At 44.3% G+C, this 144,179-nt stretch overlaps 2 protein-coding genes and 1 pseudogene across 4 annotated transcripts in view; 1 reads left to right on the top strand and 2 right to left on the bottom strand.

The window, feature by feature from the left end:
• The window catches only part of LOC311223369 (meiotic recombination protein DMC1/LIM15 homolog), a 19,599-nt pseudogene extending 9,218 nt beyond the window's left edge, over positions 1-10,381 (top strand). Inside the window, exons 9-11 of the transcript in view lie at positions 8,606-8,666; positions 9,269-9,385; positions 10,312-10,381. The product of the transcript in view is annotated as a meiotic recombination protein DMC1/LIM15 homolog (transcript). The remainder of the gene's footprint in view (positions 1-8,605; positions 8,667-9,268; positions 9,386-10,311) is intronic.
• A 37,307-nt stretch (positions 10,382-47,688) lies between these two features.
• On the bottom strand, positions 47,689-101,702 carry ogfod1 (2-oxoglutarate and iron-dependent oxygenase domain containing 1; the record flags this gene model as incomplete). Its single annotated transcript, XM_084307638.1, has 13 exons — positions 101,478-101,702; positions 95,693-95,838; positions 95,542-95,588; positions 88,999-89,099; positions 83,383-83,499; positions 75,923-76,014; positions 70,507-70,635; positions 67,579-67,692; positions 67,366-67,445; positions 54,115-54,380; positions 52,899-53,027; positions 50,391-50,449; positions 47,689-47,844 (listed from the first exon to the last, which is right to left on the bottom strand). The coding sequence occupies exons 1-13, from the start codon at positions 101,635-101,637 to the stop codon at positions 47,689-47,691; spliced, it is 1,596 nt and encodes a 531-aa protein (XP_084163764.1). The 5' UTR covers positions 101,638-101,702.
• Positions 101,703-105,208: 3,506 nt separating this feature from the next.
• On the bottom strand, positions 105,209-132,311 carry nudt21 (nudix hydrolase 21). 2 transcript variants are annotated; one of them, XM_084307928.1, is made up of 7 exons: positions 131,996-132,311; positions 127,759-127,959; positions 126,064-126,127; positions 125,810-125,935; positions 121,688-121,763; positions 107,345-107,459; positions 105,209-105,598 (listed from the first exon to the last, which is right to left on the bottom strand). In XM_084307928.1, exons 1-7 carry the CDS (start codon positions 132,115-132,117, stop codon positions 105,577-105,579), a joined length of 726 nt encoding a protein of 241 aa, XP_084164054.1. In that variant the 5' UTR covers positions 132,118-132,311; the 3' UTR covers positions 105,209-105,576. The 2 variants fall into 2 exon arrangements, with proteins under 2 accessions (XP_084164054.1, XP_084164055.1); XM_084307929.1 differs by having other exon boundaries at positions 125,846-125,935.
• Between the last annotated feature and the right edge of the window lie 11,868 nt (positions 132,312-144,179).

The following is a 144,179-nucleotide window of genomic DNA, read 5'->3' as shown; positions in this document are numbered from 1 at the left end:
TTTTTCGATACTCAATAGTATTGAAGACATTTTATTGATGCCATAAAAGGTATCATATTTCGAAGGTTTGGAAAAGGTTACGGTGGCGTTTCAGCGGTGAACTCTACCACACCATCGGAGGCACCGCGCTGTCAGGAAGTGGAAAGACAGTGATGTCCACCGTTCTTCGGGGGAGACAGGCCCTGTGGGCGGTGAACCAGGACGAGGGGCCTACAGACTATCCCACACCTGGGGCGACTGGCTGAGGAGGTAGAGCAGTCGTCTGGTAATCGCAAGGTTCCTGGTTCGATTCCCACTTCCCACTCCTCCCGAGCAGCATGTCGAAGTATCCTTGAGCAAGACACTTAACCCCTAGCTGCTCCCGATGAGCATGCATGGTTGCCTCTCGTCCGTGTGTGAATGTGTGAGTGAGTGAATGTGAGGAACAAAATGTAAAATTCTTTGGATAAAAGCACTATATACTGTAAATGCAGTTCATTTACCATTTACCTGGAGAGCCAAGGCCCTTGACCTGCACACTGTGCAGCGAGGGGAACGGCTCCCTCCTACCTCCGGTCAATGGTCTCTAACTACACAGCCTCAAGACCCCTACGCTCTGCATCTTCTGGCCGCCTCAGATTCACTCCTATCCGAGCTCCGCGGGGGTCATCAAAGAGAAGCCGGCTATTCTCAGTCCTCGCTCCACAGTGGTGGAACGAACTCCCCACCACATTCAGGACAGATGGAACCCGCCCAATTTTCAGCCGTTGACTATAAAAACACACTTCTTCAATCAATATCTGAAATTAAATTTAAAAAAGACATAACCTTCGAACGACTAAACACACAACGTAAGATAGTCAAAAAAGAAATAAACTCCATACTTAAACAACAGTCTGAGTTTTTGATACATAGGACAAGACAAAATTACTATTTTCACGGCTCCAGACCTAGCCATCTATTGGCAATGAAAATACGCTCAAATGATCATTTCTCAGATATCCCCTCGATTAGAACGAGCCAGGGTGCAGTCACTACTGATTCGAAAAAGATCAATGACACTTTTAAAGAGTTTTACTCACAGTTATATAGCTCAGAGGGTAATCTGGATGACTCTAGATTTGAATCGTTCATCGGCGGGCTTGAGATACCCCACATTTCTGAGGAAGAGGCCAAGGAACTGGGGAGACCGATTACTCTCGTAGAATTGAGGGAGACTATTGTTGAAATGCAGAGGGGTAAGGCGCCAGGCTGGGATGGTATTCCACCCGAAGTGTATTTAGCTTTCTGGGACCAACTGGGTCCATTGATGCTCGATATGATCAATTACGCTATCGAACAAGGGGAGTTCTCAAGAGATGTCAATATGGCGTTGATTTCTTTACTTCTCAAAAAGGACAAAGATCCCAATGATTGTGGTAGCTATAGACCCTTGAGTCTTCTCGGGGCCGATTTAAAGGTGTTTGCCAAGGTGCTGGCCCGTCGCCTGCAGAGATTTATGCCTGTATTGGTACACTGCGATCAAACTGGTTTTATCCCGGGGCGTCTGGCTGCAGATAATCTTAGGAGGCTGTTGCATGTAATCGATAACAGTAAAGACAATACAACTCCATCCACAGTTCTGTCTTTGGATGCCATGAAGGCGTTTGACAGACTTGAGTGGTCATACCTGTGGAAGGTACTTGAGGTCATGGGTCTTGGAAAGAGTTTTATTCATATGATTAAAGTCCTGTATGCCTCGCCGTCTGCGATGATACTGACAGGCAAAAACTGTTCCACACTCTTTCCAGTCTCCAGATCTTCTAGACAGGGTTGCCCTCTGAGCCCGGGACTGTTCGCGCTTTCCCTCGAACCTTTGGCCCAATTTATTAGGCAATCGGAGGACATCGTCCCCATAATGGTCAACAATACTCCACACAAAATTGCTCTCTATGCGGATGACCTGCTGATTTTCATGGACGACCCCTCCCGGTCGGCCACAAAATTATTGAGGATAATCGACGACTTTGGTAAATTGTCAGGTTTTAAGATTAACTGGAACAAATCAGCCTGCCTACCTCTTAATGAACTGGCCAAGGCGGTACGACTACCAGCTGATATCCCCATAGTAGAACATTTTAAATACCTGGGCATAGAGATATTCCCCACGCTGAACCAAACTACTAAGTACAACTTCACGGGTACTTATGATAAAATACGCCAGGATCTAGACAGGTGGTCGTCCCTTCCTAACTCCTTACAAGCCCGGGCTTCCATAATCAAAATGAACATCCTGCCTAGGATAAATTTTATTAGCTCAATGCTCCCCCTGCCCCCTCCAATAGACCACTGGCGCAAGGTACAATCGATGGTATCTAAGTTTGTCTGGAATAACAAACGCCCGAGAATCAAAAGGGCTACTACTCAACGTAGGAAACAAGATGGGGGCCTCGCAATCCCTGATTTTAAACTTTATTTCTGGTCCTTTTCACTGAGACCTCTGATGTGCTGGCTAGACCCTGTAGAGGCTGTATCGTGGCGCTCCTTAGAAGCGGCGGCGGTGTCTCCGCTAAGATTGCAGGATGTAGTGTACTCCACTGTCTCTATTGCGAAATGCCGGCTGAGGTATGGACCGATCATAACTCACGTGATCCAAACGTGGCGTAATGTACAGAGGTTGTGTGGGGTTAAATGCCCTTGGCACCTGGACTCTCCAATTTTTAATAACCAGCAATTACTTGTTGGACACAAGCCGGTTAATATTCCTCAATGGCAAAGGAGGGGAGTGCATACTCTGGAGGATATTTATGATAAGAACGGCCTCCGTGCGTTTCAGGACTTAAGAGAATTTTATGATCTTCCCGGCGAGTCCTTCTTTCTTTACCTTCAACTAAGGTCAGCACTGAGGGCGCATGGCGTACCGTGGGCTCAAGCCTTGCACCCACACCCCTTCCTCAGGCTCATAGTGGACAGGACGACATCCAGAGGGTTTGTCTCCGACTTTTATACGCTCTTAATTCAATCCACGTATAAAAATTTATCATTGGATACAATCTGGCGTGTGGATATCCCGGAGTTGGACCCCGAGTTTGACTGGGATGATGTTTGGGCAAATGTGGCATTATCTTCCCGCAACCCCAATCACCAGCAAATTAATTTTAATTATATTCATAGGACCTATCTTACACCTAGGAAGCTATTTGCTATGGGACTGATAACCGACTCTCGGTGCACTTTGTGCTCTCAAAAGGCCACTGGCACTTATATGCATATGTATTGGGATTGCCCACCAGTGGCCCGCTTCTGGAGGTCAATAACGGACAAACTTTCAGATCTGTGTGGCTTAACTATCCCATTCTCAGCTGTTACGCTACTCCTGAACGATATAACGACACTACCCGCGTCCGTACAACTGAAAAGGGTTGTCCTAGCGGGCGTCACAGCAGCGAAGAAGCTAATAGCAATGAGATGGAAGGAGCCTGAGAAGCTTACAATGATTAACTGGTCCCTAACTCTATTGGATGTGATTTATCTTGAGATATCCACAGCCCGGGTGATTGGGGTGGGGCAGGCTGGAATTGACCTGTGGTTCGCAGCAGCTGAGAAGGTAAAGACCGCAGTGTGCGGCTGAGCGGGGTCGGGGTGCGTGTTCGGGTGAGTCCGGCGGTCTCTTGGGAGGGGGAGGAGGAAGTGTTTTTGTCTGTCTTGTCCCTTGTCTTGTCATCTTGAGTTTAGCTGGGGATATTATGGGGGGGCAGCTATTTAACTAGTTCTTCACTGTTTGGCCACTTTTACACGGTCTCTGTGAGTCTATGGAACACCTACAGGTTTTTGTTTTTTCATGAAGGTTCATTGCTCTGGTTTCAGGTCGTGTTCCCCCCCAAAAAATGGTCCTTGTGGTGGGTTGGAGATGTACGTTTTATTAATATGGGGTCACACGGCCGGGAATCGGGACTGAACACTGGGAAAGACCATTTATTAGATAGTACCCCTTGGAATTAATTTAGTAGGTTGAACTCTGGTTTCTTTTCTTTTGTCTGTATAATTGTTAGTCATTATTATTATTGTTTTTGTTATTTTCTTGTGAAGTTCTATGTATTGTGATTGTGGTTAATGTGTTGTCTTGTTTCGTGAGAATGTCAATAAAAAATTTGATCAAAAAAAAAAAAAAAGACATAACCTTCTTACTAGGGATGTCCGATATTATCGGCCTACCGATATTATCAGCCGATATCGGCATTAAAATGTGATATCGGAAAATATCGGTATCGGTTTTCAAAACAAAATTAAAAAAAAATGTATTTAATTTTTACTATATAACCTTTATTTACCCAGGCAAGCAAGTAAGAACAAATTCTGATTTTATTTATTGTCAAAAGTATGCATAATGTTGTGTTAATTCCACAACAAGAGATATGTAATGTTAATTACCTGAAATTATTCAATTTTTGGGGGGGGGAAACCCTGCATATATCGGTATCGGTTGATATCGGTTGATATCGGTATCGGAAATTAAGAGTTGGACAATATCGGTATATCGGTATCGGTAAAGAAGCCAATATCGAGCATCCCTACTTCTTACTGTATTTTACTCTTATGTATCTTACTGCTATGCTACTATACTTATACTACTACCTAGAATAGAATAGAATAGAATAGAAAACTTTATTGCCATTTCAACCATGGTTGATTGGGATTTGTCTTGGTGCCACATACAGTACAGACATTATAAAAACATAAAATAAAAAACACAAGAATACATGCAATACAATCCCCACAATAAAAGTTTTACACAAACAATTAAAACCTATCATGCTAATATACTAGTATGCACTCAGAGTGTAACACTCAAGTTCGACACTATTTGACCAACAACGCCAACTCCCCCAATGCACAGTTTCTATGTCAAATGTATATACCGTACTTTTCGGACTATAAGCCGCGGCTTTTTCCCCCATTTTTCGACCCTGCGGCTTATATAACGGTGCGGCTTATATGTGGACCAAACCCGAAAATATTGCTTTTTTTACTGCATTGAAATGTTATTTATCTGTTCCCTTATTTGCTAAACTTAATACAACTTGTAAATGAGTTAATTCTTGTTATTTGTCCAACAGTATTGTGACAATCCCCTCTGTGCACGAACCCTTACATATGGTAATTAAACATTAAAACACCTGCGGCTTATAGTCCAGTGCGGCTTATATATGTACACATCATTCAATTTAGCTGCTGCAGCTTATAGTCAGGTGCGGCTTATAGTGCGAAAAGTACGGTACACTCTTCTTCTGGATTTTTTTAGTATCACAAACAGTACTGTATTTGAAAATCTGGTATGTCATAAATGTATAGATGTAGCAGTACTGTCTATCTATGTCATGTGTGTCATATGATGAATTGAAAATGGGGGACCCTGATGGAAACAAGACGAAAGTCTTTCTCAGGTCTGCATCCTCTTAACAATTGTATGTATTGAGCTGTACTGTACTGTACCCATTCTGCAATCTGTTAATAAACTTTTCAATCAATCAATCAAAACTGACCCTTGGCTGCCAGAGAGGCACCCCTCCTGCTGACTTGTTTACAATTTGTAAGTCGCTTTGGATGAAAGCGTTTAGCTAAATTACTAAATGTAAATGTAGATGTTCCGAAGAAGCTGTTGGGGGAACGGTGGAAGTCTTTCCTCTCCTGGCGAGAGCCATATGACCAACAACATGCATCCCAATAACACCTGTAGAGCTTCTGATGAAGGTACGGTAGATTATACCGCCCCCTAATGTCAAGGTAAAATACAGTCTGTATTTACACATCTGTAAATTGGCCATCATTACACTCGGCGATAAATTAATTGGCTTACACTCATTTACAAAACCCTCCTTGGTCTGACCCCTCCTTATTTGATACACCTGTTAGAAATGTCATCTACTCCCTATAACGCCAGAGCTGCTCACCATATCTCTATAACACCAGAGCTGCTCACCATATCTCTATAACACCAGAGCTGCTCACCATATCTCTATAACGCCAGAGCTGCTCACCATATCTCTATAACACCAGAGCTGCTCACCATATCTCTATAACACCAGAGCTGCTCACCATATCTCTATAACACCAGAGCTGCTCACCATATCTCTATAACACCAGAGCTGCTCACCATATCTCTATAACACCAGAGCTGCTCACTATATCTCTAGAACACCAGAGCTGCTCACCATATCTCTATAACACCAGAGCTGCTCACCATATCTCTATAACACCAGAGCTGCTCACCATATCTCTATAACACCAGAGCTGCTCACCATATCTCTATAACACCAGAGCTGCTCACCATATCTCTATAACACCAGAGCTGCTCACCATATCTCTATAACACCAGAGCTGCTCACCATATCTCTATAACACCAGAGCTGCTCACCGTATCTCTATAACACCAGAGCTGCTCACCGTATCTCTATAACACCAGAGCTGCTCACCGTATCTCTATAACACCAGAGCTGCTCACCATATCTCTATAACACCAGAGCTGCTCACCATATCTCTATAACACCAGAGCTGCTCACCATATCTCTATAACACCAGAGCTGCTCACCATATCTCTATAACACCAGAGCTGCTCACCATATCTCTATAACGCCAGAGCTGCTCACCATATCTCTATAACGCCAGAGCTGCTCACCATATCTCTATAACACCAGAGCTGCTCACCATATCTCTATAACACCAGAGCTGCTCACCATATCTCTATAACACCAGAGCTGCTCACCATATCTCTATAACACCAGAGCTGCTCACCATATCTCTATAACACCAGAGCTGCTCACCGTATCTCTATAACACCAGAGCTGCTCACCATATCTCTATAACACCAGAGCTGCTCACCATATCTCGCTAGATGTTCCCCGTGTTAAGACTTCCTTTGGTCAATCCTCCTTCCAATTTGCTGCTTCCAGCAGTTGAAACGAGATGCAAAAGACTTGGACAAATTGACCCCGCTCACTACTTTTAAGGACTCTATCGCAGAGTTGTTTACACACACCTGCAACTGTCACCCAGCCTTTTAACTGTACAAACTGTCATTTGTATGTTCTGCTTCATGTATTACATACCTTGTAATTTTATTTGGTTGTTTGATGTGCGTTTTAATTATTTATTATTACCTCTGTGATTAATGAATCATCCGTCTCGTTTCTATTTTATTTATTTATTTTGTGTCCCCTTTCCCTGTTACCCTTCGATGGGCCTCTTTGTCCGCTCACCAAGCCGCCATTGTAAATAAGAATTTGTTCTTAATTGACCTGCCTGGATAAATAAAAATAAAATGAAAAGGTAAAGAAAACTGTCTATACATATGAAGTGGATTTAAGTGGGTGCAACACAAAGATGCTGTCCTGCAGATTCTGAGCCAGAAGCTGCCAACGTGGATTTGTTTTCCTAATCAGTCGGGCGACGGCATCAAGTGAACCCTTGCACTAAAAAAAAACACAAGTTAGTTTTGAAACCTTTTGGACAGCCCATGTATTTGTTACTGTGAAGTTAATCTAAATAACTTGTGTGAATGTGAGATATCACAAGAAACTACTCAATCTTGACTGTCTTTAACTGAGTGAACACAACACTAAAAATGTTAAGATATTTCTTTATTGATCCCCTTGGGGAAATTCTGGTGTCATAGCAGCACGGGGGAGGGGGGAGGGGGGAGGGGGGGAGTACAGGTGTGGGGGGGTAATAGTAGAAAGACATAAATACAGTCAATACAATTAGATCTGAATATAAAAATATGAGGAAAAATAAACAGTGTAAACAAAGGTGCAGATGAGGGTCGGTTATATTATACCTTACAATAAATATAGGCAATAAAGAATTTGAATCTGAATATATACTACGAGTGAGAGTAAAAGTAAACGGTATGCACAATATTATTTTTAGATAATAAAGTTTGAAAACATTGTTCCTCTGAAGTCTGAGTCGCTCAATGAACCCTGCTCCTCTGAATGGACGGCTTGTGTCGTTCAAACTGGACTGATTCTGCATTTACCTCCGATATTGATGAATCAGAACAGTATGTTGATTCGCCTGTTCGAATCCAGCTCACAGCTCCGGCGTTGTCACCAGCTTGGCTGGCCGTTCACACTAATAAAATTGGCAGTATTAGAGGGTGGGAAAGCTGGCGGGGTGGGTCCGGGTCGTTGTAAACAGCGACTCCTACAGTTCGGTCGGGGCACCTGCTAAGCGCGGATAGGACCTGAGTGGGATAGTGTGATCCTTCCACACGTTACACCCTCTCAGTGAGAGTCCGCGCTGCCAGGTGAAAAGAAGCGGTTGATTGGCTAGACGTGTGTCGGAGGAAGCACGTGATAGCCTCCACTCTCCCAGACCGACTGTGGGGGGTAAGTGCGCAGCGACCAGGAAGTGGATTGGGAATTGGCATAACGACTAACATTGGGATGGGAGAAAATCGGAGGAAAAAGGAGGGGGAAAAAGATAAAAAAAAAAAAAAATAACAGTATGTTGATGATGACCATGTACTGGATGTGTGTGATCCTTCAGCGCTACAGATATTATCATAGATATCCGTCTTTAATCATACGACCCCCTTAGATACACAAAGTCTGGTATATCTCATTGACTCATTGTGTTTTGCTCCTAGAGTACAACGTGGCCGTGTTCATCACCAACCAGATGACCTCTGACCCCGGTGCAGGGATGACGTAAGAGACACTAGCAGAGTTGAGGGGGTCATTTCTACTCAACATTAGATTAGATTAAAATATATTGTCATGTACAGTACAACGCAAAGACGTTTTGGCATCCAACCAGAGTGAAAATGTAATGGTAAAGCCGGCAATAGCAATATACAATGTACATGTGATTAAACTGGGTATACAATATATAAATTAGTACTACCGAGTAATAGTGCTAATCAGATGCATGTACAGAGTTGTATTAATATGTACAGTGATACAGGTATAAAGACACTATGGTAGTAAGTCATACTGGCCAGCAGTGTAACTAGTAAGAGTAGGTAAGTTATATGTACAGATGTAGATATAGTATCTACAGATGTGTAAAAAGGATTATGTAGAGACGGATATATATATACAGCACATATACAGAGTTATGTGCGGGTGTATAAGTAGGTATATATAATTATATGCAGGTATATTCAGACAGATAATGCGGTAATATAATACCGCATATGTATATATACGGTATGTACAGCACTATTGTACATGCTATCATACAGAGTTATATGGTGATATAGTATAGTGCTGATCTTTGATTGGATGCCCCCCCCCCCTTTACCTTTCAGGTTTCAAGCTGATCCTAAGAAGCCGATTGGAGGGCACATCCTGGCCCACGCCTCCACCACACGAATTAGCTTGAGGAAAGGGCGGGGAGAATTGAGAATTGCCAAGATATTTGACAGGTAATTAGTTGCCGCCTGCCATGCGTGTGTGTGTGTGTGTGTGTGTGTGTGTGTGTGTGTGTGTGTGTGTGTGTGTGTGTGTGTGTGTGTGTGTGTGTGTGTGTGTGTGTGTGTGTGTGCGCGTGTGTGTGTGTCAATAAGACTTTCATCTACTTCTACATACAATGACTCTGTGCCTTGAAATGCATCACTGGAGTTTTCAGGTGGCACATTATTAACTCTTTACACACCCTAACACGTTAGACATGTTGCCAAATCTTGTGTGTCCCTCTTCCATAATAATCTCATAACTACCTACCTCATACTAGTCTACGTCTACCCATATAAATCTGTATGATCGCATGTACAATAATGCTGTATATACCATACACACATTTATATTTACAGTACTGTATATATTATTATCCATATCCATCTGAATATACCTGCATATAATCCTCCTATATACCTATTTATACAACTGCATATAACTGTATGATGGCATGTACAATAATGCTGTATATATGTTTTTATTTTATTATTCTATCTATCCACATCTGTCTGTACATACCTGCATATAACCCTTTTTACATATCTGTAGTGTAGATGTACAATATATATTATGTATACATATCCCTTACCTAGTTTTACTAGTTACTATGACTTACTACCATAGTGTCTTTATACCTGTATCACTGTACATATTACTATTACAAATATGTGCACATACATCTGATTAGCACTATTACTCAGTAGTACCAATTCATATATTTTATACCCAGTTTAATCACCTGTACATTGTATATTACTATTTGCACTCTGGTTGGATGCCAAACTTCTTTTCGTTGTGTACTGTACTTGTGCTGCATGATGACAATACATTTGAATCTAATCTAATCTAATCAAACTGGAGACTCACCCCCCGCCTCTTTACTCGTCTCTTCCAGTCCTGATATGCCCGAGAATGAAGCCACTTTTGCCATCACTGCTGGGGGAGTTGCTGATGCCAAAGAATGAGGGCATCCTTCTTCAAAGTGACGCAGCAGAGACGGGCAGACCACATACTTACAATACTGAGAATTATTACACAATACCGCTATGTTATGAAGTTGTTTGTATTTATTCTAACTTATTTTGAGACGTTTCATGTGTTTTACGGTATATGATGAAATAATAAAAACAAAAACCAGAAGTCTGTTATTTCAATTCTTGAAGACACTCTGACGTCACAAGACCGCCGCCATCTTGGTATTGGGGAAACAAACGGATTTCTACCATCAAATGTATGCGTTGAGCTCCGTTTTATTACATATTTGATCACATTCTTGTTCATTTCATAACCTTTTCATATAATTTGTTTTGAAAATATTGAGGCCAACATGGCATTTCACTATTTCGAAAGCCTTTCTGGTGATTCTAAGTGCATGTTTCCCCCCAAGCCATAGACATGCACTTAGACGTTTTGCGAAGACGCTCTCTGATTGGCTAGCCGTGTACAGCGGAAGACCCTCTCTGATTGGTTTAGCGCAGAAGGGTCTCTTCCGCATATTCAACAACAATTGATATGTTGTTCCCTAAAAAGTAAATACCTCTGTTTAAATCTGGTGACTCCCATACATCCTTATTTTCCAATTACCGTCCGATTTCGATATTACCGTCCATGTCTAAAATATTGGAGAAGCTGGTTTATACCAGAATTTTGAAACATCATTAAGCCTTAAGCATTAACCCTGATTTTCTTTATCATAAATCGATCAATAGAGACCATATTAGATCCCCAATTATCATATCATGGGGTATCATTGGAAAGCCACACTCATTGGCTACAACCCTGTGCAAAGACTTTCGAGATCGCCAAATGATTGACGGAGCTAGAGCCCCGGGTAATGTGTACTTTTGCATACTTTGGGGCACGCCTCACATATCGGCATGTAACTCGAGAACCGCTGAACGGATTTTGTCACCTGAAAGGGCAATCGACAGGCAACAAATAGGGCTTTAATTCTATCTATATATTGTATTAAAAGAAATGCACACCGAGCCACTAGAGGTCGGCAAAGAATCGTCCACATGTGGGCCCTTGGATGTTAAGAGGTTAATGTTTTTAAATATTTTCTTTTTGTAGCCAAGAGTAAAGACCATAACCCTATCAAAAAGTGTATATTTTCATTTTTACCGATGTTTTATACGATTTATCGGAAATACGAATTTATCGGAAAATGCTAATTATCGTTAAAAACCGCAAGGAAATGACTAAATCCAGATTCAACCCTGCCATTGGAAAGAGGAGCATTTTCCCTATCCATAGATGTATGATTTGGCCATAATAAGGTCAAGGTCAAGTTCAAGGTAAAATATGAATTTATAATTAAAATCGATTATCATCAATTACTGTATCTACAAATCCTTCTGTTTAATCATCTTCCCTTTATTACTTTGCTTAGATTTTTTGTACACATGAGCTCAATAAGGTGGTGAATGAGCTCAGTGAGCATTTTCTCCTACCCGTATCAATTTTTGATCAAAGATGCAAAAATCATAAATCATAATTTATATTCTCCTTTTCTTCATTACAATTTACTCAGCCTAGTAACAGACACAATATTTCTGACACTGGAAATACATACCCCCAGGTCCCTAGATGTTCCTAGATACCAAGAACATGCAAATTGACCTTGCAGAAGTGAAGCAATCGTCCAGTTACTTAGGCAGGTACCTTTAGGCGAAATATTCCTACAGCTTAACAGGTGACAATAATATATTATATGAACATCAATACAGTTTCAGACAAAAACACTCTACTTACATGGCTCTCTTACAGTTTATAGATAGAATCACAGATGCACTAGACAATAAGCAATTTTCAATTGGTATATTTCTGGATCTATCCAAAGCATTTGATACTGTGGACCATAAAATACTATCTAATAATAATATCAAAGCTTCAGAGTTATGGTTTGGCTGGCGCCGTGATTAAATGGCTCAGTGACTATCTTTATAATAGGGAACAGTTTGTTTCCATTAATAGCGATGACTCTGACAGGCAGGGACGTGCACAGGACTTTAGAGGGGCAGGTGCTCAAAGGCTGAAAAGGGCACTGGGCCTATGCTATTTTTGGGGGCCCTTTTTGGGCGGGGAGGGGCCTTTTTATGCTTTTTGGGGGGTTTTGGTGATCAAACATTGAATATTGAACTATAATAATCAGTGCAGGAGCTCACTTATCCTTGAAAGACACTTTTATCACTGACTTAAAAGGCCCATACATCTCCATAAATGTTCAGGGCGGAGGGAATAAGTGCTTACCCTACAGACCCCAAGTCTGTTAGGACAGCAGACTCGGTTGGCACTGCTCAAAACGTACCTTTTTAAAATAGCTTTTAAATGAATTATTATCTTTATTTCATTGTCTTATTTTTCTTTATTTCTATAAATTTTACTTAAATATTTTATTATAATTTGTATCATTGTTTTATGTAGTTTTTTTATCACTTTATTTGTTCTTTTTTAATGTCAACATATTATTTAAATTATTCAAATGTAACTCAAACATGTTCCGTTGTGATGTCACCAGTGTTGGGCAAGTTACTTTTAAAAAGTAACTAGTTACAGTTACTAGTTACTTCTTCCAAAAAGTAACTAAATTACGTACTCAGTTACCAATTATAAAAGTAACTAGTTACTTCAGAAAGTAACTATTGTGCTACTTTCAAGTAAATGTGTTACATAAACAACATACACAAATCTAAACTATTATAATGTTGCTGTGGGACAAAGTGAGACTAGCCTCCAATCAAATGCCATGTATGTAGATATTATAATTACTATGTTTATATAGTGGATCATACAAATACAAACACAATAGATGTTTTGGAACTTTTGATATGTATTGCCCCTCAACAGGCCACAACTGGGCAACATTAAATTATGCTTGTTAAGCACTATAAAAATAAATAACAAATATATACTGATTGATTGAACATTTTAATGAACAGATTGCAGAATGGGTACAGTACAGTACAGCTCAATACACACAATTGTTAACACTTTAACTGCCACACACGAGAATACTCGGGTTTATTTATAGGTGGTTGAAAGCCACTCACGAGATTTCTCAGATTTTTTTTTTTTTTTAGCGATCTGAAATCATATTGCATCACCCGAGCCTACCCGAGTATAGCCGAGCGGCGCCGGCGATCATTGTGGAAAAAAGCGCCCCCTGTCGTCTCCCAGATGACATAAGTGATTTTGGAATGGACTCAATGAAAATGAATGGGGAAAAAAATCCGGTACTCCACATTTTCCAGTCCACTGATCCAGCCGGGGTTACCACAGTTCATTCTGGAACCTCAGAGCCCCGCTGATCATGGAGTTCTACAGTATGGCGTTGGATCCATACACTTATCGATTTTTTCTAATGGTGATCAGGAATTGGAATATACCAGTTGGATACCATCTGATGTCAGGTAAGGACTCTATGTTATCAGTGTTAGGATAATCAGAGTAAGTTTGATGAAGTTATAAGCTGTTTTGTGAAATGTCCTCTTTCGGTTTCACTGTAAAAGTCCGAGAGGAAATCAACGGGGCGATTATCCGTGCACGGCTCGAATGTGCTTGCATGCACGTATAATATTGATCATCTAGCGTTTATTTGAAAACGATTCATAAAAAGGCAGACGAATATCAACATTGTGGAATATTCCAGTAAAAGACGATTTTCATAGAATGCTCCAGAATGGGCTGTTTTTTATCTGAAAACGGGTGCTTTTCTAAATGCTCTGAAACGGAAACGACGCGATAAAAAAACAATCTGCCTTGACAGCACTGACTGGAAAATAGTCTTTGATAATGCGATGGGCAGATTAGACACATAGCCATCATTTAAAACATAGATTAGGCGATATTAACGTTAACATTGGCGCCGATGGTGGCATTCAGCCGGTAAAAAGGAAAACCAGGCGTGGCGCTCAAAGTGTTAAGGGATGCAGACCAGAGAGACTTTCGTCTTGTTTACATCAGGGTCCCCCATTTTCAATTCATGACATTTATGACATACACAACATACAGATATAAGAATCTAATCTAATCATCTAAACGAATCTAATCACGACATTTAAGACATGCATACAGATATATATATATTAGAGCTGGGCCGTTAACGGCGTTAACGTGCTGCGTTAATGCAAGACTATTATCGCGCGATAATATAATTGACGCCGTTAATCTATTTCTCAAAGTTGGGTCTGGGACATTAGCTGATGTATACCTGGTCGAACTACTCTGTGTGTGGGGGGGGGGGGGGGGGGGGGGGGGCGTGAACACGTCCGAGCGGGGCATGCGTGAAAATAATTACCATATCTAAACATCAGCTGTATGACAATGGGGGACGCTGTGAGCAGTGTGAAGCCGGGTTTGCTTCAGGGCTATTTCATTTACAAAAAGCTTCCCGTAATTTATGCAAATTACATGTCGTCAGCCTGTGACTGCAACTTGTTCCTGTTTGCGGACGACTCAGCCCTGCTGGTCTCTGACAGGAACAAGTTGCAGGTTGAAAAAACCCTCAGCTCGGAACTAGGCAAAATCTGCATATGGCTCGCTGATAACAAACTATCATTACACATGGGCAAAACAGAGTCCATTCTCTTCGGTTCAAATAACAAACTCAGCAAGACCGACGGCTTCTCAGTTACAGTGGGTGACAATATTGTCACAAGGAAAGACGAAATTACCTACCTGTGTTCCATCCTAGAGGAAAATCTTTCCTGTGACAAAATGGCATCCAATGTAATAAAAAAAAGTCAATCAACGAACTAGATTCTTGTACCGGATCTCCTCTCTGGTAAACAAGAATACCCTGAAGACTCTGGCAGGAGCACTCATTCAAGGGTACTATGACTATGCGTGCACCTCATGGTACCAAAGCACCTCAAAGGCGCTTAAAACAAAATTACAAACATCACAAAACAAACTGGTCAGACTACTACTTGACCTGAACCCCAGAACCCACCTCACCCCTGCCCACTTTGACAACCTAGGATGGCTTAGAGTAGACGACAGAGTACAGCAACTTGCAATGGGCCTGGTCTACAAGATACACTATACGACCGGGGTGCCCATGTACATGTCAAAATACTTCCCAAAGGTCAGTGAATACCACAACCACTACACCAGAGGAAGCTCAACAAATCATGTTAAACCCAGATTCGGCTCAAACAAGGGACTAAACACGTTTCGCAAATAATGCCACAACAATGTGGAACGCCCTACCCAAAGCTGTAAAGGAATGTGAATCCCTGCCCACATTCAAAACCGCTCTTAAAGAGCACCTACGGGAGGCTGCAATTCGAAACTGGCCACCGTAAATGCCCAAAACCTCCACCACCTCCTAATAGACAGTCTCCTCCCCACCGCATTTATATATTCCCTCCCCACCGTATGTATATTTCTCTCCCACCCACCCACCCCCTCCTAATGTACAGTCCCCTCCCCATCATATGTATATACTCTGTCAGGATCTAGGGGTTACAGTACTGTATATTTGAATACCGTTTATGTCACAAATGTATCAGTACAATACCTATATGTCCCTATGCCATAAATGTCATGTATGTTGTGTATGTCATAAATGTCTATGAATTGAAAATGGGGGACCCTGATGGAAACAAGACAAACATCTTTCTCAGGTCTGCATCCCCTTAACAATTGTATGTATTGAGCCGTACTGTATTGTACCCATTCTGCAATCTGTTAAATAAAGTTTTCATTCATTCATTCATGGAAACCTCGACAAGACCAAGGTGATTTGCACTTTGTGCAAAGCTCAAATGACTTACTGTAGGAGTTCCACGAATCTCAAATACCACCTGAGCAAAAAGCATCAAATTGATGTTAGCAAGGAAGGTGCCCCCGGACCAAGCACTGCTGCACCGGGGAAAAGTGCTCGTCAAACTACACTGTTTGAGTGCAACGGAGGCAAGCCCATCAGCACAGATGTATCAGCCAAGCTGACTAACCTCCTAGCCCAGTGGATTGCCATCAATTGCCGGCCTATCAGCGTGGTTGAAGATGATGGACTCGAGCTTCTTCTCCGGGTGGCAACAGGCGACCCGTGTTACAAACTACCTGCGAGGCGAACTATCATGAGGAGCGTCCATGACCAACACGCCACAGAGAAAGTTGTGAAAGATGAGAAGTTGGCCGCGGCGGCGTGTGTAGCACTGACTGGGGACCATTGGACATCTGTCAGCAACGATAACTACCTAGGCGTTACTGTACACTTCATCGATGCCAGCTGGGAACTTCACTCGTTCGCCTTGGGTACGTGTAATTTAATTTATTTAATTTACCACGGTTAAGTTGGTTTCAGGCTGGATACCCAGCCATCCAACCATAGCATATAACCATCCAACTGGCTGAATATTCATTCCAACCTGAAACCAACCCACGCGGCATGTAATATTAAATAAAATTTTAAACATCAGTTTGCACGTACCACACTTTACTGTACTGTACTGGTAATATTATTTATTTGTTAACTTTTTTTTTTGTTTTTTATCTTTTCCCCCCTCCTTTTTCCTCCAATTTTCTCCCATCCCAATGTTAGTCGTTATGCCAATTCCCAAATCCCCTTCCTGGTCGCTGCGCACTTACCCCCCACAGTCGGTCTGGGAGAGTGGAGGCTATCACGTGCTTCCTCCGACACACGTCTAGCCAATCAACCGCTTCTTTTCACCTGGCAGCGCGGACTCTCACTGAGAGGGTGTAACATGTGGAAGGATCACACTAGGGGGTAGCTCAGGGGGGCTTAGATCCTATCCGCGCTGAGCATGCGCCCCGACCGAACTGTAGGAGTCGCTGTTTACAACGACCCGGACCCACCCCGCCAGCTTTCCCACCCTCTAATACAGCCAATTGTATTAGTGTGAACAGCCAGCCAAGCTGGTGACAACGCCGGAGCTGTGAGCTGGATTCGAACAGGCGAATCCAGCGTCTCCGGTGTTGGTGACGAACGCAATCTCTGCTACGCCACCTGACTGCCTTATTTGTGTTAACTTCTGAATAAAACAATTTATTAAACACAAGTACATCTTATTGAACATTATTTTGATATTTCATTACCAATTATCGTAGCAAAACAGCTTTTTCAAACAGTCTGTAATGCATTTTGGAAACGGGAGATGGGCTCATGGTGTAATGGGCCACCTGGCCTGAGAAACGTAAGGAGGAAAGAAAAAGTAAGGACTTACTTCTGGTTGGGTAGAACACACATATTTTGAATGCCGAAGGGCAGATTTTTTTTTTTTTTAGCCATTTTAATCTAGATTAATCTTGATTAACTCCAGAATTGCAGATAGATTAATCTAGATTAAAAAGATTAATCTTATGCCCACCTCTAATATATATATATATCTCTGAGCACCTGAAGACTGCGCTATTAAACCAGGAAGTGCAGCACTGTTGATAAGGCTGTAGCCTCCACTACTGTAGTGCCCTGCGCTGCAACACAACTAACACAAGAGTGAACAAAAAGTCTGTCGTTGACTGCTCGCTTGTGTTGTTCGTTGGATTAGTTTTGGATTATTTGAGCTTGCCAAACAAACTATAAAAACGTACGCAGAACCGCGGTCTGTAAACTTAAACTTAAACTTAAACTGTCATTGACTGAGTCGCTTGTGTTGTCGCTGTGTGTCAGACTGGATTATTTCGAACACCCGCCCACCTCTACCTCTGATTGGCTTACCATGACATTTTACTCAACAGCTTCAATCATAGTAACGCGCCGCATTTTTTGGCAGTAACGGTAAGTGTTATTAAGATTGGAAGAGTAATCCGTACTGAAAAAACTAACGCTGTTATTTATAACGCTGTTATTCCCATCATTGGATGTCACAGTATGATGTCATAATATAACATTCTAGAACATTTGTGATGTCACAGTATGATGTCATAATAGAACATTCTAGAACATTTGTGATGTCACAGTATGATGTCATAATACAACATTCTAGAACATTTGTGATGTCACAGTATGATGTCATAATACAACATTCTAGAACATTTGTGTAACTGAGGGGTACAATTCCCTGACTGTATTGAGAGTATGGTATTATTAAACCACTACTTAGTTATGTACTTTAATTACTGGCCATACAGTACACGGTATATCTGGTGAACACCCACACAAGAATACAACAATGACACCTAAAGTTCTATTTGGAGGGATTTATTATTATAGCAACGACAATAGGTTACAAATTGAGAATTATGAATTGCGCTTATATGGCGAAGAACACTTAAGTAGGTCAAGAGCGTAAGTCCATGAGCATAGTAAGATGGGTATAACTGACGCCACCTGTAGCATAAGAATTACATAAGGCACACTCGTAGTCAGCTGGAGACACTAGGGGGGTTCCCTCCGGTTGTAAGCCGGCAGGGTAGGAGAATGTTCGGGAGCAAAGTCTGGGTCAACGAGGAATAAAGAAGCTCCAGCTACGGGAGGCGGTACATTACTCCCTTGATCGGCAGACAAAAGCAGCAGCTATAATCCAGTATGCGCAACAGCATGGATGAAAGCCAGCCAGCCTCGGGTCCTAGAGGCGGGCTCGAGGGTGCTCCTCACAGGGGTAGATCCCACACGACAGTGGGTAGACGGTTCTCTGCTCCAGCAGCCACGGTACCAAAGCAATATAATCCAGCCGGAAAAGGCTCTGCATTCGCCGGTGTAGATTCTCCTGTGCACTATACTTCACATTAACTAGGTCGAACTTGACGTTATTTCACTAAACTCTGACACTTTTACTATCCTATTCGCACATGTTATAAGTGCTCTATTTAGACGCAAGGTTGCTCACTTCACTTGGTCGTTGACTCGTGGTGAAGGCTTTAACGTTTTTGTACTCAACGAATGATGAACTGAATGAACTGAACTAACTGAATGAACTGCTGCTGTTTCCACCTGCGCCGTATTTATACGTAAGGTGAATTATCTAGTGCCAACCTCAGTTCTGTCTCGTATTACTGCGCAAACCTGGACATGTTGAGACAAGCCTTGGCGGTGGCTTTGAACTTGCCATTGGGGGTATGGTCGTTGGCGCCTAGGGGTCGCTGTCCAATAGGAGAACGAATATTATGGTCTGGTTTGTACCTAGGTAAAGGGATATTCCGTGTATATATACAAAGAATATACAAGGGATATCAAACGATATACAAATATTATACCTGGGATCTCAAGCAATAAATATATATATTCGGTTTAATCTGACCCTTTGTAACAATTTGTGTACAGTATATATTCAACAATTCTCTCAGAAGCTCTCAGATCTCAGAAGACAAGTGAAGATCTCACTTGTTGTTTCCGGTTACTTGTCTGTAAGTTTGAATATATTCTGTAGATACAATTTAAAATCCCCACATGGAAAAGGAAACAATGTCCTGTACAATCCTAAATGAGCTGCCTCTGGAGGGAAGGTTCTGTGATGTGGTTATTAAAGTCAACAGCACTGAGTTTAATGCCCACAAGGCCCTCCTGTGTGACTGCAGTGACTATTTCAGGTACGTTTAGCTTGGTTCAGGTTAGCTTGGTTCAGGTTAGCTTGGTTAGTAAACAGATACCATACTGTACTTTTACTGTAAACAGATATTATACTGTACTTATACTGTAAAAATATACTATAATGTACTTTTACTGTAAACAGATAATATACTGTACTTCTACTGTAAACGGATACTATACTGTACTTCTACTAACACAAGAGTGAACAAAAAACCCTCATGGACCCGCTGTCTGTCGTCGACTGCTCGCTTGTGTTGTTCGTTGGATTAGTTTTGGATTATTTGGGCTCGCCAAACAAACTATCAAAACGTACACGGAACCGCGGTGTCGTTGACTGAGTCGCTTGTGTTGTCGCTGTGTGTCAGACTCTGGATTCTTTCGAACACCCGGACCCACCCCGCCAGCTTTCCCACCCTCTAATACAGCCAATTGAATTAGTGTGAACAGCCAGCCAAGCTGGTGACAACGCCGGAGCTGTGAGCTGGATTCGAACAGGCGAATCCAGCGTCTCCGGTGTTGGTGACGAACGCAATCTCCGCTACGCCACCTGACTGCCTTATTTGTGTTAACTTCTGAATAAAACAATTTATTAAACACAAGTACATCTTATTGAACATTATTTTGATATTTCATTACCAATTATCGTAGCAAAACAGCTTTTTCAAACAGTCTGTAATGCATTTTGGAAACGGGAGATGGGCTCATGGTGTAATGGGCCACCTGGCCTGAGAAACGTAAGGAGGAAAGAAAAAGTAAGGACTTACTTCTGGTCATTATTTGGGTAGAACACACATATTTTGAATGCCGAAGGGCAGATTTATTTTTTTAGCCATTTTAATCTAGATTCATCTTGATTAACTCCAGAATTGCAGATAGATTAATCTAGATTAAAAAGATTAATCTATGCCCACCTCTAATATATATATATATATCTCTGAGCACCTGAAGACTGTGCTATTAAACCAGGAAGTGCAGCACTGTTGATAAGGCTGTAGCCTCCACTACTGTAGTGCCCTGCGCTGCAACACAACTAACACAAGAGTGAACAAAAAGTCTGTCGTTGACTGCTCGCTTGTGTTGTTCGTTGGATTAGTTTTGGATTATTTGAGCTTGCCAAACAAACTATAAAAATGTACACGGAACCGCGGTCTGTCATTGACTGAGTCGCTTGTGTTGTCGCTGTGTGTCAGACTCTGGATTATTTCGAACACCCGCCCACCTCTACCTCTGATTGGCTTACCATGACATTTTACTCAACAGTTTCAATCATAGTAACGTGCCACATTTTTTGGCAGTAACGGTAACAGTGTTATTAAGATTGGAAGAGTAATCCGCTAGATTACTCGTTACTGAAAAAACTAACGCCGGTAGTAACGCCGTTATTTATAACGCTGTTATTCCCATCACTGGATGTCACAGTATGATGTCATAATCAAACATTCTAGAACATTTGTGATGTCACAGTATGATGTCATAATCAAACATTCTAGAACATTTGTGATGTCACAGTATGATGTCATAATATAACATTCTAGAATATTTGTGACGTCACAGTATGATGTCATAATAGTACATTCTAGAACATTTGTGATGTCACAGTATGATGTCATAATAGAAAATTCTAGAACATTTGTGTACAGTATATTATATTCAACAATTCTCTCAGAAGAGCTCAGATCTCAGAAGACAAGTGAAGATCTCACTTGTTGTTTCCGGCTACTTGTCTGTAAGCTTGAATATATTCTGTAGATACCATTTTACTTCTACTGTAAAAATATATTATACTGTACTTTTACTGTAAACAGATAATATACTGTACTTCTACTGTAAACCGATACTATACTGTACTTATACTGTAAACAGATACTATACTGTACTTCTACTGTAAACAAATACTATACTGTACTTATACTGTAAACAGATAATATACTGTACTTCTACTGTAAACAGATACTATACTGCACATCTACTGTAAACAGATACTATACTGTACTTCTACTGTAAAAAGATAATATACTTCTACTGTGCTAAGACCCTATACTTCTACAGTGAAAATATATGACTACACAGGACAGAATGTTGCTTACTGTTTACTCATCAGATATCTCTATACTCTGCGTCCCACAGAGCCCTCTTCACTCGCTGGAGCGACTCAGAGAAAGCAGTCTACACTATCCCTGGGGTGTCCCTGGGTATGATGCAGCTCATCATAGAGTACTCCTACACACACTTTGTGCTGGTGACAGCAGAGAACGTGGAAGAGCTTCTGGTGGCTGCAGACCAGCTTCGCGTCACTGGCATAGTAGGAGCATGCTCTGACTTCCTAGAAGGCCAGCTGTCTCTGGAAAACTGTGTCGGCATCTGGAGGTTCACGGACATCTACTGCTGCCCTGACCTGAGGCGCAAGGCCCATCTCTGCATCGTGTGCCACTTTGAGGAGATGTTGCACGTCTCACAGGAGTTTGTGGAGCTGTCCCCGCAGCAACTGGTGGACATCATCGAGAGGGATGACCTGAACGTGAAGAGCGAGGAGACGGTGTTCGAGGCCGTCCTCCGTTGGATCGACCACTCCCGTGAGGAGCGTAAAACACACATCCCTTTTCTGCTGCCCAAGGTACCTAATTGTATTACGGATACGCAAACATGGTTGCTAGTGCCTGAGCCACATTTATTTTTAATTTTTTTATTTATTATTTAACTTTTTCTTGTTTGTCTGTCTCTTGTCAAAGTCATTATGATTCATGTTACTGTTATTATTGTTGTCGTCGCTGTTGTCATTGTTATTATTATTATTATTGTACTGTTATGTTCTGTTTTATGTATGAAAAGAAAAGAAAAGAAACACATTTATAAAAAAAAAAAATAATAATTGTATTACTGTGCATTACATTAAAACAACACTAGGTTCCCTAGTACAGTGGTTCTCAAACATTTGGGTCCAAACTGTTCCCTAGCAACAGAAACCGTCTACAACCGCTGTCTAAGTTGTACCCCCTGTCTGCTCGTCTCTTCCCAGGTTCGCATGGGCTTGATGAGGCCTGACTACTTCAGGAGCAACGTCCAGAACAACCCTGTGGTGAGGGACAGCCACGACTGCAGGCCCCTCATCCTCAGCGTCCTGAACCCCCCTGGCTCCGACAGGCTCCCAAACCCCCTGATGCGTCCACGCCTTCCCCAGGAGGTCCTATTGGCCATCGGAGGATGCGGTGGCGGCATCCTGACCATGGAGGCTTACGATATCCGAGCCGGTGGATGGATGGACGTGAGCGTTGAGGGGGAGAGTCCCCGGTGGGGCCACGGCACCGCTTATCTCCACGGTCTGGTCTACTGCGTGGGCGGCCAGGACGGCGTACAGGTTCTCAACAGTGTGCGCAGGTTCAACCCCGTCACTCGCAGCTGGCTGCAGGCGGCTCCCATGCACTCACGCCGCTATAGCCTCAGCATGGTGGTGTTGGGCGGCTGTATCTATGCCATGGGAGGGTGGGACAGACACGTGGTACTGAACACCGCCGAGCGCTACAAGCCTGAAACCGACCAGTGGACAGTGATCTCACCCATGCTGGAGCACAGGAGAGAGGCCGGGGCAGCAGCCCTCCAGGGCAAGGTGGGTGGAACTGAGGGACACAGGGTGCTAGATGAACACAAGGAACGTTAGATCAGAAATCATAAATGTCTTTATTTATTTATATAAGTAAGCTTGCACATACAAAAGATGTGTCTGGGTCCTCTGGTGCATCAACATTAACAGACAATTAAAGTAGAATGAAATCAAATGGAATATATAAACTAAATTAGAATATTCTTTCTTATTACAGGTTTACATCTGTGGTGGCTGCTCGAGGTGGGAGTGTCTGCTCACAGCTGAGTGCTACAGCCCAGACACCGACCAGTGGACTCTGATCGCCCCCATGAGCAGCAGGCGTAGCGCACTGGGAGTTGCTGCATACGAAGGACTAGTCTATGCGGTAGGTGCACACAGACAAATGCTTTATACTAGATATTTTTTATATAGATATGTATCTTTTTTTTTTATTATTATCTTTCGCCTCCTTCTTTTTTCCGATTTTTTCTCCCATCCCCCTGTTAGTCGTTATGCCAATTCCCGCTCCCCTTCCTGGTTGTTGCGCACCCCCCCCTACTGTTGGTCCTGGAGGCCGGAGACTGTCACATGCTTTCCTCCGACACATGTGCAGCCAGCCGGCAGCCAGCCTGGCAGCGCAGATTCTCACCGGGAGAGTGTAACGTGTGGAAGGTCACACTACCTCCTTCCAGATCCTACCCTCGCTGTGCAGGCGCCCCGACCGAACTGTAGGGGTCGCTGTCCACAACGCCCAGGACCCACCCATCAGCTTTCCCTCCCCCTAACACTGCCAATTGTGTTAGTATGAACGACCAGCCAAGCTGGTAGCAACGCCGAGAGCTGGGCTCGAACCCAGCGTCTCCAGCGTTGATGGCGAGCGCCTTGCCCACTACACCACCTAGCCGCCCAGATATGTATCATTTGACTTGCAATGCTGCTGTGATGCCCTCATTTCCCTAAATGGATTAATAGAGTGTCTGCCTGCCTGAGCCACACACTAAAACATTCCTCTCATGTGTCCTGTCCTCAGGTGGGAGGGGATGACGGTAGAAACGCCCTGCGTAGCGCGGAGGCCTACAGCCCCTTGACTGACTCCTGGAGCGCCCTGCCCGACATGCTCACCCCCCGCTGCAGCTTTGGCATCGCGGTGCTGGACGACCTGCTCTTCGTGGTCGGAGGCTACAATGGCAACGTGGAGCACTACGACCAGAGCAGCGACAGGTGGACTGTAGCCGAGGACATGAAGATCCCACGCAATGGCCTAAGCTGCTGCATAATGCATGGTCTGCCTAACATGAGCCAGTACGCTGCTCCCCGTGGAGGAGGAGAGGAGGAAGAGGAGGAGTAGGAGGATGAGGAGGAGGAGAGGAGGAAGAGGAGGAGGAGGAACAGGAGCAGGAGGCAGCAGGAGATCCATCTAAGAACCTTACACATTTATTAGACCAAAAGAAATCCTAAGAAATTAATAAATTACTATCAGCCAAAGGTGGTGCATTTCTTTCTTCTAGTAATTCAGACAATATCGGTTTTTAGTTTGTGTAATGTAATGTAATATCTGTTTTTAGTTTGTGTAATGTAATGTAATATCTGTTTTTAGTTTGTGCACCCGTTGGGCTCTATGTGTGCACGTGCCTGCTCGCTGTGCCCTTGAGCAAGGCACCTCAGCTTTAACCGCTCCGTGTTAGCTGCTCAGGGGCCAGTAGTAGAGTGCCTGACCATAGTGTCTTTATACCTGTATCACTGGACATCTAAATGCATATTAAATCAAATCAAATTGATTTGTAAAGCCCGCAATCACAAGTTAATGTCCCCATGGGCCGGACAAGTCTTCTTTAAACTATTCAAGAAGAAACATCCCAATAAATCAAGAACAAAAAACCCACCATGAAATCCAAAATAAATGTAAAGTAATAAATGCAACACTCCCAGACATACCCCAGCGAAGGTAAGTAAAACCTAGCAATAGGAAAAAATGCACCACAGGCGATGTGGAGGAGAGAAACCTTAGAAGGGCCGTTCAAGGGGGCATCCCCCTTCTTGGATGTCGGTGATAATAGTGTTGCTATGGATGGGTGGAGAATAAAACAGGCGAATAGTTGGTATGTATGTACATATACGTGTAATAAAACACATATGTGCATGCAATAGCAACTGGGGTACATAAGAACATTTTTTAAACATTTAAATATATTACAACTCATACATGTGATTAGCATTATACTCAGTAGAACAAATGTATATATCTTATACCCAGCTTAATCACTATATTAATATTACTATTGCACTTTACTGTTACATTTGCAGTGGGGTTGGATGCCCCACTTATTTTCATTGTAATGTACTTATGCTTTATGATGACAATACATTTCAATGTAATCTAATCTAACTGGTACTATGACCTGAATGATGGTCCTAGAGGTCAGTGATTTGATGCTCTTTTGGTGTTTTGGCGATGGTGGCGTTAGAGAGTGCTGTCTTAACGTAAGAGAGTGCCGTCTTAACAGGTCGTGGGAAATCTCCCATATAGGCATTGGATTGGGTGGAGAGCTGGTGACTGCATGCGAATCCCCTCGTATGCCCTGTGTATGGGGACATGTCACCCATATAGAATCACACCTCTTCAATCAATATCTGAGATGCAAATAAATAAATAACCTTAATAAATATAATATTTATATTGTAGTGGGTTCTATAGAGACATAATTCCCCATGGTATTGTTTTGATGTGTTGATGGGGCACTGTCACTTTAAGGAGGTTGGTTTTGGGGTTGGGCTGAGAGGAGACGCCCTGTGTGGGGTTTCATTGATAAATGTTTGATTACTACGAGCTGTCAGAAGCTAGCACGGCATAGTTCTGACAGCTGTCACTTGTGCTACTGCGAAATAAATCACACACGGCTTTGTGTTGTCAACTGATAGAAATTGTGCGTTACATATGCACTCAGGGTGTAACACTCAAGTTCAACACTATTTGACGAACAATGCCACTGACCATAAGCTGCCAGAGATGCACATCTCCTGCTGACCAGAAAACCACACACTTTTCTGATAGTGGGGTGCCTGGACACTCAGTCATTTAAAATGTATATGCGAAAGTTTCGTTTTCACTTCTAATTTGAAGATAAGGATCTATAGAACAATTTTGGCTTGAGTGTCAAGGAACCAGTTGAATTTAATAAAAACGTATCCAAAATGGCCACAATCGAAATCATGAATTCTTTAAAAACGTGTTCACACAATTGCTCTGTAATATAATGTTGTATTGCTATTTTAAGTTATACTGTGTGAGGAATCAACTGGAGTTCAAATATTGATGTTTTGAATATTCTGGTATGGCAAAAATCAAAGATGGCTGCAATTTCTGCATTTATTTCGAATTACGCTTCATAACTTTTATTCTATTAAACCTAGAATGGTGATGTTGGTGCCTGTACCTAGGTTTTCATGAATGAGTAATTGAATACAAATAAAATAAACATGATTGTAGCATATCTTATATGATATTTCACACAATGAGACAATAAATATGTGGAGAACTAGAGTTAGATATGAGAACTGTAAACAACAGTTGATTGTGAAGAACAAACTATGATTGTGAAGAACGTCCTCGTCACAAGAAAGGATCTGCATCTCAGCACCAATGTCAACGCCATGCCAAAGACCTGATGGAGGTGTTGCTGAGCAATGGGAATCCATTTGAGGAGGGCAGTAAAGACCTGGTTACATTAGACAATAAGGTGTGTGAGGGCGGAGCTTCCTATAGGCGGTTGCCTAGGGCGCCACCCAGAGGGGGGCGCCAAAATAAATAAATTAATAAAATAATTAAAAGAAATTATAATTTTTTTTTGCTCGGCGCAGTTTTGTCGGCCCCCTCTATATCGGCAACCATTATTTTTACATAAAAAAAATTCTAACATAAGGGGAAATTAGCCAAAAATCTAAAACGGTCGGTCGGTCTGAGCCTCAGCTTTAGGTGTTCACAGTCAGAACATGCTAGAGCGCTGTGCATTGATGGGTATCGGTCAAGTGTTTATAGAATTGAGCGTTGAGGAAAGAAAGACTAACGTTAGAGAACTATGAAGAGGCAAAAGCCATCCGGCCATCCAGTATAAAAAGAGAAGAAAAGAAGAAGACGAGAAACGTGCCAAGGTGAATGGTATGCAATTTTGTACAACTTCCAATACCTGCCACACCAAGACCTGATGAAGCAAGCAGAGGCACTTGTACACACCTTAAACCATGGAGGGCAATCTGATTTGGATGGGAAGGAGCTGGCCATACTACATAAATCATTTAACGTCGGTCACGGAATTATAAACGACCTCCATCTCGAAAGTCATGGAACATTTTTTCTACGAACAGGTCGAAAAGTACCTAGCGGAAAAAAATCTAATCTACGAATTCCAATCTGGCTTCAGAACATCCCACTCCACTGACACATGCCTTCTCTATTTGAACGACCACATCAAACAAGAGGTGGACACGGGCAAATACTGCGGCATGGTCATGCTGGACCTACAAAAGGCCTTCGACACGGTCAATCACTCCATTCTAATTGACAAGCTAAAAGCAATTGGTTTTGATAGTTATCAGTGAGCTGGATGCAATCCTACCTTGAGGGGAGGGAACAGATGGTGGAGGTAAACGGTACCCTATCCCCCCCCCTCACAGTGAGCTATGGTGTTCCACAAGGAATCATACTAGGACCGCTACTGTTCCTAATTTATGCAAATGACATGTCGTCAGCTTGTGACTGCAACTTGTTCCTGTTTGCGGACGACTCAGCCCTGCTGGTCTCTGACAAGAACAAGTTACAGGTTGAAAAAACCCTCAGCTCGGAACTAGGCAAAATCGGCATATGGCTCGCTGATAACAAACTATCATTACACATGGGCAAAACAGAGTCCATTCTCTTCGGTTCAAATAACAAACTCAGCAAGACCGACGGCTTCTCAGTTACAGTAGGTGACAATATTGTCACAAGGAAAGATGAAATTACCTACCTGGGTTCCATCCTAGAGGCTAATCTCTCCTGTGACAAAATGGCATACAATGTAATAAAAAAAGTCAACCAACGAACTTGATTCTTGTACCGGATCTCCTCTCTGGTAAACAAGAATACCCTGAAGACTCTGGCAGGAGCACTCATAAGGGTACTACGACTATGCTTGCACCTCAAGGTACCAAAGCACCTCAAAGGCGCTAAAAACAAAATTACAAACATCTCAAAACAAACTGGTCAGACTACTGCTTGACCTTACTCCTAGAACCCACCTCACCCCAGCCCACTTTGACAACCTAGGATGGCTTAGAGTAGACGACAGAGTACAGCAACTTGCAATGGGCCTGGTCTACAAGATACACTACACGACCAAGGTACCCATGTACATGTCAAAATACTTCCCAAAGGTCAGTGAATACCACGATCACAACACCAGCGGGAGCTCCACAAATCATGTTAAACCCAGATTCGGCTCAAACAAGGAACTAAACACGTTTCGCAATTATGCCACATCAATGTGGAACGCCCTACCCAAAGCTGTAAAGGAATGTGAATCACTACCCACTTTCAAAACCACTCTCAAGGGACACCTACGGGAGACTGCAATTCGAAACTGGCCCCTGTAGATGTCCTAACCCAACCCCCTCCAATGTACAGTAATTTACCTAGTATGGTTGTCAATATTCCAATGTACAATTTTGCTTGTTTGTACAGTGTCCCCCCCCCCCCCCCAATGTAGTTTTGCTTGTTTATACAGTGTTTCTCCCCCTCCCCCACCTCTCCAATGTAAATTACCCAGTATGGTTGTCAATATCCCAATGTACCCAACCCCCCCCACACAACCTCCTCCAATGTACAGTTTCTACGTCAAATGTATATACTCCCTTTTCTTGACTCTTTTTGTATCACAAACAGTACTGTATTTGCAAATCTGGTACGTCATAAATGTATAGATGTAGCAGTACTGTCTATCTGTATGTCATATATGTCCTGATGAATTGAAAATGGGGGACCCTGATGTAAACAAGACGAAAGTCTTTCTCTGGTCTGCATCCCCTTAACAATTGTGTGTATTGAGCTGTACTGTATTGTACCCATTCTGTAATCTGTTAATAAAGTTTTCAATCAATCAATCAATCAGTCATAACGTTTAGGACCATGTACAGTTGACATTTTTAATATAGCATAGATCGGTATCAAACTGCATTTGATAATCTAATATATGCATTTATGCCTATATCTCGAAATACTGCAGAAAACGATAAAAACATATTTATACTCTAGACGGTATTTTCGTATGAATGTGTGAATGAAAAAGTCAAACGTTCCTACATCCTGAACGATAGATAATTGATGTTGAATGGGCCATAGTAATGTCAATTAAGCAATACAATTTAAAAAGTTATAGCCCTGCAAAGAAGGTGAACATCTCCATAGACAAATAGAGCTGGCAGAGAATGGTTTAGGATGATCAAAGTGGTGGCAGAGAATGGGTTAAGGGGATGCAGACCAGAGAAAGACTTTTGTCTTGTTTACATCAGGGTCCCCCATTTTCAATTCATCATAACTAACATATATGACATACATGACATACAGATAGACAGTACTGCTACATCTATACATTTATGACATTCCAGATCTACAAATATACAGTAGTTTGTGATACAAAAAGAGTCTAAAAAAAGAGAGTATATTTGACGAAGAAACTACATTGGAGGAGGTTGGATTATTTGTCATAATAAGCAGTTAAACAGACCGTTACTCTGACAATGAAGATCTTACTTAGCTAGTCCCCTTCACACAGAATCACTAAATATAGATTTAAACTCAAATTAAAACATTAAGAAATAGTTGAATGAATGAAGTTTATTTTACGGTCTTGTTTACAGACAAATCAAGCACACCGTGTGGACTTGCAAAAAAAAAAATAGAAAAATCACAAATGTACATATTCAAAAGGCAAGCTGACACACAAAATCCAAAATCAACGACCGAAAAAAAGGAATAGGCTGAAGCACATGCTTATTTTTGCCTATCCTTTACAAATTCTTAAAAACGAAATATATTTTAATATAAGAAAGAAAAACTGCGGCTGGGTGGCGCAGCGGACATTGCGCTCATCACCAACGCAAGAGACACCGGGTTCGAATCCGGCTGTCGGCGTTTCCTCCGGCTTGGCCGGCCGTCGTACTGACTCAATTGGCAGAGTCAGCGGGTGGAAGTCGATGGGTGGTAATCTGGACGTTGTGGACAGCGATTCCTACAGGTCGGTCAGGGCGCCTGCACAGCAAAAGTCAGGAAAATGGCGGGGGCAGTGTGAGCCTCCCATGCGTTACACCTCGCCAATGAGAGGTCCGCGCTGGCAGGTGAAAAGATGGGACAGGCTGCCTCCACATGTATCGGAGGGGACATGGGGACATTAACGTGTGTTGTCGGGCCTTACAAATAAATTTGATTTGATTTGATTTGACATGTGATGGGCTTTTACCCTCCCTACGACCGGCCAGTGCACATGCGAGCAACGATCAGGACAGGGGAGGGAGAATTGGCACGAGAGGAAATTGGGATTAATTGAATGCTAAAATAAATAATTTTGTTTAGTATACATTTACATTTTGTCATTTAGCTGATGCTTTTATCCAAAGCGACTTACAAGTTCTGTACGACAAGTCAGCAGGAAGGTTCTGTACAACAAGTCAGCAGGAAGGTTCTGTACAACAAGTCAGCATGAAGGTTCTGTACAACAAGTCAGCAGGTAGGTTCTGTACAACAAGTCAGCAGGAAGGTTCTGTACAACAAGTCAGCAGGAAGGTTCTGTACAACAAGTCAGCAGGAAGGTTCTGTACAACAAGTCAGCAGGAAGGTTCTGTACAACAAGTCAGCAGGAAGGTTCTGTACGACAAGTCAGCAGGAAGGTTCTGTACAACAAGTCAGCAGGAAGGTTCTGTACAACAAGTCAGCAGGAAGGTTCTGTACGACAAGTCAGCAGGAAGGTTCTGTACAACAAGTCAGCAGGAAGGTTCTGTACAACAAGTCAGCAGGAAGGTTCTGTACAACAAGTCAGCAGGAAGGTTCTGTACAACAAGTCAGCAGGAAGGTTCTGTACAACAAGTCAGCAGGAAGGTTCTGTACAACAAGTCTATCAGCTGAGTAACAATGTTCATCAAACTTGTGCTGCAGTGTTGAATGCGTAGTATAGGAGACATATTAGTATTATAGTAGGACATGTATACAACAACTATACATTATATACATTTATAAACTAGTATAAAACTTGAATCTGTTACAATAAAAAAAATTAAGATATTATAATAAATAAAATAATAATAACCAAGGAACACGCCAACATTTTGGGAAATTAGCTTACCGTCTTCTCCAAAGAGAGACAAGAAGATAGATACCAGTTTCCTCTCTGCTATCTGGCTGCATGTTAGCCTAGCTTAGCACAATGAATGGAAGCGGACATGACCGGTTAGCCTAGGCATTTTCCAACTAACACATCTCCCGAAGGCTAACCAGTCATGTCCGCTTCCATTCATTGTGCTAAGCTAGGCTAACGTGCAGCCAGATAGCTTTCTACTGAACGCAGAGAGGAGACTGGTATCTATCTTCTTGTCTCTCTCTCTGGAGAAGACGGTAAGCTAATTTCCCAAAATGTTGGCGTGTTCCTTGAAATGGTTTGATTATGATGTTGGTCATATTTCCATACATACTGTACTCACGGCTAGAACATGGTAACTTTAGACATGCCTCCTGCAACCAGATTGAAAAACATGATTTTCATTATAGCCGATTTTCAAAGAACGTATCAATTCCACAGCTACACTAGTGTTTCATGTCATGTTTAATTAAAGTTTTATTAGTCAAATCTGAACATTTCAATGTTAAATTTAACCAATTAATTATACATTTATTTTTGTTTCCATCATATTCAAGAAAAACAAAACATTTCTTTATGAGCATAACAAAAGGCCTACTATTATACGTTTTTTTCTTGTTGTGTATATGGCAGAAAATTCATTCTTTGACAAATTTGTCAGACAATGTAACTGACCGCCAAGGGTAAAGATGCCTATCATCTTTACTGTCAGTAAGCTTTGATTTGCGTTGGTCTAGATGATCAACTTCTCTGTATTGGCTCAGAATACTGAGCGCTCTATTTATCTATTTAAGAAAATAATATTTCGGAGCCACTTGTGCATTTTCATTTAGTGTCCACAGAGCTCGTCTTCCTTTAGTATAAAAGTCACAGCTTCCTGTGTGACCAAGGCGGAAGTAACTCAGAGATAACGACGGAGCAGGCAGCGAATTGTATGATAGAAGGACCTTACTCCAGTTAAATTAACTACCCTTGGTAAAGCGGAATAAGTTTTCACGGTGCAAACGGGGTGCAAACGGGGTGCAAACAGAGCAAATGAGGCAACCGTCACTACCTGTACAAACGACAAACTACCAAAGAAAAGCTACAGTACTGCTAAGCTGAAATGCAAAAGAGAAAATAAATAAAAGCATCTGTACGAAACATAACCGCATCTTTATTTCAACACCAAGCCGGGGGGCAGTTACAGTGAAAACTTAACCGACTCTGAAGAGTGAAAACTTACCGACCAGTGGTGAGTGAAAACGTACCGACCAGTGGTGAGCGAAGACTTACCCATACTCTGAAGATGATAAACAGTGAGTAAAACCCATACTCTGAAGATGATCAACAGTGAGTAAAACCCATACTCTGAAGATGATAAACTGTGAGTAAAACCCATACTCTGAAGATGATAAACAGTGAGTAAACCCATACTCTGAAGATGATAAACAGTGAGTAAAACCCATACTCTGAAGAGGATAAATGTATTATGAAACCTCATTCTGAAGTGGATAAATGTGAAGTAGACCTTACTCTGAAGAGGATAGATGTTCTGAAGAGGATGGATGTATTATGAAAACTTTATTCTGAAGTGGATAAATGTACAATGAAGACCACCATCCGAAGAAAATACATGTATGTTGAAGATCTTACTCCAAAGAAAATACATGTATGTTGAAGATCTTACTCCGAAGAAAATACATGTATGTTGAAGATCTTACTCCAAAGAAAATACATGTATGTTGAAGATCTTACTCCGAAGAAAATACATGTATGTTGAAGATCTTACTCCGAAGAAAATACATGTATGTTGAAGATCTTACTCAGAAGAAAATACATGTATGTTGAAGATCTTACTCCGAAGAAAATACATGTATGTTGAAGATCTTACTCCGAAGAAAATACATGTATGTTGAAGATCTTACTCCGAAGAAAATACATGTATGTTGAAGATCTTACTCCGAAGAAAATACATGTATGTTGAAGATCTTACTCCGAAGAAAATACATGTATGTTGAAGACCTTACTCCGAAAAGAATACATATATGTTGAAGATCTTACTCCGAAGAGAATACATGTATGTTGAGGACCCTACACTAAAGAAAATACATGTATGAAGAGAAGGAAGAATGAACCTACTGAGTTAACCCTATGCTGTCTGGTATCCATCCCAGCAAAACCACAGACGTGTGGCAACTCCTGTATATCTAATTAACCCTATGCTGTCTGGTATCCATCCCAGCAATACCACGGACGTGTGGCAACTTCTGTATATCTAATTACCCTTATGCTGTCTGGTATCCATCCCAGCAATACCACGGACGTGTGGCAACTCCTGTATATTTAATGAATATTATGCTGTCTGATATCCATCCCAGCAAGTGGAACTCTTAAATACCATCTATTTATTTGATATTTTGAGTGTGTGTGATCAAGCACAATGTCGGCCCAAGAAGACGATGCTGGCAACCTCTTGGAGATGGAACGGAACAGGACAGGTGCTCGCAGAGGAACTCTAACAGAGAAAGGAAAGGAGAATCGTGAGGTGGAAAATATGAAAAATGAGAAGGTATTTAACAAGGTTTACCACACCTGGAGGAAGATGGCAAAGGAAATTAGAGGAAAACTGAGAGCCTTCTGTCCGACAGAAGAACTTGGAAAATTAAAACAAGACATTCAAACAAGTTGTGACCTAGTATATAGTGTGTATGAGTCAATTCTATGCAATCATGCCACAACTCCAGAGATAGCAGATAAAATGGATAAAAGCTGACGACAGACACACAGGAACTTGTTTGTAAACGATTGGAAACAAAGGAAGAAGATTGTAATGAACGACATGAAAAGGAGAGAGTGAGGATAGCACTGAATAAAGCGTCAAGCAGAAGGATGGAAGCTGAACTTGCAGCTAAAGAGGAAGAGGTGAAGGCCATCTGGGGAATACAGGCTCTGCAAACAAATCTCCTCAAACTAGAGGAGGAAGAGGCAGCCATGCTAACGGAAATGGAGCAGATGAAGGTGGAGAGTCGACGTAGGCTGGAGACGGAAAGGATGAAGCTACAGCAGCTACAAGCAGAAAATGAAGTTAAGGTAGCAGCAGCCCGAGTGAGGGCATACGGTTCTGGAAGTGATCAAGATAACAAAGAAGAAGAAGAAAACACTGATCATGAAATAAAAACTGCTCACCAAAAACCTGAAGATAGTGCTCTGCTACATCCAACATTCCAACGTCAAGTATCTCCTGGAGCAACTGTGAACCAAGAGTCCTTCAGTCTAGCCCAAGCAAGCGCACTAAGCAGGAACCACCTACCTAACCCTCATCTGGACAGACAAGGGAGTCAGAGCTTCGTACATAGAGTGTCAGTAAAAGAAATACCAGCCCCGTCTACAACAGATGTACTGAAAGCCCTTGAGTCGGACTTCTCTGAAAGGAACTACGAGGACAAGTACGTGTCTCAAGAAGATGTTCGCTTCATACAATTTCTCAGTAACCACATCAGACAGAAAGAAGATGGACACTACGAGATGCCTTTACCTTTCAAGGGTAGCGGCCCACCATCTCTACCAAACAAGAAACGAGCCACTGTCCGCCTTCAGAAGAAACTAAAGACAAATAAAGAATATCACGAACGCTATAAGATTTTCATGAAGGAAATCATTGAGAAAGGTGATGCAGAACTGGACCATACAACAGCAAAGGGAGACTGCCTGGTACCTTCCTCATCACAGCACCTACCATCCCAAAAGGCCCAACAAGCTAAGGGTCGTGTTCGTCGACTGCTCAGCAAAACTATTCGCCACGCCTGAATCCCGAAAGTACCTTAAGTTCCTATGGTGGGAGGAAGGAGATTTGGGAAAAGAACCACCGGAAAACAAGATGACAGTTCACCTATTCGGAGCTGCTTCGTCTCCTGGATGTGCCAACTTAGGCCTAAGGTACATGGCACACCAACATAGAGAAGACTACCCAGCAGCCTCAGCCTTCATTGAGAAGAACTTCTACGTTGATGATGGGTTAGCCAGCGTTTCATCAGTCGAAGAGGCCAAGAAACTGATCATCGAGGCACAAAAATTGTGCAAACGAGGAGGCCTACGCCTCCACAAATTCAACTCTAACCACAAAGACGTCCTCGACTGTGTGAAACCCTCAGAAAGAGCAACAATCACTGACCCTCTCGAACTTAAGCTGGAAGCGACCCCAACTGAGCATGCACTTGGCCTTCAGTGGTCTATAGACAACGACACCTTCAGCTTCAATGTCAACATGAAAGACCAGCCTTCAACCCGTCGAGGAATCCTCTCCATCGTCGCCTCTCTTTATGACCCACTCGGGTTTGTTGCCCCATTCACCCTAAGCGGAAAACGCATACTCCAAGAAGTATGCCGCAGAGGCATAAGATGGGATGATCCACTGCCAGATGACTTAAAGCCACGGTGGGAGGAATGGAAGATCGGGCTATATAACTTAAAGGAATTCACGATCCCTAGATGCTACCACCCACATGACTTCGGCAACATCATCAAGACGGAACTGCATCACTTTGCCGATGCCAGCAGCATGGGGTATGGCGCTTGTTCCTACCTCAGGTACAAAAATGACAAAAATACAGTACACTCCAGTCTTGTGATGGCCAAAGCAAGAGTAGCACCCACAAAGGTCTCAAGCATCCCACGACTAGAGCTCTCAGCGGCAGTGGTCGCAACCAAATTAAGTGTGTTGCTGAAAAGAGAACTGCAGATGAAGATCGATGAAGAATTCTTCTGGACAGATTCACAAGTAGTTCTGGGCTACATCAATAATGAGGCAAGAAGGTTCCATGTGTTTGTCGCGAACAGAGTCCAACTGATAAGAGAAAACACTGACCCAAGTAAATGGCACTATATCGAAACAGCAGAGAACCCGGCAGATCATGCCTCCAGAGGCCTTCAGGCATCTCACATTCCTTCAACAAACTGGATGTCAGGTCCTACATTTCTCTGGGAGCAAGAAGTACATCCCAAACTGAATCCCTTCGCAGACCTACTCGTAGGCGATCCTGAGGTTAAGGCTGTCCAAGCTTTCACAACCAAAGTTAACAGTTGTACAGACATTCTAAGTCGCCTAAATCAGATCTCTTCATGGTCAAAGATCCTGAAAGTAGTCGCAAGAATCAAGAGGCTGAGATCGGGAAAAGTACACAACACCGAACTGGTGACAGTCGAAGAACGAGAAAGAGCTGCCAAAATAGTGATCAAGCTTGTCCAGCAGCAAGCCTTCTCTCAGGAAATTAAGAGATGCCAGGAAGGAGATGCTCTTCCAAGTTCAAGTGCTCTCCATTCCCTTGATCCAATTCTGCATCGAGAACTTCTCTGTGTGGGTGGAAGATTGAGACGCTCATCCCTCAGTCAAGAAATGAAACATCCCATCATTTTGCCAAAAGACAGCCCTATCACCAAGCTAATTACGGCTCATCACCACGCTCAAGTTTGTCACCAAGGCCGAAGTCAAACCCAAATGGAACTGAGAGCAAATGGATTCTGGGTCATTGGTGGGAGCAAATTAGTAGCCAAGCTGATTCACAACTGTGTACGATGCAGGAAACTCCGACGACCTACTGAAGAGCAGCAAATGGCTGAACTCCCTAAAGAGCGTGTGGAAGACTCACCGCCTTTCTCATACAGTGGCATGGACTGCTTCGGCCCCTTCCTGATTAAAAAGGCTCGAAAGGAGTACAAAAGGTATGGCCTGATACTAACTTGCCTAGCTTCACGAGCTGTCCACATCGAGATGCTTGAAGACTTATCAACAGACTCATTCATTAACGCCTTGAGATGCTTCATCAGCCTCAGAGGAGCTGTTCGGCAACTTCATTGCGACCACGGTACTAACTTCGTGGGAGCTAGAAACCAGTTTAAAGAAGCACTCAAACAATGTGACGCCAGTTTACTGGAGATCTTTCTAGCAGAGAAACAGTGTGAATTTGTCTTCAACGCTCCATCCGCCAGCCATGCAGGTGGTGTCTGGGAACGTCAAATCAGGACAGTAAGAAATGTGCTGAACGCCACTATCGCTCTGTGTCCAGGCAGACTTGATGACGCCTCTCTTAGAACACTCTTCTATGAAGCTACAGCTATTGTAAACAGCCGACCACTGACAGTAGATGGTATCAACGATCCTATGGCGCTAGAACCCTTAACACCAAACCATCTCGTCATGATGAAGTCTAAAATCGCTCTTCCACCCCCTGGGAGATTTGTTAAAGAGGACATGTATGCAACCAAGAGATGGAGCAGAGTCCAGTACCTAATCGAACAATTCTGGAGCCGCTGGAAGAAGGAATACCTCCTGAACATTTCTACACGCCAGAAGTGGCACGTACCACGGCGTAACCTCAAGGTGAACGACATAGTCATCATCAAGGACAGTAACCTGCCAAGAAGCCAGTGGCAACTATGTCGGGTCGTCGAAGCCACTCAAGAGAGCGACGGTCTAGTACAGGGGTGGCCAACCAGTCAGAGACTAAGAGCCACAAAAAAATTACTGTGGTACCACAAAGAGCCACACCATATACCAGCGTTTCTCAACCTTTTTTTTCAGTCACAGCACCCTTCATGTGTTTATAGGTCTCACCCTCTGGCCTCTGAAGTTGCTAATGTCTTTTTTATTTGGGCCTCACAGGGTTAAAAGTACCCTGTGAGACCCACGGTTGCAAAATTACAAAATCACTTTTAGCCATTTAAAAAAATAATGTTTATTTAAAAAAATTTAAAGGGGAACTATTTTACTATTTCTTTCACTATTTGGGCACTTTTACACAATTCCTGTGAGTCTATGGAACACCTAGGTTTTTTTCAAAAAAAATGCATTGTTTTGTATTTCTAATCAAGTACTAAAAACCGCATTTTTCTACCTCAAGATCTTAAGCCGTTTTGAGGCTGGGCTCCAACCACTGTGTGGCCTGGTGCCAACTGCCACATCAACTGCCACATTATTATGCAGCTGAGAAATCTCTGACATCACAGATATGCACATTTTCAGATGACTCAGTTCAGTGAGGGTGAATATTGTGAGAGGAGAATTGGAAGAATTCGCCAATATGAGAATTAGAGACATATATCCTATTAATATAAGTCCACATAGCTAAGAAACAATGGTAAACACTGAAAAAAGCCATTTATAAGATAGTTCCCCTTTAAGCACATGTATAGTCAATTGGTCCTGTTGTTCAGCCTCACAATGCTATTTGATAGTAAATGTGTTTATATGTCCCACCCTCTGGCCTCTGAAGTTGCTAATTTCTTTTTAATTTGGGCCTCACAGGGTTAACCTCTTAAGCCCGAGATATACAGTAAAAGTGTATATTTTCAGCATTATGTTTGTTTACCAATTATTTTAACTGTTATTAGTGAAATATAAGATTATAGAAATCTCAGGGCATTGAGTCGGAAACCGGCGCATATAGACAGGAGGAAGTGGCACAGCCAAAAGTGAGTGTAGTCTTTTGAAGGAAGAGACTCGGGGCTTTCAAATTTCGAAAAACGACCCTACCCAGCTCACACCAGCCCCTGTCAATCATCTGACTTCTGGATTTACTTTTTAATTTCTCTTATTTTTTGGGATTATCTCCCACAAACCTGAACGTTATTGCCATAAAACAGAACGCAGTTAGTTTCTCTACCTTTCTGTGAACGTCTTGCAAAAAACGGTGTTGCAATATGATGAAAAATGGTGGAGAAATTTACATTATAAAAAAGATGGCAGAATTCAGTACTGTATCTACAAAACCTTCTGTTTAATCATCTTCCCTTTATTCATTTGCTTAGATTTTTCAGGTCTGGTCAATTTTAGCATGGTGTTATTTACAGTCAAAGATAATTTTTTTTTTAAATAGAATTGATATTCTCCTTTGGTTCATTACAATTTACTCAAGCCTAGTAACAGACACACTATTTCTGACACTGATCCATATATGTCCCTAGATTCAGATACCAAGAACATGCAAATGGACCATTTAAAAAAAATATTTAAATGTTTATTCTACGTCCTTATGGAATGAGTGACATAAAAAAAAAAAAGTAAAAAAAAAAAAAAAGTAAAAAAATGAATAAAAAAAAATATTTTTTTTAAATTTAAAAAAAAAAAAATTTATGGATGGAAGAGCCGCACATTGACGGGCAAAGAGCCGCATGCGGCTCGCGAGCCGCGGGTTGGCCACCCCTGGTCTAGTACGTCGAGTAAAAATACAGACTGGGGAGCGAAAAGATCACTCTACCAGACCTTCAGTCCTCGAGCGACCGATCCAGAAATTGGTACTCCTCCTCGAGAGTAATTAGTATAGAAACGCTTGAATTGTATTATTTTGATGCTATGTGAAATCTAAAAGGAAATCCTGTATGACTAAATTAATTGTTTTGTGCTTATCCGTCATAGCAGGATTTGGTGGGAGTGTAACTGACCGCCAAGGGTAAAGATGCCTATCATCTTTACTGTCAGTAAGCTTTGATTTGCGTTGGTCTAGATGATCAACTTCTCTGTATTGGCTCAGAATACTGAGCTCTCTATTTATCTATTTAAGAAAATAATATTTCGGAGCCACTTGTGCATTTTCATTTAGTGTCCACATGGGGGCAGAGCTCGTCTTCCTTTAGTATAAAAGTCACAGCTTCCTGTGTGACCAAGGCGGAAGTAACTCAGAGATAACGACGGAGCAGGCAGCGAATTGTATGATAGAAGGACCTTACTCCAGTTAAATTAACTACCCTTGGTAAAGCGGAATAAGTTTTCACGGTGCAAACGGGGTGCAAACGGAGCAAATGAGGCAACCGTCACTACCTGTACAAACGACAAACTACCAAAGAAAAGCTACAGTACTGCTAAGCTGAAATGCAAAAGAGAAAATAAATAAAAGCATCTGTACGAAACATAACCGCATCTTTATTTCAACACCAAGCCGGGGGGCAGTTACAGACAACGTTCACACTTTCTTCCAGCCTATCAATGACAGATTGACTCCAATAAGACAAACATGTAATAGACACATATTTCTGAAATAAAGTATGAATAGTTATGTTGTTACGAGGACGGAGGGTAAAACCATATATTGTAATTTCTTTAGAGAGATATTATGTTGCTATTTGATTCACAAGATTAGTATGTTGACGCTCATTTAACCTTTAGCTAATGTTGCAGCCTGCTGGAATCTTTATATTACACTATATTAGGCCATATTGCTGGAATCTTTATATTACACTATATTAGGCCATATTGCTGGAATCTTTATATTACACTATATTAGGCCATATTGCTGGAATCTTTATATTACACTATATTAGGCCATATTGCTGGAATCTTTATATTACACTATATTAGGCCATATTGCTGGAATTTTTATATTACACTATATTCGGCCATATTGCTGGAATCTTTATATTACACTATATTAGGCCATATTGCTGGAATCTTTATATTACACTATATTAACACTTTCCGTGCCAGCCATGCAGTGCCTAGGAACCCCGTTGCGTGCCACCGCTAGATTCAATGACAGAGCTCTCATATTTGCGAACGCATAAACTATATCTTAAATTATGGCTATGTGTCTAATATGGCCGTTGCTTATCAATGACTTGTTTGCAGTCAACATTGTCGAAACGTATTGTTTTTTTTAATCGGTTCATTTCCATTTTATACTATTTTGAAAAACGCTAGTTTTTTGAAAGTTTAAAAAAAATTAAGATTCTGTGATAAACGCCCTTTACTGGAATACACAAAACACGTTGTAATTTTTCTGCCTATTTATGAATCGTTTTCAAATAAACACTAGATTATCGATAGTATAAGGTGTACTTATGCACGCTATAGAAGCGGGCTGAAAAATATATTATCTTATTTCCTGATCGCACACACACACACACATATGGCACATGCTGATATATAGGTGAAAATAGCTCTGATTATCCCAAGACTGGTAAAATAGATTCCTTACCTCAGATCAGATGTTCTCCAAAAAGATTATTCCAATTCCTGGTCGCCATTCCAAATATCGATCGCGTTTATTGATCCAACGCTGGGTACTGGAAACACATATTCTCCGCTGTTCTGGTGGTGGGCGATGACTTCGATCGTCTCCGGTTACTTGTCTGACAAGTAAAATGTGGAAGCAGGACCTTTTTTTCTCTCCATGCGTTTCATTCAATCCAATCCAAAGGGGTGCAGTACCATCCGGAGAGACGATAGGGGGCGGTATTTTCCCTGTTCGAGTTCAGACAGATCCCCACTGGTAACGTGAGGCTAGATTGATGAAAAATGAATGGAAATTGATAATAAAAAAAATAACGATTAAAAACGACACCTCTCGTCGGCTGGCACTCAACGGTTGGCATGAACTAACGAGAAATCTCGTTGTTGGCACTGAAAGTGTTAAGGCCATATTGCTGGAATCTTGATATTACACTAAATTAGGCCATATTGCAATTTAGAAAACATTTGTTCAGCCCTGGTGACTGTTTCCCTCTCCACCTGGAAGAGGTCAAGGTCCTGGCGGGATGGTGCCAGGAGAACAGCCTCTCACTGAATGTCAGCAAAACAAAGGAGATTATTGTGGACTTTAGGAGGTCGGGGGTCAAGGACTACAGCCCCCTCAGCATCGACGGGGCACCGGTTGAGAGTGAACAGTTTTAAGTACCTTGGAGCCCACATATCCGAGGACTTGACATGGACCACACACATTGACAGTGTTGTGAAGAAGGCACGACAACGCCTCTACTTCCTCAGGCGCCTAAGGAAGTTCCAAGTCAGTCAGAAGATCCTTAAGAACTTCTACTCATGTACAATAGAGAGCATCCTGACTGGCAATATCACCTCCTGGTTTGGGAATAGCACTGCACAAGACCGAAGCGGACTACAGAGAGTGGCACGTTCAGCCGAACGCACAATTGGAGGTGGGCTTCCCACTCTCCAGAACATTTACAACAAGCGGTGCAGGGGTAAGGCCAAGAGAATCATCAAGGACTCCAGCCACCCAAACAACTGCCTCTTTGAACTGCTGCGGTCAGGCAAGCGATACCGGAGTCTCAAGGCGAGCACAGAAAGACTCAGAAGAAGCTTCTATCCCCAGGCCATCAGGTTGCTCAAGGAACAATAACACTATGCAACAACCATCAAATGCACTCACAACACACATCCACACGCACACACTCACCTTAAACAAACACACTGCAGCACCCACTCTCCACACTTTAGAACACCTAAACACACTTTATATTTATTGGTAAAGGATTTGCACTACAACCCATACCTCAGTACACCCTACTGTAATTGTACCTAAATTGTACCTCATCCCATTTCTGCTTTGCACTATATAGTATTGTATATTAGTATATTGCATAGTATATTGTATGGTAACTCAGTCACTCTATTCTGCATCGAACATTGTACATTGTCTATACTGAACACTGTGTCTACGTACGTGACTTCTTTTTACTTCTTTTTTTTACATGCTATACTATTTTATTTTATTACATACTTATCTTTTGTCTAGCACAGTCTCTGGAGCGTAACAGAAAGAAGCATTTTGTATAAAAGTATTCTGTACTTCTGTATGACAAGGCAGGGGTAGTTACTGGTATGGCAGAGGCTAAGGGTAGAACAGAGATGGTGAAGATGATTCTTAGGATAGCGGTTCAACATTTGGGAATGGAAGGTCTGGAATGGGAGGAGGTGGGTAGGGAATTGGGTGAGGGGGCTGAGAGGGACCAAGCAGCCCAGAATAAGATGCAGGGGGCAAGGAGGGTCCCGCGGAGGGGGGCTCAGACAGGAAGTAGCAGCATTAGCTGCACTCCAATGGACAATGTAGGGGATGACGGGTTCCAGTAGAATGCGGGAAAAGAAGAAGAAGAAGAAGAAGAAGAAGAAGAAGAAGAAGAAGAAGAAGAAGAAGAAGAAGAAGAAGAAGAAGAAGAAGAAGAAGAAGAAGAAGAAGAAGAAGAAGAAGAAGAAGAAGAAGAAGAAGAACCCATTAAAATAATTGCGGAGGGCAGTAATACGCCACGATGCGTCTACACTGCCGGAAATTCAAATAAGAAGAAGAAGAAGTATGACAACTAATAAAGAAACTTGAAAACCTGTTCTCATCTCCTCCTATTCTCCTCCTCTCCTCTCTTCAGTGTGAACACAGCCTCCTCTTCTCTCTTCAGTGTGAACAGCCTCCTCTCTCCTCCTCTCCTCTCTTCAGTGTGAACACAGCCTCCCCTCCTCTCCTCTCTTCAGTGTGAACACAGCCTCCTCTCTCCTCCTCTCCTCTCTTCAGTGTGAACACAGCCTCTCCTCCTCTTCTCTCTTCAGTGTGAACACAGCCTCCTCTCTCCTCCTCTCCTCTCTTCAGTGTGAACACAGCCTCCTCCTCTCTCCTCCTCTTCTCTCTTCAGTGTGAACACAGCCTCCTCCTCTCTCCTCTCTTCAGTGTGAACACAGCCTCCTCCTCTCTCCTCCTCTTCTCTCTTCAGTGTGAACACAGCCTCCTCCTCTCTCCTCCTCTTCTCTCTTCAGTGTGAACACAGCCTCCTCCTCTCTCCTCCTCTTCTCTCTTCAGTGTGAACACAGCCTCCTCCTCTCTCCTCCTCTTCTCTCTTCAGTGTGAACACAGCCTCCTCCTCTCTCCTCCTCTTCTCTCTTCAGTGTGAACACAGCCTCCTCCTCTCTCCTCCTATTCTCTCTTCAGTGTGAACACAGCCTCTCCTCCTCTCCTCTCTTCAGTGTGAACACAGCCTCCTCCTCTCTCCTCCTCTTCTCTCTTCAGTGTGAACACAGCCTCCTCCTCTCTCCTCCTCTTCTCTCTTCAGTGTGAACACAGCCTCCTCCTCTTCTCTCTTCAGTGTGAACACAGCCTCCTCCTCTCTCCTCCTCTTCTCTCTTCAGTGTGAACACAGCCTCTCCTCCTCTCCTCTCTTCAGTGTGAACACAGCCTCCTCCACTTCTCTCTTCAGTGTGAACACAGCCTCCTCCTCTCTCCTCCACTTCTCTCTTCAGTGTGAACACAGCCTCCTCCTCTTCTCTCTTCAGTGTGAACACAGCCTCCTCCTCTCTCCTCCTCTTCTCTTCAGTGTGAACACAGCCTCCCCCTCTCCTCTCTTCTCTCTTCAGTGTGAACACAGCCTCCTCTCTCCTCTTCTCTCTTCAGTGTGAACACAGCCTCCTCCTCTCTCCTCCTCTTCTCTCTTCAGTGTGAACACAGCCTCCTCTCTCCTCCTCTTCTCTCTTCAGTGTGAACACAGCCTCCTCCTCTCCTCTCTTCTCTCTTCAGTGTGAACACAGCCTCCTCCTCTCTCCTCTCTTCAGTGTGAACACAGCCTCCTCCTCTCTCCTCCTCTCTTCTCTCTTCAGTGTGAACACAGCCTCCTCCTCTCTCCTCCTCTCTTCTCTCTTCAGTGTGAACACAGCCTCCTCCTCTCTCCTCCTCTTCTCTCTTCAGTGTGAACACAGCCTCCTCCTCTCTCCTCCTCTTCTCTCTTCAGTGTGAACACAGCCTCCTCCTCTCTCCTCCTCTTCTCTCTTCAGTGTGAACACAGCCTCCTCTCTCCTCCTCTTCTCTCTTCAGTGTGAACACAGCCTCCTCCTCTCTCCTCCTCTTCTCTCTTCAGTGTGAACACAGCCTCCTCTCTCCTCCTCTTCTCTCTTCAGTGTGAACACCGCCTCCTCCTCTCTCCTCCTCTTCTCTCTTCAGTGTGAACACAGCCTCCTCTCTCCTCCTCTTCTCTCTTCAGTGTGAACACAGCATCCTCTCTCCTCCTCTTCTCTCTTCAGTGTGAACACAGCCTCCTCCTCTTCTCTCTTCAGTGTGAACACAGCCTCCTCTCTACTCCTCTTCTCTCTTCAGTGTGAACACAGCCTCCTCTCTCCTCCTCTTCTCTCTTCAGTGTGAACACAGCCTCCTCTCTCCTCCTCTTCTCTCTTCAGTGTGAACACAGCCTCCTCTTCTCTCTTCAGTGTGAACACAGCCTCCTCTTCTCTCTTCAGTGTGAACACAGCCTCCTCTTCTCTCTTCAGTGTGAACACAGCCTCCTCTTCTCTCTTCAGTGTGAACACAGCCTCCTCTCTCCTCCTCTTCTCTCTTCAGTGTGAACACTGCCTCCTCCTCTCTCCTCCTCTTCTCTCTTCAGTGTGAACACAGCCTCCTCTCCTCCTCCTCTTCTCTCTTCAGTGTGAACACAGCCTCCTCCTCTCTCCTCCTCTTCTCTCTTCAGTGTGAACACAGCCTCCTCTCTCCTCTTCTCTTCAGTGTGAACACAGCCTCCTCTCTCCTCTTCTCTCTTCAGTGTGAACACAGCCTCCTCTCTCCTCCTCTCCTATCTTCAGTGTGAACACAGCCTCCTCTCTCCTCCTCTCCTCTCTTCAGTGTGAACACAGCCTCCTCTCTCCTCTCCTCTCTTCAGTGTGAACACAGCCTCCTCCTCTTCTCTCTTCAGTGTGAACACAGCCTCCTCTCTCCTCCTCTTCTCTCTTCAGTGTGAACACAGCCTCCTCTCTCCTCCTCTTCTCTCTTCAGTGTGAACACAGCCTCCACTTCTCTCTTCAGTGTGAACACAGCCTCCTCTTCTCTCTTCAGTGTGAACACAGCCTCCTCTTCTCTCTTCAGTGTGAACACAGCCTCCTCTCTCCTCCTCTTCTCTCTTCAGTGTGAACACTGCCTCCTCCTCTCTCCTCCTCTTCTCTCTTCAGTGTGAACACAGCCTCCTCTCCTCCTCCTCTTCTCTCTTCAGTGTGAACACAGCCTCCTCCTCTCTCCTCCTCTTCTCTCTTCAGTGTGAACACAGCCTCCTCTCTCCTCTTCTCTTCAGTGTGAACACAGCCTCCTCTCTCCTCTTCTCTCTTCAGTGTGAACACAGCCTCCTCTCTCCTCTCTTCAGTGTGAACACAGCCTCCTCTCTCCTCCTCTCCTCTCTTCAGTGTGAACACAGCCTCCTCTCTCCTCCTCTCCTCTCTTCAGTGTGAACACAGCCTCCTCTCTCCTCCTCTCCTCTCTTCAGTGTGAACACAGCCTCCTCCTCTTCTCTCTTCAGTGTGAACACAGCCTCCTCTCTACTCCTCTTCTCTCTTCAGTGTGAACACAGCCTCCTCTCTCCTCCTCTTCTCTCTTCAGTGTGAACACAGCCTCCTCTCTCCTCCTCTTCTCTCTTCAGTGTGAACACAGCCTCCTCTTCTCTCTTCAGTGTGAACACAGCCTCCTCTTCTCTCTTCAGTGTGAACACTGCCTCCTCCTCTCTCCTCCTCTTCTCTCTTCAGTGTGAACACAGCCTCCTCTCCTCCTCCTCTTCTCTCTTCAGTGTGAACACAGCCTCCTCCTCTCTCCTCCTCTTCTCTCTTCAGTGTGAACACAGCCTCCTCTCTCCTCTTCTCTTCAGTGTGAACACAGCCTCCTCTCTCCTCTTCTCTCTTCAGTGTGAACACAGCCTCCTCTCTCCTCTCTTCAGTGTGAACACAGCCTCCTCTCTCCTCCTCTCCTCTCTTCAGTGTGAACACAGCCTCCTCTCTCCTCTTCTCTCTTCAGTGTGAACACAGCCTCCTCTCTCCTCTCTTCAGTGTGAACACAGCCTCCTCTCTCCTCCTCTCCTCTCTTCAGTGTGAACACAGCCTCCTCTCTCCTCCTCTCCTCTCTTCAGTGTGAACACAGCCTCCTCTGTGTTGACTGGTGAACATTTTGTTGAATAACTTGAGTCTTGTCATTTGGCAGCTAACGCTACTGTATGAACCAACGCTTCACTTGCTTCCATCCCTTTTGAGTATGAAGCAGCAAAGAGCGACCAAGCAATGACTTAAACTAAACCACAAGAACAACATTTATTCATAAAACACATTTATTCATAATAAACAAAGGAGAAGTCATAGAATCCTCTAGAAGGGCCGGCTGGTTGAGTACAGCTCTGGTGGTTGATGTGTTTGACAAATCTGAGGGTCTCCTTGTCTCTGTAGACGAGAGCGAGGGAGTTGTCTTCTGGGTACACCGTCAGCAGCTGAGGATGAGGACACGGGTTATACGTTTATAATTCATATGTATAGTTTATATTTATATAGTTTATATATATATAGTTTATTTATATAGTTTATATGTATAGTTTATATGTATATAGTTTATATGTATAGTTTATATTTATATAGTTTATTTATATATAGTTTATATGTATATATTTATATAGTTTATATGTATAGTGTATATGTATAGTTTATATGTATAGTTTATATGTATAGTTTATATGTATATAGTTTATATGTATAGTTTATATGTATATAGTTTATATGTATAGTTTATATGTATAGTTTATATTTATATAGTTTATATGTATAGTGTATATGTATAGTTTATATGTATATAGTTTATATGTATATAGTTTATATGTAGTTTATATGTATAGTTTATATGTATAGTTTATTTATATAGTTTATATGTATAGTTTATATTTATATAGTTTATATGTAGTTTATATGTATATAGTTTATATGTATAGTTTATATTTATATAGTTTATATGTATAGTGTATATGTATAGTTTATATTTATATAGTTTATATGTATAGTTTATATGTATATAGTTTATATTTATTAGAGCTGGGCCGTTAACGGCGTTAACGTGCTGCGTTAACGCTATACTAGTATCGCGCGATAATATAATTAACGCATTAACACTTTGGCTGCCTAAGGTTAAATTCATGATATACCATAGATTGCCAGCGCTATTTGTCTATGGAGAAAGTCCCCTTCTTTGCAGGGCTATAACTTTTTAAATTCTATTGCTACATTGCCATTATTAGGGCCCATTCAAAGTCCTATATGTATTGTTCATTGTGTAGCAACGTTAAACTTTTTCATTCACATATTCATAGTAAAGTATGGTCTAATGTATAAGTATGTTTTCATCTCTTTCTGCAGCTTTCTCCAGAACGTGATATATAGCCCCAAATGCATTATATTGATGATGAAATACAGTTTGATGGCAATCAGCGCGATATAAAGAATTCCAACTAGACGTACTTCTAGAAGTTACTACACGTCATCTGATGTTGACCGGATGGGCGAGGGGGCGTTTATAATTCCGTGGGCAGCGTTATACCAATCATCTAATGTGGGTCAAATGTTGATAATAGCAGTTAGTATCGAAGACGGTAACGTTACACGCTCAAACTCACCCCAGTCTCCGCGCGCCGTTGGGCGATCATCGTAGAGTAGAAATTCTATCATTATGGGATGGCGATTTACCCGGTCCATCTCCAGCTTGTATAATGGTATATACGTCCAAATCATGTTGTTTATCGAGTTATTGGCAATCGATCGCTATGTAGCGTGACGAGCCAGAGTCACGGGACATGTACCGAGTGGCCGGAAGCAATACGGACGTCTAGCACAACCTCTATGGCACATCCTGTTTAAGCGATTGCGCCGATCGGCCACCAGATGGCGCTCCTGAACCGCCAGAGAGCTCAGTGGGTCCTGCTGGTGGATCTCAGGCCAGCGGAGGGGACATATGAATCCGATCGCAGATTTTTGAAATATTGATATAAGGACGACGTAAAGCGTCCTCCGGCAACTTGAGCATGGCCGGGAATGACGTCTAAAGACGGTTCCCGGCACCCAAAGTGTTAATAAAAAAAAAAAAAAAAACAAAAAAAAAAATCTTTTACCTTTATTTACCCAGGGTAGGTTCGCTGAGCACAGATGCTCTTTTTCAGGAACGCCCTGCTTCACATTCACACAGTTCCATTCACACCTGGGAGCTGCCCAGTACAACCACAGTTGACACCATTGGCCACTGAGCAACTCCACTGGAGCAGTTGATTCAAGCCATGTCACATAGTTCAAGTTTGAAATTATTCTTTCTGTTTTGCTCCTGAGTGTGCTAGATACTGTACTGTACTGGTAATATTATTTATTTGTGTTAACTTCTGAATAAAACAACTTATTAAACACAAGTACATCTTATTGAACATTATTTTGATATTTCATTACCAATTATCATAGCAAAACAGCTTTTTCAAACAGTCTGTAATGCATTTTGGAAACGGGAGATGGGCTCATGGTGTAATGGGCCACCTGGCCTGAGAAACATAAGGAGGAAAGAATAAGTAAGGACTTACTTCTGGTCATTATTTGGGTAGAACACACATATTTTGAATGCCTTCGGCAGGTTTTTTTTTTTCTTTTTGAGACATTTTAATCTAGATTAATCTAGATTAAATCCAGGATTGCAGATAAATTAATCTAGATTAAAAAAAAGTATCTATGCCCACCTCTAATATTTATATAGTTTATATGTATAGTGTATATGTATAGTTTATATTTATATAGTTTATATGTATATAGTTTATATGTATAGTTTATATGTATAGTTTATATGTATATAGTTTATATGTATAGTTTATATGTACAGTATATAGTTTATATATATAGTTTATATGTATAGTTTATATGTATATAGTTTATATGTATAGATTATATGTACAGTATATAGTTTATATATATAGTTTATATGTATAGTTTATATGTATATAGTGCCATCATCACCCACCTCCTCGTCCTCTTCGTTTGCTACGTAGGATGTGAAGCCTCCAAACTCTGACTGCCAGTCTTAGAGAGAGAGAGAGGAAATACAATAATACTTACTAATTGTAACATGATATCACACAGAGGTATATGCAAGTGTATAAGTAGGTATATCAAAGAATTATATGCAGGTATATTCAGACCGATATGGATATATATATATATATATATATATATATATATATATATATATATACATACAGTGCTGCTCGGAAGTATGTGAACCCCTTTGGAATGGTCCGTTTTTCAAATATTTCACACATTCATCTTTATTATATCTTCATCTAGGATACATTTTCTGAGAAAGCATGTCATGATTGAAGGAAAAAACAAATAGTTTGAATATATTTGGATTATTTACTAAATACAGTGATTACACATGAAATGTCCTTGTGTGCATAAGTATGTGGCACAGGGCAGCACAGTGGTCAGCACCGCTGCCTCACAGCCAGACGGTCCTGGGTTCACAGTGGTCAGCACTGCTGCCTCACAGCCAGAAGGCCCTGGGGTCGAGCCCCAGCAGGGGGCCTTCCTGTGTGGAGTCCTGGGGTCGAACCCCAGCAGGGGCTCTCTGTGTGGAGTTAGCATGTTCTCTCCGTGTGTTCCCCAGGTACTCTGGTCTCCTCCAGGTACTCTGGTCTCCTCCTGGTACTCTGGTCTCCTCCTGGTACTCTGGTCTCCTCTGGTCTCCTCCAGGTTCTCTGGTTTCCTCCAGGTACTCTGGTCTCCTCCAGGTACTCTGGTCTCCTCCAGGTACTCTGGTCTCCTCCAGGTACTCTGGTCTCCTCCAGGTTCTCTGGTCTCCTCCAGGTACTCTGGTCTCCTCCAGGTACTCTGGTCTCCTCCAGGTACTCTGGTCTCCTCCAGGTACTCTGGTCTCCTCCAGGTACTCTGGTCTCCTCCTCCAGGTACTCTGGTCTCCTCCAGGTACTCTGGTCTCCTCCAGGTGCTCTGGTCTCCTCCAGGTGCTCTGGTCTCCTCCAGGTTCTCTGGTCTCCTCCAGGTTCTCTGGTCTCCTCCAGGTACTCTGGTCTCCTCCAGGTACTCTGGTCTCCTCCAGGTTCTCTGGTCTCCTCCAGGTACTCTGGTCTCCTCCAGGTACTCTGGTCTCCTCCAGGTACTCTGGTCTCCTCCAGGTACTCTGGTCTCCTCCAGGTACTCTGGTCTCCTCCAGGTACTCTGGTCTCCTCCAGGTACTCTGGTCTCCTCCAGGTACTCTGGTCTCCTCCCACACCATAAAGACAATGCATGGTAGGCAGGGACCACAGATGGAAACTAGCTCATTAGCTAATTCTGGCCCATTTACATTTATTGATGTGGAAACTGAAGCTGTTGATTAATGTGCACCGTCCCTGGGTATACAAAAATAAGAAAATAAACGTAATTAAACCCCTGGGATCCAGAGCAGCTGCTGGCACCTATGGCTTCAACCAACCCTTTCCCAGACCGTTCCTAGAGCTGAGTACTAGTCTCTTGCTGTGCTCTGATGGATTTTGGTTGGTTTTCATCATTGAACTCCTTCAATTCACTGACATTCTAGGGATTCCTTGCATGAAGAACTCACTACTGTTGGGACGTTAGATCCTAATGTGAAAAACTGTGATTTTATATGTCTGCACTTTATGTGCTCATTTTATGCCTCATGTCTTTTTTCTGTTGTGAAGCACTTTGAGCTGCAGTTTTCTGTATGAAAGGTGCTCTACAAATAAAGTGTATTATTATTATTACTACTACTACAACTTCTACAGTATTTCAAAGTGTCCCAAAGGTCCCAGTGTCATCTCAGACCATCAACAATGCTGCATGTCCATTATAACACCAGACCTAATTAGTATGCATGGTGATGGGAATCATATCTGCTTTATTGACTATGTTGTTCCTGGTGACCTTGTTGCCATTACGAGGAAATCAATCAGTGAATTATATGTTTTTACTTTCAAATTCTATGGAGGAATGGCAGGAGCCGTGGAATGGAGTCAGGAGGAGGGGGGAGGGGAAGGAGGAGGATGAGGAGGGGAAGGAGGAGGAGGAGGGGAAGGAGGAGGAGGGGGAGGGGAGAGGAGGAGGGGGAGGGGAGGGAGGGAGAGGAGGAGGAGGGGGAGAGGAGAGGAGGAGGGGGGAGGGGAGGGAGGGAGAGGAGGAGGGGGAGGAGGAGGAGGAGGGAAGAGGGGAAGGAGAGAAGGGATAGGAGGAGGAGGGGGGAAGGGAAGGAGGAGGGGGAGAAGGGAGAGGAGGAGGGGGAGGGGAAGGAGGAGGAGGAGGGAGGAGGGGGAGGAGGAGGGGAAGGAGGAGGAGGGAGGAGGGGGAGAAGGGAGAGGAGGAGGGGGGAGGGGAAGGAGGAGGAGGTGGAGGGGAAGGATGAGGAGGTGCGTGTGTGAGAGAGAGAGAGAGAGAGAGAGAGAGAGAGAGAGAGAGAGAGAGAGAGAGAGAGAGAGAGAGAGAGAGAGAGAGAGAGAGAGAGAAAGACACTGACCGGTGCAGCAGAAAGGTAACAGGAGGTCCAGGGCATACTCCGCTCTGGCAGCGTCTCCGTCGTTCAGCAGAGTGTAGTCGCCATGAGACCAGCGGCGCAGCTCTCCAGAGCAGGTAGGAGTGCTGCGCTCTGAGGAGAGAGAGAGAATTTTGCAAATCCATTCTCCGCACCCAACGGAAAACGCCAAATAATACATGCAGAGCAGAACTAGGAAGATACCCACTAATCATCAAAATTAAAAAAAGAGCATTCAAATTCCACAATCACCTAAAAGAAAGCTACCCAGACACACTCCACAACAAAGCCCTCACCCACAGAGAGACCCTCGATAGATGCCCACTCAGCCAGATGGTTCTGGGACTCTGCTCACAAACACAAGCAGAGCCACCAGACAGAAACCACACTGGACTAAACCAAATTATAAGAAAACAAAAAGAAAACTATCTGACACATTGGAAAGAATCAACCCAAAACCAGAGCAAATTGAAATGCTATTTGGCCCTAAACAGAGAGTACACAGTGGCAGAATACCTGAGCACTGTGACTGACCCAAAACTAAGGAGATCCTTGACTAGGTACAGACTCAGCGAGCACAGCCTAGCCATTGAGAAAGGCAGACCTGGCTCCCAAGCGAAGACAGACTATGCACCCACTGCACACAAGATGAGGTGGAAACCGAGCTCCACTTCTTAACAACCTGCCCACTATACCAAGACATCAGAGACATATACTTCAACCTGCCCACTATACCAAGACATCAGAGACATATACTTCCCACAAATTGCAAACACCCAAAGAGACTTTGAAAACATGGACAATAACTCAAAACTCCCATACCTACTGGGGGAAATACAATAATGTGCAAACACAGCAGCAAGATTTGTGAGCTGCTGTGACAAGAAAAGGACATCCAACGGAATACAACCACCATAAAGACTGTACAAGAAATTCCGTCTGTAATGTACTGATTTCTTTTGTTTTCTCTGTTTGATTGTTTTGTTTTGTTTGGCTTTGGCAATGTAAACGTATGTTTCCCATGTCAATAAAGCCCATTTTAATTGAATTGAATTGAGAGAGAGACACTGAGGAGAGAGAGAGAGAGAGACTGAGCTCTGAGGAGAGAGACACATCAACACAGCACTGAGCAAACATAAATAAACATGAACATAAACAAACAAACAAATAAACAAACCTAGCTGTCACGCTTAACACCCACCCTTCTCTCCTCTCCTCTCCTCTACCGACGGCGTCTCGACAACAGACCCTGTGGCTTCTCCACCCTGACCCTCCTCCTTCTTCTTTTCTTCATCTTCGTCCTCATCATCATCATCGTCGTCATCATCGTCGTCGTTAGGGCAGAGGTAGTGCAGTCTGAGGCCGGTGAAGTTGGAGAGAAGCAGGAAGAAAGATTCTGAGCGGAGAAGCTCCCAGCAGGCGCCGACACAGGCAGGGAAGGACTGATCTGAAGCCACTTCGTAACGCCTGGAACAGAACACAACATTTATTCACAAACACAGTTTGAGTCAGTTAACACATTAATTGCCAATAACGAGTACACTCGTTATTGGCCGCCATGGGTTGAGTGCCAACAACGAGTAAACTCGTTTTTATGATCGTTATTTCCTTTATTCACTATTGGCATTCATAATTCATCCAGGAAGCCTCCGGGAGCCAGCTGGACCCTGTCTGATATTGCAACGCCTCAATACCGCCGCCTGGTGGATTTCGGGCGAGTTACACTCCACTCTAAACCGGAAGTGGCGCTCGGTGCATCGGGGAAAAAGCTCCGCCAGAGATATCTTGTAACGTGTAACTTGTAACATTTTAATTACATTACATGTAACCTCTTTAGCCCGAGCGGTCCGTCGGCGGACAGCAAATGACATCATGCCATAAATCCATCTCTACAGACTGTATGAATTAATGTTTTTCTTTTTCTTTTTATGTAAAGACCCTAACCCTGTCAAAACAGCAGTCATAGTGTATATTTTCAGCAATACGTTTGTTTACCAATAGGTTAACCCTTTCTCTGCCACGCTTATATCCATCCTTGTAGCCTCTCTGCCAGCTCTATTTGTCTATGGAGATGTTCACCGATATTTACCGATGTCGATATCTCTGTATAGAAAACACTTTTTTATGATAATCAAATAAAGAGCTATTTTCCAAAACGCATATTTTTTTTTTACTTTTGTAACTTATTTTCAGAAATGACTGATATTTTGAAACTATTTAAGGCCAAAACATGTAAAAAGAAAAAAAAAACATAAAAAAAAAAAAAAACTTTTTTAATATCGGCCCTATCTTGATATCGGACCGATACCGATGTGAACAGCCATATCGGCCGATATTATATCGGCGGCCGATATATCGTGCATCACTAGTTATGACTCATCATGCGCGGTTGACCGGAGGGGGGGGGGGGTCGTTTATAAGTCCGTGGCCGACGTTAAATCACTCATGTAGTATGGGTGATATATAGATCAGAGCAGTTTGTATCGAAAATGGTAAACAAACAGGCTGAAACTCACCCCAGTCTCCTCTTACCGTTGGGTGATGAGCGTGGAGCAAAAAGATCGCTATTATGGGATGTTGATCTATGCGATCCATTTGCAGGTTGTATAATACTATATACGTCCAAATAATGTTGTTTATCGAGTTATGGCAACGGATCGATTATCCAGTGTGTCAAGATGGAGTCCCGCGAGCGATAGCGAGTGGCCGGAGGGAATAGGGAGACACACTGGCGTCACAATTATCAACATCCAGTTGTAACTCGCCGATCGGCCACCAGGTGGCGGTATTGCAGCGTTGGAGAGTTGAGCGGAGTCCTACAGCACCAGTCAAGGATCCGTGGGTGAAATATGAATACCATGACAGAAATTTGAAATATTGATCTCAAAGACGCTGTAAAACGTCATTGGCAGATTACGCATGGCGAGGAATGACATCTTAACACGTCATCGGCAGAGAAAGGGTTAAAGTGGTATTAGTGAAATATGAGTTTTGGAAATGTATTCAGAAACTAGCAAAAATATCGACGGAAGGAAACACACGCCGCCAATTTATTTGTAGTCATATGAGGAGGAGACCCAGGATGCGTGAACACTTAAGGTAATGCACTTGTGCTTCCGCATTGCTCTGATTGGCCCACTGACCCCACGTGACGCTACGCTCGTTTTCGCCCGCACGCCCGTAACGCAAGCGAGCCTTGTAATGTTAAGTGACCTACTCGCGGAAATGTAATGTTAATCGGCGGAATGTACATATTTATCAAAACAACTACCAGATTCACTCTACCAGATTCACTCATAAACGTTATATAACATAACGTTATATGCTGTTATTTTGCGTTTTATTCATAACATTATATGCTGTTATTTCGCGTTTTATTCATAACGTTATGGTTATGGGTTTGAATCACTGTACATTGAGGGGGGTTGAATCACTGTTTACACTCCCCACTACATTTGTCACTCAGTTTTAACATCGGCGGTTAGCTCAACTCGTTCGTCAGCTTGCTGTGGAGCCTATGGTCAGTTGGTGACAAGTTCGAATCACTTCAATTTTTTTTCTGCAACATATATCCACTCTTGAACAATGAAAAACTCCTTTTTCTTCTATTTACAAATAAGAGCAGCTCTGAAGGCTCGCGGAGATGAACGTTATTTCGATTGATATGAATAGCTAGTTACGTTTATATAGAGATGATAAATTAATTAAATGTAAAAAAAATAAAGAAAAATTGAAGTGATTCGAACTTGTCACCAACTGACCACAGGCTCCACAGCAAGCTGACGAACGAGTTGAGCTAACCGTCGATGTTAAAACTGAGTGACGAATGTATAATTTACACTTGTGCCAATTGCCTACTTATTATTAAGCTAGGTATTGTGCGAGCGTTGCTAATTAACATGCGTGGTTATTATTATTAACCTTTGCTGATTAACCTGCGTGGTTATTATGTAGGGGGGATTACGAATGCATTATTGCCGCGGCAACCTATTAATATTACCTATGCGACACATTAAAGATGGCGGCTTTGTGTTTTTCTGGAGAGCCTGCAACGAGTGACGCGTCTACGCTCGATTCACGAAGGGAGAGCGCTGGCCAATCAGAGCAATGCGGAAGCACAAGTGCGTTACCTTAAGTGTTCACGCACCCAGGACACCACCCAGCTCAAGCCAGCTCCTGTCAATCAAATTACTTGTGGATACATTTCTTTATTTATCTTATTTTTCGGGATTATCCCCCACAAACCAGAACGTTATTGGCATACATTAGAATGCAGTTCGTTTTTTTTTTCAGTTAGATTAACACTTTGGTCGCCAGGCTTATATTCTTAATATACCATCCTCCGCCAGCTCTATTTGTCTATGGGGATGTTTACCTTCTTTGCAGGGCTATAACTTTTTAAATTGTATTGCTAAATTGACATTACCATGGCCCATTCAACGTCAAGTATCTATTGTTCAGGGTGTAGCAACGTTATACTTTTTCATTCACATATTCATACTAAAATACGGTCTAAAGTATAAGTATGTTTTTATCGTTTTCTGCAGCTTTCTCCAGAACGTGATTTATAGCCCCAAATGCATTATATTGATGATCAAATACAGTTTGATAGGAATCTGCGCGAGATAAAAAATTTCAAATGGACGTGCTTCTAGAAGTTACTACTGATCATCTGATGTTGACCGGATGGGGGGGGGGGGGGGGGGGGGGGGGGTCGTTTATAATTCCGTGGCCAACGTTGGATGATTCATCTAGTGTGGGTGATATGATCATTAGAGCAGTTAGTATCGAACACGTTAAAAAATTACGCTGAATCTTACCGTAGCTTCCTCATAGCGTTGGGCGATGAGCGTGGAACAGAAATATTCCTATTATGGGATGTAGAAATATGCGATCCATTTCCAGGTTGTATAATAGTATATACGTCCAAATCATGTTGTTTATCGAGTTATTGGTAACGGATTGCTATCCGTTGTGTCTAGCTCGAGTCCTGGGACTATTACCGAGTGATCGGACCGAATTGGAATGAGCACCAGCTTCCATTTCCTGTTTCCGCTCTGGGCGATCCGCCGATCGGCCACCAGATGGCGCTCTTGAACCGTTGGAGAGTTGAGAGGGGATCAACAGTAGATCTCAAGTCTCCGGGGGAGAAATATGATTTCGATCACAGATTTTTGAAATATTGATATCAAAGACGTGGTATGGCGTCTTTGGCAGAATGAGCATGGCGGGGAATGACGTGGTACAGCGTTTTTGGCGACCATAGTGTTAATGAATTTATCATAAAAAAAATTAAAGTTGTTTACATGTTGCATGTATCCCCTCCCTACTTCCCATTTCCCCATGTGGAATGCATCCGATTGGATAAAAGTCATGCTGGTGCTCTAGTGTGACATCTAGTGGCTGAATGTGATCTATAGCACCATCTAGTGGCTGGATGTTATCTATAGCACCATCTAGTGCAGGGGTGGGCAATTATTTTTCCCGGGGGCCAAAATTCCAAACTCAATTATGCATAATATACATTTTATTTCTATATAAAAAGCAGTAAATGGCATTGTTTTGACCCCTGGTAAGAGTGTATGTTATTATTTGGCAATTAAAAGGTGAGGTTAGCTTTCAAAAATATCATTTATTCAAATAGAATTTATTTCCAAAATGATAACCAAAATGTGAAACATTAATAACAAAGGGCATGTATGAAAAAGTGCTATACAAATAAAGTTATTTTGAGTTTCATATACTATTGAAACAAGGATTTTCTTAGCTTTCTAAAAACATCACATCCTAGGCCTGTCACGATAACACATTTTGCTGGGCGATTAATTGTCCCAGAAAATATTGCGATAAGCGATATTATTGCGGTTTTGAGATTTTCTTTTTGAGAAATGTATTTCCCAAAAGTTTTCAATTAACCTTTTTATTTATTTTTACTAATATAATAATAGCTTAATAATGCAAGGAAGCCGTTTCAAAGTGCAATAAACCTTTATTTAACATTGGAAGATATTTTAAATATCCTAAATAAAAAAATGCTCAGTTTGATTGTTTATTATAAAACAAACTGAAACTGGAAACAAGCCCTCTGTCTGGCTTTTTGTATCATCCTTTTAACATGTACATTTATTATTAATGTACCTTGCGGTACCATGTACAAAATGTTAATAAAGTATGAGGAAAAAACTGTGGAAACGTAATAAATAAAAAGGCAGTGAAACAATAATCAAATAAACACCAAAATATATACTATCTCTATTGGAATGGAGACTTCAGCACAGGATAAACTAGGGATGGGCAAAAATAATCCAGATCGATTGATCACATGATGTACTCGTGGAGGAAAACGCTGTACAAAATAAACATCTTTTCCGGTGTTTTAGACTTTTATTTTGAAACCCACCCACCGGTCCGGAGCGGAAGTATTGTTGTTATTATCCTAGCAGAACGTATTGAGCGGACAACTTGTCTTGTCCGGTTCTGTGTTTTTGAGCTAATGATAAAACAAATGTTGAGATTGTTGGTGAACAACTAACTTTAGGTTAGTTTTAACGTTAGCTACTAACGTTAGATGCAGCTACTACAGGCAATCAACGATGAGGAGGAAGCGCCAAAGCCGTATATAATAGAATAGTAGCCCTGTGGTGCGTAGGCACGACTCGAAACTACCTGTTATAATAAATTAATTCATGTTTAACTTGTCCCCGTGTCCAGTCCTTTGACTAGCCCCACCCGTTCATTGTAAACAATGATGCATGTAATTGTATCAACGTTATTCTGTGTTGTAGCTAGCTATGCTATACGTTGTATTTCGTTTGTTAGCTATTTAGCTAATGTTGATAGCATCAACGCTAGATCTTTAATCTTTATTTAGCAGTCCAGTTTCTCCGGGCAGTAGCGAGTAACTACTTGGGTCTAAAAATAGCTACACTACAAAGAACACTACTTGGTTAAAAGGAGCAACACTATTGAGAAATGTAGTTAAGCTATGTGGCGTTGCTAGTGCCCCACGGAGCTCCCGTGCTGTACTCTTATTGGAGACTGGAACACGGATATGCAACGAAAAGATGCACCCGTCTTCAAGGCCTTCAGTAGGTTTTGTGATCTGCATGGCCTCAGCCAGCTAATCACCCAACCCACACGTGTATGTGAATCAACTCAGACTACCATTGACCTCATTCTGACCTCCGACAAGTCCAAGATCTCAAATAAAGGGGTTATAGCATGTGGGTTAAGTGATCATTATATGATATTCTGTACCCGAAAAAAACTAAAACAAAAGGCTGGCTGCCACAAAACAGTCACATCTAGAGACCTCAAAACCTACTCTAGCGAGGCCTTCAACCTTGAACTGGAGAGTCTGGACTGGTCAGATGAACTCAATGGTACACTGGTTGACGAAACATGGCTTGGTTTCAAAACCAAATTCTCAGCAATACTAAACGACATGGCCCCCCTAAGAACCACCAGGGTAAAAAATCGCGCTGAGCCGTGGATGCACTCCGAAATACTGGCCGCTATGAAAACCAGAGACAAAAAATGCTCTGAGTTTCGTAAAAGTCAGTCAAAGCTTACTAAAAGCACGAGCAGTGAACTCCAAGCCCACGTGACTGAACTCAAACTAGAAAGAAACAGACTAAGAAACGACGTAAACTCCATGATCAAAACTGCAAAAAAGAATTTCATCAATGACAAAACTGAGGAAAACAAAAACAAACCACGTGAACTTTGGAAATTACTCAATAATCAACTAGGATGCAGTAAAAAACTTAAAACCAGATTCTCAAACATAAACATAAAAACGGACAACACGCTCATCACAGACAAGCTGGATGTAGCCAATTACTTAAACATTTTCTTCACAAACATAGCCACAACACTGGTAAACAAACTACCCTCCCACTCAGGGCTTTATGGGGTAGAACACATAGTAGCTTACTACAAAAACCTAGGGGTCCGCAAGGACGACTTCAAGCTGGAAATGGTAACAACAGATGAGGTACTCAATAAACTGAGCGCCCTCCAACCTAACAAGGCCACTGGCCATGACAACATCCCCTCCAAATTCCTCAGAGACTCAGCAGCCGCCATCACACCAATCATCACACACATAATAAACCTCTCCATAAAACAGGGACACGTCCCCAAGGACTTCAAAATTGCGAGGGTGACCCCTCTGCACAAAAAGGGCAGCAAATTAGACCCAGGCAACTACCGCCCTGTTTCTATTCTCACCTCCATCTCGAAAGTCATGGAAAAAATAGTCTACGAACAGGTCGAAAAGTACCTAGCGGAAAAAAATCTAATCTACGAATTCCAATCTGGCTTCAGAACATCCCACTCCACTGACACATGCCTTCTCTATTTGAATGACCACATCAAACAAGAGGTGGACGCAGGCAAATACTGCGGCATGGTCATGCTGAACCTACAAAAGGCCTTTGACACGGTCAATCACTCCATTCTGATTGACAAGCTAAAAGCAATTGGTTTTGATAGTCTATCAGTGAGCTGGATGCAATCCTACCTTGAGGGGAGGGAACAGATGGTGGAGGTAAACGGTACCCTATCCCCCCCCCCTCACAGTGAGCTGTGGTGTTCCACAAGGAAGCATACTAGGACCGCTACTGTTCCTAATTTATGCAAATGACATGTCATCAGCTTGTGACTGCAACTTGTTCCTGTTTGCGGACGACTCAGCCCTGCTGGTCTCTGACAAGAACAAGTTACAGGTTGAAAAAACCCTCAGCTCGGAACTAGGCAGAATCTGCATATGGCTCGCTGATAACAAACTATCATTACACATGGGCAAAACAGAGTCCATTCTCTTCGGTTCAAATAACAAACTCAGCAAGACCGACGGCTTCTCAGTTACAGTGGGTGACAATATTGTCACAAGGAAAGATGAAATTACCTACCTGGGTTCCATCCTAGAGGCTAATCTCTCCTGTGACAAAATGGCATCCAATGTAATAAAAAAAGTCAACCAACGAACTCGATTCTTGTACCGGATCTCCTCTCTGGTAAACAAGAACACCCTGAAGACTCTGGCAGGAGCACTCATTCAGGGGTACTACGACTATGCTTGCACCTCATGGTACCAAAGCACCTCAAAGGCGCTAAAAACAAAATTACAAACATCTCAAAACAAACTGGTCAGACTACTGCTTGACCTTACTCCTAGAACCCACCTCACCCCTGCCCACTTTGACAACCTAGGATGGCTTAGAGTAGACGACAGAGTACAACAACTTGCAATGGGCCTGGTCTACAAGATACACTACACGACCAAGGTACCCATGTACATGTCAAAATACTTCCCAAAGGTCAGTGAATACCACGATCACAACACCAGAGGGAGCTCCACAAATCATGTTAAACCCAGATTCGGCTCAAATAAGGGACTAAACACGTTTCGCAATTATGCCACATCAATGTGGAACGCCCTACCCAAAGCTGTAAAGGAATGTGGATCACTACCCACTTTCAAAACCTCTCTCAAGGGACACCTACGGGAGACTGCAATTCAACACTGGCCCCTGTAAATATCCTAACCCAACCCCCTCCAATGTACAGTCATTTACCTAGTATGGTTTTGTCAATAGTTCAATGTACAATTGTGTTTGTTTGTACAGTGTCTCCTCCCCCCCCCCCCTCAATGTACAGTGTTACTTGTTTATACAGTGTGCCCCCCGCCCCCCCCCCCAACCACCTCCAATGTAAATTACCCAGTATGGTTGTCAATATCCCAATGTACCCAACCCCCCCCACCCAACCTCCTCCAATGTACAGTTTCTACGTCAAATGTATATACTCCCTTTTCTTGACTCCTTCTGTATCACAAACAGTACTGTATTTGCAAATCTGGTATGTCATAAATGTATAGATGTAGCAGTACTGACTATCTGTATGTCATGTATGTCATATATGTCTATATGAATTGAAAATGGGGGACCCTGATGGAAACAAGACAAACGTCTTTCTCAGGTCTGCATCCCCTTAACAATTGTATGTATTGAGCCGTACTGTATTGTACCCATTCTGCAATCTGTTAAATAAAGTTTTCATTCATTCATTCATTCATTCATTCATTCACTCTGTAGTAAGGCCAGCGGCCCCCCACACGGAGAGTGACTGGCAAGGGGTACTGGTTCCGCCTCATTAAAACAAACGCTCGAAAATAGCAATTAATCGCGCCCGTCAAAATCATTGCATTCATTTTAATTATTGCGCCGATTAATCGATTTATTGCTTATTGCGGCAGGCCTACTTATAGCCAAAATAAACAAGACATGTCACTGAACTGTGTAAAGAAAAGTGTCCCAGTTTTGTAGCCTTTTTTACTTTACATGTCTATATTAAACATTTAATGTTTTCAGAACTGTGCAAAAAAAAGAAAAAAAAGGATCAAGTGTCCCATTTCACTTGTTATATTTCCACATTTTAGTGTTCTTCAGTTATTAAATTTTTTTCATTCAGTGTGATAAATCCAGTCTCTGTTGAGCTTTAACAAGTCCATCAAAGTCAGGTTGATGCCAGCTGCATTTCATCCTCAACCTTTTTGAAATCTTGAAAACGCCTTGAAAATTCATCATGCAGTGCTCCTAACATGGATGAGTACCTGTGCCGGTGATCAGCTGATGGTTTGACTTCTTTCAGGGTTTTCATGTGTTCGAGATTGTTGCTGCCTAGTTGCCTTGAAATTAATTGCAAATAAAAAAAATGTAATCTACCTACCTCAGTTGTGAAAAAAACCCACACTCGACGTACAATGCCCAGGTCTAGTGGCTGAATGTTATCTATAGCACCATCTAGTGGCTGAATGTGATCTATAGCACCATCAAGTGGCTGGATGTTATCTATAGCACCATCTAGTGGCTGAATGTTATCTATAGCACCATCTAGTGGCTGAATGTCATCTATAGCACCATCTAGTGGCTGAATGTTATCTATAGCACCATCTAGTGGCTGAATGTAAGTGTAGAATGTAGAACTTGTAAGTCGCTTTGGATAAAAGCGTCAGCTAAATGACTAAATGTAAATGTAAATGTAAATGAATGTTATCTATAGCACCATCTAGTGGCTGAATGTGATCTATAGCACCATCTAGTGGCTGGATGTTATCTATACTATAGCACCATCTAGTGGCTGAATGTTATCTATAGCACCATCTAGTGAGATGCTTCCAGCTGCAGCCGTTCAGACCAGCGCTTACAAGCCCCGCACATACAAGCCCCGCACATAGCAACCCCTCGCTTCCATTGGCTGATTTTGGTGACGTGATTTGGGTCCCACCCAATGGCTGAGGTTCTGCAGACGCCTCTCTGATTGGTTGGGCTCCATTTCTGCAGCCCCCTCTTTGATTGGTTGAGCGAAGCCCCTCTCTGATTGGTTTAGCTCGCCATGCGGTAAAATGCGGATGTAATGTTATCATCTCAAGAAGATACAAATAAATATACTACCAGATTCGCGTTTATAACGTTATTTCGCGTGACTTCGCGGTTTATTCATAACGTTATGCACATTTCACAACACAGCCAGCTGTCAGAAACTGTACATTGTAACGTTATATGTTTATTCACGTAACGTTATTTCACGTGACGCGTTCAACTTGTTTACACTCCCCACTTACTGAAACTGTACCATGACGCACTCCCCACTTAACCCAGTTAATGCCTTAACTAGACAGTTAACAATATAACATTTAGATTAATTAACCCAGTTAATGCCTTAACTAGACAGTTAACAATATAACATTTAGATTAAAACAGTTAATGCCTAACTAGACAGTTAACAATATAACATTTAGATAGAGAGGCTGGTGGTCAAGTCAAGAGTTTTATTTGTCACAAGTTGTTTATTTGCATACACGTTTATGGGACAGTTTTCTACACCTGACTGAACGGTCTGGGGACAAATGATTAAGGTGGGGTTACAATGATATCAAGGATGAATATGAAAAAGGGGATCTGATCTGATGGTACTTGTACTTTATAATGTGTTATATATGTATGTACATGGATTTTATGTCCGGATGGTATATCTATGGAATGGTCACTGTCTCTATCACACTCTCATATGCGCATGTTTAGCCGCATACAAGTATCTAGGATACACATATTCGTATGTGTACATAATAGGTTTACACACACTCATATGCACAAGGCTAAGTTATACATGTCAGGGGCACACATACATGCACATACTCACTTATAGGAAATAGGCATACACACACCTACATATACACATAGTTGAGGTATAGGCTCTCACTGACACATATGGGGGATATACATGTACATAGGAGACACACACATACGTAGCTGAGACGCACATATATATGCACACCTGAGATATACACTCACATAGGGGGCGGAGGCACACATGGATACGAGACACACACAAGAGATAGGAGTACAGTCGCATACCTGGAAGATGCACACACACACACATGTGAGGCATGTACACATGCTTACGTGATACACGTACCCACATACATATGTTGGAGACACACATGCATGCATGCTATCATGCACACCTACATGTGTCTGGGACGCTTTCTCTCACATGCAATATGGAGAAGGGTGGCATCCCGATAGAGGATGCAGCACATACCTGCTCGCAGGTAGATCGGTCTACATGCAAAGTATATATATCAGGGATGTATACGCACAATGTATAGTATAGTATTTTTCTTTTTTTCGTAAGTCTTTTTTATTTTCCATGTCAGTTGTTAATGTATTTGTATGAGTCCTTTACATGTTTTGTATGTTCTTACAAAAAAGAAAAAGGCAAATCTTGGAAGTTGCATATGGTGATGTGGAAAGAGATGTTTTGAATATTGGAGAGATTTGTGCAAAAAATATCAAAAAAAAAAAAAGAAATGAAATGCGGGTGGTCGTGCCCGCAAAGATGTGCATAATACAATAGTAATAACATATAATAGAATCCAATAGAACGACATTGTGCAATAAAACAAGTAAACAGAGTAGGGCATATCGGTATATGTACATAAGTTATTTACAGAGCATGGTAGGACATGCTAGGTCCTGTGGTAGTGCAATATTAGCTACGGATGAGGCACTGGGTCTTTATGTACATGCTATATTGGTGGTCAATGTCACTTCGGATTGCTACGACACATCTCTACTGCTTGTGACAGGCTGTGGTGCGTTCCAGACTTTACTCCTGTTGGGAAACTATAGCGATGGTCTGTGCTCACCACACTTTTCTTCGGCCTCCCCGCAGCGAGCCGTCGTCGACCCCCGAGCTTCATTTTACGACGGGCAACAGAGGTGGGTTGAGCCGCTATACTTGGCCCAGCACGGTTAGCGACTCGCCTGAGTGCGTGTGCACGTTTTGATGCATGGCTGATACCAGAGCGGCCGAAGGTGTGTAGCGCTGACAGCAGCTTGGAGGGATTCCCCTTCAGCTGATTGAAGGTCTTTATCATGGCTTTATCATCACCACCCTCTGTAGAGCCTCTTGCTCTGCCTTTGTGCAGCTGGATAACCACACAGACTTCACACAGACTGTCTGTACAATACTGCTGTAGGCCTATAATACTTATGTAAATAAGTAAGGCAATTGAAATATATCTGCAGTACAGCTCAATACACACAATTGTTAAGGGGATGCAGACCAGAGAAAGACTTCCGTCTTGTTTACATCAGGGTCCCCCATTTTCAATTCATCATAAATGTACAGTTCCCTCCCCCTTGTATATATTTACTGTATGTCACAAATGTAACAGTACTGCATGGTCTGCATCCCCTTAACAATTGTGTGTATTGAGCTGTACTGCATTCTGCAATCTGTTAATAAAGTTTTCAATCAATCAATCAATAAATCAATCAATCAATCAATCGGTCACTGTACCCATTCTGCAATCTGTTAATAAAGTTTTCAATCAATCAATCAATCAATCAATCGGTCAGGTCACGTGTACCCATTCTACAATCTGTTAATAAAGTTTTCAATCAATCAATCAGGGCCTGTGGTCACGTGTACCCATTCGGCAATCTGTTAATAAAGTTTTCAATCAATCAATCTGTTAATAAAGTTTTCAATCAATCAATCAATCAATCAATGAATCAATGAATCAATGAATCAATCAATCAATCAATCAATCAATCCCGCAGTGCAACGTGACCCAAATCATACGGCAATCTGTTAATAAAGTTTTCAATCAATCAATCAATGACCCAAATCATACGGCAATCTGTTAATAAAGTTTTCAATCAATCAATCAATCAATCCCGCAGTGCAACGTGCAACGTGACCCAAAATCACGTGACCAAAATCAGCCAATGGAAGCGAGGGGTTGCTATGTGCGGGCTTGTATGTGCGGGGCTTGTAAGCGCTGGTCTGAACGGCTGCAGCTGGGTACTATTGCATCTAGTGGCTGAATGTCATCTATAGCACCTTTAAAGATCATAGAAATAAAAAAGAAACATGCCTCTTATTGGTTGGACCTCTCCTTGTCCACTGGATCTCAGCAAGACGCAGTGCTTCACTGACCTCCATGAACTTCTCCTCCTGAGAACAGAAGCATTGTCACACAGGAGCCTGGAATGGGAACAGGTGGGGGGCTGGGGAACAGGTGGGGGGGCAGGTGGGGGGAGGTGGGGGGCTGGGGGGACAGGTGGGGGGAGGTGAACCAGGAGTTTACCTTCAGGAAGCTTTTGAGTTGGATCTCAGAGCTGTCCTCAAACTCCGCCTGGATCTGCTCCTGGTAGGAGATATCCAGGTACTGTGGGTTCACCCACTCCAGCAGCAGCGTCTCCTGAGGGAACGCAGTCAACATGAAATGGGAGAATATTTATATACAGTGAAAGCATTCGTTTTTTCATTTCGGTTTTCCTAGTCAAGGAATCAAACAGTCTGCTAGGGCTGCATGATGCGTGGCGCTAACGTTATTGTTTTAAAATGCGCAACTGTCGGAAAAACATGGCATCGATAAGAGGAATCGATAGTCACAGAGGCATGCGATTCCAGGAATCAGACAATTAGGTTCTCGATTCCCATCCCTACTGAACGCAGTCAATACACTCACTCTGAACACACAGTCAACACACGCTGAACACAGTGTGGCAACCCCAAGCCACCCCTGGGCTTGGTGATTGAAGGATGTTACGTAGCGACCCAATGGCTGGGTGCTGCCCATATTTGGGCGTCCGCTTCCGGACGCACCTGTCGCTAGAAGATCATCAGGAGTGATTATCGAATCACGGCGTGGTGCGCCTGTTGAGGAGGGGGGACTTAATGGAGCCGAGGAGCCCCCTCTCACTCACCCGTAGCAGCGCAAGGCGACAGGCCACAGAGCGGAGACGCCGCCCGGCTGACAGATTAATGCTAGAAAGCGATTATTGTTTAGTAGAAAATAAAGAGTATGATTTTGGGAACTGCAACCTGTCTGTGTGTTGTTTATTCTGCCACCCCTACACCTGGAATTGCCACAGTGGTGGAGAATGCGGGCACAGTCTACTGGCAATAAGGGGTGCAGAATAAACGACGATAGACTTTATAGAAATAAAAAAAATATATATATATAAAAATATATATATATAATAACTAAGGCTGTCAAATATATCACGTTAATATCGCGTTAACTCCCGATTCTATTAATGCCACTAATTTTTTTAACTCAAGATTAACTAAAAAAAAAATTATTTTATTTTTTTTACTAGACTTCACTCAGGTGTATTATTGATGCTCTCATTGATACTATGTTTGTTTCTGAAGTGTGTGTGTGTGTGTGTGTGTGTGTGTGTGTGTGTGTGTGTGTGTGTGTGTGTGTGTGTGTGTGTGTGTGTGTGTGTGTGTGTGTGTGTGTGTGTGTGTGTGAGATATAGAGAGAGAGGGGGGTGAGAGAGATGAGGAAGGGGCAAAAGAGAAAAAGAGCTGGGAGAGTGTGTGTGTGAGGGAGAGAGGGGGGTGTGTGATTAATCAGCCCTTGTGTGTGTGAATGTAACAAGTTCCTAACGTTTTCTTTCCCCTATTATTTCATGCACACTTTATTCATTGTTTTAAATTATTATTTTCTTTTAAGTTATTTTGTGCATCACTCTGTTTTGAATTTGATGCAAATTTGCAATGCATGAGGGTCATCCTTTTGTGTTAAATGGCTGCACAAAGCAAGCATTTGTTGACTCGCATGTTGATAAGAGTATTAAAACTTGGAACTTGAAAAAGATCTGTTTAAGGTATAAAAAAAAAAAAAAAAAAAAAAAAAGGCGATTAATCGCGAGTTAACTATGGACAATCATGCGATTAATCGAGTTAAATATTTTAATCGTTTGACAGCACTAATAATAACTAAAAGAAGCATGGACGCGCTGGTGCAGCAGCTCGTACAGGCGAACCTGGAACAACAGGCCCGGCATGAGGAGGCCCTACAAGAACAGAGGAAACAGACAGGGATGATCCAAGCGGAGCTCCAGCGGATGGCCTCTGACAGGCTGGACAAAGGTCTCACAGGGACACGGCCTAACCCCTGGGCGCTTCATCCCCAAGCTGATGGAGAAGGAGGATGTAGAAGCCTATCTCCTAGCGTTTGAGTGCACCGCCAACCGGGAGGGCTGGCCAGAGGATAACTGGGGGGGGACTGCTGGCCCCCTTCCTGTCGGGTAATGCACAAAAGGCCTACCAGGACCTGCCACCGGAGCAAGCCGAGAACTACACCCGGCTAAAGCAGGAGATTTTGGCCCGCTACGGCCATAGTCTGCAGTCCCGTGCGCAGCGTTTTCATGACTGGGTGTATGACGCACAGGCCTCCCCGCGCTCCCAGATGCACGACTTAGTCCGCATAAGCCGAGCCTGGCTAATGACCGACCCCGCAGAGCCCACTGTCTTGGAACGTATTGTTATGGACCGCTTTATTAGAGCCCTCCCTTATGACACGAAGAAACAGGCGAGTCAGGCGGACCCCCGCTCCATGGAGCAGCTAGTGAACATTGTGGAGGCCCACCAGGTAACGCAGGAGTTACTCAAAGGGGGGCGAGGGGAAAAGCCAGAGCGACTAAGAACAAGGAGGGGTCCCGATGAGCCCAGCCCAAGGGGCCGGGTAGGGAACGCAGGTGATCCCGAACTACCCCGAAGAAGGCCGCTGTTTGACCAGGACCAAAGATGCTGCTATGACTGTGGCGAGCCAGGGCATCTCCCGTGGAACTGTCCAGGCCAGGATGTGTCCATGCCATCGGCGGCAGCTTCAGACCCCCGCGGTAAAACATGCAATTATGGCGCAGCCTGTTGGGCCCATAAGGAAACGTCAGCTAAATTTTACCCGTGCGCGTCAACGACAAAGACGCGGTAGCGCTCCTGGACTTGTGTAGTGTCATAACGCTGGTTCAGCCCCATTTGGCACACTGCGACGCAGAGGCTCCGCAAGTGTCCGTGTCCTGTGTTCACGGAGACAAAAAAATGTATCCCACAGGTGGGGACTAACTCACGTCTCGGGGGGGCAGGTGGGGACTAACTCACGTCTCGGGGGGGCAGGTGGGGACTAACTCACGTCTCGGGGGGGCAGGTGGGGACTAACTCACGTCTCGGGGCAGGTGGGGACTAACTCACGTCTCGGGGCAGGTGGGGACTAACTCACGTCTCGGGGCAGGTGGGGGCTCCTCGGGACGGCAGCTTCTATGTGTCGAGACGGACGCTCCAGCGACGGGCCGTGGAACCAGCCGCTCAGAGACAGACGACACTTGTCCTCCGACAACACCTCTGCAACCTGGAGACAGCAGTGGCCTAATGGTTAGAGAAACCTGGAGACACACTCAACCTTGGAGACACAAAGTCAATTCAAGTCAAGTCAAGTCAAGAGTTTTATTTGTCACCGCATTCAAGGCATACAGTGAAATGCGGGTGGTCATGCCCGCAGCGATTGTGCAATAATACAAGTAATAAGAATAAGACATAACAGGTATAATGTACATACGTTTTAAAAAATGCATGGTAAAAGACATGCTAAGGTCCTGCGATAGTGCAATACAGTGTTAAGCTACGGATGAGGCACTGGGTCATTATGTACACTACTATACAATATACAGTTATACGGCGGCTAAGTGGCGCAGTGGACAAGACGCTCGCCACTAACTCAGGAGCTGCTGGGTTCGAGCCCAGCTCTCGCCGTTGCTACCGGCTTGGCTGGTCGTTCATACTAACACAATTGGCAGTGTTAGGGGTGGGAAAGCCGGTGGGTGGTGATTGGACGTTGTGGACGGCGACTCCTACAGGTCGGTTGGTGCGCCTGTACAGCAGAATCAGGAAGTATCGGGGGCAGCGTGAGCCTCCCACGCGTTACTCCTCGCCACTGAGAGATTGCGGTGTTCAGGTGAAAAGATGCGACGGCTGCCTCCTCGTGTACCGGAGGGGACATGTGATGCAAGGCTTGGTCCTCACTGCAGCCGACCAGTGGGAGGCATAGTCTAGCAACGTTCGAGACAGGGGAGGGGAGAATTGAAGGGAGAATTGGCGAGGCGAAATTGGGATGGGAGAAAAATAGAAAAATAAGGAGAAAAAGTGGATAAAAAATATATATATATACAATTATACTATATATCCTTATGCTATCTTGCTATATCCATCTATTACTATACAAGAACCACTCCCGTTTTTTTTTTTTTTTAAGTGACCTTTCCATTGTGTAAAGTGACCGTTGAGTGTGAGCAGCATGTGTGTGTTCGTGCTAAAGTGACTGTTAGTGTGTGAGCGTGTACAGTGTGTGTGTTGTGTGTGTGCTCATGTGTGCTTGTGTGTGGAGAGTTCAGTGTTCAAGACTCTGATGGCCTGGGGGAAGAAGCTGAGCCGAAGTCAACCCTGGAGACACAAACTCAACCCTGGAGACACAAACTCAACCTCTGAGACACAAACTCAACCCTGGAGACACAAACTCAACCTCTGAGACAAAAACTTAACCCTGGAGACACAAACTCAACCTCTGAGACACAAACTCAACCTCTGAGACACAAACTCAACCTCTGAGACACAAACTCAAACCTGAAGACACAAACTCAACCACGGAGACAAACTCAATTCTGGAGACACAAACTCAAATCTACAAACTCAAACCTGGTGACAAACTAAATCCTGGAGACACAAACTCAACTGGTTCTAGGCCTCACCTGCACCTTGTGTATAGTTTACCTTTACTTATAGTATATACTCAGACCCTCACCTACACCTTGTGTATACGGTTTACTTTTACACATAGTATATATGTGCCCAGGTATGGACTTCAGGGTCATGTTGAGGGATCTTCATTTTTTTTTTTTTTACATATTATGAAAGTACAGATTCATACCTTCAAAATAAGCCATCACTTGAACATTTTGGTGGGATACTTTGCAAGCTACTTCCTATGATTCATGGTGATTATCACAAAACGTATTCAGAGATAATAGCCTTCAAGAGACGAGCAGGCTATTCAGTGACAATAGTGAAACAACTACAACACTACCCAGAAGTCATTGTAATCCATGGCCCCCCTCTCTCTAGGGCAATTAACACCTGGCAGCTTTCCAGTCTGAGGCTCTTTGTTATTAAAATGAGTCTGGTGACTGGTAGTGGTAGTGAAAGGGACCCTGATAATAAACAAGAAACTTAATCAAGTTTCAAGATTTTATTAGCATTTAAAATAACACGAGATAAAAATAGACATGCTAAAGTCAATGTTCAATGTTCTGATGGCCTCTCCAGAAGCATTTAGATGTAAATACATGTAGTGTGGTAGTGAAAGACACAACAACTAGGTTAACCTTCTGTAGTCTGGTAGTGAAAGGTTAACCTTCTGTAGTGTGGTAGTGAAAGGGTTAACCTTCTGTAGTGTGGTAGTGAAAGGTTAACCTTCTGTAGTGTGGTAGTGAAAGGTTAACCTTCTGTAGTGTGGTAGTGAAAGGGTTAACCTTCTGTAGTGTGGTAGTGAAAGGGACCCTGATAATAAACAAGAGACAAAATCAAGTTTCAAGATTTTATTAGCATTTAAAATAACACGAGATAAAAATAGACATGCTAAAGTCAATGTTCAATGTTCTGATAGCCTCTCCAGAAGCATTTAGATGTAAATACATGTAGTGTGGTAGTGAAAGACACAACAACTAGGTTAACCTTCTGTAGTCTGGTAGTGAAAGGTTAACCTTCTGTAGTGTGGTAGTGAAAGGGTTAACCTTCTGTAGTGTGGTAGTGAAAGGTTAACCTTCTGTAGTGTGGTAGTGAAAGGTTAACCTTCTGTAGTGTGGTAGTGAAAGGGTTAACCTTCTGTAGTGTGGTAGTGAAAGGGACCCTGATAATAAACAAGAGACAAAATCAAGTTTCAAGATTTTATTAGCATTTAAAATAACACGAGATAAAAATAGACATGCTAAAGTCAATGTTCAATGTTCTGATGGCCTCTCCAGATGATCACCGTGGTCTTTTTGTATTGTAGATTTGTATCGCCCCGAAGAAATAGTTTGTGTAAGCACGTTGTCTTTTTTTGGAAAACGATTTATTTCCGATAGTCCATTCTGACTTTCGACCAAAAGCCTGGAGCTGCGCCATAATAATCAAGTCTTTATGATCCTCTTCGAGAGCCGCTATCTCAAAACGCCTTGTGTAAACTTCATCACGGTCCAATTTTGTGATACATGACCGCCGATTAAGAATGTCATTTTCTTTATCAACCTGGACGCATTTACAAGTAAATCGCAAAAGTCTTTCCATTTGGCGTTCGTGGTTCTCGTCAGATTCAACTTCCACAACGCACATTACGTGTTCTACCTTGTCTCCAAATCCGTTAGGTGTGTTGTCACCATCATCAGATTCTGGCTCTGCCTCGTCTTCAAATCCGTTAGTTTTGTCACCATCACCACCATCACCATCATTTTCTGGCTCTGCCTCGTCTTCAATAGTGTTGTCACCATCATCATCATCTGCCTCTAACTCGTCACAACTGTCTTCTTCTTCTGAACCAGAATCTGAGTTTCTTTTTGGATTTTTCTTCTGCGGAAAGAAATCCGTGATGAATGTTCCTAAAGCGCGTTCGTCTTCAACACAGTGTGCTCCGAAGTGAGCAAACCGGTTTAATGCCTCGGCAAGTGCCCTCGCTGTGGGTTGCTGACTGGGTTCCATGGTGACTGGCAAACATGCACTGCCCTGCTCTCTGTTTAATACTCACCGATCAATGGCATCAACTTAATGACGTCACCGCCTGACCAATAAGCATTTAGATGTAAATACATGTAGTGTGGTAGTGAAAGACACAACAACTAGGTTAACCTTCTGTAGTGTGGTAGTGAAAGGTTAACCTTCTGTAGTGTGGTAGTGACGGATAAAAAAACGGATAAATAGTTTTTTTCACCATATTTCTAATATTTATTTTGGCTAAATACCAATTATAAATATCTCGACGAATTACCTCTGAATATGAATCAAAAAAAAATATTAAAGATTCGCTCACTAGTTCTACCAGAAACGGAGTTGAGGCGAAGCATTACTAAGCTTCTGTAGTGTGGCAGTGAAAGGGTTAACGCGCCCTCATCGCGCCGCAGCGCAGTTTACATCAGGGCCCCCACAATAATGAAAAAGCCGATGAAAAAGCCATTTTTTATCACTCCGTTTCCGTATTAAATTAATTTACTTTTAGCCATTAGGTTGGAAAAAATGCACCCTACCGAAATTCGTTCGCTCATAAAATTCGAACTGTGTTTTAATGGTTTTTAATTAAGTTAAAACACACGTTTTATAAAGGCCGTAAAGGCCTCTTTTTTTTAATCTTTTTTTTAGACACTGCGTTACGTTGCTTATAAATCATCTGAACTTATAACATTAAGATAGTGTATTAATAGTGTGTTATTCTAAAGCTAATGACGTCTGTGTGTTAACACCTATTAAGTACAGTACTTAACCCCTGTGGACAGGCCCCACAGCCCGCGCGTGTAGTTTTTTCTCCTCACTTGGAAGAAAATTTGTGGAACTATTATAACAATAATTACCTCATTTACAAGTTGTATTTAAGTTTGCAACTAAGGGCAAATAAGGGAACACATCAATGACAATTCAAATATGTAAAAAAAATCAAGATATCGATTTTTAGGATTTTCTAAACAGCAAGACATTTTCTTCATTTCAGAGCACCTCCCCCTTTGCGGATCAAATCGGGTTTGGTCACGGCGAGTCACATATTCAGATTACATTTCTTTATTTATTGCAAATATTTATTGTCCAGTTTAGCACACATTTATGGAAGTGGATACGGATCAGCTAGCCTAGCTGTTGGCCATAAAAAACGTCTCAGAGTTTTTTTTTTTATCCACTTTTTTCTCCCATTTTCTATATTTTCTCCCATCCCAATTCCGTATCATCCAATTCAACCCTCCCCTGTCACGAACGCTGTTTCTTGCCTCCCACAAGCCGGCTGCAATGTGGACTAAGTCATACATAGCACAAGTCCCCTCCGGTACTTGAGGTAACAGCAGTCGCATCTTTTCACCTGCGCAGCTCGATCTCTCAGTGGCGAGGAGTAACGCGTGGGAGGCTCACGCTGCCCCCGACACTTCCTGATTCTACTGCGCAGGCGCACCAACCAACCTGTAGGAGTCGCTGTCCACAACGCCCGATCCCCACCCATCAGTTTCCCACCCCCTAATACGGCCAATGTGTATTAGTACGGACGACCAGCTAAACTGAAAGCAAATGTGGAGCGCTGGGCTCGAACAGGCAAGCCCAGCGTCTCCAGATTTCGTGGAGAGCGCCTTGCTCACTACGCCACGAAGCCGCCCAAACGTCTCCCTGAGTTTTAAGCTAGGCTAGTGGTCCGTATCCGCTTCCATTCATTTGTGCTAAGCTCGGCTACCTTGCAGCCAGATAACTTTCTACTGAACCGAGAGGAAACCGATATCCTCTCGTCTGACTGTGGAGAAGACGGTAAGCACATTTACCATAATGTTGGCGTGTTCATTTAAGACAAAGTACCATATAAGTTCACTCCCAACAGTTGTGATTGGAGCATGGAGAAGAGAGGGGCGGGGCTTGGGGCGTACCTGGTGGAAGGAGACGGGTGAGACTTCAAAGAGCAGCAGCGTGTTCCAGGAAGGAACCAGAGACTTCACCACGCGCTGTGGCAGGAAGTGACCTGACGGGAAACAGAGCGACATGAGATCACACCACGCGCTGTGGCAGGAAGTCACCGGACCTACTGTTGGTCTGGGGAGGGTGTAGACTACCACATACTGCCCTACTGTCTGTCTGGGGAGGGTGTAGACTACCACATGCTGACCTACTGTCAGTCTGGGGAGGGTGTAGACTACCACATGCTGTCCTACTGTCGGTCTGGGGAGGGTGTAGACTACCACATGCTGTCCTACTGTCTGTCTGGGGAGGGTGTAGACCAGGGCTATTCAACTGGCGGCCCGCCAATGATTACATGATAATAAAAAAAAATAAAAAAAAATAGAAATATATATTTTCTTTTAATTTTTCTTTTTTTTCTTTTCATGTCAACGTTAACACGCACAATTGAGCCAAAAGCCACTCAATTAATGACAGATTTCATTGATAAATTGAGGGAAAACTTTGCAAGTCGATTTGATGAATTTGACATGTCCAGAGAATTGATGCATTTTGTGAGCAACCCATTTGCCAATGTAGCTGCTATTTCCACAAAAGGACAAGAGTTCCTTGCATCACTTCACATTGATGAAGGTCTCCTGCAACTTGAAATAATTGACATGCAAGCATCATCTGTTCTGAAGCAGGCACTTGAGAATGAATCCACCACAACATTTTGGATAAAGTGTATTCATGTCAAGACATTCCCCAAAATAAAAACGCTGGCAATATCTGTGCTAACAATGTTTGGCTGAACATACACCTGTGAATCCAGTTTCTCTCACATGAATGCCATTAAAACAAGCAACCGTGCCTCCTTGACAAATGAGCATTTGCATCACTGTTTGCGGGTAGCCCTCACTTCCTATGAACCCTTTTTCTCTGCCATTGCCCAGTCAAAGAAGTGCAATCGCTCTCATTAGATGTGTGTATGTAGGCTAGGCCTGTCTGCCCCCCACCCCCCTGATGTTTGAGAGTTAAGAGTGGACAATAAGTGCTAATAAGATGCTGTGATTTGCTGTTGTTGCACAGACATGAAGCACTTTTTCATAAGCTCAGCTGCACTATAAATGTGTTTTTTTGTTCAAGTGTTGATGTTAGAATGTTCAGATGCACATCATGCACTTGTTTGTTTTTTATTTTATTTTTATATTGAAATGTTGAAGAGATGTTGCAGTTGTTGCACAGTCATAAATGAAGCACTTTTTGCAGGAGATGTTGCAGATGTGGCACATAAATGAAGCACTTTTTTTGAAAAGTATACTACTTTTGCAATGTAGTTAAATAAAAGTTGTGAAAATGTGGTTGCGTGTTGTGTCAAGTGTACATATATTCATAGCACGGGGAGGCGCCGTGGCAGTCCGGCCCCTGGCCCCTTGGGTTTCTGACAATGTGGCCCCCTGAACAATTTAGTTGAATAGCCCTGGTGTAGACTACCACATGCTGCCCTACTGTCAGTCTGGGGAGGGTGTAGACTACCACATGCTGCTCTACTGTCAGTCTGGGGAGGGTGTAGACTACCACATGCTGCCCTACTGTCGGTCTGGGGAGGGTGTAGACTACCACATGCTGCCCTACTGTCAGTCTGGGGAGGGTGTAGACTACCACATGCTGCCCTACTGTCGGTCTGGGGAGGGTGTAGACTACCACATGCTGCCCTACTGTCGGTCTGGGGAGGGTGTAGACTACCACATGCTGCCCTACTGTCTGTCTGGGGAGGGTGTAGACTACCACATGCTGCCCTACTGTCAGTCTGGGGAGGGTGTAGAACTACCACATGCTGCCCTACTGTCGGTCTGGGGAGGGTGTAGACTACCACATGCTGCCCTACTGTCGGTCTGGGGAGGGTGTAGACTACCACATGCTGCCCTACTGTCCGTCTGGGGAGGGTGTAGACTACCACATGCTGCCCTACTGTCCGTCTGGGGAGGGTGTAGACTACCACATGCTGCTCTACTGTCAGTCTGGGGAGGGTGTAGACTACCACATGCTGCCCTACTGTTGGTCTGAGGAGGGTGTAGACTACCACATGCTGCCCTACTGTCGGTCTGGGGAGGGTGTAGACTACCACATGCTGCTCTACTGTCAGTCTGGGGAGGGTGTAGACTACCACATGCTGCCCTGCTGTCGGTCTGGGGAGGGTGTAGACTACCACATGCTGCCCTACTGTCGGTCTGGGGAGGGTGTAGACTACCACATGCTGCCCTACTGTCTGCCTGGGGAGGGTGTAGACTACGACATGCTGCCCTACTGTCTGCCTGGGGAGGGTGTAGACTACCACATGCTGCCCTACTGTCAGTCTGGGGAGGGTGTAGACTACCACATGCTGCTCTACTGTCAGTCTGGGGAGGGTGTAGACTACCACATGCTGCCCTACTGTCGGTCTGGGGAGGGTGTAGACTACCACATGCTGCCCTACTGTCTGCCTGGGGAGGGTGTAGACTACCACATGCTGCCCTACTGTCAGTCTGAGGGTGTAGACTACCACATGCTGCCCTACTGTCTGTCTGGGGAGGGTGTAGACTACCACATGCTGCCCTACTGTCAGTCTGGGGAGGGTGTAGACTACCACATGCTGCCCTACTGTCAGTCTGGGGAGGGTGTAGACTACCACATGCTGCCCTACTGTCGGCCTGGGGAGGGTGTAGACTACCACATGCTGCCCTACTGTCTGTCTGAGGAGGGTGTAGACTCCGATACATATGGAGTCGCCAGCCTCTTTTCAACCGATAGCGAGGAGTTTCACTGGGGGAATGTAACACGTGCAGAGGTTCACGCTATTTCTCCCAGATCCCCTCCCTGCTGAACAGGCACCCGACCGACCAGTAGGAGATGCTGTTTGCAACGACCAGGACACACACCCCACTGGCTTCCCAGCTGCGATTACTGCCAATTGTGTTGGTCGGGACGACGGCCCCAAGCCGGAGGTATCGCTGACAGCTTATTATTGTCGAATGTAATGTTCAGGGTTTGTACACCTTTTCCAAGGCAAAATGCAAGCACTTTTCAAGCATTTTCAAGGTGCATTTTCAAGATTTTCCAGCATCTTATGCGGCTGTGGTAAATTAAATATTTACTCAAAATGATTATTTCACTTCTTCCATCACATTAAATCAGATGTTATTGTGCTAAACAACCAAAATTATGTAGACTTGGCATCATATATAACTGATATATAGCTGAGCCGATGTGTTATGCAGTATGTCGTGTATGTCATAAATGTCATGATGAATTGAACATGGGGGACCCTGATGTAAACAAGACGAAAGTATTGCTCTGGTCTGCATCCCCTTAATAATTGTGTGTATTGAGCCGTACTGTATTGTACCCATTCTGCAATCTGTTAATAAAGTTTTCAGGGAAGAGAAATGAGGAGCTATCCCAAATGTGGTGAGGTATGCCACTTTATTCTCCCCACAAGTAAATTGCTTTGCTATCTCACTGTCAGGAAACATTGTTTGAAACATGGCCCCCATGTCATTACATGAATGGTAGGAATAGTGGCTGGTTACAGCTTTTGTTGCCCAGCATATTTCAGCTTGAAGTGTTGGATTAGAGGTAACAAATGATTTAATGGTGCCTGTGGTGTTGCTGGTTGACTGGTTCTTGGATGAGCCTGGGGATGGTAGAGGGGCAACTCCACTGCAAGCTCCTCCACTGGCTGCTCTGGCTCTCACTACACTGCTGGTTGTTGATGTGGATGTAGCTGTGCTGCTTGATGCATTGCTTGTCTGCTGGAAATAATCCACTAATGCAGGACCTGGATTTAGACGTGCTTTCATCAGAATTTGATGCTTCTTCCCTAAATAAAAAGGAGCAGCATGTTATAAATAAAACAAAGTGTTTTATTAATTTAATCTCACTGGTTGCACTTAACTTTAAGAGTATTTATTGTTTAATGTTGACATCTAATCTAAATGGATCATTATGATATTATAAATGTATATTTCATTTTCATTTATAGGCTACTGCCTATGAATTTTAGACTGAGCCTAATGATGGCCTGGAATGAACCAACTACCTTAACATTATTATCCATGTAATTAACTGTAAAGGTCACGTTAGCTGTTAGATTGCATATTCCATAAATAAACATGCTAAAATTGGCCTGGCTCGTCACGTTTGATTGAAAACGTTATTAACAGATTGCAGAATGGGTACTATGGCTCAATACACACAATTGTTAAGGGGATGCAGACCAGAGAAATACTTTCGTCTTGTTTACATCAGGGTCCGCCATTTTCAATTCATCATAACATTTATGACATACACGACATACAGGTAGACAGTACGTTACTGCGTTCCAGACTACAACTGCTCCACACCAGTTCCACACCAGTCTCCGTAAATGTTCCGTTATAAAAATAAAATACCATTTCAATACACAACAAGTTTTCGTGTTTTGAAATACATGAAAGGAAATTAGCTAACGTTGATTTGCCTAACGTTACATGCTACAACACTGCGGTGAAAAACAGAGTCCGGTAAACACGAGTTTGTAATTCCATTGGTGTATTTTGCCTGTTACTTGACTATTTCGATTATTGAAGTGGTATTTTTATAACAAACATTTACGGAGACAGGTGTGGACTGTGGAGCACTTGTAGTCTCGAACTTAGTTACCTGGCGAGCCAGGCCGAGACACGTTAATAACACCCATGGCTCAGTGGCTCACCTTTCAACGTGGCTCGAACGTGCAGACTCCCCCAATCCCCATGGTAAAAATCTTCAAGTCCTTTCTGCATATTTTGCACACGGCTACTCGAGGATGTTCTCCTCTGAATTATATTTGATATCTCCGAGCCAGAGCTCATTAAAACGGCAGCCTCCCGGCATTTTGGCCACACACACACGCGCGCTGTTCTCATGGCACAGGTAAAAACACTACGGGGTGGGGCCGAGCCACATTTCATTTTGCATGAAAGGCAAACGCAAAATAGGCTCGCGAGTCGCTCCGACTTATTTTATTTCTTTGTCTAAAAACCAAACTATTCAGTCAGATAGCGATTTATTATTAAAGTATAAAATGCAATTACAATTTCAATAACTTTCCAGCACTTTATACACAATTCAAGCACATTTAAAACCTTGAAAACAGCACATTGAAATACAAGCATTTTCAAGGATTTCCAGCACCCGTACGAACCCTGAATGTTTTATGTTTTGTGTGGACCCCAGGACGACTAGTTGTTGTCATGCAACAGCTAATGGGGATCCTAATAAACTCAAAAGCTGGATTAGAACCCAGAGTCTCTACGGTGGTAGGAGTGCTTAGACCTCTACACTACCCAGCCATCCCCAGTGCTTAGACCTCTACACTACCCAGCCATCCCCAGTGCTTAGACCTCTACGCTACCCAGCCACACCCAGTACTTAGACCTCTACACTACCCAGCCACACCCAGTACTTAGACCTCTACACTACCCAGCCATCACCAGTACTTAGACCTCTACACTACCCAGCCATCCCCAGTGCTTAGACCTCTACGCTACCCAGCCACACCCAGTGCTTTGACCTCTACGCTACCCAGCCATCCCCAGTGCTTAGACCTCTACGCTACCCAGCCACACCCAGTGCTTAGACCTCTACGCTACCCAGCCATCCCCAGTGCTTAGACCTCTACGCTACCCAGCCATCCCCAGTGCTTAGACCTCTACACTACCCAGCCACACCCAGTGCTTAGACCTCTACGCTACCCAGCCACACCCAGTGCTTAGACCTCTACACTACCCAGCCATCCCCAGTGCTTAGACCTCTACGCTACCCAGCCACACCCAGTACTTAGACCTCTACGCTACCCAGCCACACCCAGTACTTAGACCTCTACGCTACCCAGCCATCACCAGTACTTAGACCTCTACGCTACCCAGCATCTAGTGCTTAGACCTCTACGCTACCCAGCCATCCCCAGTGCTTAGACCTCTACACTACCCAGCCATCCCCAGTGCTTAGACCTCTACGCTACCCAGCCATCACCAGTACTTAGACCTCTACGCTACCCAGCATCTAGTGCTTAGACCTCTACGCTACCCAGCCATCCCCAGTGCTTAGACCTCTACACTACCCAGCCATCACCAGTACTTAGACCTCTACGCTACCCAGCCTCTAGTGTTTAGACCTCTACACTACCCAGCCATCCCCAGTGCTTAGACCTCTACGCTACCCAGCCACACCCAGTACTTAGACCTCTACACTACCCAGCCACACCCAGTACTTAGACCTCTACACTACCCAGCCATCACCAGTACTTAGACCTCTACACTACCCAGCCATCCCCAGTACTTAGACCTCTACGTAGGGCTGGGCGATATGGAAAAAAATCATATCGCGATAACAATATGATAATTTTATTTTATTTCTCGATATCGATAATTATCGAATTGTTATAAGTATAAAAAAATTAATATTTTTTTTTTTTTTAACAACATATGTATGTTTATTTTGCAGCAATTCTTTGTCATTGCCGCCATCTTTAGTGTTACATCCCCTCACACTCCAGTTCTCAGACTGCAGCTGGTTTAAAAGCTAAAGTAAACCGGCTTCTCTGCTGGCTGTGGCTCCAGAGGAGTTGAACAGTTCTGGCTCTGCTAGTTTATTTTCGATCTTTTGGCGCTTTTTTGGTGGACAAACCACTGCACATGTGCACTGTGACTCGTGACTGGAGTCTAGTTCTGCTAGCACACATAGCCTACTGTGTACAGACGGTTTCAAAATGTATTTTAAATTAGAAAGCAAACAAAATAAATGGACAAGAGAAAAAGATCTGAATTTGGTCAGTATTGTCATTTGGACAAGCAAAGCCATTACTTTAAGTTGCAGGCAAGAAAGACAAGTCTGTCCACTGTCTCTGGTTTTAAAACTGCCCTGTTGCAGGTAAAAAAAATAAAATAATAAAAAAAAAAAAAAAAAAATCGATTTTTTTTTAATTTCGATATTCGATATCGATTATTAAAATATATCGCGATATTTATCGTTATCGTTATATCGCCCAGCCCTACTCTACGCTACCCAGCATCTAGTGCTTAGACCTCTACACTACCCAGCCATCCCCAGTGCTTAGACCTCTACACTACCCAGCATCTAGTGCTTAGACCTCTACACTACCCAGCCTCTAGTGTTTAGACCTCTACACTACCCAGCCATCCCCAGTGCTTAGACCTCTACACTACCCAGCCTCTAGTGTTTAGACCTCTACACTACCCAGCCATCCCCAGTGCTTAGACCTCTACACTACCCAGCCTCTAGTGTTTAGACCTCTACACTACCCAGCCATCCCCAGTGCTTAGACCTCTGCACTACCCAGCCTCTAGTGTTTAGACCTCTACACTACCCAGCCACACTATCTCACCGCTTCTCACACAGAAGACACATTCACACAAAGAGCGCCGCCCACCATCGGTGCTGTAGAGGTCCAGCGTGCCCCCGTCGCCGGCCTCCCAGGGAGGGACCAGGTAGAGGATGAAGGCGACGCGTCTCCCTTCCAGCTCATCGTCGTGGCACAACAGAACATCTGAGGGGGAGGAGTAACAGTTGACCTTTTTATTATTTTACAACTGTTTTTATTGTGGTTTTCAGTTAGCAACAAAATAGGATATAAAAATATATACAAAATATATATACAAAATAAAATAAATGTTTTTATTGACATATAAACAGAGATAAAACAATTATCATATTTATGTGGAATATATATATATTTTTGTATCCACTTTTTCTCCCATTTTCTATATTTTCTCCCATCCCAATTTCGTATCATCCAATTCAACCCTCCCCTGTCACGAACGCTGTTTCTTGCCTCCCACAAGCCGGCTGCAATGTGGACTAAGTCATACATAGCACAAGTCCCCTCCGGTACTTGAGGTAACAGCAGTCGCATCTTTTCACCTGCGCAGCTCGATCTCTCAGTGGCGAGGAGTAACGCGTGGGAGGCTCACGCTGCCCCCGACACTTCCTGATTCTACTGCGCAGGCGCACCAACCGACCTGTAGGAGTCGCTGTCCACAACGCCCGATCCCCACCCATCAGTTTCCCACCCCCTAATACGGCCAATGTGTATTAGTACGGACGACCAGCTAAACTGAAAGCAATGTGGAGCGCTGGGCTCGCCTGTTCGAGCATTCATGGCGAGCGCCTTGCCCACTACGCCACGTAGCCGCCCGCATGTGGAATATATTATAATAATATATACGTATAATATATATACACAAATACATATATACACATGTAAAAAAAGTTTTATTGTAAATTAGTTTGCAATACTTTAAAGGTGCTATAGGCAAGATTGTCATGTAATCATTTCTTAAAAACAATACATCCACTAAGCTCCCAGAACCCCCCCCCCCCCTGAAAGAATTACGGACCAATTATTTTATCACTGAAAAAAACAGTCCAACCCGTTCCGAGGTGTTTCAGTAACACATCCTCTGAGCTCTAGCAGCGGCCGCCGTCGTTACTCAGACCTTCAATAACTGAACCCTGAGGAACCATACAAGTCTTTTTAGTTTCTGGAAAACCTGTGTAAATCACCAGAAACGACTCAACCTCTACCGTCTTTTTATTTTTTTTTTTAGCATTTTTACAACTTTTTCAGGTCAGACATGACCAACAGAGAGCAGAGAGAGGAAGGCCGGGAGAAGATAAAGGAAAACTCCAACATTTAGGGAAATTAGCTTATTTGCCATCTACCCTGGAGTTAGACAAGAAGATACATACCTTTTTCTTCTCTGTGCATGCAGTAGGAGTAGGAAGACGTTGGAAACTAGGCTAATGGAGGAACCTACTTCCAGTGACTGACGCTAAGCTAGGCTAACGGTGCACGTCTTCCTACTCCTACTGCATGCACAGAGAAGAAAAAAGGTTTGTATCTTCTTGTCTAACTCCAGGGTAGATGGCAAATAAGCTAATTTCCCAAAATGTTGGAGTTGTCCTTTAACTATGAATGAACACAACACTCTAACTCACCATCTTTAGATAATAAAGTACTCAACCTCTACTGTCTTTAACTATGAATGAACACAACACTCTAACTTACCATCTTTAGATAATAAAGTACTCAACCTCTACTGTCTTTAACTATGAATGAACACAACACTCTAACTTACCATCTTTAGATAATAAAGTACTCAACCTCTACTGTCTTTAACTATGAATGAACACAACACTCAAACTTACCATCATTAGATAATAAAGTACTCAACCTCTACTGTCTTTAACTATGAATGAACACAACACTCTAACTCACCATCTTTAGATAATAAAGTACTCAACCTCTACTGTCTTTAACTATGAATGAACACAACACTCTAACTCACCATCTTTAGATAATAAAGTACTCAACCTCTACTGTCTTTAACTATGAATGAACACAACACTCTAACTTACCATCTTTAGATAATAAAGTACTCAACCTCTACTGTCTTTAACTATGAATGAACACAACACTCTAACTTACCATCTTTAGATAATAAAGTACTCAACCTCCTCTACTGTCTTTAACTATGAATGAACACAACACTCTAACTTACCATCTTTAGATAAAACATTTTTTAATCTACTTTTTCTCCTTATTTTCTATTTTTCTCCCATCCCAATTTCGCCTTGCCAATTCTCCCTTCAATTCTTCCCTCCCCTGTCTTGAACGCTGTTAGACTATGCCTCCCACTGCAGTGAGGACAGAAGCCTTGCATCACGTGTCCCCTCCGGTACACGAGGAGGCAGCCTGTCGCATCTTTTCACCTGCACAGCGCGATCTCTCGGCGGCGAGGAGTAACACGTGGGAGGCTCACGCTGCCCCCGATACTTCCTGATTCTACTGCACAGGCGTCACCCAACCGACCTGTAGGAGTCGCTGTCCACAACATCCAATCTCCACCCACCAGCTTTCCCACCCTCTAACACGGCCAATTGTGTTAGTATGAGCGACCAGCCAAGCTGATAGCAACGCCGAGAGCTGGGCTCGAACCCAGCATAGATAATAAAGTTTGAAAACATTGTTACTCTGAAAACATAAAACAGACTTATATCGTTCTTCATCTGAGGTACTCAATTTACCAAGCCCATACCCCTAAAGCAAGAATCTTAGCTGTTAACCGTTCCTGTATGAGACGTGTAGGTTATAGAGCTGTAGGCAGACCTGTATGAGACGTGTAGGTTATAGAGCTGTAGGCAGACCTGTATGAGACGTGTAGGTTATAGAGCTGTAGGCAGACCTGCTCCTGTATGAGATGTGTAGGTTATAGAGCTGTAGGCAGACCTGTATGAGACGTGTAGGTTATAGAGCTGTAGGCAGACCTGTATGAGACGTGTAGGTTATAGAGCTGTAGGCAGACCTGTATGAGACGTGTAGGTTATAGAGCTGTAGGCAGACCTGTATGAGACGTGTAGGTTATAGAGCTGTAGACAGACCTGTATGAGACGTGTAGGTTATAGCGCTGTAGGCAGACCTGTATGAGACGTGTAGGTTATAGAGCTGTAGGCAGACCTGTATGAGACGTGTAGGTTATAGAGCTGTAGACAGACCTGTATGAGACGTGTAGGTTATAGAGCTGTAGGCAGACCTGTATGAGACGTGTAGGTTATAGAGCTGTAGGCAGACCTGTATGAGACGTGTAGGTTATAGAGCTGTAGGCAGACCTGTATGAGACGTGTAGGTTATAGAGATGTAGGCAGACCTGTATGAGACGTGTAGGTTATAGAGCTGTAGGAAGACCTGTATGAGACGTGTAGGTTATAGAGCTGTGCTGGCCCTGTATGAGATGTGTAGGTTATAGAGCTGTAGGCAGACCTGTATGAGACGTGTAGGTTATAGAGCTGTAGGCAGACCTGTATGAGATGTGTAGGTTATAGAGCTGTAGGCAGACCTGCTCCTGTATGAGATGTGTAGGTTATAGAGCTGTAGACAGACCTGTATGAGACGTGTAGGTTATAGAGCTGTAGGCAGACCTGTATGAGACGTGTAGGTTATAGAGCTGTAGACAGACCTGTATGAGACGTGTAGGTTATAGAGCTGTAGGCAGACCTGTATGAGACGTGTAGGTTATAGAGCTGTAGACAGACCTGTATGAGACGTGTAGGTTATAGAGCTGTAGACAGACCTGTATGAGATGTGTAGGTTATAGAGCTGTAGACAGACCTGTATGAGACGTGTAGGTTATAGAGCTGTAGGCAGACCTGTATGAGACGTGTAGGTTATAGAGCTGTAGACAGACCTGTATGAGATGTGTAGGTTATAGAGCTGTAGGCAGACCTGTATGAGACGTGTAGGTTATAGAGCTGTAGGCAGACCTGTATGAGATGTGTAGGTTACAGACCTGTATAAGACGTGTAGGTTATAGAGCTGTAGGCAGACCTGTATGAGATGTGTAGGTTATAGAGCTGTAGACCTGTATGAGACGTGTAGGTTATAGAGCTGTAGACCTGTATGAGACGTGTAGGTTATAGAGCTGTAGGCAGACCTGTATGAGATGTGTAGGTTATAGAGCTGTAGACAGACCTGTATGAGACGTGTAGGTTATAGAGCTGTAGGCAGACCTGTATGAGACGTGTAGGTTATAGAGCTGTAGACAGACCTGTATGAGACGTGTAGGTTATAGCGCTGTAGGCAGACCTGTATGAGACGTGTAGGTTATAGAGCTGTAGGCAGACCTGTATGAGACGTGTAGGTTATAGAGCTGTAGGCAGACCTGTATGAGACGTGTAGGTTATAGAGCTGTAGACAGACCTGTATGAGATGTGTAGGTTATAGAGCTGTAGACAGACCTGTATGAGACGTGTAGGTTATAGAGCTGTAGGCAGACCTGTATGAGACGTGTAGGTTATAGAGCTGTAGGCAGACCTGTATGAGACGTGTAGGTTAGAGCTGTAGGCAGACCTGTATGAGACGTGTAGGTTATAGAGCTGTAGGCAGACCTGTATGAGATGTGTAGGTTATAGAGCTGTAGACAGACCTGTATGAGATGTGTAGGTTATAGAGCTGTAGGCAGACCTGTATGAGACGTGTAGGTTATAGAGCTGTAGGCAGACCTGTATGAGACGTGTAGGTTATAGAGCTGTAGACAGACCTGTATGAGACGTGTAGGTTATAGAGCTGTAGGCAGACCTGTATGAGACGTGTAGGTTATAGAGCTGTAGACCTGTATGAGACGTGTAGGTTATAGAGCTGTAGGCAGACCTGTATGAGACGTGTAGGTTATAGAGCTGTAGACAGACCTGTATGAGACGTGTAGGTTATAGAGCTGTAGACAGACCTGTATGAGACGTGTAGGTTATAGAGCTGTAGACAGACCTGTATGAGATGTGTAGGTTATAGAGCTGTAGACAGACCTGTATGAGACGTGTAGGTTATAGAGCTGTAGGCAGACCTGTATGAGACATGTAGGTTATAGAGCTGTAGACAGACCTGTATGAGACGTGTAGGTTATAGAGCTGTAGGCAGACCTGTATGAGATGTGTAGGTTATAGAGCTGTAGGCAGACCTGTATGAGACGTGTAGGTTATAGAGCTGTAAACAGACCTGTATGAGATGTGTAGGTTATAGAGCTGTAGACAGACCTGTATGAGACGTGTAGGTTATAGAGCTGTAGGCAGACCTGTATGAGACGTGTAGGTTATAGAGCTGTAGGCAGACCTGTATGAGATGTGTAGGTTATAGAGCTGTAGGCAGACCTGTATGAGACGTGTAGGTTATAGAGCTGTAGGCAGACCTGTATGAGACGTGTAGGTTATAGAGCTGTAGGCAGACCTGTATGAGACGTGTAGGTTATAGAGCTGTAGGCAGACCTGTATGAGACGTGTAGGTTATAGAGCTGTAGGCAGACCTGCTCCTGTATGAGATGTGTAGGTTATAGAGCTGTAGGCAGACCTGTATGAGATGTGTAGGTTATAGAGCTGTGCTGGCCCTGTATGAGATGTGTAGGTTATAGAGCTGTAGACAGACCTGTATGAGATGTGTAGGTTATAGAGCTGTGCTGGCCCTGTATGAGATGTGTAGGTTATAGCGGTGGGTACCGACCGCTGTGCTGGTACTTGGCACAGGAGATGTCCACCGTGGGCTCCAGCTCCACGCCCACCACGCCTCCCAGCCAGGTCCTGAAGCGTCCGAACAGCGCCGCCCTGGTGGTGGGGAATGTATGAAGGAAAGAAGAAATGCGTCGGATGAAAAATGTTGACTTATAACAACATCGCCTGCAGCGGCCTGACGACAGTGTTAACCCTTTCACTGCCACACGACGGAAGGTTAACCCTTTACTATCGCACAAACCGATGGCGATGCTCCATCATTAGCATCATTAGCTCCGCAAATGCGGAGCTAATGATGCTAATGATGGAGCATCGCCGTCGGTTGTGTGATAGTAAAGGGTTAACCTTCTCTGTATTGTCACAGTGAAAGGGTTAACACAGACCATCACACACCTGCAGTGACAGACCATCACACACCTGCAGTGACAACAGACCATCACACACCTGCAGTGATAACAGACCATCACACACCGGGGCCCTGTTTCTCGTACCTGGTTCAACTAAGTCGATCAAGATGTCATTATCCAGATTCAGTTAACCCGATGTTCGAAGCCGGGATTTTCCTGTTCCTCGAAGGTGGATTCAGTCTCGTTAACTCGATTCAGACTTGAGACTCAGGCTAAGTGCGCGCGGCCGCTTTAGGTGAAAAGCCAGCACGTATCGATGGCAGAGATCCTGATTCTCTAACGGCATTGATTGATTAATTGATTTAAGACTTTATTGACAGATTGCAATACGGCTCAATCGCCTCGCCGACAAGTTAAATGCGTTATCTATAGGCTAATTCTAAGTCCCTCATTACCTCAATCAATCAGATTATATTTCTTTAAACTTGCCTGCTGGATTGAATAATCAAATGAGATCTTGCTAGCGAAAATAATTAGTTAAACTGTTATATAGAATTACGATACGGCTCTCTTACCCATTGATTGATGTATAGTCGATCTTTAACTTATCTCCAATGTGGTCTAACGGGTTGTTCTTTTGACTTTCACGCAGACGACCGGGGTTCGAGACCCTAGTCTTTTCCTTCTTTTTGCAATATAGGAATAATTCAATTTGGTGCACGTTGAGAGCTATATAAAGAATGACATCCTCAATGCATGTCGATTTATAATATTTTAACTTAAAACCAGGCTACTTTGGCGTATAATCATTAATATTATATTCAAAAAAATTATATTGGAAACACTGGGTTTTCAACACCGGTCGCTGGGTTGGCAGGCTTGAGCACTACCGCTGCGCCACTGGACCAGATGGGATAAATTCATTGTTTATACATTAATGAACGAGAGACCCGTGTTTAGAATATTCTTTATTTTGAATGAAGTTTTATTTCTTTATCCTCATTCATTAATGTGACGTCAACGGCTCATTCAATTTCTCAAATCCGTCAAACAGCGCATCTCATCAGACATCTTAATCCCAGTTACAATTAAAATAACCACGTCATAATGTGTACATCGCACCGAGCGAGCGCCACGGTATATATAACGTGCATTATTTAGGACAAAGTGAATTTAGTATCAGCATTTTGAGTCTATTTTACATTTCAAAAGCCCCCTCTGGAAGAATGGAGCACAAAAACGTAATTCAGAATGGTATAATGCAGATCGTAGACTGTGGGAATAATTTCAGGAAACGGGCTGTCACTTTTTTGCGGGGGCGTGGCGATGGTTCAGGCTAACTTGAACTTAAACTCTGCTTTCGACCAGGCTCAAACTTTTGGATCTGTTGTCATGGTGATTTGGAAAATCCAGGTACGGGGAACCGGAAAGTCCGGCTAACTCAGTTATCCAGTTAAAGTTATCCGGCTAACTCAGTTATCCAGGTACGAGGAACGGGGCCCTGCAGTGATAACAGACCATCACACACCTGCAGTGATAACAGACCATCACACACCTGCAGTGACAACAGACCATCACACACCTGCAGTGATAACAGACCATCACACACCTGCAGTGACAACAGACCATCACACACCTGCAGTGACAACAGACCATCATCACACCTGCAGTGACAACAGACCATCACACACCTGCAGTGACAACAGACCATCACACACCTGCAGTGACAACAGACCATCACACACCTGCAGTGACAACAGACCATCACACACCTGCAGTGACAACAGACCATCACACACCTGCAGTGACAACAGACCATCACACACCTGCAGTGATAACAGACCATCACACACCTGCAGTGACAACAGACCATCACACACCTGCAGTGACAACAGACCATCATCACACCTGTACAGTGATAACAGACCATCATCACACACCTGCAGTGATAACAGACCATCACACACCTGCAGTGATAACAGACCATCACACACCTGCAGTGATAACAGACCATCACACACACACCTGCAGTGATAACTAGGGATGGGTACCGAATTCGGTACTTTTGAGGTACCGAACCGAAACACGTCGGTACTACCGAGTATCGAATCAAGTGAGAAACCGAAAAAATAAATAAAAAAAAAATAAAAAAAAATATCTTTTATTAATTTTTTTTTTTTACTTTTTTTTTTTTTTTTTTACTTTTTTCTTTTCATGTCAACGTTCACACGCACAATATATGCTTACCTAGGATTTGACTTGATTCAACAACAAAGCAGTCGGAGCAATGACAAGCCGAAAACTGTCGAAATTGTAGTTATTTGAAGTTTGGATTTTTTTTACGACTGAGGTAGGTAAATTAAATTTCGACAGTTTTCGGCTTGTCATTGCTCCGACTGCTTTGTTGTTGAATGTGAAAATGTTGAATGTGAAAAAAGTAAAAAAGTAAAAAAAAAAAAAAAAAAATTAAAAAAATTATTTATTTTTTTTTTTATTTTTTTTTAAAGTACCGAAAAAAGGTACCGTTGGGTACCGGTATCGATTCACAGGTACCGGTACCGGTATCGGTTCAAATGTGAAAGGTACCCATCCCTAGTGATAACAGACCATCACACACCTGCAGTGATGGTCTGTGATTGGACGACATCAGAGCAAGGATCCAATTCCAGAGGGACATTCGGGATTGTAACGTCCTCTGTTTCACAGAAACTTGGCTGAGTCCAGATGTCCCGAATCATGCAATAGAACCGGCAGACCACTTCTTCGTTATACGAAAAGACCGGACGGCATTAGAGTCACTAAAGAAGAAAGGAGGCGGCATTGCCTTCATGATAAACAAGGAATGGTGCGATTTAGGCAACACAAAAGAAATGTCTAACCACTGCTCCCCAGACCTGGAGTTTATCACGATAAAATGTCGACCCTTCTTCCTCCCAAGAGAGTTAACGTCCATCATCCTCATCGGAGTGTACATTCCACCACACGCGAACACTGAGGTCGCACTTTCAAAACTTCACGACGAGGTAAACAAACTCCAGGCAGCTAACGTTGACGCGGCCATTTTGGTCTTGGGGGATTTCAACAGCGCGCGTCTTAAAAAGGTGCTGCCGAATTTCTATCAGCATGTGACCTGTCCCACCAGAGGCGAGAACATATTAGACCATGTATACTCGCAATTTAAGAATGGGTACAAGTCACAGGCTCTTAGTCCATTCGGTAAAAGCGATCACGCAGCAATTTTTCTTTTGCCTAAGTACAAACAGTGTCTCAAGCGAACGCCGGTGGTCTCGCGAGAGGTTAAGCGTTGGACCGTGACGTCAGTAGAGTCACTCCAAGCAGTGCTGGGAAGCACAGAATGGAGTGTACTCCGTGATAACACAGCCAATATTAACGAATACACCGAAACGGTGATTGACTATGTCTGTACTCAGGTAGAAGTAATAATCCCCACCACCAAAATTAATATCTACCCAAACCAAAAGCCCTGGGTAGACAAATCCGTCCGTGAGGCTCTGAAAGTGCGCACATCAGCATACAACACCGGGCTGGTGACAGGCAACATGGAAGAACACAAGATGGCAAGATACAACGTCAGGAGAGCAGTAATAGAGGCAAAACGGCGTTACAAGGATAAAGTTGAACTTCAGTTTGAACAGGCTGACTCTAGAGGCATGTGGCAGGGCCTCAGAACAATGACAGACTACAAAGGAACCCCCCTCAAACTGAACAGTGACATCTCCTTAGCAAATGATCTCAACTCCTTCTATGCGAGGTTTGAGGCTGTGAATAACAACACCAGCCTACAAACCACGGCAATGGGGGGGGGGGGGTCTGCTGATGGAGACTCAGTGTTCAGGGTAACAGAGCATGAGGTGAGACGGATCTTTAAAAAAGTGGATATCAGGAAGGCAGCAGGACCGGACGGCATCCCCGGCCGCGTCCTAAAAGTCTGTGCCGACCAACTGGCCCCGGTATTCACTGACATCTTCAACCTGTCCTTGGAACAGGCCGTCATCCCCACCTGTCTGAAGAAGTCCACCATCATCCCTGTACCCAAAAAATCTACGCCCGCTTGCCTCAACGACTACCGCCCTGTAGCCCTCACCTCCATAGCCATGAAGTGCTTTGAGAAGCTAGTGAAGGGCTACATCTGTTCCTCCCTCCCAATCAACCTGGACCCTCTGCAATTTGCATATCGCCCCAACAGGTCCACGGAGGACGCCATAGCCCATGTGCTGCACACAGCAGCATCACATCTGGACAAGAGGAAGGGGAACTATGTGAGAATGCTGTTCATCGACTACAGCTCAGCATTCAATACCATAGTCCCCTCCAAACTCATAGCCAAGCTCAGGGACCTGGGCTTGAACTATGACCTGTGCCAGTGGGTCCTGGACTTCCTGACGGGCAGACCCCAGGTGGTAAGAGCCGGCAACTGCACCTCCTCATCCATCACGCTCAACATAGGGGCCCCCCAGGGCTGTGTTCTGAGCCCCCTCCTCTACTCCCTGTACACACATGACTGCGTAGCACAGCGGAACAACAACACCATCATCAAATTTGCTGATGACACAGTAGTGGTGGGCCTGATCTCTGCCAACGACGAAAGGGCCTACCTGGAAGAGGTAGAGAACCTGTCACAGTGGTGTCAGGAGAACTGCCTCTCCCTGAACGTCAGCAAAACAAAAGAGATGATTGTGGACTTCAGGAGGTCGGGGGTCAAGGACTACAGCCCCCTCAGCATCGACGGGGCACCAGTTGAGAGAGTGAACAGTTTCAAGTACCTCGGAGCCCACATATCCGAGGACTTGACATGGACCACACACATTGACAGTGTTGTGAAGAAGGCACGACAACGCCTCTACTTCCTCAGGCGCCTAAGGAAGTTCCAAGTCAGTCAGAAGATCCTTAGGAACTTCTACTCATGTACAATAGAGAGCATCCTGACCGGCAACATCACCTCCTGGTTTGGGAATAGCACTGCACAAGACCGTAGCAGACTACAAAGAGTGACACGTTCAGCCGAACGCACAATTAGAGGGGGGCTTCCCACCCTCCAGAACATTTACAACAAGCGGTGCAAGGGGAAGGCTAAGAGAATTATTAAGGACTCGAGCCACCCGAACAACTGCCTCTTTGAACTGCTGCCGTCAGGCAAGCGATACCGGAGTCTTATGGCGAGCACAGAAAGACTCAGAAGGAGCTTCTATCCCCAGGCCATCAGGCTGCTAAACGAACAATAATCGCTAAACGAACAATAATCACTATGCAACAACCATCAAATGCACACAGCACACACACCCACACGCACACACACACTCACTCAAACAAACAACACACTGCAGCACCCACTCTCCACACTTTAGATCACACAAACACACTTACACTTTATATTTATTGATAAAGGATTTGCACTACAACTCGTACACCTACTGTGAATTGTACCTAAACTGCACCTCGTCCATTTATGCCTTGCACTATATAGTATTGTATATTAGTACACTGCACAGTATTGTATATTGTATGGTAACTACGTCTACGAACATTGTACATATGTCTAAACTGAACACTGTGACCTCTTTTTTTTCTTCTAATTTTTACTATGTTTTTATTTCATACTTATCTTGTCATGCACAGTCTCTGGAGCGCAACAGTAAGAAGCATTTTGTACAAAAGTATTCTGTACTTCTGTATGACAACTATTAAAGAAACTTGAACTTGAACTTGATAACAGACCATCACACACCTGCAGTGACAACAGACCATCACACACCTGCAGTGACAACAGACCATCATCACACACACGGACGGCAGAATTCAGCACTGTATCTACAAAACCTTCCGTTTAATCATCTTCCCTTTATTCATTTGCTTAGATTTTTATTTATTTTTTAACTTATAGCACGTGCATGAGCCTGGTCTCTTTTGAAAGGTAACATTCTGAAGTTACTAATGCCAAAAAGGAGAATCACTTTTAGTGCTAATGAAATAGAGTAACAGAGGTTTGAACTTGAGTTGAACTTATGTACTCACATTTTTCTTTAGTGGTTGCAAGATTCCATATTCCATTATCCCAGACCCCCACCCCCCCAGATCTCCACCACCCCAGACCCCCACCACCCCAGATCCCCATCACCCCAGACCCCCACAACCCCAGACCCACACCACCCCAGACCCCCCCACTTTACCTCAGGCCAGAGATATGAGCTTCTGTCCTCTTCTTCAGGTCATCGGACTGTAAAGGGAAAGAACCAAGCAGAAGGTGACGTCACACAGCAACATGCCCATATATGGAGCGGAGCAGGGGCTCGACAGACAGTCACGCTGATGAAATAATACCTGCTTGAACTTGTACAGGTCATTGGACTTCTGGTGGAAGTTGAGCTCTAGAAGTTCTCTGTGCAGGTTCTCTGTGAAGGTCTCACTGTCGAGGAAGTTGCGTATGATGCAGTGGGGGAAAGGATGGCAGTCCACCTCCAGGTTTCCTGCAGAACAACACAAGAGCTGAAGGAACGTGCATCACCTCCATCAATAGTAGCAGCAGCAGCAGCGGTAGTATTATTATGTATGCAGATGATCTTGTGGTGTTTAGTCCGAGCAGCGCTGGTCTCAAGCAGCTTCTTGCTATACAGTATGTAGTTGTGTATGGGGTTGAATATGATATCAAATACAATGCCAGTATGAGTGTTTTAATATCGCTGCTGGCGGGACAAAACCTCATAACTCCAAAAACCCAACTTTTCAGCAGATGAAAAAAAACAAACACAGATTTGAGGGTGAATAGAGTTAGGAGGTTTAGACAGATGATTGGTTTAATGCTTTCCCATTGTTTAAACTTTGTAAAACCCACACAGACATATGGAGGATGATCTACGGAGTTGATTTATCTAAAAAGAAAATATTTAAAAAAAATGGAGTTATGAGGTTTTGTCCCGCCAGCAGCGATATGTAGATCCAAAGAGGACAAATGTCTAAAATGTCTAATTGTCTGAAAATACTCTTGGGGTCTGTGAAAAGGTAAAATATCTTGGGCATTTTATTACAGAACAAATGACAGATGATGATGATATATAGAGGCAATGCCTGTATATATCAAATGTAGCACAACCGGACACTCTCTCACGCAGGTTTAGTACGTCGTGTACAGATGGAGTGAAAGTGTCTCCGTTCAGAGCATACTGTACACCACTTTATACTGCACACTTGTGGTACAAATAGCTTATAATGATGCCATGAGAATATTACTTAAAAATGGCGGCTGAGTGGCGCAGTGGGCAAGGCGCTCACCACTAACGCAGGATATGCTGGGTTCGAGCCCAGCTCTCGGCGTTGCTTCCGGCTTGGCTGGTCGTTCATACTAATACAATTGGCAGTGTTAGGGGGTGGGAAAGCCGGTGGGTGGGGATCGGACGTTGTGGACAGCGACTCCTACAGGTCGGTTGGTGCGCCTGTACAGCAGAAACAGGAAGTATCGGGGGCAGCGTGAGCCTCCCACGCGTTACTCCTCGCCACTGAGAGATCGCGCTGTGCAGGTGAAAAGATGTGACGGCTGCCTCCTCGTGTACCGGAGGGGACACGTGATGCAAGGCTTCTATCCTCACTACAGCCGACCAGTGGGAGGCATGGTCTAACAACGTTCGAGACAGGGGAGGGTAGAATTGGACACTACGAAGTTGGGATGGGAGAAAAAAATAGAAAATGGGGAGAAAAAGTAAATACAAAAAAAGAAAATGGCGGCTGAGTGGTGCAGTGGGCAAGGCGCTCACCACTAACGCAGGATATGCTGGGTTCGAGCCCAGCTCTCGGCGTTGCTTCCGGCTTGGCTGGTCGTTCATACTAATACAATTGGCAGTGTTAGAGGGTGGGAAAGCTGGTGGGTGGGGATTGGACGTTGTGGACAGCGACTCCTACAGGTCGGTTGGGTGACACCGGTGTGGTGGAAACAGGAAGTAGCGGGGGCAGAGTGAGCCTCCCACGCGTTACTCCTCGCCACTGGGAGTTCGAGCTGCTGCGGTGAAAAGATGCGACAGGCTGCCTCCTCGTGTACCGGAGGGGACACGTGATGCAAGGCTTCTATCCTCACTACAGGGGAGGGAAGAATTGGAAATATGAAATTGGGATGGGAGAAAAAAATAGAAAAATGGAGAGAAAAAGTGGATTAAAAAAAATTATGTTACTTAACACTTTGGTTGCCTAAGGTTAAATTAATGATATACCATAGATTGCCAGCGCTATTTGTCTATGGAGAAAGTCCCCTTCTTTGCAGGGCTATAACTTTTTAAATTCTATTGCTACATTGCCATTATTAGGGCCCATTCAAAGTCCTATATGTATTGTTCATTGTGTAGCAACGTTAAACTTTCTCATTCACATATTCATAGTAAAGTATGGTCTAATGTATAAGTATGTTTTCATCTCTTTCTGCAGCTTTCTCCAGAACGTGATATATAGCCCCAAATGCATTATATTGATGATGAAATACAGTTTGATGGCAATCAGCGCGATATAAAAAATTCCAACTAGACGTACTTCTAGAAGTTACTACACGTCATCTGATGTTGACCGGATGGGCGAGGGGGCGTTTATAATTCCGTGGGCAGCGTTATACCAATCATCTAATGTGGGTCAAATGTTGATAATATCAGTTATTATCGAAGACGGTAACGTTACACGCTGAAACTCACCCCAGTCTCCGCGCGCCGTTGGGCGATCATCGTCGAGTAGAAATTTTATCATTATGGGATATATTATTACCCGGTCCATCTCCAGCTTGTATAATGGTATATACGTCCAAATCATGTTGTTTATCGAGTTATTGGCAATCGATCGCTATGTAGAGTGACGAGCTAGAGTCACGGGACATGTACCGAGTGGCCGGAAGCAATACGGACGTCTAGCAAAACCTCTAGTGCGCTTCCTGTTAAGCGCTTGCGCCGATCGGCCACCAGATGGCGCTCCTGAACCGCCAGAGAGCTCAGTGGGTCCTGCTGGTGAATCTCAGGCCAGCGGAGGGACATTATGAATCCGATCGCAGATTTTTGAAATATTGATATAAAGACGACGTACAGCGTCCCCCGGCAACTTTAGCATGGCCAGCAAAGACGTCTAAAGACGCCCCCTGGCAGTCAAAGTGTTAAAAGACCTAGATGGTGTAGTGGGAGTGAAATGTCCGTGGCTGCACGTCGTCAATACCTTCCAAGTGGTTTTAAGAAATCTCATGTATAAATGTATCTGTCGGCTAAATGACTCTGGAAATGATTTTTTTTTTTCTTCATTTTTCTCCCCTCCCAATGTTAGTCGTTATGCCAATTCCCAATCCCCTTCCTGGCACTCTACCGTCGGTCTGGGAGGGCGGAGACTATCACATGCTTCCTCCGACACATGTGTACCCAGCCCACCGCTTCTTTTCACCTGGCAGCGCGGACTCTCACTGAGAGAGTGTAACGTGTGGAAGGTCACACTACCTCTCCCAGATCCTTCCCTCGCTGTGCAGGCGCCCTGACCGAACTGTAGGAGTCGCTGTTTACAACGACCAGGACCCACCGACCGGCTTCCCACCCGCTGACTCTGCCAATCGAGCCAGTATGACGGCCGGCCAAGCCGGAAGCAACGCTGACAGCTGGATTCGATACCTGACAGTGTCTCTTGCGTTGGTGACGAGCGCCTTGTCCGCTGCGCTACGCAATTTTGGTTTTAACGGACGTTAGGTTCAGTGCCACACGTTACCAATCATCTATGTGGAGACATTGGCACAGCTGTCTATTTGTGGGACATTGATGTGTATTTTTTAAGTTATGTTATTTTTGCCTGTGTGTAATTTTATATAGGTTGTGTATGTTTTTTTTAAATTTTTATCTGGACCATGAATCCGTATTAAAGTTTGAATTTAATTGAAATGTTTAATTGTTATTAGTTGTAGTTAGTTATGTTATTCGTTGTTATTAGTTGTAGTTAGTTATGTTATTCGTTGTTATTAGTTGTAGTTAGTTATGTTATTAGTTGTTATTAGTTGTTGTGATATTCATTGTTGTTGTTGTTGTTAGTTGTAGTGATACTAACAGACCCTGGGTCTTTATATGTTGTTGTTGTTATTATGTTATTAGTTGTAGTTAGTCGTGTTATTGGATGTAGTTGGTCGTGTTATTACTTGTAGTTAGTCGTGTTGTTACTTGTAGTTAGTTGCAGTAATACTCAACATGACAGTACTGTTACTTGTAGTTAGTTGCAGTAATACTCACCACTAGTTAGTAGTATATAATACTCACCACGACAGTACTGTGTGTGTTGTGTTGTTACTAGTTAGTAGTATATAATACTCACCACGACAGTACTGTGTTTGTTGTGTTGTCACTAGTTAGTAGTATATAATACTCACCACGACAGTACTGTGTTTGTTGTGTTGTTACTAGTTAGTAGTATATAATACTCACCACGACAGTACTGTGTTTGTTGTGTTGTCACTAGTTAGTAGTATATATTACTCACCACGACAGTACTGTGTTTGTTGTGTTGTCACTAGTTAGTAGTATATAATACTCACCACGACAGTACTGTGTTTGTTGTGTTGTCACTAGTTAGTAGTATATAATACTCACCACGACAGTACTGTGTTTGTGTTGTCACTAGTTAGTAGTATATAATACTCACCACGACAGTACTGTGTTTGTTGTGTTGTCACTAGTTAGTAGTATATATTACTCACCACGACAGTACTGTGTTTGTTGTGTTGTTACTAGTTAGTAGTATATAATACTCACCACGACAGTACTGTGTGTTGTGTTGTCACTAGTTAGTAGTATATAATACTCACCACGACAGTACTGTGTGTGTTGTGTTGTCACTAGTTAGTAGTATATAATACTCACCACTACAGTACTGTGTTTGTTGTGTTGTCACTAGTTAGTAGTATATAATACTCACCACGACAGTACTGTGTTTGTTGTGTTGTCACTAGTTAGTAGTATATAATACTCACCACGACAGTACTGTGTTTGTTGTGTTGTCACTAGTTAGTAGTATATAATACTCACCACAACAGTACTGTGTGTTGTGTTGTCACTAGTTAGTAGTATATAATACTCACCACGACAGTACTGTGTTTGTTGTGTTGTTACTAGTTAGTAGTATATAATACTCACCACGACAGTACTGTGTTTGTTGTGTTGTCACTAGTTAGTAGTATATAATACTCACCACGACAGCACTGTGTTTGTTGTGTTGTTACTAGTTAGTAGTATATAATACTCACCACGACAGTACTGTGTGTGTTGTGTTGTTACTAGTTAGTAGTATATAATACTCACCACGACAGTACTGTGTGTGTTGTGTTGTTACTAGTTAGTAGTATATAATACTCACCACGACAGTACTGTGTAGTTAGTTGTAGTATATAATACTCAGCATGACAGTACTGTGTTTGTTGCGTTACTAGTTAGTAGTATATATTACTCACCACGGCAGTACTGTGTTTGTTGTGTTGTTACTAGTTAGTAGTATATAATACTCACCACGACAGTACTGTGTAGTTAGTTGTAGTATATAATACTCACCACGACAGTACTGTGTTTGTTGTGTTACTAGTTAGTAGTATATATTACTCACCACGGCAGTACTGTGTGTGTTGTGTTGTTACTAGTAGTATATAATACTCACCACGACAGTACTGTGTAGTTAGTTGTAGTATATAATACTCACCACGACAGTACTGTGTTTGTTGCGTTACTAGTTAGTAGTATATATTACTCACCACGGCAGTACTGTGTTTGTTGTGTTGTTACTAGTTAGTAGTATATAATACTGACCACGACAGTACTGTGTTTGTGTTGTTACTAGTTAGTAGTATATATTACTCACCACGACAGTACTGTGTGTGTTGTGTTGTCACTAGTTAGTAGTATATAATACTCACCACGACAGTACTGTGTGTTGTGTTGTCACTAGTTAGTAGTATATAATACTCACCACGACAGTACTGTGTGTTGTGTTGTCACTAGTTAGTAGTATATAATACTCACCACGACAGTACTGTGTGTGTTGTGTTGTCACTAGTTAGTAGTATATAATACTCACCACGACAGTACTGTGTGTGTTGTGTTGTCACTAGTTAGTAGTATATAATACTCACCACGACAGTACTGGGTTTGTTGACACCACGCTTCTCTCACTTCTCTCTTCACCTCCTCGTCGTCCAGAACTGGAGACAGAGCAGCGACCTCTTCTCGTTTCGTCCTCCTCTTCCTCTTCTCCGTGGGGTCTCCGTCCTCCTGCGGTCTCTTACCACTCATCACACAACCTTCTCAAACTAACATGTAATAATCATAATAATAATAAACGTGGGCATGGAGGCAGAGGTCTGTGTCGCAGATCAATGACGTCGCCGCGTCACGTTGGCCAAGACAACACAGCGGCACACATATATGACGTCATCATGATCATTTCTATATTAGATTATACTTCTAAGGTAGAATTATAGTACATCTATTATATCACTGTATATCCCATATCATATCACATTACATCATATATCACTGTATATCATATTATATCATATATCACAGTATATCACTATGATTTATCAATTATCATAGTATATCTCATATCACTGAATATCATACAGTATATCATAGAACACATTATATAATATCATGCACAGAATGTTCCAGATCACACCTGTGTTCACGTGATTCTAATGATTTCAGATCACACCTGTGTTCACGTGATTCTAATGATTTCAGATCACACCTGTGTTCACGTGATTCTAATGATTTCAGATCACACCTGTGTTCACGTGATACTAATGATTTCAGATCACACCTGTGTTCACGTGATTTTTTTTTATTGATCTTTTTCCCCCGATTTTCTCCCATCCCAATGTTAGTCGTATGCCAATTCCCAGTCCGTTCCTGGTCGCTGCGCACTTACCCCCCACAGTCAGATCATCTGGGAGAGTGGAGGCTACCACGTGCTTCCTCCGACACACGTCCAGCCAATCACCGCTTCTTTTCACCTGGCAGCGCGGATTCTCATCGAGAGGGCGTAGCGTGTGGGAGGACCACACTATCCCCCTCAAGTCCTATCCGCGCTTAGCAGGCGCCCCGACCGAACTGTAGGAGTCGCTGTTTACAACGACCCGGACCCACCCCGCCAGCTTCTCCCACCCTCTAATACAGCCAATTGTATTAGTGCAGACGGCCAGCCAAGCTGGTGACAACCCCGGAGCTGTGAGCTGGATTCGAACAGGCGAATCCAGCTCACAGCTCCGGGGTTGGTGACGAACGCAATCTCCGCTCGGCCACCTAACCGCCTCGTGTTCACGTGATTCTCTTTTTTTATTTTTTTTGGTCTTTTTCCCCCTCCATTTTTCCTCCGATTTTCTCCCATCCCAATGTTAGTCGTATGCCAATTCCCAGTCCCTTCCTGGTCGCTGCGCTTTACCCCCCACAGTCAGATCATTTTGGGAGAGTGGAGGCTACCACGTGCTTCCTCCGACACACGTCCAGCCAATCACCGCTTCTTTTCACCTGGCAGCGCGGATTCTCATTGAGAGGGCGTAGCGTGTGGGAGGACCACACTATCCCCCTCACGTCCAATCCGCGCTTAGCAGGCGCCCCGACCGAACTGTAGGAGTCGCTGTTTACAACGACCCGGACCCACCCCGCCAGCTTCTCCCACCCTCTGATACAGCCAATTGTATCAGTGCAGACGGCCAGCCAAGCTGGTGACAACCCCGGAGCTGTGAGCTGGATTCGAACAGGCGAATCAAGCTCACAGCTCCGGGGCTGGTGACGAACGCAATCTCCGCTCGACCACCTAACCGCCCATGTGTTCACGTGATTCTAATGATTTCAGATCACACCTGTGTTCACATGATTCTAATGATTTCAGATCACACCTGTGTTCACGTGATTCTAATGATTTCAGATCACACCTGTGTTCACATGATTCTAATGATTTCAGATCACACCTGTGTTCACGTGATTCTAATGATTTCAGATCACACCTGTGTTCACGTGATTCTAATGATTTCAGATCACACCTGTGTTCACGTGATTCTAATGATTTCAGATCACACCTGTGTTCACGTGATACTAATGATTTCAGATCACACCTGTGTTCACGTGATTCTAATGATTTCAGATCACACCTGTGTTCACATGATTCTAATGATTTCAGAATAGAAACCGATGGTCTCAGAGGATTCTGCTGCTGGAGAGAACGTTTCAGAACAAGCAGCCGTCAAAAGAACCCTGGGAGAAAGTGGTGGAATGGCACAAAATCTAACCCTAACTAACCGTACTGTCATGCACTTGTCCTAATAAACTAACCTACACTGTAGCATTCAACACTTTGATGAACATTGTTACTCAGCTGATAGAGTTGTGCCCTTCCTGATGACTTGTCGTACAGAACTTGTAAGTCGCTTTGGATAAAAGAGTCAGCTAAATTACTACCGTAAATGTTAATCAGGAAATGGGTAGAAATGTTTCCTATAGACATTGGAAGGGGGGGGGTGCGGCAGCACCCCTTAGTGGTATCTTCAGTTACTACACAAAACTGTCTTTTTACTGTAACATTATAAGTTATAATTCTGTCTGCAGGTCTGAGGACTTTCAGATGTGAACACACCCTTTAGCTTCACTCTGAATTCTAGGGATGGGACTTTCTAGCAAAAGTGTTATTAGAAAATCGCCGGTTCTTAACTCATTCTCTGCCACGCTGTTTCCGGGATATGGCTATGTGCCACGCATTAAACCAATGGAGTCAGTCACCTTGTTTGCAGGGCTATAACTATATTATAGCTATGGATGCAATACTATGGCCCATTTGACATCAACTATCTATCATTCAAGATGTGAAAAAGAAATAATTTTTCCATCCATCCATACATTGCCGTTTTATACCGTGGTGAATATAAGTATGGTTTTAGAGCAGTTTAGGGTCATTCCTGGGAGGCTAGTAATAGCCTGTGATGTGCATTATATTAAATCCATTGGCATTTCGTCCCTACAGACGCTACAATTAAAAATTTAAATGCATATGATCGGTATATTGTTCCATCATGAATGCATGAAAGGGGGGGGGGGGGGTCGTTTAATTGATTTGACTAACGGCATTCGTTAGTACAACAACATACGCTGATCAGGGCGATGGCTATGAAAACAAGGCACAATCAAGCTGAAATTGTCGTTAAATTGCTCTTACCTGTGGGATTCCAAAAAGAATATTCCAATTATTTGATTGCCATCTGGTAGATCGTATGTCCATTTGGCCCACGACATAACCCACCACAGCATAATAAAATTCAGTTATTATTTTTAATAGAATGGATCATTAAAATCAAAGGGTATTGCACATAAATAGGCACTTCAGATAATCCTTCAGAACGTTGATTGGCTCAGCTGACCAGACAATAAATAAAAATGACACCATTCACCATCGTAGCCTATAATAATAACAGCATTGCATTGGCCCATCAACCGGTTTTAATAAACAAACAGAAACAGTAGCATGTGCATATTTTAGATCAATTAGGCTATGAAAATTAGGCTGCCTCTAAATATAAAAAGGAATTCAATAAGAATGGTTTGCGTCAAGTACAACATTTTTATATAAAAAAAATATTGAATATTTCAAAAATTCGATCCCATCCCTACTGAATTCCTCAACATCTTAGCTGTAGTTTCCCCCCAGAGTCGCAGGCGTGGCGAACATCACTTACCCAGAGTTGTACCCTTCCTTCCGGCCGACTTGTTGTTCACAGTTTGTAAGTCACTTGGGATAAAAGTGTCAAGCTAAATGACTAAATGTAAATGTACCCCTAAAGCAACTCTTGATGCAAGAAAAATAAATAGTTGGTGCGTTTCCGTGAAAGGATTGCTTTATTTAAAAAAAGAAAGCATGGCATTACAGGTTAAAACAACAAGGAACTCAGTTGCGTTTTTCTTTTCTTTTTTAATCAAACACACGTTCTGAGGGAACATAAAAATCACACACTGGGATGAAGAATCATACGAGTTACAAAATGTTCTGTCTTTTCTCTTTTTTCTCTCCTTTTTTTTAATTATATTTTTTTTCAAATTAAAAAGTCACAAGACAGCATTTTCCTCCATCAACATAAAAGGACAAGTCTACTGTCCACGTGTCGTCCTCCACCTCCCAACGCCTCCCAACGCCTGGCACAACGGGCTGCACTCACAGAGACAGCTGCAGACGCCGCCGCGCCGCTAGTTGTAGATGAAGTTGAACCTGAGGGAGAAAACACAAAACAAGATATAGTTTTTAATCAACGTTCAGAACATCAGGCGTCTTAATATACAACTAGAGGCGCTGACCGCAAGTTTTCAGTCCAGATACTGATGTTACTGCTCGGATGTTAGTATCGGGGACGTTCTCTTCTATCTTCTATTTTAGCCTGGTATCTGTATCTGTGCTTCGCTAAACGGGTTTAATGTTCAGGTTCACTGTGACATCAGAGAGGATTTTTTTATTTATTTTTTTTATCTTTTCCCCCCTCCTTTTTCCTCCGATTTTCTCCCATCCCAATGTTAGTCATTATGCCAATTCCCAATCCCCTTCCTGGTCGCGTAATTATTTAAGGTAACCAACTTGCGTCTAGCCACGCCCCCGCGGCGACACGGTAGCGGCAGAGCGGGCGGAGCTCTGCCGCGGCAGCATTATGTAGCAGTAATTCCCCCTCTTTTAACATCGACGGCTAGCTCAACTGGTTCGCCGCCTTGCTGTGGATGCGATCCTGCGGTGCGTTGGTAACAAGTTCGAATCCCTTCAATTTTTTTATTTATTTTAAAATTGCATTCTTTCGCCGGTTAAGTTTAGGCATTGTTTCGGAGTTGGTTAAGGTTAGGGTTAAGTTTAGGCATTGTTTCGGAGTTGGTTAAGGTTAGAAGGGTTACGTTTAGGCGCTGTTTCGGAGTTGGTTAAGGTTAGAGTTTGTCTTAGAGCATGGCAATATTCTTTCGGAGTTGGTTAAGGTTATGGTTAAGTTTAGGCATTGTTTCGGAGTTGGTTAAGGTTAGGCATTGTTTCGGAGTTGGTTAAGGTTAGAAGGGTTAAGTTTAGGCGCTGTTTCGGAGTTGGTTAAGGTTAGAGTTTGTCGCAGAGAATGGCAATAGAATGCAGCCTATTTCCGCACTGCCGCTCTCTCGCGCTGCCGCGGTCACATGGGCGTAGTGGCCAATCAGAGAAACGCTGAACACAAGTTGGTTGCCTAAAATATTCACGCTTCCTGGTCGCTGCGCACTTACCCCCCACAGTCGGTCTGGGAGAGTGGAGGCTATCACGTGCTTCCTCGACACACGTCCAGCCAATCAACCGCTTCTTTTCACCTGGCAGCGCGGACTCTCACTGAGAGGGTGTAACGTGTGGAAGGATCACACTATCCCACTCAGGTCCTATCCGCGCTGAGCAGGCACCCCGACCGAACTGTAGGAGTCGCTGTTTACAACGACCCGGACCCACCCCGCCAGCTTTCCCACCCTCTAATACAGCCAATTGTATTAGTGTGAACGGCCAGCCAAGCTGGTGACAACGCCGGAGCTGTGAGCTGGATTCGAACAGGCGAATCCAGCATCTCCGGTGTTGGTGACGAACGCAATCTCCGCTACGCCACCTGACCGCCCTAGAGAGGAGTTATTTTGATCACGCAGCAGATATTTTTATTTTTTTTAAATAGCAGCATATTCAATGTTTACTTTCAGACCAGGCTCGTTGGTTCTTCCTCCCCGTGGAGAAGCTTCAACTGACATCGGACACTTCAGAAAGGTGTCGGGTTATTAGAGGATGTGTCGGTCTCTGAATATTTTTATTTACCATACCAACCCCACCCGGTTACCATACCAACCGGTTACCATACCAACCCCACCCGGTTACCATACCACCTGGTTACCATACCAACCCCACCCGGTTACCATACCAACCAACCCCACCCGGTTACCATACCAACCAACCCCACTTGGAAGAGAAGGATTAGAATACCTGCTCAATAGCTGCGGTAGACTGGAGATGATTGGTCCGTACCCCGGGGCGTTGTCATAGAGCTCAAACAGGGGAGCCGCCACCAGCTTGTAGTTCTTGGGGACGGCGAACAGAGCTGGAGGACAGAGGAGACATTACAGTCAGGAGGTCAGGGGAGACATTACAGTCAGGAGGTCAGGGGAGACATTACAGTCAGACTAGGGATGCACTGATCCGATATTGGTATCGGCCGCCGATATCAGTAAAATAGCTGGATCGGGTATCGGTAAAAAAAAAGATATATATAAATTTATATCGGATTTTATTTTATTTTATAATAAATAAAATAATAAATAACCATTCAGTACATTTATATCTATGTGTTAATTTGTTACATTTAGTTTCACTGTTTTAAGTCAAGCCTGATGTTGCCTTGCACAAAAGAATGATCCCAGTCTCTTCCACACAGTGACAGTGAGGCATACAGTTTATTAATTGAATGAATGAAGTTTGTTACAACAAATCAAAAACACACTTGTGATCCGTTACAATTCTTAAAAACAAAATATATTTTAATATATATAAAAAAAAAATTGATAAAATCTTTTTTTTAACTTTTTTGGAAAGAAAATTTGGACAATGGGGATCGGATCGGTATCGGTATTGGCCGATACCCAAACCCAGGTATCGGGTAGTGATGCACGATATATCGGCCGCCGATATAATATCGGCCGATATGGCAGTTTTTTTTTACACATCGGTATCGGCCCGATATCAAGATAGGGCCGATATGGGCCGATTTTTTTATTATTTTTTTTTGTATTTTTTTTTTTTATTATTTTTTAAACAAACATATAAACAAACATGACAACACACGATAAGATATACAAGCATTAATTGTCAGGGCACATCCAATGAGATCACATTTTAGTTAGTTGTCTTATATAAGATATACCCCTAATACCTGTTAGCTAAAAAAACCTACACACATATGCTCAGCTCGAACCCCCCCCTCCCGGACCCCACCTTGAGAAGTACCTCCACTATCCCTCGCACCTAACCAGACACTACCATTATAAGCTAGCTTTTATTCTCTCCACCACTTTTTTTTTTTTTTTTTTTTTATTATTATTTTATTTTTTTTTTTTTTGGTTTATGCCAATTCCCAGTCCCTTCCTGGTCGCTGCGCTTTACCCCCCCCAGTCAGATCATTTGGGAGAGTGGAGGCTACCACGTGCTTCCTCCGACACACGTCCAGCCAATCACCGCTTCTTTTCACCTGGCAGCGCGGATTCTCATTGAGAGGGCGTAGCGTGTGGGAGGACCACACTATCCCCCTCACGTCCAATCCGCGCTTAGCAGGCGCCCCGACCGAACTGTAGGAGTCGCTGTTTACAATGACCCGGACCCACCCCGCCAGCTTCTCCCACCCTCTGATACAGCCAATTGTATCAGTGCAGACGGCCAGCCAAGCTGGTGACAACCCCGGAGCTGTGAGCTGGATTCGAACAGGCGAACCAAGCTCACAGCTCCGGGGCTGGTGACGAACGCAATCTCCGCTCGACCACCTAACCGCCTCTCTCCACCACTTCTAACCACATTGACATTTTGGATTCATTGAGACCCAGAATTCTTGCTGTAGATATTTCATGGTAAATTACATCGAGATATGTAAGAAACCAAACTTTACGGCACATTTTTTCCGGTTGAAACCAGCGTGATGCGATCAGCTTTTTGGCTACTGTGATACCCGATAAAACCAATCTCTTTAGCTGTGGATTCACTGCAAACTCAAAAACATCATTCAATAATAATACCGAGGGGTGTACAGGTATATTCCAAGATACGAATTTTGATATTTGTTGGGTCACATCTTTCCAGAATGCCTTAACTGGTGAGCAGTCCCAATACATGTGCATAAATGTCCCTTCGTCCCCATTTGCACATTGGGTGCATTTGGAATCTTGTTTAAGCCCCATTCGGCACAGTCTTATAGGAGTCAAGTATGTCCTGTGAATATAGTTAAGATTGATTTGTTGATGATCCTGGTTCCTTGATGTAAGTCGGACATTTGCCCAGGCTCCTTGCCAATCAAAGTCATTTTCCAGGTCTGGTATATCCCTCCTCCAGACAGAGTCAAGTTGGAGGGTTTCATACGAGGACGTTAGTAATTGATGATAAAATTCTGAAACAAAACCTCTCGATGTCTCTCTTGCGTAGATGAATTTGTGGTATCTGTGGTGTTCAATTGGTCTGTCTAATGGAACACCGTGAGACTTCAAACATAGCTCTAACTGTTTGTGAAAAAGCCATGTGGACTTGGTGAGATTAAATTTTTTTGCGTATTTCTTTATCACTACAAAAACCCTGTTTGTTAAAAACATCCCCTAATGAGTGTATGCCTTGCTCTTTCCATATAGGGAATCTTATAGGTCGTTTTCCAATTAAGAGTGCATTGTTATTGAATAAGGGAGTATGATTGTGCCATTTTTGTGGGTTAGGATTTTTTTTTTTTGATTCACGCCATATCCGGATCGCATGAGTAATTATGGGGCCAAATTTTCGTTCAGTGCTTGATTGGTAGTTTAGTGTATGCTATGTCCTTCAGTCTATGTGGGGCTACTATGTTTTCTTCTATTTTTCTCCAGGATGCTAATGCTTGGGAGTCAAACCATGTTGTCAATGGACTTAATGTGTACGCCTTAAAATATAGGAAAAAATCTGGAAATGCCATGCCGCCATCTGCTTTATTTCTCCGTGCGGTGGATCTTTTTATACGTGGTGGTTTGTTATTCCAAATAAATTTGTATGTGGAGGAGTGTAATCTTTTCCAGTAACCCTCTGGAGGGGGTAACGGTAGCATTGAACTGAAGAAGTTGATTTTAGGTAGTACATCCATCTTAACTATTGATATCCGTGCTTGTACTGTGTTTTTAAGTTTTGCCCATCTATCAAGGTCGTCTTTGATTTTGTTTTGGATTTTTGTGTAGTTGTGCTTCACCGTTTGTCTTATGGTAGGGAATATTTCCACTCCCAAGCATCTGAAATGTTTTACCATCGGTATCTGTCCTGGGAGGGTTGTATCTTTTTTTGCAGGGGTGTTAAGTGGAAGGAAAGCCGACTTCGGCCAATTTATCTTAAATCCCGATAAATCACCAAAGTCCTCAATCAACTTGAGCAGATGAGGCAATGTGGTGTTGGGGTTTTGCATGAACAATATTACATCGTCCGCATATAAACAAATTTTTTGTTGTGTGCCCTTGATTACGATTGGTTCTATGGATTGGGATTGTCTTATATATTGTGCTAAAGGCTCTAATGATAGATTGAACAGTCCGGGACTAAGAGGACAACCCTGTCTGGCAGAGCGTGATACCGGAAATATTTGGGAGATGATTGTGCCTGTTGTAATCATGGCCGATGGGTCTTTGTATAATACTTTAATCATATCGATGAATCCTTTTCCTAACCCCATCCTTTCTAGCACTGCCCACAGATACGACCATTCCAGCCTGTCAAAGGCCTTCATAGCATCCAGGGACAGCATCGCCTTAGGTATGGTGTCCTCCTTGTCGGCATCAAGTACGTGCAGTATACGTCTTATGTTCTCAGTGATCAGGCGGCCTCCTATGAAGCCAGTTTGGTCCGGGTGAACTAAAGACGTCATATGCTTTTGTAATCTGATGGCTAATACCTTAGACGAGTACAGTTTGATATCTGTTCCGAGGAGGCTTACAGGTCTATAACTACCGCACTCGTTGGGGTCTTTGTCTTTTTTAAGGAGGACTGTTATGAGTGCAATATTGTCATTTTTATGGAAGTTCCCCTCCTTGACTGAGTATAAGATCATATTTAGTAATAAGGGGCCAATTATGTCCCAACAAGAAAGGTACATTTCTGATGGGAAACCGTCTCTTCCAGGAGCCTTACCACTTTTCATTGCGGTTATGGCCTTCTTGAGTTCCTCTAGTGTGATCGGTGTTTCTAACTGTTTAGCGTCATCCTCTGAAAGTTTAGGGAGAATAATTTGATTAAGAAATGTGTCCATTTTGTTTTGATCGAAGGTCATTTCTGATTTATATAAGTCGGAGTAGAATACTTTGAATGTATCGTTTATTTTTACAGGATCTGTTACAAGTACTTGTTGTGCTCTAATGGTAGTTATATCTGCAAATGTTGCATTAATTCTTAATCGCATGGCTAATAGGTGGCTGGGTTTGGAACCATGGGAGTGCTGCTGTTGTCTTGTGCTGCGTATTTGTATTTCCGATTGTTGTCTGTATATGGCATTGATCTCCATTTTTAGTACGTTAACTTGATTTTCTAGTCGAGTTGAGTTGTTGTATTTCAGAGAATTAAATAACGTTGAGTAAAGCGTTTCCAGCTCAGCCAGTTTTGTGCTTTGATTCTTGCGCATTTGAGGAAAAGCTATCCGTGAAGTCTTTGATCATTCCCTTTACCGACATCCATATTATTCTGGGGTCTTGCACCGAGTTTGCATTCTCCCGTTGGAATACTATAAGAGCTTCTTTGAGTTGTGTAATGAATTCCTTGTTATTAAGCAGCAACGAGTTAAATCGCCATCTTGGGGCTCGGGAGGATAGTATACCAAATGTACCTTTAAGGAGTAAATAACAGTGATCTGATAGTGCGTTGGGTATCATTTCCACTTCATAATTATCAAATAGTCTCTGTCGATATTTTTTTTAATCTTTTTTTGGCCTTAAATAGTTTAAAAATATCAGTCATTTCTGAAAATAAGTAAAAAAAAAAAAAAAAAAAATGTTGAAATAAAGGTTTGAAATCAAAAGTTTAAAAAAATGTGGTTTTGGAAAATAGCTCTTTATTTGATTATCATAAAAAAGTGTTTTCTATACAGAGATATCGACATCGGTAAATATCGGTATCGGCCAGAACAGCAATATTAATATCGGTTATCGGTATCGGCCACAATTTTCACATCGGTGCATCACTAGTGTTACAAAGGATCAGATTAAACCGAATATATATATTTATTGATTGATATATATTGCATATTTGTATATAGTTTGATATCCCTTGTACATATACACGGAATATCCCTTTAGCCTAGTACAGACCATAATATTTCATTCTCCTATTGGACAGCGGTCCACAGGCGCCAAGGCCATGCCTCCAAAGTCAGGTTCAAAGTCACCGCCGGGGACATGCCTGGACAAGAATGGTATTGCGCAAGGATATGAGACAGGAATAAAGCTGGTACTAGTTTATTCATCTAAGCGTATAAATACGGCGCAGGTGAATACAGAAGCACTTAGTCAGAAGTCTTAGTAACTAAAGTTGAAGCCTCACCCACGATACTACGTGCGGTGAAGTATGGCCTGTTTGGCCCAAATAGAGCATTGAGACCGCGTGCGAATTAATAACTGAAGTGTCAGAGTTTGGCGCTATACCGTCGAGTGCGACATATTTCTATTAAGTCAGTAATAGTCTATTTGTGTATAGTGTATCGTGCGGCTAAAGTTCTACAGTGACCAGCATCACCAACGTTTTCCTCGTATCAGCTAGAGTGCTTATCCAGGCTGGGCTGCTTTCATGGCGCTTTCACCCGAGGAGCCCTAGACGAGGACCGTGTGGACATGTACACTGGATTATCTACCCGACGACTGCATAGCCCTTTTCGGCTGGATTATATTTGCTTTTGGTCCTGTAATTAATGGAGCGGAGAATAGCCGACGCCCACAAGTGTGTGGGATTTACCCTGTGAGGAGCCACGTCGAGTCTGCCCCTCAGAAGCCTGAGGCAGGCTAGCTTTCTTCCCTGTGGAGCTACAGGCTACGGAGAACAGCTGTATTCGTCTGTGGATCAAGATCTTATTGCACCGTCTCCCGTACTCGGAGTCTCCTTATCATCGTTGACCCAGACTCTATTACCGACAGATCCTCTACCCTTGCTGGCTTACAACCGGGGGGACCCTTCCAGTATCTCCCGCTATATTACTAGTGTACCATAGATATAATTCCCTAAGATTCAGGTTGTATGATTACCTCCTGCGTAACCAGAGAATGGACATTCGTTATTGATTTGCCTACGCACATTCCTTTGCCTTATAAGCGCATTCAAAGTGAAGTAAAGAAAGTATATTATGTACCTTTTGCTGCAATAAATACTTAATTACAACTTTGTGTGGAACCGATTTCATTGTGGGGAAGTGTTCATCATTAAGATACCTATGTACTGTATGGCCAGTAGGATGTACATAAAGACGGTAGTGGTTTAATGATACCATACTTATCAATACAGTCAGGGAATTGACCGATTACAAGCGCAGATAATGGAGCAGCTGATCACCAGGGCAACACCCCCTCCCTCCGCACGGGGCTCCAGGGCCTCGTCAAGACAAGGGTCAAGGGCACCCTCCCCTACCCGATCAAGCGACCCTGAGCCCGACCACCAGAGAGAGCCTATACCCCCCTCCGAACCCCTTCCCCGACCGGTCCAAGTGAGACCCAGCTACAAGGAAGAAACGGTCTACACCGCGGAGAGGCTAAATAGATGACTACAGGATCTAGATGACCTGCCAGAGGAAGAAGAAGAGGGAGAGGAGGAGAGTCAAGCCCAACAGCAGCACAGTACTCCACAGGACCAGGAGGTCCAGTACAGCCCAGGCTTTACCCCCGCGGCTCTGCGCTACAGACCCCCGACTCAATTCACGGGTGAGCTTGACGCACGACCAGCCCCGAGGAACAGCACCTGGGTACGCGGGCCATGGTATCCAGCAGGTACCAGCCCACCAAGAGGCGTAAGAGGAGACTCGCCTAGGAGGCCTCTCTTCCAACGCTCACCGATGTGCCAGCCATCCATGGCATCATACATTGGCAAACCGACGTTCCCGGACTTCACACACGAGAACAGAGCACAGTACACAGAGCTACGAATGTGCTTAGAGACAATGATGTCCGATGTAGCTGATGAACCGTACAAATATGCTATCCTACTGAAGCACCTCAAGGTGCCCCGAGCGCACAATATAGCGCTGGCCTATGCCACCTCTACTACCCCATACACCGCGGCTCTAGCAGCACTCGACCAAAGATATGGACGCATATGGGACTACGTAATACAAGAGATAAGGCATATTGACCGCCTACCCCCAGCCACAGACAATCGCTCACTAGATGACCTGTCTATCAAGGTACAATCCCTGGTAGGGATGCTGGGGGCGCAAAGAGAAAAGGGTATGCACGAACTGTACGCAAACTCTAATGTCGAGAGGATTTTAGAGAAGCTTCCGCCCGCCCGACAAGAGCGCTTCAGGCGGCAAAGAGACCACCGTGATCCTAACGGTCCCGAGCCATCCCTCCTAGACCTAGCCGACTTCCTGGCGAGAGAAGTCAACAGCCTACGGTTGGATACTTTCATGCGGAGCACACCAAGCTCCAGAGAGGGACCTAGGAGAGCAAACGATGGCCGCAGATTGGTGACCGTCATGCACCAATCAGAATCAGTACCGAGCAGCAAGAACCACAGTACCCCCTCGATGAAAGAGAAGTGGAAGATGGTGTGCCCGTACTGCGAAAAGGAACACTGGCTGTCACAATGTGACACGTTCAAGAAGATGACCGCCGACGAGGTGAGTCAATGGATAAAGTCCAACCGACGCTGTTACCGATGTGCGCGCAGTCACATGGCAGCCGATTGCCGCTTAAACAAGAGGTGTAGTCGGTGTGACGGAGCCCACTTAGACGTCCTACACGACAGTAACAGAAGAAAGCCTGCACCCTCAAGCAGCACAAAGGCAAGTGTTATGTACATTGACCCCGCCAGCAGCGGGGGCGCCCGGGTGCTCTTTTTTTTTTTTAAACTTTGGCCATTTCCCTGGCTCTTTTATACGTTTATCGCATTTATACTTGGTCAAGTTCGACCGACAGAAACAGGCTGAAAGGGTTCAGATGGGGGGGAAGACACTCTGGGAAAGGCACGGCTGCAGTCCGGGATTCGAACTCGCTCAGCCCCAGATCCGTGACGAGCACGGTTGTCCACGGCGCTGAAATAGCACTTGCGGTACGTGGTGAGCTACTGGAGCTCCCCCGCCCGGGTGCTCTTAAAGGTGGTCCACGTAACACTGAGTTACCAAGACAAGGTCATGGACACTTACGCCGTCCTTGACGACGGGTCAGAGAAGACCCTTCTCCTCGCGTCCGCTGCGGCCCAGCTGGGGCTGCGGGGGAGCGAAAACCAGATGACGATTCGGACAATAAGAGATCTAAAGACGATAAAGGGCGAGAACGTCTCCTTCACTATCGCAGCAAGCGGGCAGCCAGAGAGACGGTATAGGATTACTAACGCTTTCACCAGCCAAGAAATAGGCCTGTCGCAGTACACCTACCCCATCGCCAAGCTGATGGATAAATATGTGCACCTGCGTCAACTACCTATACCGCTCATAGACGGTGCCACCCCGACCCTGCTGATAGGCTCTGACCATGCAGACCTCATCGTCCCGATGGACCGGGTCCACACAGGGCCCAGAGGCCGTCCTGCAGCAGTCGAGACCCGCCTAGGATGGACACTACAAGGCCCCCTCGCTAGGTCTCTTAACCGAACAGCAGCCACTAGCTGCCTCCACTCCAGAGTGACAGAAGAAGACACCACCCTCCTACAGCATGTCGAGAGGCTATGGACACTAGAGACAATGCCCTTTAAGAACGAAAAGAAAGACATTCGTTCCAAGGAAGACATTTACGCTATAGCCCTCCTCGAGCAGGGGACAAAGAGAGTCAAAGTCAACGGAGTGATGAGATACGCAACTCCACTCCTGAGGCGAGAGGGTATGCCTACCTTCCACGCCCCAAAAGAAGCGACGGAGCGGTATCTATTGAACACAGAGCGGCGCCTAGCCAGAGACCCCGCTCAAGAGACTGTGTACCGCGCTGAGATTAACAAGCTAATCACAGCGGGACACAAAGAAAATTGACATTAAAGAGGCCGATCAGACGACCGAATCATGGTACGTGCCGCACCACAAAGTCCACCACAACGGCAAGGATCGTATTGTGTTCAACTGCAGCTACCAGATCGGATCACAAAATCTGAATAAAGAGCTCTTGCCCGGCCCAACACTCGGCCCCTCTCTACTAGGCGTGTTACTACGTTTCCGCCAAGACAAGGTGGCCATCAGCGGCGACATCAAAGGGATGTTCCTGCAGGTGAGACTAGTGGAGGAGGACAAGCCCCTGCTGCGGTTCCTATGGAGAGAGAGGATCGGGGACGAGCAACCAGCCATCCATCAATGGGAAGTCCTCCCTTTCGGAACCACATGCAGCCCATGCTGTGCTACGTTTGCACTGCAAGAACACGTCGCAGAGGACCCAGCAGCCGATGAAGAGGTCCGACAAAGTGTGGGAAGTGGTTTCTACGTGGACAGCTGTCTGCAAAGCGTCTCGACGCCAGAGGAAGCCGAGGCCCTTCTACTCAGGCTCCGCGCCTCCCTGGTCAAAGGCGGCTTTGATCTCGGGCAGTGGGCCAGCGGCGACCCGCAAGTGTTGCGCAGCCTCTCCCCCGAGGACGAGGCAGCAAGCAGCGAGACCTGGATGGCGACCATCCCAGGAGAAGCCCAGGAAATGACATTGGGACTAGTCTGGCGCTTCGAAACAGACTCGCTCCATTGTGGACACACACCCCTGACCAAGGAGCAGGGAAGGTCGACTGCACTACCGACCACAGGACGGAGTGTATACAGAACACTCGCCGGACAATATGACCCGTTGGGATGTATTCTACCTTACACCACCAGGGCAAAGATGATTGTAAGAGCGTTATGGGACAAGGACCAGGGCTGGGACGACCCCATACCCGAACACCTTGCATCCACATGGAGAGAGTGGGAGACGGAACTCAGCTCACTCCCAGGTGTCAACAGACGCCGCAGCTACTTCCCACCCACAGTGAGGCCGGAGACGTGCCAGATGGACCTGCACGTCTTCAGCGACGCCTCCGAAGTAGCCTACGGTTCGGTGGCCTACTTGCGTGCCCGAGAGGAGGGAGGAGAAATACATACTGCCTTCATCCTGGCTCGCTCAAGAATAGCCCAAGCAACAATCTATCCCGCGTCTAGAGCTCTGCGCAGCCCTAGCAGGAGCGCAACTCGCCACGTAGGCCTGCCGCGATAAGCAATAAATCGATTAATTGCCGCGATAATTAAAATGAATGCAATGATTTTGACAGGCGCGATTAATTGCTATTTGCGCGTTTGTTTTAATGAGGCGGAACCAGTGCCCCTTGCAGTCTCTCTCCGTGTGGGTTGGCCGCTGGCGTTAGTACAGAGCACAGCACGGGAGCTCCGTGGGGCAGTAGCAACGCCACATATAGCTTAATACATTTCTCAATAGTGTTGCTCCTTTTAACCAAGTAGCGTTATTTGTAGTGTAACGTTAGAATAACACAGAATAACGTTAATACAATTACATGCATCATTGTTTACAATGAACGGGTGGGGCTAGTCAAAGCACTGAAGACGGGGACAAGTTAAACATGAATTAATTTATTATAACGGGTCGTTTTCGAGTCGTGCTGCAGTGCCTACGCACCACAGCTATTCTATTATATACTGCTTTGACGCTTCCTCCTCATCGTTGATTGCCTGTAGTAGCTGCATCTAACGTTAGTAGCTAACGTTAAAACTAAAAAACACAACCGGACGAGACAAGTTGTCGGCTAGGATAATCACAACAATACTTCCGGTCCGGTCGGTGGGCTTCAAAATAAAAGTCTTAAACCGGAAATGACGGAGCGGTGGGCTTCAAAATAAAAGTTTTGGGAAATAAATTTCTCAAAAGAATTCTCTAACCGGTCGCAATAATATCGCTTATCGCGATATTTTCGGGGGCAATTAATCGCCCAGCAAAATGTGTTATCGTGGCAGGCCTATCGCCACGTTAATCCAATGCGAACTCACCATCCCGGTGCAAAGAACAATCTTGTGGTCAGACTCCACGACAGTACTCACATGGATCCGGTCTGATTCGTGCAGATACAAGGTCTTCGTGGGAGTCAGAGTCACAGAGATTCAAGATTTAACAGAAGTAGCAAGCTGGAGGTATGTGGACACAAAACACAACCCAGCTGACGTCATCACCCGGGGAATGTCCCTGGATGACCTCACCCGTCACAACCTATACAGTGACGGGCCAGAGTTCCTCAAGCTCCCGGAAGAAGAGTGGCCTACACCCACCCCACGGGAAGCGAGTAAAGAGGAGGCCGAGAACAAGAAATCTATGTTCTGTGGATTGAACACACTCGTCTCCACAGACCCCGACATAGACGATTGCCTCACCCTAGAGAGTGCGCAGCTAAAGACATTCCTGTGGCACCACCCAGAGGTTCAGCTCACTACTGACATTACTGCAGCTGACTACGAAGAAGCAGAACTTCTTCTCCTACAACGAGCCCAGAGAGACTCGTTTCCCGATGAGCTAGACTGTCTACAGGGAGCAAAGCCCGTCCCATCAGACAGCAGATTGCTCCACCTAGCCCCCGAGAGCGACGCCCATGGTCTCATCAGAGTGGGTGGTCGTCTGCGGAGAGCTCCAGACTTACCGGATGACGTCAAGTACCCGATAGTCTTAAACAGCCGACACAAGGTCACAGAGCTGATCATAAAGAAATACGACGAGGATGTGCATCACGCCGGGGCAGAGAGAGTCTTCGCGGAGATCAGACGTCGTTATTGGATACTGCAAGGGAGAGAAGCAGTGCGGCGCTTCCAGCGAACCTGTCTAGACTGTCGTAAATGGCGAGCGCAGCCCAGTATACCCCGGATGGCTGACCTACCTCCCTGTCGCCTCCGACTCGGCGACAAGCCTTTTCACTCCACCGGTATGGACTGTTTCGGCCCGCTGTATGTAAAGAAAGGAAGAGGAACCGAGAAGCGGTGGGGTATTGTATTCAAATGCATGACCACCCGAGCGATGCATATAGAACTCCTTCCAACCATGAGCACAGACTCATTCCTTAAGGCCTTCCGAAGATTCACATCGCGGAAAGGCAAACAGTCTATATTATTGTCTGATCACGGGACAAACTTCAAAGGCGGAGAAAGAGAGCTGAGAGAGAGCTTCCAAGCTATGGGCCCAGAACTTAAGACCCACCTCGCTCCATCCCAGATTGACTTCCAGTTTAATCCCCCGAATGCACCTCACTTCGGTGGAACTTGGGAACGAGAAGTACGTTCAATAAAGACAGCCCTGTACGCCGTGCTTGGGGCCCAGACCGTGGCGGAAGAAGTCCTAATGACAGTCCTCACGGAGATCGAGGGAGTATTGAACTCAAAGCCCCTCGGTTACGTCTCAAGTGATGTAGCAGATGTCGACCCAGTCACCCCCAACACACTCTTGATGGGGCGGCTGGACCCCGCTCTACCACAGACAATGTACAGGCCTGAAGAAGCGAACGGCCGAAGAATGTGGAGGTACAGTCAAGTATTGGCTGACAAGTTTTGGAACAGCTTCCTACTCCACTATCTACCGTCTCTACAGACCCGCCAGAAATGGGTGAAAGAGAGAGACAATTTGACAGAAGGAACAGTCGTCATGATTATCGACCAGTCACTACCCCGAGCTATGTGGCCGGCTGGCCGCGTAAGCAAAGTGATCACCGGTGCCGACGGAAAGGTCCGAGCAGCCGAAGTGCTCGTTCAAGGGCGGATCTACACCCGACCCGTGGCGAGGCTAATAGAGTTGCCAAGGCTCCCCGATACTATTGATGACGACCATGACCCCATGACTTGGTGAACTGCCCTACCCCTCACAACAGACATTGAGTAGTGGACAGTGCGGTTAATCTGTCTCTGCTTAGCTAATTAGGTGGGACTAATTAGGAGGCGGCTGTTACAAAGGATCAGATTAAACCGAATATATATATTTATTGATCGATATATTGCATAATATTTGTATATCGTTTGATATCCCTTGTATATTCCTTGTACATATACACGGAATATCCCTTTAGCCTAGTACAGACTATAATATTTCATTCTCCTATTGGACAGCGGTCCACAGGCGCCAAGGCCATGCCTCCAAAGTCAGGTTCAAAGTCACCGCCGGGGACATGCCTGGACAAGAATGGTATTGCGCAAGGATATGAGACAGGAATAAAGCTGGTACTAGTTTATTCATCTAAGCGTATAAATACGGCGCAGGTGAATACAGAAGCACTTAGTCAGAAGTCTTAGTAACTAAAGTTGAAGCCTCACCCACGATACTACGTGCGGTGAAGTATGGCCTGTTTGGCCCAAATAGAGCATTGAGACCGCGTGCGAATTAATAACTGAAGTGTCAGAGTTTGGCGCTATACCGTCGAGTGCGACATATTTCTATTAAGTCAGTAATAGTCTATTTGTGTATAGTGTATCGTGCGGCTAAAGTTCTACAGTGACCAGCATCACCAACGTTTTCCTCGTATCAGCTAGAGTGCTTATCCAGGCTGGGCTGCTTTCATGGCGCTTTCACCCGAGGAGCCCTAGACGAGGACCGTGTGGACATGTACACTGGATTATCTACCCGACGACTGCATAGCCCTTTTCGGCTGGATTATATTTGCTTTTGGTCCTGTAATTAATGGAGCGGAGAATCGCCGACGCCCACAAGTGTGTGGGATTTACCCTGTGAGGAGCCACGTCGAGTCTGCCCCTCAGAAGCCTGAGGCAGGCTAGCTTTCTTCCCTGTGGAGCTACAGGCTACGGAGAACAGCTGTATTCGTCTGTGGATCAAGATCTTATTGCACCGTCTCCCGTACTCGGAGTCTCCTTATCATCGTTGACCCAGACTCTATTACCGACAGATCCTCTACCCTTGCTGGCTTACAACCGGGGGGACCCTTCCAGTATCTCCCGCTATATTACTAGTGTACCATAGATATAATTCCCTAAGATTCAGGTTGTATGATTACCTCCTGCGTAACCAGAGAATGGACATTCGTTATTGATTTGCCTACGCACATTCCTTTGCCTTATAAGCGCATTCAAAGTGAAGTAAAGAAAGTATATTATGTACCTTTTGCTGCAATAAATACTTAATTACAACTTTGTGTAGAACCGATTTCATTGTGGGGAAGTGTTCATCATTAAGATACCCATGTACTGTATGGCCAGTAGGATGTACATAAAGACGGTAGTGGTTTAATGATACCATACTTATCAATACAGTCAGGGAATTGTACCCCTCAGTTACAACTAGTATCGGGACTGAAAAAGTCGGATCGGTGCCTCCCTACTGATGACTGATTGTAGCTGGACTCTCAATGTGACACAGCCTGCTAAACACCCGTCTCCACACCTGTACGTCACAGCCTGCTAAACACCTGTAGGAGAATGTCCCTCATACTGACCTTTTTCCTGCAGCTGCACGAGGAACAGCTTCTTGTGCTCCTTGGGTTTGGTGATGTGGGCAGGAATGTAGGGGTACTGAACACAGATCAGAACACAGAACATCAGAACACACAAACCTTCAGAACACAACAGTCACATTAGAACACATCATTCAGAACACACAAAACAGACACATCAGAACACACAAACCAGTCACATCAGAACACAAACTAGTCACATTAGAACACAAACCAGACACATCAGAACACACAAACCAGTCACATCAGAACACAAACTAGTCACATTAGAACACAAACCAGTCACATCAGAACACAAACCAGCAGGGGTGTAAAAAGAAGTGAAAGTATGGGTACTGTCTAAACATTTTACTCAAGTAAAAGTCAGAGTATCTGGCTAAAAACACACTTCAGTAAAAGTCAAAAAGTTTCTACTTGTAAATGTACTTATGTATTAAAAAGTAAAAGTAAAGTTTTTTTCTGACCGTCTATTCTTCTAATAGCAGGTGTTTAATCAAAGATCCCTGTGTTCTAGTCTTGCACAAGGACCAATCAGCATGGGTTTTTTAATAATTGGCCCAGCACGCCTGAGATACACACAGACACACGCACGCACACACCGAGCTTGGTCAAGGGGGAGGGGCTAGGCCCAATGTAGAGTGACGCTAGCGCTAACTTCCGTACTCTCCGCCAATCAGCGTGCGCCTGCCACAGCGTCTAGTGAGGGGCTCGCTCCGCGGGTGCAGCTGGAGGCTACTCGATCTGTCACATGACCCACCAGGATGTTCCACCGGTGTTCCTTTGGGACTTCATGCGGTAAAATCAAGGATAAAGCTTTATGGAAATGTCCAGAACATGTAAAGTACATGAGACACCTGTGTCACCGTGGGTCCTTCCTTATGGGTTAAAGATGAGCACGGTACAGCCTCCGACAGCTGGGTCAGCAAATTAGACAGACGGGCAAAGAATAGACGTCCAGATACGAGTGGATGAGCTCACGGGCAGCACCACAGTCTATAGAAGCTAGTAGAGGAGTCTGCAGAGTCTGGATCAGAAATTAAAACAAAATCAATCATGGTGAATCAATGTCAGTGTTTCATCATATCCAGACAGTACAGAATCGTCCTCCCAACGTGATTCACAAGTAATGGAACGTAGATTCGACAGCCAATGTGGGCGGGTTCATTTTTCATTGATGGGGATTTGATTGGCTGTTTTTAAATAAAGTGCGGCCGCAGGATTAATAACGTTAACGTTAGTTCGGCCAGAGAAACAAATAACTAATTAAAATGGTTGGACCTGCGAGATTTGTACTTTGTAGGTCTGCATTTTAAGGAGTAAAAAGTATGTTTTTTTTTCTCTGAAATGTAATTGAGTAAAAGTACAAGTATACAAACCTAATAATACTTGAGTAAAGTACAAATCCCCCAAAACAGTACTTAAGTATTGTAACAAAGTACAATTACTCAAGTACTTTACACCCCTGCAAACCAGTCACATCAGAACACAAACCAGTCACATTAGAACACAAACCAGTCAAATCAGAACACAAACCAGTCACATTAGAACACAAACCAGTCAAATCAGAACACAAACCAGTCACATCAGAACACAAACCAGTCACATCAGAACACAAACCAGTCACATTATAACACAAACCAGTCAAATCAGAACACAAACCAGTCACATCAGAACACAAACCAGTCACATTAGAACACAAACCAGTCACATCAGAACACACAAACTCACACTAGAACACACAAACCAGTCACATTAGAACACAAACTCACACTAGAACACACAAACCAGTCACATTAGAACACACAAACCAGTCACATTAGAACACACAAACCAGTCACATCAGAACACAAACCAGTCACATCAGAACACAACCCAGTCACATCAGAACACACAACCCAGATTCACATTACAACACACAAACGACATTATAACACCATTTACATCATCATCGCTGAATCACAAAAACACTTCCACCTGGGTCGTGACAATGCCTACTACCATAGTGTCATTATACCTGCATCACTGTACATATACATACTACAACACTGATTAGCACTATTACTCAGTAGTTTTATACCCAGTTTAATGACCTGTACATTGTATATAATATTACTGTTACATTTGCACTCTGGTTGGATGCCAAACTTTTTTGTTGTACTGTACTTGTGCTGCATGACGACAATATATTTGAATCTAATCTAATCTATCTATACAAGACCCACTGCAATGACAACTCAAGCAATCAAGTTAATTTCAAATGTTTTGTTTCAACGTAATGTTTTGATTTATTTGATCAACTCGATTACAAATGAATAATAATTAATCGTCATAATTGGCGACCATCTTTACCCCCTCTCTGTATTGATCTCCTACACTTTACCCCCTCTCTGTATTGATCTCCTACACTTTACCTCCTCTCTGTATTGATCCCTCCAAATCCCTTCATAAACTTCAACTAGTTCAGAACACCTCAGCCCAGGGCGGTCGGGTGGCGTAGCAGAGATTGCGCTCGTCACCAATGCAAGAGGCTGCAGTCTCGACTCCCGGAGTCAGCATTGCCCTGCGGCTTGGGCCGGTCGTCATACTAACTCGTTTGGCTGAGTTAGCGGGAGGGAAGTCGTGGGTGGGAATCTGGCGTTGTGGACAGTGACGCCTACAGGTCAGGTCTGGGCGCCTGCTCAGCGAAAGGCAGGACTTGAGGAAGGCAGCGTGACCTCCCACACGTTACACTTCACCAATGAGAGTCCTCGCTGCCAGGTGAAAAAAGAGCCACTGGCTGTCTCCACATGTGTCGGAGGAAGCATGTGGTGGACTTCAGGGTTCCCTTGTACCGACCAGTAGGAGGAACATGCGCACAACAACCAGGTAGGGGAGGGGGGGAATTGGCATAACGACTAAATTGGGATGGGGAGAAAAATAGAAAAATCAGACGGAGAAAAAGATAAAAAAATAAAGAACACCTCAGCCCGCATCATCACCCGCTGCCCCAAATTCTCCCACATCACACCTGTCCTCTCCTCACTTCACTGGCTCCCTGTCAAGTATAGGATTGACTTTAAGATCTGTCTCCTTACTTAGAAAGCCCTCCACTCCCTAGCACCTGATTACATCTACAACCTTCTTCAACACTACACTCCCTCCCGCTCAGCCAACTTAGCCCTTCTGAGCGCACCACACTACCGCCTTAAATCCACAGAAAACAAATCATTCTCCTCCGCTGCTCCCCGACTCTGGAATCAACTCCCACTACACATCAAAGAAGCCCCATCTGTAGAAACATTTAAGTCCCACCTCAAAACCCACCTGTTCAACCTGCATACCCTCCTCACCCCCCAACCCCTGCATCACTTAAATGTTCACATCTGTACACACATATTTTAGTATTATTATTTATTTAAAAATTCTCTCGAAGGGCGGTCAGGCGGCGTAGCGGAGATTGCGCTCGTCACCAACGCAGGAGATGCTGGGTTCGAGCCCAGCTCTCGGCGTTGCCATCAGCTTGGCTGGCCGTTCAAACTAATTGGCTGTATTAGGGGGTGGGGAAGCTGGCGGGTGGGAATCTGGCGTTGTGGACAGCGACGCCTACAGGTCAGGTCTCGGCGCTTGCTCAGCGGGGGCAGGACTTGGTGGAGATAGCGTGCCCTCCCACGCGTTACACTTCACCAATGAGAGTCCTCGCTGCCAAGTGAAAAGATGTCACTGGCAGTCGCCACACGTATCAGAGGAAGCGTGCGGTCGGCTTCGGGACGCCCTTGTACCGACTCGTAGGAGAACATGCGTACAGCAGCCAGGTAGGGGAGGGGGGGGGGGGGATTGGCACGGGGAGAAAATCAGAAAGGAAAAAAAAGGGGAAAAAAGATGTTCTCTCCGTCTTGTCTCTAAGCTGTCTCCCTCTCTGCATTATCCCCACCATGTCATCATTGTGAAAGTCCCTGTACTGTGTTTGTCTGTATGCTATAATGCCATGTATGTAAAGCACTTCGAGATGCCTAATGTAAGGCGCTATATAAAATACATTTATTATTATTATTATTATCACCTACACTTTTCACATTCAACATGTTTGGGGACAATTACTTCTATTGGTGGAATTCCACAATTTACCTGGTCACTAATCTGCCATCTTTCGGCCTTACTCACTTGTGGGGGCTCAAAGTTGGGGCGCCACCAGTTACCAATGCAGTCATCGATGACCCAGTCCTGCTTCACCCCATCCTGTCGCCCCAGGATCTGTTAACGCAGAGAGAGAGAGTCATCGTATTGTTCCTGTCTTTTTTGTTTCTCCTTCTCTCCCGGGATGCGCCCCGGGCCGATAAATAACCATAAATAAATGTATCATATCAGATCAGAAAGGTCACCTCTGTCATGAGGCGCTTCAGCCCGTCCACCTCGTCCTCATTTTGACTCAGCTCTCCACCAGGCCTGAGGAGAGAACACCACAGAGAGGAGAGGAGAGGAGAGGAGGGGAGAGGAGCGGAGAGGAGAGGAGGGGAGGGGAGAGGAGGAGAGAACACCACAGCCGTCAGCAGGGTTCCCACAGACATTGCAAAATGAAATTCAAGGACTTTCAAGTACTTTTCCAAGCACTCTTTTTCATTTTAAAAAGGACATTTAACACTTTGAGTGCCGGGACACGTCTTCTCACGTCTTTGCTGGCCATGCTAAAGTTGCCGGGGGACGCTGTACAGCGTCCTTATATCAATATTTCAAAAATCTGCGATCGGATTCATAATGTCCCTCCGCTGGCCTGAGATCCACCAGCAGGACCCACTGAGCTCTCTGGCGGTTCAGGAGCGCCATCTGGTGGCCGATCGGCGCAACCGCTTAACAGGAAGCGCAGTAGAGGTTTTGCTGGTCGGCCATATTACTTCCGGGCACTCGGTATAGGTTCCGGCACTCTAGCTCGTCACACTACATAGCGATCGATTGCCAATAACTCGATAAACAACATGATTTGGACGTATATACCATTATACAAGCTGGAGATGGACCGGGTAATAATATATCCCATAATGATAAAATTTCTACTCGACGATGATCGCCCAACGGCGCGCGGAGACTGGGGTGAGTTTCAGCGTGTAACGTTACCGTCTTCGATAATAACTGATATTATCAACATTTGACCCACATTAGATGATTGGTATAACGCTGCCCACGGAATTATAAACGCCCCCTCGCCCATCCGGTCAACATCAGATGACGTGTAGTAACTTCTAGAAGTACGTCTAGTTGGAATTTTTTATATCGCGCTGATTGCCATCAAACTGTATTTCATCATCAATATAATGCATTTGGGGCTATATATCACGTTCTGGAGAAAGCTGCAGAAAGAGATGAAAACATACTTATACATTAGACCATACTTTACTATGAATATGTGAATGAAAAAGTTTAACGTTGCTACACAATGAACAATACATATAGGACTTTGAATGGGCCCTAATAATGGCAATGTAGCAATAGAATTAAAAAAGTTATAGCCCTGCAAAGAAGGGGACTTTCTCCATAGACAAATAGCGCTGGCAATCTATGGTATATCATTAATTTAACCTTAGGCAACCAAAGTGTTAAAAAGGATACAATTCACTTTTAAATGCTGTTATGTTTAGCAGACTGTGACGTACAGGTGTAGAGACAGACTGTGACGTACAGGTGTAGAGACAGGCTGTGACGTACAGGTGTAGAGACAGACTGTGACGTACAGGTGTAGAGACAGGCTGTGACGTACAGGCAGCTCTGCGTAGGAGGGCGGGACAAACTTTGCGTTTGGTTTTGAGGAATACGACCGTTGTGACAGGAGGAGGAGGAGGAGGATGAAGAACAACAGAGGCGGAGGAGGAGGAGGATGAAGAACAACGGAGGAGGAGGAGGATGAAGAACAACAGACGAGGAGGAGGATGAAGAACAACAGACGAGGAGGAGGAGGATGAAGAACAACAGAGGAGGAGGAGGATGAAGAACAACAGAGGAGGAGGAGGATGAAGAACAACAGAGGGCCTGAGAGACATGCAGCAGTGTGACAGGAGGAGGAGGAGGATGAAGACGTGGCTCACAGTTTGAAGAAGGTGGTGCCCAGCTGCAGGAGCAGCACGTGGGGCAACCGGTGCTCGTGGACAATCAGCACGCCCTCCACTGTCCTCCGCAGGCCCATCTTGTCGAACTCGTCCCGCATGCGCTGGAAGCGGGCCGCCACCGAGCTGTCCTTCTCGTACAGGGGCTCCTTGGTGCCGAACGTGTAGTTGGTGAGCGGGTACCTGACACGGGAACACACATACAACACACAACGTCATCACCTCGGCTGTGGCGTAACCGACACCGTCACTTTTATCCAAAGCGACGTACAAAGGCCTAAAAATGTTTTGTTTGTTTGTGAAATACTTGCTTTTTATATATTCTCATTAGTGACATGGACTGCACTTTTTTACTAAGATTTAACTAAACTATTGCAAAAAAAAAAAAAAGAAAAAAAAGAAAATTCTCTCATAAAATAATTTGGGTCGCACCTAAATTGGCAGGGTTGGTCGGCAACAGGAACCAAACCATTTTTTTAGGCCAAATTGTGAATGACAGGGTCAGTGATAGTGTTCATCTAGCAGCGGGTGTGCAGGGATGGCCAGTTGGCGGAGGAGTAAAGGGTGCAGTGGTGGGTGTTGAAAGGGGCACTGGTGGCAAACCGGATAGCAGAGTGGTAGAGGACATCAAGTTTGTGGAGTGAGGTCTGTCCTACATGCAGATCTGTAGACTACAGTGTTTCCCATTAATTACATAGACTGTGGCGGCCCGCTAATTAGTCCCACCACAGTTGTATAATGAACCAAAAAAATCAAAAATGTAATAAATCATTTTCTTTTATATATAGAGTTTGCCAATAGGGATGTATCAGTAGTATTGGCAGTGGTAGTAGTCGTAATAGTAATCCACTATATTTTTTTATTTTCTAAAAAATAAACCAGTTCAACACAAGTAACCGCTTTTGCTTCATTTCTTTGATGGCTCAAATGTCTGCTCTAGTCCAGTGGTTCCCAAACCTCTCCTCGAGACGCCCCAGCCGGTCCATGTATTTGTTTAAATTCCACCACCAGCACACCTGATTCAACTAATAAAGGGCTTGTTAAGTTGAATCAGGTGTGCTGGTGGTGGAATTTAACAAATACATTGAACGGCTGGGGTGCTTCGAGGAGAGGATTGGGAAGCACTGCTCTAGTCGATGTTGTGTTTTGAGCACAACGTTTATCATAGATCTAGCCTCTTTATTTTGCTCTCAAAGTGCACCAGATTGATGCATTTAACTTTAAAATGTACCAAAAAAATTTAATTACGGGAGGTTCACCCACCACAACCAGTCTCACAAATTCCTATGGGAAACACTGAGACTATGTCACCATAATCAAGCGTGGGGAGAATTGTCATTTGAATCAGAGTGAGTTTAGCAGAGGAAGTGAAGGCGGATACGTGCAACATGTAAACAACAATCTTAAATCAAAAGATGTTTGGGGGGGGAACACTTTTATTCTGCAGCTTTCTAAAAACTCTGTGGATGTGTTCTTTAAATTATTACTCTACATAAAAATGTTATCTATAGCAGACAGACAGTGTAATCCTGTCGTCTTGCATTTTGGCCCAAATTCCAGCCCTCAGACCATATTTTCGGGAAAACAATAACCAATCGACTCCACAAGGACGCAAAGGGCCTCATTTATTACAAGACAACCACAAGTGGAAGAAGCATACAAACTGGTAAAACTCTCCTGTTCAACAGAAGTACATATTTACTCTCGATATTAAATTAAGTATCAAAGTAAAAGTACAAGGGCATTTACACAGTAAAGAGTGCACATGTAATATACAATGTACAGGTGATTAAACTGGGTATACAATATATAAATTAGTACTACTGAGTAATAGTACAATGCTAACCAGATGTATGTACATATTTGTAGTATTAATATTACAGTGATACAGGTATAAAGACACTATGGTAGTAAGTCGTACATCGTTTACTCATATTATTTGCTCGTCTGTGGTACATTCGATCTAATAGATTATCTGATATTAATTGAGCGCACCGACGCGTTTGAAAGGCGCAGAGGCGGAAATAAGCTGCAGGTTCACATAGTGAGGTGCGGATTGTAAAAGGAGAATAACATAATCGACATTGCATCGTTTTACACACATGGTGCCGTGCGTTTGGTTTGAAATATGTAGTGTTTTGTAGAAATCCCGAAATCGTAATCGTGCCCAGTTATCAACTATGCTTCCTCCGCCTGGCGCGGGGCAGGGCAAGGTTCAACCTAGTAGGAGCGGCAGCACAAGGTTCAACCTAGTAGGAGCGGCAGCACAAGGTTCAACCTAGTAGGAGCGGCAGCACAAGGTTCAACCTAGTAGGCGCGCGGCAGCGCAAGGTTCAACCTAGTAGGCGCGCGGCAGCGCAAGGTTCAACCTAGTAGGCGCGCGGCAGCGCAAGGTTCAACCTAGTAGGCGCGCGGCAGCACAAGGTTCAACCTAGTAGGAGCGGCAGCACAAGGTTCAACCTAGTAGGAGCGGCAGCACAAGGTTCAACCTAGTAGGCGCGCGGCAGCACAAGGTTCAACCTAGTAGGAGCGGCAGCACAAGGTTCAACCTAGTAGGAGCGGCAGCACAAGGTTCAACCTAGTAGGAGCGGCAGCACAAGGTTCAACCTAGTAGGAGCGCGGCCGCACAAGGTTCAACCTAGTAGGAGCGCGGCAGCACAAGGTTCAACCTAGTAGGAGCGCGGCAGCACAAGGTTCAACCTAGTAGGAGCGGCAGCACAAGGTTCAACCTAGTAGGAGCGCGGCAGCACAAGGTTCAACCTAGTAGGAGTGCGGCAGCACAAGGTTCAACCTAGTAGGAGCGCTGCAGCACAAGGTTCAACCTAGTAGGAGCGCGGCAGCACAAGGTTCAACCTAGTAGGAGCGCAGCAGCACAAGGTTCACCCTAGTAGGAGCGAGGCAGCACAAGGTTCAACCTAGTAGGAGCGGCAGCACAAGGTTCAACCTAGTAGGAGCGCGGCAGCACAAGGTTCAACCTAGTAGGAGCGCGGCAGCACAAGGTTCAACCTAGTAGGAGCGCAGCAGCACAAGGTTCAACCTAGTAGGAGCGCGGCAGCACAAGGTTCAACCTAGTAGGAGCGGCAGCACAAGGTTCAACCTAGTAGGAGCGGCAGCACAAGGTTCAACCTAGTAGGAGCGCGGCAGCACAAGGTTCAACCTAGTAGGAGCGCGGCAGCACAAGGTTCAACCTAGTAGGAGCGCGGCAGCACAAGGTTCAACCCGAACCTAGTAGGAGCGCGGCAGCACAAGGTTCAACCTAGTAGGAGCGGCAGCACAAGGTTCAACCTAGTAGGAGCGGCAGCACAAGGTTCAACCTAGTAGGAGCGGCAGCACAAGGTTCAACCTAGTAGGAGCGGCAGCACAAGGTTCAACCTAGTAGGAGCGCGGCAGCACAAGGTTCAACCTAGTAGGAGCGGCAGCACAAGGTTCAACCTAGTAGGAGCGGCAGCACAAGGTTCAATCTAGTAGGAGCGGCAGCACAAGGTTCAACCTAGTAGGAGCGGCAGCACAAGGTTCAACCTAGTAGGAGCGCTGCAGCACAAGGTTCAACCTAGTAGGAGAGCGGCAGCACAAGGTTCAACCTAGTAGGAGCGCGGCAGCACAAGGTTCAACCTAGTAGGAGCGCGGCAGCACAAGGTTCAACCTAGTAGGAGCGCGGCAGCACAAGGTTCAATCTAGTAGGCGCGCGGCAGTGCAAGGTTCAATATAGTAGACGCGCGGCACGCAAGGTTCAATCTAGTAGACGCGCGGCACGCAAGGTTCAATCTAGTAGACGCGCGGCAGCGCAAGGTTCAATATAGTAGACGCGCGGCACGCAAGGTTCAATCTAGTAGGCTCGCGGCAGCGCAAGGTTCAATCTAGTAGGCGCGCGGCAGCGCAAGGTTCAATCTAGTAGACGCGCGGCAGCGCAAGGTTCAATCTAACAGGCGCGCGGCAGCGCAAGGTTCAATCTAGTAGGCTCGCGGCAGCGCAAGGTTCAATCTAGTAGGCGCGCGGCAGCGCAAGGTTCAATCTAGTAGGAGCGCAGCAGCGCAAGGTTCAATCTAGTAGGCGCGCGCGGCAGCGCAAGGTTTAGCAAGTAGGCGCGCGGCGTGAAATGGTGTTTCAGGGGCGCAAGTGGTGCATTTGTCGCGTTGTATCACTGACCGTAACGTAGATTCGCTAGCTATACTGTTAGCTACAACTCAAGCTCCATTATTTAAATGTGTAGAACACTCACAGGTTGATGGTTCTCTCCAGGGTGAGCGGCTTGGCAGGAGAACTCATGTATTTGTTCCCGAACTGAAGCGAGCCGCCGCGCGGCCAGCCGGCAGAAGAGCGGTTGGGAGGCGCGACAGACATTTAGGCGCTTATTGCTGCACGGATACAAACACGGCGTCTCCTACACACACGGCGTCTCCTACACACACTCACTTAGCGATTGTAATTATATGGACATCTGGGTTATAGAAATAAAGTAAATAATCGAAGAGAAAACACAGAAACCATGCACAAAACAAAATGCTTTTCGGTTGTGTTTCCCTCGCTCCTCCTCTTCCGTGTTTTACTCGTCGTGTGGCGATATCGCATCACCGCCACCTAGTGGTGTGGAATGTGAACAAACCCGATCTATAAAGAGCTTTTTCAAAATACATACTATTATTATAATTGTTCTTATACTATCTGAATGAATGAATGAATGAAACACTTTTTTCATTTAACAGATTGCAGAATGGGTACAATACAGTACGGCTCAATACACACAAGTGTTAAGGGGATGCAGACCAGAGAAAGACTTTCGTCTGGTTTTCGTCTTCTTTTATTGAAAGAGTATATGAAACAAAATTCTTAGATGTGATTATAGATCACAAACTCCTGTTGGAAGCCACATATACAATATATCAAAGGTAAATTAGCTAAATCTGTTGGCATTCTGTATAAAACAAGGGAGCTGTTAAACCAGAAATGTTTGCATATATTGTATTTTTCACTTGTGGTGCCATACATGTGTACATTGTATTGAGGTCTGGGGGAATGTTTATAAAACAAATATAGATCCTATTATTAAACTACAGAAAAGAGCTATTAGAATAATAAATAAAGCTAGTTATCTTGAATCGACAAATCCATTATTCATAAAGTCCTGCACATTAAAATGTGTAGATATGGTTTACATAAAAACCTTGGAGATAAGAGTAAGAACCTACCAGCTTGTATTCAATGTCTCTTTCAACCAAGAGAAGGAAAGTATAATTTAAGAGGGTTGTGTATTCTTAAAACATATAAAAAAGTAAGAACTAATGTAAAAGCTAGATGTGTTTCAATTTTGGGAGTTAAATTGTGGAATAGTCTTAGTGACGGGTTGAAGTTGTGTACCTCTCAGGGGAGATTTAAAAAGGCCCTGAAGGATCAAATAATTCAGGAGTACAGTTGAGTAAAACATCAAAGATTTATTTTCTCTTTTCCTTTTTCTCTTAAAGAAAAAGAAAAAAGAATTATATCTTGCAGCATATTTTAAATTTTTCTTTCTTATATTAAAGTATATTTGGTTTTTAAGAATTGTAAAGGATAGGCAAAAATAAGCACGTGCTTCAGCCTATTCATTTTTTCAGTCATTGAGTTTGGATTTTGTGTGTGAGCTTACTTTGAATATGTACATTTGTGATTTTTTCTTTTTTTCTTTTCCTTTTGAAAGTCCACACATGTGTGTTTTTGATTTATCTGTAAACAAAGACTGAAAATAAAACTATTCATCATCATCATCATCATCATCATCACATCAGGGTCCCCCATTTTCAATTCATAGTGACATTTATGACATACACAACATACATGACATCATGACATTTATGGCATAGGGCGGGACATACATGACACACAGGTATATAGTACTGTTACATTTGTGACATATACGATATGCAAATATACAGTACTGTTACCCATAGATCCTAACAGAGAATATATACATATGATGGGGAGGACACTGTACATTTCGAATTGCAGCCTCCCGTAGGTGGTCTTTAAGAGCGGTTTTGAATGTGGGTAGGGATTCACATCTTTTTACGGGTTTGGGTAGGGCGTTCCACATTGATGTGGTGTGACCAGTCTCGTATCGCTCTGCGTTGTGTTCAGATTCAACCCCTGTTAAGGGATCGCCCTGAGTGGGAGTTGAACCCCGGTCTCCCGCGCCGCGGGCGGCATCACAGACCACTGTACCAAGAGGTGAATTCACGTCTAAGTACTGGGTCTGGATGCCTCTGGGGAGAGAGTTTACTTGCAGTACAGCTTAACGTCCACAGCCACTTCACTATACAAGTCCCTTGTGATTGTGGATAGACATGCGGTGCCTCCGTTACAGTGGCATAATTGCGAAATGTGTTTAGTCCCTTGTTTGAGCCGAATATGGGTTGCACATGATTTGTGGAACTCCCTCTGGTGTTGTGGGCGTGGAATTCACTGACCTTTGGGAAGTATTTCGACATGTACATGGGTACCTGTGTGGTGTAGTGTATCTTGTAGACCAGGCCCATTGCAAGTTGCTGTACTCTGTCGTCTACTCTAAGCCATCCTAGGTTGTCAAAGTGGGCAGGGGTGAGGTGGGTTCTAGGACTAAGGTCAAGCAGTAGTCTGACCAGTTTGTTTTGAGATGTTTGTAATTTTGTTTTAAGCGCCTTTGAGGTGCTTTGGTACCATGAGGTGCAAGCATAGTCGTAGTACCCTTGAATGAGTGCTCCTGCCAGAGTCTTCAGGGTATTCTTGTTTACCAGAGAGGAGATCCGGTACAAGAATCTAGTTCGTTGGTTGACTTTTTTGATTACATTGGATGCCATTTTGTCACAGGAAAGATTAGCCTCTAGGATGGAACCCAGGTAGGTAATTTCATCTTTCCTTGTGACAATATTGTCACCCACTGTAACTGAGAAGCCGTCGGTCTTGCTGAGTTTGTTATTTGAACCGAAGAGAATGGACTCTGTTTTGCCCATGCGTAATGATAGTTTGTTATCAGCGAGCCAGGTGCAGATTCTGCCGAGTTCTGAGCTGAGGGTTTTGTCAACCTGTAACTTGTTCTTGTCAGAGACCAGCAGGGCTGAGTCGTCCGCGAACAAGAACAAGTTGCAGTCACAAGCTGACGACATGTCATTTGCATAAATCGTTCATATTATACTAGTATACTATCTATAATATTATTCAAATTATTAATCCTCCACTGCACTGTCTTTGTCCTGTGTCTGTTGTTGTTGTTGTTGTTGTTGTTGTTATGTGAAAAAAAAGAATTATGGAAAAAATGCATACACTGTAATGCAGCCACAATTACCAATGTGTTTACACATATGGCTTAATAAAGGAATCTTAATCTGAATAGTTTACATTCTAATTCTAATAAAACAAAATTCATGATACTTTCCAGGGCAAAAAAAAATAGATTACAACAATAGTTTACAGATATCATCACTAAATGGTACACAAATTAGCAGAGTCCAAGTTAAAGTTCTTCCTTCCCTTAGGGAATTTAAATGTCTGATTTAATTTCTAAATGATTCATGTTGTAACTGTTTTTAACTGATTGCACTGCACATTGTTTTGTTGTTTTATCTTGTTGTACACTCAGCAGTTCTGTAAATGAGGTAACCTCACCTCAGAGCTCACCTGAGTATAAATAAAGGTTTCAATCAATCAATATTATACTAAATTATAATAAAATCCAAACCTTCATAAAGAATCCCCCCACAAAGACAAAAAGTTACTCTGAGGCTAAGAATAAAAAACAAGTTCAATTCACCTCAGGATTCAGTGAAACGATAACATGGACGTGTTCAAAATAAGACGATACCTTATTTATACCCTTTTCATTTGAAGATGTTTCCACACAGTACTCAGCCCGGGCTGTAAAAAAATTAATAATAATTGTGTTAACCCTTTCACTACCACACTACCAAATTGTTAACCCTTTCACTTTAACCCTTTCACTGCGACACAAGTTCAAGTTCAAAGACAAAAGTCTTTCTCTGGTCTGCATCCCCTTATAATAACATCACTAAATGGTATACAAATTAGCAGAGTCCAAGTTAAAGTTGGAAGTTCTTTCGTCCCTTAGGGAATTTAAATGTCTGATTTCATTTCTAAATGATTCATGTTGTAACTGTTTTTAACTGATTGCACTGCACATTGTTTTGTTGTTTTATCTTGTTGTACACTCAGCAGTTCTGTTCAGAAACAAACCCATGTACATGTCAAAATACTTCCCAAAGGTCAGTGAATACCACGATCACTACACCAGAGGGAGTTCCACAAATCATGTTAAACCCAGATTCGGCTCAAACAAGGGACTAAACACGTTTCGCAATTATGCCACATCAATGTGGAACGCCCTACCCAAAGCTGTAAAGGAATGTGAATTCCCACTTTCAAAAACACTCTCAAAAAACACCTACGGGAGACTGCAATTCGAAACTGGCCACCGTAAATGTCCTAACACAACCCCCTCCAATGTACAGTAAATGACCAAGTATGGTTTTGTCAATATTCCAATGTACAGTTTTGCTTGTACAGTTGTACAGTGTCCCCCACCCACCCCTCCTACCCAACCTCCTCCAATGTACAGTTTCTATGTCAAATGTATATACACTCTTTTCTGGACTCTTTTCGTATCACAAACAGTACTTTATTTGCAAATCTGGTATGTCATAAATGTATAGATGTAGCAGTACTGTCTATCTGTATGTCATGTATGTCATATATATATGTTATGATGAATTGAAAATGGGGGACCCTGATGTAAACAAGACGAAAGTCTTTCTCTGGTCTGCATCCCCTTAATAATTGTATGTTTTGAGCTGTACTGTACTGTACCCATTCTGCAATCTGTTAATAAAGTTTTCAATCAATCAATCAATCAATCAATTAATCAATCAATCAATCAATCAATCAACAATCAATCAATCAATCAATCAGCGAGAGAGAGCGCGCAAGATACCCCCCCCCCCCCCCCCCCCCCCTCATCCGCATGCGCAGTAGTGCTTAGCAAGCCTCAGGTCGAACACTATCCGCGTGATTACGAAACCTAGCCACATTTCTCGGAGACGCTCTCTGATTGGCACTGACGCGTTTGCCGAGCTGTGTCTTTGCCCATTTCCGGGTCTAACAGCCTGCAAACTACCTGGCGTTCTATCGTCACGCTCTAAGACAAACTCTAACCTTAACCAACTTCGAAAGAGTGCCTAAGCTTAACCAGTGTAGAAACAGGTGTCGGCCAATCAGAGAGCGTCTCCGAGAAATGCGGCTAGGTTTCGTATAAGACCACCGTAACACTTCCGGGATTCTGAAATCAGGGAGGAGATTGCGGGGGGGTCAAATGAATGAATGTGGACGAGAGCCGTGATGTAAGTGGTTGCAGATACGGCTGTGGGGGTGCTGGAGACATGATCGAATAGACGTTTATGCGCCTCGCTCTCCTGAACACGGCGTGACCCATTCCTAATCGATCAGAACTAAATCGGCAGAGAAAAAGCCCGTTTTAAAGCACCTATTCTGCATGGACATGCGCAGAGTGCCCATGGAGTCTGGACAACGCGAGATGACGCTCGAATGAATGTGGACTGTTCCATCAGAGGGGGGAGCTTCTCACCAGATCCTCTTGTCCTCTCACCAGGTCCTCTTGTCCTCTCACCAGGTCCTCTTGTCCTCTCACCAGATCCTCTTGTCCTCTCTCTCACCAGGTCCTCTTGTCCTCTCACCAGGTCCTCTTGTCCTCTCTCTCACCAGGTCCTCTTGTCCTCTCACCAGGTCCTCTTGTCCTCTCACCAGGTCCTCTTGTCCTCTCACCAGATCCTCTTGTCCTCTCTCTCACCAGGTCCTCTTGTCCTCTCTCTCACCAGGTCCTCTTGTCCTCTCACCAGGTCCTCTTGTCCTCTCACCAGGTCCTCTTGTCCTCTCACCAGGTCCTCTTGTCCTCTCACCAGGTCCTCTTGTCCTCTCACCAGATCCTCTTGTCCTCTCACCAGGTCCTCTTGTCCTCTCACCAGGTCCTCTTGTCCTCTCACCAGATCCTCTTGTCCTCTCACCAGGTCCTCTTGTCCTCTCACCAGGTCCTCTTGTCCTCTCACCAGGTCCTCTTGTCCTCTCACCAGGTCCTCTTGTCCTCTCACCAGGTCCTCTTGTCCTCTCACCAGGTCCTCTTGTCCTCTCACCAGGTCCTTTTGTCCTCTCACCAGGTCCTCTTGTCCTCTCACCAGGTCCTCTTGTCCTCTCACCAGGTCCTTTTGTCTTCTCACCAGGCTGTCATTGTATGGTAAATATCAATTTATTCTTAATTGACTTGCCTGGTTAAATAACATAAATGTCTGGAGTTGAACGTGCAGAATAATTGTTGAAACGACGATGGACATTGTATACTTTTGGTTGTACTTTTAATATACTTTTGGTTGTACTTTTAATATACTTTTGGTTGTACTTTTAATATACTTTTGGTTGTACTTTTACGGGCGATAGCGGCTCAGGAGGTGGAGCGGTTTGTGGTAATCGGAAGGTTCCTGGTTCGATTCTGTGAGCAAAGGCACTTAATTACCCCTAATTGCTCCCGACGAGCAGGTTGGCACCTCGCATGGTTACCTCCGCCGTGAATGTGAGGCATCGGTTGTAAAGCGCTTTGAGTAAAAGCTGTTCTATATAAATGCAGCCATTTACTTTATAAAGTATAATCTATATTTTTAATGTCTCCTCAGATCTGAAGCGTGTCGATGCTGATGGAGGGCGTGTTGCTTATGAAGGCTGCCGGACCTTCCCCACCTCCTCCTCCCCCCAGCGGTGTACCCCCACCACCTCCTCCTCCTCCCCCCATCGGTGTTCCTCCTCCTCCTCCTCCTCCTCCCCCTCCCCCTCCCCCTCCTCCTCCTCCTCCTCCTCCCCCTCCCCCTCCCCCTCAATGTGTGGGCCCACTTCGGCACATGAAGAGCTTCAACTGGGTCCCCTGCTGCCAGAGTGTTCCGGGGAAACAGAACGTCTTCACAGCCGGGCCGCTGAAGAAGAACCTGGAGCTGGACTTCCAGTCCTTGGAGGAGCTGTTTTGTCACGAGGACCATCACCAGCGCCAGCCGGGCCTGGAGAGGAACCGGAGCTCCGCCAACCTGAGGAACCGGGCCGGCGCTGCCCAGCAGGCGCAGGTGAGCGTCCACCTCACAGGACACTGGGTGCTGTAAGCCATCACTGATGCAGAGTGTCTGGTCAGTAACATGCGTCTCCCAGTCCCTCCACTCTGCAGTAAACAGCCATCACTGATACATAGTGTCTGGTCAGTAACATGGGTCTCCCAGTCCCTCCACTCTGCAGTAAACAGTCATCACTGATACAGAGTGTCTGGTCAGTAACATGGGTCTCCCAGTCCCTCCACTCTGCAGTAAACAGCCATCACTGATACAGAGTGTCTGGTCAGTAACATGGGTCTCCCAGTCACCTCCACTCTGCAGTAAACAGCCATCACTGATATAGAGTGGCTGGTCAGTAACATGGGTCTCCCAGTCCCTCCACTCTGCAGTAAACAGTCATCACTGATATAGAGTGTCTGGTCAGTAACATGGGTCTCCCAGTCCCTCCACTCTGCAGTAAACAGTCATCACTGATAGAGTGTCTGGTCAGTAACATGGGTCTCCCAGTCCCTCCACTCTGCAGTAAACAGTCATCACTGATACAGAGTGTCTGGTCAGTAACATGGGTCTCCCAGTCCCTCCACTCTGCAGTAAACAGTCATCACTGATACAGAGTGTCTGGTCAGTAACATGGGTCTCCCAGTCCCTCCACTCTGCAGTAAACAGTCATCACTGATGTAGAGTGTCTGGTCAGTAACATGAGTCTCCCAGTCCCTCCACTCTGTAGTAAACAGCCATCACTGATATAGTGTCTGGTCAGTAACATGGGTCTCCCAGTCCCTCCACTCTGCAGTAAACAGCCATCACTGATACAGAGTGTCTGGTCAGTAACATGGGTCTCCCAGTCCCTCCACTCTGCAGTAAACAGCCATCACTGATATAGAGTGTCTGGTCAGTAACATGAGTCTCCCAGTCCCTCCACTCTGCAGTAAACAGTCATCACTGATATAGTGTCTGGTCAGTAACATGGGTCTCCCAGTCCCTCCACTCTGCAGTAAACAGTCATCACTGATACAGAGTGTCTGGTCAGTAACATGGGTCTCCCAGTCCCTCCACTCTGCAGTAAACAGTCATCACTGATATAGATTGTCTGGTCAGTAACATGGGTCTCCCAGTCCCTCCACTCTGCAGTAAACAGTCATCATTGATATAGAGTGTCTGGTCAGTAACATGGGTCTCCCAGTCCCTCCACTCTGCAGTAAACAGTCATCACTGATACAGAGTGTCTGGTCAGTAACATGGGTCTCCCAGTCCTCCACTCTGCAGTAAACAGCCATCACTGATATATAGAGTGTCTGGTCAGTAACATGGGTCTCCCAGTCCCTCCACTCTGCAGTAAACAGTCATCACTGATATTATAGTGTCTGGTCAGTAACATGTCTTTCTCTTCAGGTCTCGATACTCGACTCCCAGAAGAGCATGAATATCGGGATCTTCTTGAAACACTTCAAGAGGTAATGAAATGGTTGAGCCTGTCTGAGTCCTCTGGTGTGGGTCCTCTGTGTGTCTCTGGTGTGGGTCCCTGTGTGTCTCTGGTGTGGGTCCCTGTGTGTCTCTGGTGTGGGTCCCTGTGTGTCTCTGGTGTGGGTCCCTGTGTGTCTCTGGTGTGGGTCCCCTGTGTGTCTCTGGTGTGGGTCCCTGTGTGTCTCTGGTGTGGGTCCCCTGTGTGTCTCTGGTGTGGGTCCCTGTGTGTCTCTGGTGTGGGTCCCTGTGTGTCTCTGGTGTGGGTCCCTGTGTGTCTCTGGTGTGGGTCCCTGTGTGTCTCTGGTGTGGCTCCCTGTGTGTCTCTGGTGTGGCTCCCTGTGTGTCTCTGGTGTGGGTCCCTGTGTGTCTCTGGTGTGGGTCCCTGTGTGTCTCTGGTGTGGGTCCCTGTGTGTCTCTGGTGTGGGTCCCCTGTGTGTCTCTGGTGTGGGTCCCTGTGTGTCTCTGGTGTGGGTCCCTGTGTGTCTCTGGTGTGGGTCCCCTGTGTGTCTCTGGTGTGGGTCCCCTGTGTGTCTCTGGTGTGGGTCCCTGTGTGTCTCTGGTGTGGCTCCCTGTGTGTCTCTGGTGTGGGTCCCCTGTGTGTCTCTGGTGTGGGTCCCTGTGTGTCTCTGGTGTGGGTCCCCTGTGTGTCTCTGGTGTGGGTCCCTGTGTGTCTCTGGTGTGGGTCCCCTGTGTGTCTCTGGTGTGGCTCCCTGTGTGTCTCTGGTGTGGGTCCCCTGTGTGTCTCTGGTGTGGCTCCCTGTGTGTCTCTGGTGTGGCTCCCTGTGTGTCTCTGGTGTGGGTCCCTGTGGGTCTCTGGTGTGGGTCCCTGTGTGTCTCTGGTGTGGGTCCCTGTGTGTCTCTGGTGTGGGTCCCTGTGTGTCTCTGGTGTGGGTCCCTGTGTGTCTCTGGTGTGGGTCCCTGTGTGTCTCTGGTGTGGGTCCCTGTGTGTCTCTGGTGTGGCTCCCTGTGTGTCTCTGGTGTGGGTCCCTGTGTGTCTCTGGTGTGGGTCCCCTGTGTGTCTCTGGTGTGGGTCCCTGTGTGTCTCTGGTGTGGGTCCCTGTGTGTCTCTGGTGTGGGTCCCTGTGTGTCTCTGGTGTGGGTCCCCTGTGTGTCTCTGGTGTGGGTCCCCTGTGTGTCTCTGGTGTGGCTCCCTGTGTGTCTCTGGTGTGGCTCCCTGTGTGTCTCTGGTGTGGCTCCCTGTGTGTCTCTGGTGTGGGTCCCTGTGTGTCTCTGTTGTGGGTCCCTGTGTGTCTCTGGTGTGGCTCCCTGTGTGTCTCTGGTGTGGGTCCCCTGTGTGTCTCTGGTGTGGGTCCCTGTGTGTCTCTGGTGTGGGTCCCTGTGTGTCTCTGTTGTGGCTCCCTGTGTGTCTCTGGTGTGGCTCCCTGTGTGTCTCTGGTGTGGGTCCCTGTGTGTCTCTGGTGTGGGTCCCCTGTGTGTCTCTGGTGTGGGTCCCTGTGTGTCTCTGGTGTGGGTCCCTGTGTGTCTCTGTTGTGGCTCCCTGTGTGTCTCTGGTGTGGGTCCCCTGTGTGTCTCTGGTGTGGGTCCCTGTGTGTCTCTGGTGTGGGTCCCTGTGTGTCTCTGGTGTGGGTCCCTGTGTCTCTGGTGTGATGATGACTTGTGTCTTCAACTACAGGCCAGTGAGTGACATGATGGAGGACATTCAACAAGGGAACTTGCTGGGATTTGAAGCGGGAAAACTGAAGGAGCTGTTTAAACTGCTGCCGGAGGACCGAGAGGTATGTTACTTTATAGAACATTAAACAAGCTAAGTTACCTACTACTACCTTACTGTACGTTACCTACTACTGTATGTTTCCTATTACTACCGGTTACTATACGTTACCTACTACATATTAACGTTGTAACGGTGTTGTGGTTGTAACTAGGGATGGGCGTGAGTAATCGATTAATCGATTACTTGTAGCTATGAGAAATCTATCTTAAATTATTAATAAAAAATGTGTACATATTTGTTTCACATGTATGTAAGATTATAACTGTTTGTTGGTTTCCTTAAACATATACACGATTACTCGAGTATAGCATGCGATCAATCGATCTGGATTTTTCTTTAAAATGCCCATCCCTAGTTGTAACAGTGTTGTGGTGGTAACAGTGTTGTGGTTGTACAGGTGGTGGTAACAGTGTTGTAGTTGTAACAGTGTTGTGGTTGTACAGGTGGTTGTAACAGTGTTGTGGTTGTACAGGTGGTTGTAACAGTGTTGTGGTTGTACAGGTGGTTGTAACAGTGTTGTGGTTGTAACAGTGTTGTGGTTGTACAGGTGGTTGTAACAGTGTTGTGGTTGTACAGGTGGTTGTACAGGTGGTTGTAACAGTGTTATGGTTGTAACAGTGTTGTGGTTGTACAGGTGGTTGTAACAGTATTGTGGTTGTAACAGTGTTGTGGTTGTACAGGTGGTTGTAACAGTGTTGTGGTTGTACAGGTGGTTGTAACAGTGTTGTGGTTGTACAGGTGGTTGTAACAGTGTTGTGGTTGTACAGGTCAAGCGGCTGCGGTCCTTCCATGGCGACCTCTCTCTCTTGCCGGATGCCGACCTGCTCATGCTGCAGCTTGTGAGGATACCGGGGTGAGTCGACTATATCCCTCTGGGAATACTATTAAAGGAACACGCCAACATTTTGGTGTATTAGCTTATCGTCTCCTCCAGATAGGCCATACGGTGAAGCCTGAAAAGTGTCTAGGAAAGGATTTTCGTTCCCACGTCTGGGAACTACATTCTGAATGCATTTGTCCATAGACTATACCATCATGGACATTGGGTTAAAAGTTCTCCGCAAGATATCCTGCAGGCTTTTGTCGGGGGCCATAAATGTATATGTATGGAAATAAAAAAAAATTTGAATCTGTTGGGAAGACAAAATCTCTCTGAAATTGACATTTACACATGTACCTAAACATCCGAGTCAAATATTGGTTAGTATACTTGAATGTGAGTTTATACCATGATATGCACCAAATTTGTATCAAAAACGCTTTACTTTGTGATTCACAACCTGCAATATAAAATATGGTAACATTTTCGAAAGATTGAGGTTATACACATAAAACAGTTCAGTGGATAGTATAAGAAAAATAATAGACCCACACACTTTTGAGCAAGATAGTTAATCAATCAAAACACTACACCATTCCCTTCATTTGGAATAATGTAAAAAAAAAAGGACAAATCAATAAGTTACTCATTAACCTTTTTATTTTGCATTTAAAAACTAAATAGAATGCAGGTACAAAAATACAAACATCCCAACCCCAGTCCACACCCTCATCCACCACCCAACCCCTCATCCACCACCACACTTCCCAGGCAACACTGATGTTAATCATCCTCACCACTATCATCCGAGTCATCATCCCATGTAGCCATATCCTCGGTTTCCTTAGAAACATTTGCACAGTTTTGGCATTGACATAGATCTGTACATGGCAGTTTGCAGACACTGGAACATCTTTCCGTCTCACATTTGCCTTGTTTGCAACCGCAGTGGACTACCGGCAAGCGGCAACACACTATCAGGGGCCGGTTTGTTGTCCTCCAGGTCACTGTTAACTCCCCGTCCTCCACGTGTCACCATTGCATTTTTACCGGGGCCAGTTTCTAATTGCAGCCACCCGTAGGTGTCCACTGTCTCTCAGCACAGCATCAAATAGTGTATTTTTCATATTAGAGTGTAGCTAGCCTTATTTTTCATACCTGCAGATGAGGTTTCTGCCAGTGATGGGTGGTCCCTCTTGCGTTTGCCTTTCACGGTCACATACTTGTCCATTTTCTTGCAAATTATGCACAATACTGGAAGTAC

Source organism: Notolepis coatsorum, assembly GCF_963971535.1.
Source record: "Notolepis coatsorum genome assembly, chromosome: 2".
NCBI classification, from domain to species: Eukaryota; Metazoa; Chordata; class Actinopteri; order Aulopiformes; family Paralepididae; genus Notolepis; species Notolepis coatsorum.
This window is presented reverse-complemented; position numbering and strand designations above follow the sequence as displayed.

Bases quoted from the DNA above. Each gene is read 5' to 3' on its own strand.
- nudt21 (XM_084307928.1), bottom strand. From the start codon at position 132,117: ATGTCTGTCGCGCCTCCCAACCGCTCTTCTGCCGGCTGGCCGCGCGGC. The intron at 121,764-125,809 runs GTAAATTGTGGA...ATCTGTGTTCAG, and splicing joins GATGGCAGATTAGTGACCAG to TACCCCTACATTCCTGCCCA. The intron at 107,460-121,687 runs GTCAGTATGAGG...TCTGTCCTCCAG, and splicing joins CGTGCAGCTGCAGGAAAAAG to CTCTGTTCGCCGTCCCCAAG.